This window comes from Opisthocomus hoazin, chromosome W (genome assembly GCF_030867145.1).
Source record: "Opisthocomus hoazin isolate bOpiHoa1 chromosome W, bOpiHoa1.hap1, whole genome shotgun sequence".
NCBI classification, from domain to species: domain Eukaryota; kingdom Metazoa; phylum Chordata; class Aves; order Opisthocomiformes; family Opisthocomidae; genus Opisthocomus; species Opisthocomus hoazin.
The window spans coordinates 6,901,751-7,043,739 of NC_134453.1; the positions used below are offsets into that span (position 1 = coordinate 6,901,751).

Below are 141,989 nucleotides of genomic sequence, written 5' to 3' on the forward strand. Positions count from 1 at the left end.
TCTTGGTAAGAGATATCTTTAGACGTTTGCATATTCAGGTTAAGGCAGCGGCATGAGCCCAGAAAAGACCTCCTAAGCGACGCTTGAAGTTTGAGGTGGCAAGGTAAGCCAGTAGCCCCAGTCTCTGTGCGCCTGTGCGAGCAGTGCCATGAGCAGATGAGGCTGAGCAACAGCTTTCCAGGCTAGCCGCTTCTGTGTGCGAACTATCTGGAGATGTTCGCATCTCCAGTGCATGTCTGCTGGAGGCACCCGGCAGGGATCCCCAAGCTACATTTGAAGATCGAGGTGGCAAGGCAAGCAAGCAGCCCCACTCTGAGCAACTGTGCAAGCAGTGCCATGGGCAGATGAGGCTGAGCAACAGCTTTCCAGGCTAGAAATTTCTTGGTAAGAGATATCCTGAGACGTTTGCATGATAAGACCAAGGCTGTGGGAGGGGCCCGGCAAGGACCCCCTAGGCTACGTCTGAAGTTTAAGGTGGCAAGGGAAGCAAGATATCCCAGTCTCTGTGCGCCTGTGTGAGCAGTGCCATGGGCAGATGAGGCTGAGCAAGAACTTTCCAGGCTAGTCTCTTCTGGGTGCGAGCTATCTGGAGACGTTCGCATATTTGGGATAGGGCTACTGGAGGCATCCTGCAAGGATCCCTTAGGCTCCATGTGAAGTTTGAGGTAGCAAGGCAAGTAAGCAGCCCCAGTGTCTGTGCGCCTGTGCGAGCAGTGCCATGGGCAGATGAGGCTGAGCAACAGCTTTCCTGGTTAGTCCCTTCTGTGTGAGAACTTTCTGGAGACTTTCGCATTGTCAGTGTAGGTCTGCTGAAGGCACCCAACAGGGATCCCTGGGCTATGTTTAAAATTGAGGTGGCAAGGCAAGCAAGCAGCTCAAGTCTCTATGCATCTGTGAGAGCGGTGCCATGTACACATCAGGCTGAGCAATTGCTATCCAGGCTAGCCCCTTCTTGGTAAGAGATATCGTGAAAAGTTCACATATTCGGGTCAGGGCTGCGGGAGGCCCTCATCAAGGACCCCCTAGGATACGTTTGAAGATTGAGGTGGCAAGGCAAGCAAGAAGCCCCAGTCTCTTTGCGCCCGTGCGAGCAGTGCCATGGGCAGATGAGGCTGAGCAACAGCTTTACAGGCTAGCCCCTTCTGGGTGTGAACTATATGGAGACTTTCACATTTCCAGTGCAGGGCTGCTGGAGCACCCGGCAGGGACGCACGGGATTTGTTTGAAGTTTGAGGTGGCAAGGCAAGCAAGCAGCCCCAGTCTCTGTGCGCCTGTGCGAGCAGTGCCATGGGCAGATGAGGCTGAGCAAGAGCTTTCCAGGCTAAAACCTTCTTGGTAAGAAATATCCTGAGATGTTTGCATATTCGGGTCAGGGCTGCGCAAGGAGCTTGGCAAGGACCCCCTAGGCTACGTTTCAAGTTTGAGGTAGCAAGGCAAGCAAGCAGCCCCAGTCTCTGTGCGCCTGTGCGAGCAGTGCCATGGGCAGATGAGGCTGAGCAAGAGCTTTCCAGGCTAAAACCTTCTTGGTAAGAAATATCCTGAGATGTTTGCATATTCGGGTCAGGGCTGCGCAAGGAGCTTGGCAAGGACCCCCTAGGCTACGTTTCAAGTTTGAGGTAGCAAGGCAAGCAAGCAGCCCCAGTCTCTGTGCGCCTGTGCGAGCAGTGCCATGGGCAGATGAGGCTGAGCAAGAGCTTTCCAGGTTAAAACCTTCTTGGTAAGAAATATCCTGAGATGTTTGCATATTCGGGTCAGGGCTGCGCAAGGAGCTTGGCAAGGACCCCCTAGGCTACGTTTCAAGTTTGAGGTAGCAAGGCAAGCAAGCAGACCCAGTCTCTTTGTGCGCCTGTGCGAGCAGTGTCATGGGCAGATGAGGCTGAGCAACAGCTTTCCAGGCTAGTCAATACTTGGGAAGAGATTTTTTGAGACGTTCACATATTCGGGTGAGGGCTGCGGGAGTCCCCCGCCAAGGACCCCCTAGGCTACGTTTGAAGTTTGAGGTGGCAAGGCAAGCATGCAGCCCCAGTCTGTTTGTGCCTGTGCGACCAGTGCCATGTGCAGATGAGGCTGAGCAAGAGTTTTCCACTCTAAACACTTCTTGGTAAGAGATATCCTGAGACGTTTGCATATTCGGGTCAGGGCTGCGGAAGGAGCTTGGTAAGGACCTTCAAGGCTACGTTTGAAGTTTGAGGTAGCAAGGCAAGCAAGCAGCCCCAGTCTCTGTGCGTCTGTGTGAGCAGTGCCATGGGCAGATGAGGCTAAGCAACAGCTTTCCAGGCTAGCCCTTTCTGTGTGCGATGTGTCCGGAGACTTTCGCATCTTCAGTGCAGGGCTGCTGAAGGCACCCGGCAGGGACGCCCGGGATTTGTTTGAAGTTTGATGTGGCAAGGCAAGCAAGCAGCCCCAGTCTCTGTGCGCCTATGCAAGCAGTGCCATGGGCAGATGAGGTTGAGCAATAGCTTTCCAGGCTAGCCCCTTCTTGGTAAGAGCTATCTGGAGACGTTCGCATATACTTTGCTGGGCTGCTGGAGGCACTTGTCAGGGACACCGTGGTTATGACTGAAGTTTGAGGTGGCAAGGCAGGCAAGCAGCCCCAGTCTCTGGGCGCCTTTGCAAGCAGTGCCATGGGCAGATGAGGCTGAGCAGCAGCTTTCCAGGCTAGCCCCTTCTTGGTATGACATATACTGAGACGCTCGCATATTCGGGTTTGGGCTGCGGCAGGCGCCCAGAAAAGATCCCCTAGGCTACGGTTGAAGTTTGAGGTGACAAGGCAAGCAAGCAGCCCCAGTCTCTGGGCACCTGTGCGAGCATTGCTTTGGGCAGATGAGGCTGAGCAACAGCTTTCCAGGCTAACCCCTTCTTAGTAAGCGATAACCCAAGACGTCCACTTTTTCAGTGGAGGGCTGCTGGATGGACCAGGCAGAGAGACCCGGGCTACGTTTAAAGTTTCATGTGGCAAGGCAAGCAAGCAGACCCAGACTCTGGGCGCGTGTGCGAGCCCTGCCATGGGCAAATGAGGCTGAGCAAAAGCTTTCCAGGCTAGCCCCTTCTTGGTAAGAGATATCTTTAGACGTTTGCATATTCAGGTTAAGGCAGCGGCATGAGCCCAGAAAAGACCTCCTAAGCAACGCTTGAAGTTTGAGGTGGCAAGGTAAGCCAGTAGCCCCAGTCTCTGTGCGCCTGTGCGAGCAGTGCCATGAGCAGATGAGGCTGAGCGACAGATTTCCAGGCTAGCTCCTTCTTGATCAGGGATATTCTGAGATGTTCCCATATTCGGGTGACGGCTGTGGGAGGCCCCCGGCAAGGACACCCAAAGCTACGTTTGAGGTTTTAGGTGGCAAGTCAAGCAAGCAGCCCCAGTCTCTGTGCGCCTGTGCGAGCAGTGCCATGGGCAGATGAGGCTGAGCAACAGCTTTGCAGGCTAGCCCCTTCTGGTTGCGAGGTATCTGGAGACATCCCCATATTCGTTGCAGGGGTGCTGGAGGCATCCGGCAGGGAGCCCCGGGCTACGTTTAAAGTTTGAGGTGGCAATGCAAGCAAGCAGCCCCAGTCTCTGTGCGCCTGTGTGAGCAGTGCCATGGGCAGATGAGGCTGAGCAACAGCTTTCTGGACAAGCCCCTTTTGGTTGCGGGCTATCTGGAGACGTTCGCATTTTCAGAGTATGGCTGCTGGAGGCACAAGCACGGAGTCCCGGGATATGTTTGAAGTTTAAGGTGGCAAGGCAAGCAAGCAGCCCCAGTCTCTGTGTGACCAGTGCGAGCAGTGTCATGGGCAGATGAGGCTGAGCAACAGCTTTCCAGGCTAGCCGCTTCTGTGTGCGAACTATCTGGAGATGTTCGCATCTCCAGTGCAGGTCTGCTGGAGGCACCCGGCAGGGATCCCCAAGCTACATTTGAAGATCGAGGTGGCAAGGCAAGCAAGCAGCCCCACTCTGAGCAACTGTGCAAGCAGTGCCATGGGCAGATGAGGCTGAGCAACAGCTTTCCAGGCTAGAAATTTCTTGGTAAGAGATATCCTGAGACGTTTGCATGATAAGACCAAGGCTGTGGGAGGGGCCCGGCAAGGACCCCCTAGGCTACGTCTGAAGTTTAAGGTGGCAAGGGAAGCAAGATATCCCAGTCTCTGTGCGCCTGTGTGAGCAGTGCCATGGGCAGATGAGGCTGAGCAAGAACTTTCCAGGCTAGTCTCTTCTGGGTGCGAGCTATCTGGAGACGTTCGCATATTTGGGATAGGGCTACTGGAGGCATCCTGCAAGGATCCCTTAGGCTCCATGTGAAGTTTGAGGTAGCAAGGCAAGTAAGCAGCCCCAGTGTCTGTGCGCCTGTGCGAGCAGTGCCATGGGCAGATGAGGCTGAGCAACAGCTTTCCTGGTTAGTCCCTTCTGTGTGAGAACTTTCTGGAGACTTTCGCATTGTCAGTGTAGGTCTGCTGAAGGCACCCAACAGGGATCCCTGGGCTATGTTTAAAATTGAGGTGGCAAGGCAAGCAAGCAGCTCAAGTCTCTATGCATCTGTGAGAGCGGTGCCATGTACACATCAGGCTGAGCAATTGCTATCCAGGCTAGCCCCTTCTTGGTAAGAGATATCGTGAAAAGTTCACATATTCGGGTCAGGGCTGCGGGAGGCCCTCATCAAGGACCCCCTAGGATACGTTTGAAGATTGAGGTGGCAAGGCAAGCAAGAAGCCCCAGTCTCTTTGCGCCCGTGCGAGCAGTGCCATGGGCAGATGAGGCTGAGCAACAGCTTTACAGGCTAGCCCCTTCTGGGTGTGAACTATATGGAGACTTTCACATTTCCAGTGCAGGGCTGCTGGAGGCACCCGGCAGGGACGCACGGGATTTGTTTGAAGTTTGAGGTGGCAAGGCAAGCAAGCAGCCCCAGTCTCTGTGCGCCTGTGCGAGCAGTGCCATGGGCAGATGAGGCTGAGCAAGAGCTTTCCAGGCTAAAACCTTCTTGGTAAGAAATATCCTGAGATGTTTGCATATTCGGGTCAGGGCTGCGCAAGGAGCTTGGCAAGGACCCCCTAGGCTACGTTTCAAGTTTGAGGTAGCAAGGCAAGCAAGCAGCCCCAGTCTCTGTGCGCCTGTGCGAGCAGTGCCATGGGCAGATGAGGCTGAGCAAGAGCTTTCCAGGCTAAAACCTTCTTGGTAAGAAATATCCTGAGATGTTTGCATATTCGGGTCAGGGCTGCGCAAGGAGCTTGGCAAGGACCCCCTAGGCTACGTTTCAAGTTTGAGGTAGCAAGGCAAGCAAGCAGACCCAGTCTCTTTGTGCGCCTGTGCGAGCAGTGTCATGGGCAGATGAGGCTGAGCAACAGCTTTCCAGGCTAGTCAATACTTGGGAAGAGATTTTTTGAGACGTTCACATATTCGGGTGAGGGCTGCGGGAGTCCCCCGCCAAGGACCCCCTAGGCTACGTTTGAAGTTTGAGGTGGCAAGGCAAGCATGCAGCCCCAGTCTGTTTGTGCCTGTGCGACCAGTGCCATGTGCAGATGAGGCTGAGCAAGAGTTTTCCACTCTAAACACTTCTTGGTAAGAGATATCCTGAGACGTTTGCATATTCGGGTCAGGGCTGCGGAAGGAGCTTGGTAAGGACCTTCAAGGCTACGTTTGAAGTTTGAGGTAGCAAGGCAAGCAAGCAGCCCCAGTCTCTGTGCGTCTGTGTGAGCAGTGCCATGGGCAGATGAGGCTAAGCAACAGCTTTCCAGGCTAGCCCTTTCTGTGTGCGATGTGTCCGGAGACTTTCGCATCTTCAGTGCAGGGCTGCTGAAGGCACCCGGCAGGGACGCCCGGGATTTGTTTGAAGTTTGATGTGGCAAGGCAAGCAAGCAGCCCCAGTCTCTGTGCGCCTATGCAAGCAGTGCCATGGGCAGATGAGGTTGAGCAATAGCTTTCCAGGCTAGCCCCTTCTTGGTAAGAGCTATCTGGAGACGTTCGCATATACTTTGCTGGGCTGCTGGAGGCACTTGTCAGGGACACCGTGGTTATGACTGAAGTTTGAGGTGGCAAGGCAGGCAAGCAGCCCCAGTCTCTGGGCGCCTTTGCAAGCAGTGCCATGGGCAGATGAGGCTGAGCAGCAGCTTTCCAGGCTAGCCCCTTCTTGGTATGACATATACTGAGACGCTCGCATATTCGGGTTTGGGCTGCGGCAGGCGCCCAGAAAAGATCCCCTAGGCTACGGTTGAAGTTTGAGGTGACAAGGCAAGCAAGCAGCCCCAGTCTCTGGGCACCTGTGCGAGCATTGCTTTGGGCAGATGAGGCTGAGCAACAGCTTTCCAGGCTAACCCCTTCTTAGTAAGCGATAACCCAAGACGTCCACTTTTTCAGTGGAGGGCTGCTGGATGGACCAGGCAGAGAGACCCGGGCTACGTTTAAAGTTTCATGTGGCAAGGCAAGCAAGCAGACCCAGACTCTGGGCGCGTGTGCGAGCCCTGCCATGGGCAAATGAGGCTGAGCAAAAGCTTTCCAGGCTAGCCCCTTCTTGGTAAGAGATATCTTTAGACGTTTGCATATTCAGGTTAAGGCAGCGGCATGAGCCCAGAAAAGACCTCCTAAGCGACGCTTGAAGTTTGAGGTGGCAAGGTAAGCCAGTAGCCCCAGTCTCTGTGCGCCTGTGCGAGCAGTGCCATGAGCAGATGAGGCTGAGCAACAGCTTTCCAGGCTAGCCGCTTCTGTGTGCGAACTATCTGGAGATGTTCGCATCTCCAGTGCAGGTCTGCTGGAGGCACCCGGCAGGGATCCCCAAGCTACATTTGAAGATCGAGGTGGCAAGGCAAGCAAGCAGCCCCACTCTGAGCAACTGTGCAAGCAGTGCCATGGGCAGATGAGGCTGAGCAACAGCTTTCCAGGCTAGAAATTTCTTGGTAAGAGATATCCTGAGACGTTTGCATGATAAGACCAAGGCTGTGGGAGGGGCCCGGCAAGGACCCCCTAGGCTACGTCTGAAGTTTAAGGTGGCAAGGGAAGCAAGATATCCCAGTCTCTGTGCGCCTGTGTGAGCAGTGCCATGGGCAGATGAGGCTGAGCAAGAACTTTCCAGGCTAGTCTCTTCTGGGTGCGAGCTATCTGGAGACGTTCGCATATTTGGGATAGGGCTACTGGAGGCATCCTGCAAGGATCCCTTAGGCTCCATGTGAAGTTTGAGGTAGCAAGGCAAGTAAGCAGCCCCAGTGTCTGTGCGCCTGTGCGAGCAGTGCCATGGGCAGATGAGGCTGAGCAACAGCTTTCCTGGTTAGTCCCTTCTGTGTGAGAACTTTCTGGAGACTTTCGCATTGTCAGTGTAGGTCTGCTGAAGGCACCCAACAGGGATCCCTGGGCTATGTTTAAAATTGAGGTGGCAAGGCAAGCAAGCAGCTCAAGTCTCTATGCATCTGTGAGAGCGGTGCCATGTACACATCAGGCTGAGCAATTGCTATCCAGGCTAGCCCCTTCTTGGTAAGAGATATCGTGAAAAGTTCACATATTCGGGTCAGGGCTGCGGGAGGCCCTCATCAAGGACCCCCTAGGATACGTTTGAAGATTGAGGTGGCAAGGCAAGCAAGAAGCCCCAGTCTCTTTGCGCCCGTGCGAGCAGTGCCATGGGCAGATGAGGCTGAGCAACAGCTTTACAGGCTAGCCCCTTCTGGGTGTGAACTATATGGAGACTTTCACATTTCCAGTGCAGGGCTGCTGGAGGCACCCGGCAGGGACGCACGGGATTTGTTTGAAGTTTGAGGTGGCAAGGCAAGCAAGCAGCCCCAGTCTCTGTGCGCCTGTGCGAGCAGTGCCATGGGCAGATGAGGCTGAGCAAGAGCTTTCCAGGCTAAAACCTTCTTGGTAAGAAATATCCTGAGATGTTTGCATATTCGGGTCAGGGCTGCGCAAGGAGCTTGGCAAGGACCCCCTAGGCTACGTTTCAAGTTTGAGGTAGCAAGGCAAGCAAGCAGACCCAGTCTCTTTGTGCGCCTGTGCGAGCAGTGTCATGGGCAGATGAGGCTGAGCAACAGCTTTCCAGGCTAGTCAATACTTGGGAAGAGATTTTTTGAGACGTTCACATATTCGGGTGAGGGCTGCGGGAGTCCCCCGCCAAGGACCCCCTAGGCTACGTTTGAAGTTTGAGGTGGCAAGGCAAGCATGCAGCCCCAGTCTGTTTGTGCCTGTGCGACCAGTGCCATGTGCAGATGAGGCTGAGCAAGAGTTTTCCACTCTAAACTCTTCTTGGTAAGAGATATCCTGAGACGTTTGCATATTCGGGTCAGGGCTGCGGAAGGAGCTTGGTAAGGACCTTCAAGGCTACGTTTGAAGTTTGAGGTAGCAAGGCAAGCAAGCAGCCCCAGTCTCTGTGCGTCTGTGCGAGCAGTGCCATGGGCAGATGAGGCTAAGCAACAGCTTTCCAGGCTAGCCCTTTCTGTGTGCGATGTATCCGGAGACTTTCGCATCTTCAGTGCAGGGCTGCTGAAGGCACCCGGCAGGGACGCCCGGGATTTGTTTGAAGTTTGATGTGGCAAGGCAAGCAAGCAGCCCCAGTCTCTGTGCGCCTATGCAAGCAGTGCCATGGGCAGATGAGGTTGAGCAATAGCTTTCCAGGCTAGCCCCTTCTTGGTAAGAGCTATCTGGAGACGTTCGCATATACTTTGCTGGGCTGCTGGAGGCACTTGTCAGGGACACCGTGGTTATGACTGAAGTTTGAGGTGGCAAGGCAGGCAAGCAGCCCCAGTCTCTGGGCGCCTTTGCAAGCAGTGCCATGGGCAGATGAGGCTGAGCAGCAGCTTTCCAGGCTAGCCCCTTCTTGGTATGACATATACTGAGACGCTCGCATATTCGGGTTTGGGCTGCGGCAGGCGCCCAGAAAAGATCCCCTAGGCTACGGTTGAAGTTTGAGGTGACAAGGCAAGCAAGCAGCCCCAGTCTCTGGGCACCTGTGCGAGCATTGCTTTGGGCAGATGAGGCTGAGCAACAGCTTTCCAGGCTAACCCCTTCTTAGTAAGCGATAACCCAAGACGTCCCCTTTTTCAGTGGAGGGCTGCTGGATGGACCAGGCAGAGAGACCCGGGCTACGTTTAAAGTTTCATGTGGCAAGGCAAGCAAGCAGACCCAGACTCTGGGCGCGTGTGCGAGCCCTGCCATGGGCAAATGAGGCTGAGCAAAAGCTTTCCAGGCTAGCCCCTTCTTGGTAAGAGATATCTTTAGACGTTTGCATATTCAGGTTAAGGCAGCGGCATGAGCCCAGAAAAGACCTCCTAAGCGACGCTTGAAGTTTGAGGTGGCAAGGTAAGCCAGTAGCCCCAGTCTCTGTGCGCCTGTGCGAGCAGTGCCATGAGCAGATGAGGCTGAGCAACAGCTTTCCAGGCTAGCCGCTTCTGTGTGCGAACTATCTGGAGATGTTCGCATCTCCAGTGCAGGTCTGCTGGAGGCACCCGGCAGGGATCCCCAAGCTACATTTGAAGATCGAGGTGGCAAGGCAAGCAAGCAGCCCCACTCTGAGCAACTGTGCAAGCAGTGCCATGGGCAGATGAGGCTGAGCAACAGCTTTCCAGGCTAGAAATTTCTTGGTAAGAGATATCCTGAGACGTTTGCATGATAAGACCAAGGCTGTGGGAGGGGCCCGGCAAGGACCCCCTAGGCTACGTCTGAAGTTTAAGGTGGCAAGGGAAGCAAGATATCCCAGTCTCTGTGCGCCTGTGTGAGCAGTGCCATGGGCAGATGAGGCTGAGCAAGAACTTTCCAGGCTAGTCTCTTCTGGGTGCGAGCTATCTGGAGACGTTCGCATATTTGGGATAGGGCTACTGGAGGCATCCTGCAAGGATCCCTTAGGCTCCATGTGAAGTTTGAGGTAGCAAGGCAAGTAAGCAGCCCCAGTGTCTGTGCGCCTGTGCGAGCAGTGCCATGGGCAGATGAGGCTGAGCAACAGCTTTCCTGGTTAGTCCCTTCTGTGTGAGAACTTTCTGGAGACTTTCGCATTGTCAGTGTAGGTCTGCTGAAGGCACCCAACAGGGATCCCTGGGCTATGTTTAAAATTGAGGTGGCAAGGCAAGCAAGCAGCTCAAGTCTCTATGCATCTGTGAGAGCGGTGCCATGTACACATCAGGCTGAGCAATTGCTATCCAGGCTAGCCCCTTCTTGGTAAGAGATATCGTGAAAAGTTCACATATTCGGGTCAGGGCTGCGGGAGGCCCTCATCAAGGACCCCCTAGGATACGTTTGAAGATTGAGGTGGCAAGGCAAGCAAGAAGCCCCAGTCTCTTTGCGCCCGTGCGAGCAGTGCCATGGGCAGATGAGGCTGAGCAACAGCTTTACAGGCTAGCCCCTTCTGGGTGTGAACTATATGGAGACTTTCACATTTCCAGTGCAGGGCTGCTGGAGGCACCCGGCAGGGACGCACGGGATTTGTTTGAAGTTTGAGGTGGCAAGGCAAGCAAGCAGCCCCAGTCTCTGTGCGCCTGTGCGAGCAGTGCCATGGGCAGATGAGGCTGAGCAAGAGCTTTCCAGGCTAAAACCTTCTTGGTAAGAAATATCCTGAGATGTTTGCATAATCGGGTCAGGGCTGCGGAAGGAGCTTGGCAAGGACCCCCTAGGCTACGTTTCAAGTTTGAGGTAGCAAGGCAAGCAAGCAGCCCCAGTCTCTGTGCGCCTGTGCGAGCAGTGCCATGGGCAGATGAGGCTGAGCAAGAGCTTTCCAGGCTAAAACCTTCTTGGTAAGAAATATCCTGAGATGTTTGCATATTCGGGTGAGGGCTGCGCAAGGAGCTTGGCAAGGACCCCCTAGGCTACGTTTCAAGTTTGAGGTAGCAAGGCAAGCAAGCAGACCCAGTCTCTTTGTGCGCCTGTGCGAGCAGTGTCATGGGCAGATGAGGCTGAGCAACAGCTTTCCAGGCTAGTCAATACTTGGGAAGAGATTTTTTGAGACGTTCACATATTCGGGTGAGGGCTGCGGGAGTCCCCCGCCAAGGACCCCCTAGGCTACGTTTGAAGTTTGAGGTGGCAAGGCAAGCATGCAGCCCCAGTCTGTTTGTGCCTGTGCGACCAGTGCCATGTGCAGATGAGGCTGAGCAAGAGTTTTCCACTCTAAACACTTCTTGGTAAGAGATATCCTGAGACGTTTGCATATTCGGGTCAGGGCTGCGGAAGGAGCTTGGTAAGGACCTTCAAGGCTACGTTTGAAGTTTGAGGTAGCAAGGCAAGCAAGCAGCCCCAGTCTCTGTGCGTCTGTGCGAGCAGTGCCATGGGCAGATGAGGCTAAGCAACAGCTTTCCAGGCTAGCCCTTTCTGTGTGCGATGTATCCGGAGACTTTCGCATCTTCAGTGCAGGTCTGCTGAAGGCACCCGGCAGGGACGCCCGGGATTTGTTTGAAGTTTGATGTGGCAAGGCAAGCAAGCAGCCCCAGTCTCTGTGCGCCTATGCAAGCAGTGCCATGGGCAGATGAGGTTGAGCAATAGCTTTCCAGGCTAGCCCCTTCTTGGTAAGAGCTATCTGGAGACGTTCGCATATACTTTGCTGGGCTGCTGGAGGCACTTGTCAGGGACACCGTGGTTATGACTGAAGTTTGAGGTGGCAAGGCAGGCAAGCAGCCCCAGTCTCTGTGCGCCTGTGCAGGCAGTGCCATGAGCAGATGAGGCTGAGCAACAGCTTTCCAGGGTAACCCCTTCTTGAGAAAGATAAACCGAGGCGTTCGCATTTTCGAAGCAGGGCTGCTGGAGGGACCGGGCAGGGAATCTTGGACTACGTTTGAAGTTTGAGGTGGCAAGGCAAGCAAGAAGCCCCAGTCTCTGGGCGCCTGTGCAAGCAGTGCCATTGGCAGATGAGGCTGAGCAATAACATTCCAGGCTAGTTTCTTCTGGGTGCGAGCTATCTGGAGAAGTTCGCATATTTGGGTCAGGGCTGCGGGAGGACCCCTGTAAGGACCCCCTAGGCTACGTTTGAAGTATGAGGTGGCAAGGCAAGAAAGCAGCCCTAGTCTCTGGGCACCTGTGCGAGTAGTGGCATGGGCAGATAAGGCTGAGTAATCGCTCTCCAGGCTAGCCCCTTCTTGGTAAGACATATCTTGAGACGTTCGCGTATTAATGTCAGGCCTGTGGGACGGGCCTGGCAACGACCCCCTAGGCTACGTTTGAAGTTTGGGAAGGCAAGGCAAGAAAGCACCCCCAGTCTCTGTGCACCTGTGCTAGCCGTGCCATGCTCAGATGAGGCTGAGCAACAGCTTTCCAGGCTAGCCTGTTCTGGGTGCGAGCTATCTGGAGACGTTCGCATATTCTTTTCAGGGCTGCTGGAGGCACCTGTCAGGGACCCCGTGGCTATGTTTAAAGATAGAAGTGGCAAGGCAAGCAAGCAGCCCCAGTCTCTGTGCGCCTGTGCGAGCAGTGCCATGGGCAGATGAGACTGAGCAACACCTTTCCAGGCTGTCCCCTTCTGGGTGGAAGCTATCTGGAGAAGTTCGGCTGTTCGGGTCACGGCTGCTGGAGGCATCCGCCAGGGACTCCCTGGTTACGTTTGAAGTTTGATGTGGCAAGGCAAGCAAGCAGCCCCAGTCTCTCTGCGCCTGTGCGAGCAGTGCCATGGGCTGATGAGGCTGAGCAACAGCTTTTTATGCAAACACCTTCTTGGTAATAGATAATCCGAGGCGTTCGCATTTTCGGTGCAGGGCTGCTAGAGGGACCGGGCAGGGAACCCCCGGATACCTTTGACGTTTGAGATGGCAAGGCAAGCAAGCAGCCCCAGTCTCTGGGTGCCTGTACGAGCAGTGCCAAGGGCAGATGAGGCTGAGCAACACCTTTCAAGGCAAGCCCCTCTTTGGTAAGAGATATAGTGAGACGCGCGCATATTCGGGTCAGGGCTGTGGGAGGCGCCCGGCAAGGGCCCCCTAGGCTACGTTTGAAGTTTGAGGTGGCAAGTCAAGCAAGCAGCCCCTGTCTCTGTGCATCTGTGCAAGCAGTGCCATGGGCAGATGAGGCTGAGCAACAGCTTTCCAGGCCAGCCCCTTCTTGGTAATATATAATGCGAGACGTTCGCATTTTCATTGGAGGGCTGCTGGAAAAACCGGTCAGATAGCCTCGGGATACGTTTGAAATTTCAGGTGGCACGGCAATCAAGCAGCCCCAGTCTTTGTGCGCCTGTGTGAGCAGTGCCAAGGGCAGATGAGGCTGAGAAACAGCTTTCCAGGCTAGCCCCTTCTGGGTGCGAGCTATCTGGAGACGTTCGCATATTCGGGTCACGGCTGCTGGAGGCAACCGTATAAAACCCCCTGGTTACGTTTGAAGTTTGAGGTGGCAAGGCAAGCAAGCAGCCCCACTCTCTTTGCGCCTGTGTGAGCAGTGCCACGGGCAGATGAGTCTGAGCAACAGCTTTCCAGGCTAGCCCATTCTTAGCATAAGATATGTTGAGATGCTCGCATATTCGGGTCAGGATTGCGGCGGGCGCCCGGAAGAAACCTCCTAGGTTACTTTGGAAGTTTTAGTTGGCAAGGCTAGCAAGCAGCCCCAGTCTCTGTGCGCCTCTGCAAGCAGTGCCATGGGCAGATGAGGCTGAGCAACAGCTTTCCAGGATAGACCATTCTTGGCGTAATATATGTTGTGACGCTCGCATATTAGGGTCAGGGTTGCAGCAGGCAACCGGAAAAAAACCCCTAGGCTGCGACTGAAGTTTGAGGTGGCAAGGCAAGCAAGCAGCCCCAGTCTCTGTGCGCCTGTGCGAGCAGTGCCATGGGCAGATGAGGCTGGGAAACTGGTTTCAAGCCTAGACCCTTGTAAGTGCGAACTATCTGGAGACGTTCACACCTTCGGTGCAGGGCTGCTGGAGGAAACCGGCAGGGACCCCTAGGCTACGTTTGAATTTTGAGGTGGCAAGGCAAGCGTGAAACCCCAGTCTCTATGCACCTGTGTGAGCAGTGCCATGGACAGAGGAGGCTGAGGAAAAGCTTTCCAGTCTAGCCCCTACTTGGCATAAGATATCTTGAGACGCTCGCATATTCGGGTCAGCGTTGCGTCAGGCGCCCCGAAAAAACCTCGTAGGCTACGTGTCAAATTTGTGGTGGCAAGGCAAGCAAGCAGCCCCAGTCTCTGTGCGCCTGTGCGAGCAGTGCAGTGGGCAGATGAGGCTGTGCAGCAGCTTTCTAGGCTAGCCCCTTCTGGGTGCGAGCTATCTGGAGCAGTTTGCATATTCTTTGCAGGGCTGCTGGAGGCACTTGGCAGGGACCCCCCGGATACGTCTGAAGTTTGAGGTGGCAAGGCAAGCATGCAGCCCTAGACTCTGTGCATCTGTGCGAGCAGTGCCATGGGCAGATGAGGCTGAGCAACAGCTTTAGAGGCTAGCCCCTTCTTAGTAAGAAACATCCTGAGACGTTCGCATATTCAGGTCAGGGCTGTGGCAGGCGCCTGGCAAAGACCCCCTAGGCTACGTTTTAAGTGTGAAGTGGCAAGGGAAGCCAGATACCCCAGTCTCTGTGCGCCTGTGCGAGCAGTGCCATGGGCAGATGAGACTGAGCAACAGTTTTTCAGGCTAGACCCTTCTTGGTAGAAGATATCCTGAGACTTTCCCATTTTTGGTGCAGTGCTGCTGGAGGGACCCAGCAGGGAGCCTTGCCCTACGTTTGAAGTTTGAGGTGGCAAGGCAAGCAAGAAGCTCCAGTCTCTGTGGCTTGTGCGAGCAGTGCCATGGGCAGATGAGGCTGAGCAACAGCTTTCCAGGCTAAACCATTCATGGCAAGAGATATCCTGAGATTGTTGGCATATTCGGGTCAGGTCTGCGGAACGAGCTTGTCAAGGACCCCCTAGGCTACGTTTGAAGTTTGAGGTGGCAAGGCAAGCAAGCAGCCCCAGTCTCTGTGCATCTGTGCAAGCAGTGCCATGGGCAGATGAGACTGAGCAACAGCTTTCCAGGATAGACCATTCTTGGCGTAATATATGTTGTGACGCTCGCATATTAGGGTCAGGGCTGCAGTAGGCGCCCAGAAAAAACCTCCTAGGCTACGTTTGAAGTTTGAGGTGGCAAGGCAAGCAAGCAGCCCCAGTCTGTTTGCGCCTGTACGAGCAGTGCCATGGGCAAATGAGTCTGAGCAACAGCTTTCCAGGCTAGGCCCTTCTTGGTAAGAGATATCCTGAGACGTTCGCATTCTCCGTGCAGGGGTGCTGGAGGGACCCAGCAGGGTTCCCCGGGCTATGTTTGAAGTTTTAGGTGGCAAGGCAAGCAAGCACTCTCATTCTCTGTGCGCCTGTGCGAGCAGTGCCATGGGCAGATGAGGCTGAGCAACACCTTTCAAGGCTGGCACCTTCTGGTTTCGAGCTATCTGGAGACGTTCTCATATTTGGGGCAGGGCTGCTGGAAGCACCCGGCTAGGACACCTGGGCTATGTTTGAAGTTTAAGGTGTCAAGGCAAGCAAGAATCCCTAGTCTCTGTGCACCTGTGTGAGCAGTACTATGGGCAGATGAGGCTGAGGAACAGCTATCCAGGCTAGCCCTTTTTTGGTACGAGATATCCTGATATGTTCGCTTATTCAGGTCAGGGCTGTGGGAGGCCCCCTTCAAGGACACCCTAGGATAAGTTTGATGTTTGAGGTGGCAAGGCAAGCAAGCAGCGCCAGTCTCTGTGCACCTGTGCGAGCAGTGCTCTTAGCAGATGAGGCTGAGAAACAGCTGTCCAGGCTACACCCTTCTTGGTAAGAGATATCCTTAGACGTTAGCATTCTCAGTGCAGGGCTGTTGGAGGCACAAGGCAGGGACACCCGGGCTATGTTTGAAGTTTGAGGTGGCAAGGCAAGCAAGCAGCCCCAGTCTCTGTGCGCCTGTGCGAGCAGTGCCATGGGCAGATGAGGCTGAGCAACAGCTTTCGAGGCTAGCCCCTTCTTGGTAAGAGATATGCTGAGGCGCTCGCGTATTTAGGACAGGGGTGTGGCAGGCGCCTGGCAAAGACCCCCTAGGCTACGTTTGAAGTTTGAGTTGGCAAGGCAAGCAAGCAGCCCCAGTCTCTGTCCATCTGTGTGATCAGTGCCATGGGCAGATGAGGCTGAGAAACACCTTTCAAGGCTACCCCCTTCGATTTGCGAGCTATCTGGAGAAGTTCTCATAATTGGGGCAGGGCTGCTGGAGGCACCCGGCTGGGACACCCGGGCTTTGTTTGAAGTTTAAGGTGGCAAGGCAAGCAAGCAGCCCCAGTCTCTGTGCGCCTGTGCGAGCAGTGCCATGGGCAGATGAGGCTGAGCAACAGCTTTCGAGGCTAGCCCCTTCTTGGTAAGAGATATGCTGAGGCGCTCGCGTATTTAGGACAGGGGTGTGGCAGGCGCCTGGCAAAGAACCCCTAGGCTACCTTTGACGTTTGAGGTGGCAAGGCAAGCAAACAGCCCCAGTCTCTGTGCGCCTGTGCGAGCAGTGCCATGGGCAGGTGCGTAAGCAACAGCTTTCCATGCTAAACCCTTCTTGGTACGAGATATTCTGAGACATTCTCATTTTCGGTGCGGTGCTGCTGGAGGCACATGGCAGGGAGTCCAGGGCTACGTTTGAAGATTGAGGTAGCAAGGTAAGCAAGCAGCCCCAGTCTCTGTGCGACTGTGCGAGCAGTGCCATGGGCAGATGAGGCTGAGCAACAGCTTTCCAGGCTACCCCCTTTTGGGTGCGAGCTATCTGGAGACGTTCGCATAGTCGGGTCAGGGCTGTGGGAGGGGCCCGGCAATGACCCCCTAGGCTACGTTTGAAGTTTGAGGTGGCAAGGCAAGCAAGCAGCCCCAGTCTCTGTGCGCCTGTGCGAGCACTGCCATGGGCAGATGACGCTGCACAACAGCTTTCCAGGCTAGCCCCTGCTGGGCGCGAGGTATCTGGAGACGTTCACATATTAGGGTCAGGGCTGATGGTGGCACCCTGCAGGGACCCCCTGGTTACGTTTGAAGACTGAGGTGTCAAGGCAAGCAAGCAGCCCCAGTCTCTGTGTGCCTGTGTGACCAGTGCCGTGGGCAGATGAGGCTGAGCAACAGCTTTCCAGGCTAGCCCCTTCTTGGTAAGTGATATCATGAGACGTTCACATATTCAGGTCAGGGCTGTGGCAGGCGCCCGGCAAAGACCCCCTAGGCTACTGATATCTGTAAATGTAACAAATGTAACATGTAGGGGATGTTATCACTTCAGGTGGTCAGAAACAAGTCTTGGTTCTTTGTGAATCATTCGGACGGTTTGAAGACAAGGGACTCCTGAATAATCCCTTTAGGCGCCTGGGCCTTGGGAGAACAGGTATGCAAACTACAGAGATAAGGAGGCTGCAGGATAATCTGAAGACCCCTGCCGAGACACGCCAAACAAACATGTGCGATGGACATTACCATATATTAATGAATTCTCGGAAAAGCCATTACTATGATAAACATTTCTTGGAAATGTAATGAATATGTATGTTAACATAGCATAAATACCTAGTAACTGTGTCTCTTCGGTGCACGCGTTTGGAGGAGAGATCCCCCGTGTGCCCGGCGCCGCAATAAAGAATACCTGCTTAATAGTCTGCCGACTATTGAGTCTTCAATTCCGGCTTTTCACGGCATCATTTCTGGCACCCCAGATGGGACCCGCTCTGCTCGGCTGCAGGACCCGCTGAGAACAGGACTCCCTAGGGTACCCCCGGGATTTCCCGGAGGGACTCCTCACCTCACTCGGATCACTGCGGGAGCAGACAAGAACCATCTAAACGAGTAAAGGTATTCTTTTTTTCCTTTCTTTCTCTTTTTTGGTATGTGAGACCGGTCATTTGGAGAGTTCTCGTAAGTCGTAGGAGACGTCCTATGCTGAGCGCTGTACACCAGGCTACTAGTGCCTGAGGGTGTACGTCTTGGTACGTTGGTGCAGGCATGGGTTAAGTTTGTACTTCTGTAATAACGTGCTTTTGGTAGTCGCTTGTGCGTTGGTACATGCACGGATTAAGCTCTGCATTTCTGTAATAACGTGCTTTTGGTAGTTAGTTGTACATTGGTGCAGGCACGGGTTAATCTTTGCACTTCTGTAATAACGTGCTTTTGGTAATTGTGCATTGGTACAAGCATGGGTTAAGCTTTGTACTTCTGTAATAACGTACTTTTGGTAGTTGTGCGTTGGTGCAGGCACGGTTTAAGCTTTGCACTTCTGTAATAACGTACATTCGGTATGGTACGCTTAGGAAACCCGCTTAAGTTGTACTTCTGGCGATACGGATTTGTTGGTATTGAACTCGGATATCGGATATCTCGGATACTGGCTTGTTAACATACCCATCAGGCATCGTAAAACCAAAAAAAAAAAAACCAAAAAAAAGCCTTGCACGGTGAACCTCTTTTCTCCTGACCAGAATATTAATTGTGACATTTTTGGAACGTGGTCAGAGCGGGACAGAAGGGGACAACAGATTAAAATTGTTAAGATAAAGACTAACAGAAGTACAAGAATCAATAAAGTAAAATGGGGGACAGCAAAGCAGTGGTATTTTAAAGAAAAGCCCCTTAGGATGTACTCTAGCACATTGGAAAGCTTGTGTGACTGTGTATGAAGCCTCTGTGTGAAAAACAAATAAGTCAAAAAAAAAAAAAAAGAAAAAAAAAAGAGAGACAAAAATGGTGAAGGAAAAAAAAAAAACACCCACCACGTACGTTTGGTATGTTCTGCTGATTTCCGGTTTTTGACTTGGGACTGTTGTATTTGAACTCTGATTCATCGGGGCCGTGGTTTATGATTTCTTAAGTATCAGTGCAGGGTCTTCCCGTGGGGGGGATTTTGAGAGTCTCTCCCAGGATCTAGACGGCAACATTGGGAAAAGTAGGGGGAGATTCCTCACTTGACAACATCTTAATAATGTATGGGGTTTGGTTTGCTTAAAGAAAATCGGCATGATTTAGAAATTAAATTGGGAAATTGGGGATTGGTTTTAAAATACAAGTTGGTATATATTGTGGGGTTACAAATTCTCTAGTTATTTGGCATTGATCGATCATTTAGGGACTCTGGTTTTGGGGTATGTATTAAATATACTGTATATATTGTTTTGAAAGAGCTCTATGTATATAAACATGTTAACTGAAGTGGTTTGCCTGTATATATTATTGTACTTAGGTGATACAGTTTGTAAACAGAAGGATTTTAAAAGATCACTTCTAGGTTGTGTGTGTGTGTGTGTGTGTTTTGTGTTAACCGATTGGTGGAGGAGTTGAGAAGTTATTTTATTGCAACATGAGCTTCGGAGGGAGGTGATGCCCTCACAAACAATTAATTGAATTATGATATGTTGTTAGAATTGATGCGGTTTTGTGGACAATTAAAAAGTATTGGAGATGAAAAGTTTAACGTGGTATTGAAAAGAAAAAAAAAAAAAAACAAAGGAAAACCCCTCTGGATTTTACAAAGGCTTGTGTAAAGTGATCAGAACAGAAAGGTATCAAGTTACAAGCTGCTTTGCTAGCTGCTGCTCTAAAGAAGGGAAAAAAAAAAAGCAGAAAAAAAAAAGCAAAAAAAAAAAAAGCAAAGCTCTTAGAAGTTAAGCAACAGAAAAACGAAATGAAAAAGAGGGGAAACAAGGTACCTTTTTACAGTATGGACTACTAGTGGAGTGTGAATCACAATACAATACTCCTGTGTTTCCAGTAAAAACAAACAAACAAAAAAAGCAAAAATCAGATGGAACTTATTGGATAGTACGGATAGTATAGGATTTAAGAGAAGTGAATAAGATTGTTAGGGACATACACCATGTGGAAGCAAGTATGGTTTACGGTATTGGATTTAAATGATGCATTCTTCTGTCTGCCTTTAGCCAAAGAAAGTCTGAATTTATTTGCATTTGAGTGGGAAAATCCTACCACGGGTAGAAAAACCCAGCTTGCCTGGACAGTGTTACCCCAAGGTTTTAAGAACAGCCCAAAGATCTTTGGAAATCAACTAGCACGAGAACTTGAAGCATGGAACCCGCCCTCCAGAGATGGAACCCTTTTACAGTATGTAGATGATTTATTAATAGCAACTGAAACAAAACCTGACTGTATACAGTGGACTATCAGTTTGTTAAACTTTTTGGGACTAAATGGGTATCGAGTCTCTCAACAGGAAGCTCAGATGGTGCAGCAACGGGTAACCTACCTTGGATACGAGCTGTCTGGAGGACAGAGAGAACTAGGAACAGAACGAAAAGAAGCCACCTGCAGGACTCCCCTCCCTCAGACGGTAAAAGGGCTCAGGACCTTTCTGGGACTGACAGGTTGGTGCCGGTTATGGATTTATAATTATGGGATAATAGTGAGACCCTTATGTGAACTTTTGAAAAACAACCCCACCCGACTGATCTGGTCCAAAGAAGCTCAAAATGCATTTAAGACACTTAAGAAGGAACTGATGAAGGCCCCGGCTCTGGGTCTGCCTGATGTTACCAAACCCTTCTGGCCGTTCTCTTATGAGAGACAAGGCATAGCTATGGGGATCCTAGCTCAACAGCTGGGACCCTAGAAAAGAGCTGTGGCCTATTTTGCTAAACAGCTGGATGGAGTAAGCAAAGGATGGTCAGGATGTCTGCAAGTTGTGGCGGCGGTGGTCTTGACTATTCAGGAAGCCCGAAAATTCACCTTGGGCCAAAAGATCACAGTACCGATCTTACACAGAATATCAGCTGTACTGCAACAAAAAGGGAACTACTGGCTTTCCCCATCCCAATTTCCACGATACCAGGCAGAGGATATTAATATTGTAGTAACTAATATTACGAACCCAGCTTCTTTTCTCAGCGGATCAATCTCTGAACCATCGGTACATGATTGCTTAGAAACCATAGAGACTGTGTACTCCAGCAGACCAGATCTGAAAGAGGAACCCCTGGAAGATGCACAGGACTCCTGGTTCACCGATGGAAGCAGCATTGTCGGACAAGGTATTCGAAAGGCCAGGTATGCGGTGACAACAGCAGACGAAGTAGTTTAGTCTCAATCACTACCTGCTGGAACATCAGCTCAAAAGGCTGAAACTATTGCCCTATCTAGGGCTCTGGAGTTAACAAAAGGAAAAAGATAAATATATGGATAGATTCCAAATATGCCTTTGGAGTTGTCCACACTCATGGGACAATTTGGAAGGAGCGAGGACTACTAACTGCGCAAGGGAAGCACATTATATATGCTGAGGAAATCCTTCGACTATTAGAAGCTGTTCAACTACCAGCAAAAGTTGCCATCATGCACTGCCGAGGACACCTGAAGGGTAACACTGACCAGGAAAGAGGTAACAGGTTGGCTGACTATGAAGCTAAACAGGCAGCAGAAAGAATGCAAGAGATTTTAGCCTTAATTCCAGATAACAGAAATAGAAACCTGAGTGACCAAGAAAATGTTGAGTATTCTAAAGATGTTGAAGAATTAATAGAGGGATTAGGAGGACAAATTCCATCCCAGGGGTGGGCCTACTTAAGTGATGGCAGAATTATAATCCCTGCTAAACAGGTATGGGGGGTGGTTAAAGAAGAACACAATAGGACACACTGGGGAGCGGACTCCCTGTATAAATTTTTAAATCAGAAATTAATAGGGAACAATTTGTATACTACAGTCTGACAAGTAACCCAACAATGTGAAACATGTTTAAAAATAACCCCAATACAGGTAACCAGGTACAGTTAGGAAGTATTGGGAAGGGAAGTATACCGGGAGAACACTGGCAAATTAATTTCTCTGAACTTCCAAGAAAAGGAGGGTACAGGTACTTATTAGTACTCATGGATACCTTTTCAGGTTGGCCAGAAGCATTCCCTTGTAGAACAAATAAAGCAAGGGAAGTAACTAAGGTATTATTAAATGAAATAATACCTCGATTTGGGGTACCGACAATTACCTCCTCAGATAGGGGGACGCATTTTTGTGCAGAAGTAGTGCAACAGGTCAGCAAACTGTTAGGAATCAATTGGCAGTTACATGCGCCCTACAGACCACAAGCCAGTGGGCAAGTAGAAAAGATGCAAAAATATGCCAAGAAGCGAATCTATGTTGGTACCAAGCATTGCCTATTGCACTACTTCGGATACCTGTAAAGCCTAGGGCCAAAGAAAATTTGAGCCCTTTTGAGATACTATATGGGAGACCATATCAGGCTAAATATCAGGGGGAAGATTTGAACCAGTTGGGAAATCAGTATCTACAGAATTATGTTATATCCTTAGGAAAACAATTAGAAAGGATTAGTAAAAATGTTTTGGGTACCAGGGCTAAAGGGTTAGATCACTCGATCCATCCATTTAGCCCTGGAGATTGGGTTTATGTTAAGAATTTTTCAGGTGATCCACTGAGAGAGAAGTGGAATGGACCTTACCAGGTATTGCTGACTACCTTCACTGCAATCAAGATTAGAGAACAACCGGCCTGGATCCATTATTCCCGAGTGAAGAAGGCTCCTAAACCAGGATGGATGATCGAAAAGGCTGGCGGTTTGAAACTATGATTGTGGCGGTAACTTTGTTAAACCTAGGCTTTTTAGGATACTGCGATCATGACAACTCGAACTACATGACTGGACCAAGATGTGACCTACAGATATTAGATAACAACACCCAGATATTGGTCAGCAATAATAGCTGCCTATGGAAAGCAAGATCCAACACTTGTTCGTGCTGACCCCCTTCCATACACACAAAAATTGTACTTGCAGAGATGGGTGGAATGATTATTTGATCAACAAAACTACAGTAGAAGTAGGAACTTGTGATTTGAAAGGGACAGGCGTGATATATATGGATTTTTGTAGCAGAACCCAATTAGAAACCTATAGCCCCTTGAACAGGGATTATTTTAGGAATGTACCAATTGGCTGGGTAAACTGCGAAACATTTTACGGAGCTAATCTCACAGCCACTGACGGGCCCTGTAAATATACCCGACGGGTATTGGTGGCTATGTGGTGATGGCATTAGCAGAAAGCAGCTCCCTGCAGGTTGGAAGGGAATGTGTACCATAGGTCATCTAGTCAGCCAGGACCGAATATATAATCAGTCCCAAATACCTAAAGGCATATTAAGAACATCATGGAGACGAGCCAAACAGGAAGACAACCCACTTGTAAGTAGGGGAACAAAATTTAACCTCTTGGCTCCCCAATGTAGAGTGATTGAAACAATTATTCATGGGAATGATCACACTGGTGGTTTTCGGAATACTTGTTTGCATGTCTCTCAAATGTTTCCTTTGGTGTTGTCAGGGCTCGGTTGAGACATACAGTGACTGGAAAAGGAACAAGATTAGGCACCAAGTAGAAACTGGAAAATACTTTTCCTAGAGCCCTGGCATGAAAGACTAAAGGAATTTGAAAATAATACCTACAAAATAGAATAGTGAGGATTCATAGCTTTCTAGCTACAAATCCTCAAAAGAAAAGGAGGGATTGATAACTGTAAATGTAACAAATGTAACATGTAGGGGATGTTATCACTTCAGGTGGTCAGAAACAAGTCTTGGTTCTTTGTGAATAATTCAGACGGTTACAAGACAAGGGACTCCTGAATAATCCCTTTAGGCGCCTGGGCCTTGGGAGAACAGGTATGCAAACTACAGAGATAAGGAGGCTGCAGGATAATCTGAAGACCCCTGCCGAGACACGCCAAACAAACATGTGCGATGGACATTACCATATATTAATGAATTCTCGGAAAAGCCATTACTATGATAAACATTTCTTGGAAATGTAATGAATATGTATGTTAACATAGCATAAATACCTAGTAACTGTGTCTCTTCGGTGCACGCATTTGGGGGAGAGATCCCCCGTGTGCCCGGCGCCGCAATAAAGAATACCTGCTTAATAGTCTGCCGACTATTGAGTCTTCAATTCCGGCTTTTCACGGCATCACTACGTTAGAAGTTTGAGGTAGGAAGGCAAGCAAGCAGCCCCAGTATCTGTGCGCCTGTGCGAGCAGTGCCATGGGCAGATGAGGCTGAGCAACAGCTTTCCAGCCTAGCACCTTCTTGGTTCGAGCCTTCCGAAGACGTTCGCACCTTCTGTGCAGGGCTGATGGAGGCACCTGGTAGTGACCCCCAGATAGGTTTGAAGTGTAAGGTGAAAGGCAAGCAAGCAGCCCTGTTGGCGTGGGTTACGGAAACGTTGTAACGTTGTGACCCCAATATGAGTATGATCGTTCACCTTTATTAGTCAGCAAATACAAGGTTTATATAGAAAAGCAATTACAGCATCTGATTAGTCAAACCTCCAATCCATATATAGGCAAAACTACTGCAACTCGTTGTGATTGGTGCAGAGCTGCATCTCGATGTGAAAACACTACTGTGGCAGGAAACAACAACGTGGCAGGAAGGAAGTGACAGTGTGGCAGGAAACGGTGACGTTCCCCCTGCTCCAGTGTCCCGAGCTCGTCGCTCTGCCTTCCCAGCAGGGTTCCGTGTCAGCCGCTCCCAAGGCTCCCCTCCGGATCAGAACCTGGGTTGCTCAACGCACCAAGCTATGTCCCCTCTCATCCAGCCAGGACTCCACAATTCCCCCTTCTTGTTTTTGAGCAAGCCAGGTTTGCTTTGTCATCTTGCAGAGAGCCCTTTTAGGACAGCTAAAGCAAATACATATTATAATTCCAACAGCAAGTAACACGATACATATACGCAAAATTTCTATAATTAAATTGTTAAGCCAGGCGGGCAGATTACCAAAGAGCGAGGTGAGAAATCCATCAAAAAATCCCTGGTTTTGTTGTATTTGATTGGCGTGCTGTTCGAGCCATTGTAATTGCTTGTGGATGGACTTAGTATGATCGGAGAAATTCATACAGCACATGCCTTCAAAATCCTCACAACCATGTCCCTGGGCCAGCAGTAAAAAATCAATTGCGGCTCTATTTTGCAATACTGCATGTCGTAGACTACTCTGATCTTCTAGCAGGGATTGCAAGACTTTTGTGGTAACACTGGCTTGCTTCTCTGCGCAGCGTTCCGTGTTCACCACTCTACTTCTGTAGCAGTGTTCCGTGTTCGCTACTTTCAAGGTCTATCTCCGTCGTCAAGCCTGGGTTGCTCAACAGCACCAAACTATGTCCCCTCTCGTCCAGCCAGGACTCCACAATTCCCCCTTTTTGTTTTTTGAGCAAGCCAGGTATAGTTGATGAGGTTGTTGATGATGATGAGAGCTGACATAATTTTGGTCTTCAGCTTGCTACCACTTTTTCAGAGGCCCACACAAACTACAATACTAACAGATATAAGAACACAAATGCTAATTGAAGACATAGAGATGTGAAGTGCATACCACAACCTGCTGGATATAAAGAAAGATTAAATTAACTTGAGAATGATACATACTGATGGTAAATCTGTTACCTAGCATATGGGTGTAGATTGATTTACTTGTATTCAATTTTCTTGCTGGATTTACTTGTATCCAATTTTCTTCCTGTGTGGACGGTGAGACTAAAGTACCACTTGACCACAACATATCATTATTGTCAATTGGAGGGGATGCATCTCATCGCGTTAGGCGTCGAAATAGCAGTGTATCAATAATATGAGCTCAGTGAATTTGAACTTCGGTTATAGGTATACTTATCACATATACAAACATCCATAACATTTAGTATTGGCTATCCATATTAATCACCTAGGTTAAAATCAATGTACCTAGAACTATGACTCATTAACTATATAGGCTAAAATTAATGTACATAAAAGCATAAAGCTGCAAACATCACCACATCTATTCCCTGCTGCATCAAATGCTTCCGAAGTCTTGATAAATCAGAGCCCAAATACAACAATCTAAAGTCAAAACCAGAAACAGTCAATACCTGCAGAACTTACCAAACCAGAGACACAAAACAGTTACTTAGTCCAGACAAATCCGTCAGATCACAGAAACCCAATAAATCCATCAGATCACAGAAATACAAGCACTGTAACATAAAATCACACGTTCACGGTCGCGACCACACACACACACACACAGGCACACCAAGTTTTCAGCATAAATCCAAATACTGCAAAGACAGGACTTACAATAATATTGAACACTTAACAGACAAATTCCCAAGCTTCAGTTTCAGGAAGAGTACTCTCTTTTCAATTCAGGATTAGAAAGGACCCTTTCCCTTCTCGTCAGGGATATAGCTCAATGCTGTGAAGCTTTTACTATGACTAAAAAATAGGCAACAAAAAACAATACTGGAAGAATGCCTTTGCCTTATTAATGGTTCCTGCTCATAACTTTTTGGTCCAGTGATCAGAGGTTCTCCCCGAGAATCCCTCGGTGCCGGCTGGAGGTCCTGCAATCCCTCGGACCATAGATGTTCAAGAGCAGCGTCCTACCTGGGTACCCAAAATCTATTACTAAAAAGCAGCAAAATAATTAACTTCCTAAAACTTAATGTTGGAGTTCTAGAAAGCAGGCATTCTTTACTGCAGTACTGAATGCACAGGGAATAGCTCTACTCAAATGTGTGTACCGAAAAGACACTCTTACTAGATATTTATGCCATGTTAACATACATAATCATTACATTTCTGCAAAGTACTTATCATTCTCCATTTCTCCCCCCCCCCTTTTTTTTTTATAATATATTTATATATTAATGTCTTTTGTACATGCATATTGGCACCTCTGGGCAGTCGTCGGGAGCCCTCAGGTGAAGGTTCATACTTTTCCTCACGGTGTCTGCTAGTTGACCTTTGCTCTTGTGCAGACGCAGTTCTAAAATCGCGTATACCGTGTCCTCCAAGATTGCTTCGTTATACAAAAGCTGTTGTGGGAGATAATTGCCAAATATGCAAGGAATGTATTAATTGGTGTGGGTGGTGCACTCACTGCAGTCATCAGAGTACTTGCGTTTGCTGCAATTTTTTCAGTGTTCCTTGTGTAATAGGATCATCCAGAGTGGATCTCTTCTGCTTCCATGTCAGAGGTTGCTCCCTGAGAGTGAGCGTGGTCACCTCTGGCATCGGATTCTGTGTTACGTTCTTTCAGCTCATGATATGGCTTCACATATTTTGCCGGTAGCCATCGAGGGCCTGTTGAAAGAAGAACACACGCATACCCTCTTCCCCACGTTATTAGTTCTACAGGACCTGTCCATTGCGATTCCCCAAATTCTTTATACCATACCTTTGGTCGAACCACAAATGGAGGGACCATCCCGAATTGACGGTCAGCTGCTGTTGTAAATAATTGATCATCAGAACGATTTTAAAAATTAAGTACATATAATGCTTTGTCTAACTGTTCCTGTGGGGTAACACTGCCCATGGGATTCCCCCTTTCTTTGTTTATTTAGCATAGCTTTGAGGGTCCCGTGGACACTTTCGACAATGGCTTGTGCAGTAGAAGAATGTGGTATACCTGTAGCATGTTGTATACTCCAGTCCTGTAACTCATCAGCTCGTAAACCACGAGGGTTCACTCCTGCACACGATGGTACGGGTGTAATACATTGACAGTCAGGGCATGCATGAACATTTGTTGTGGCTTGCCCCTGGGGCAAAGCAAATTGTTTATGCAAGGAAGAGGCATTTTGATGAAAGAAGTCATGAGATAATAGGGCTTGCTTAAAACTGTGTGGCAGTACTGCTGCCATTGTCAATTTATCTGCTACAGTCTTTCCTTCAGTTATTGGTCCTGGTAGAGTAGTATGTGACCATATATGCATTATAAAATATACATGTACACGATTTTCTAATTTCAATAGCAAGGAAAAAAATATGTTTGTTATTGACTTCTCTTATCATTGCATCTGCAATGCGTTAAACAATATTCACAACATATGCAGAATCTGTGACAACATTGAGTGGTTCAGTCGAAAACAATTCAAAGACGTGCAAGGCCGCTGATAGCTTAACAATTTGTGTGGATCCTTCAACGACTAAAATAGATGATTACTAATCGGATGAATTTGTTTGTTTCCGAAACACTGTTCGTGCTCTTTTAATAGGAACAGAAACACATCGGTTTTTTGGCTGCAATGAAATTTGAGAGAGGGAATGTAACTGCTTATGTTGTGGAAGGGTATAACGTATGTTATTTAAATAATCAGCTAGAGCGGCTTGCAGTGATAAGGATTCACTGTTTAATACCACAAAGTCATCTTTAACCAGTAGCAGGCAAATAGTATCAACTTGCTGACAGTGATTCCAACCTTGTGCTGTTAAGGACACTATGATGTGTACCTTTGAGGTCAATGTTTTCATGGGCGTATGAGACAAAAAGATTCATTCCAGAGTCTTCAACTTCTGTGTGTTAACACACCGCTGATCGAAAAGAGGGTAAGGCTGTAAAACAAAACCTTCATAAATGATATACAAATTTGTTGGCAATTCGACATTAATTCTGAAGGTAAAGGCAATTGCAATTCTATCTGAAATCTTTTGTAAAACAGTTTTTGCTTTTGGCATTGTTCTTCGGGAAAATAATAAATCTGAGTCCCTTTTGACAAAGTAAATAGAGGGGACAACTCTTCAGTCATAATGTCAATATTTTCACCTTTCAGCAGAGTGAATAACATCATGTAGGTAGACCATCTGAACCTTGGAAAGATAATAAAGTCCAGCTGTTTGTTCAGAAGGAATTCTACTGCAGTAATTGAATTGTATACATTTTTTGTAACCAAGTCTTTGAATGTCAGAAAGATGGTTCTCGCCGCGTTGCTTCTGGGCTGGCCGGGATTGGCCGGCGCACTGGGATCGAGGTATGGGGGGGGGGGGGGAAACGGGGGGGGGTGGGGGGGGAACCGTGCCGCCGGTTGCCCGGGGGGAGCCATGTGCCCCACCAGGTGTAAGGTTTGCTGACCCGTTCGATGCGGTGACTGCTGGCGTGGCGGCTGTACAGTGTCTGAGGGACTGTGCAGTTTTATGTTGGAATTCACCTCGTTTTGATCTCAGGTCGGGTACGCCAATTGCTGTCGAGAGACCCTGTCGTGCACTTTCGGGATGCCGGATTTTTACACCCCACTTCCCATTTCTCTGGATTCAAAGGATCGTCAGGTTCTGGCAGATTTACTTCCTGCATTTCTCATGTTCGGTAGGAATTTCGTCGTATGTAGGGTTAAATTTCAACAGACTGCTACTTTGTCCTGGCTTTTGAGATAAGGACAGAGGTACAGCAGCTGCTTCTGAGATAGTCTCTGTAAGTTTTAGAGCATTTCAAGCTGTATGCACTGATTTCCAAGTAATGATTTCCTCAGGGATTTTAAACTGCAAGACTTTGTCCTTTCAAACTTCACTGTAAAAAATTCTTTAATGGAGCCTTCGCTCCTTTTCTCAGTGACTGTCCCATTCTCCAGCGAGCCGGGGGGTGGGGGGAACAGACCTGACTCCTGCTCAGGGTCTGTTGGACCCAGCCCCTGCTCACGGCTTTCTTCAGGTGGTACATTTGCAACAAAAGGACTCTTCTGAACGACAGTGGCCACCTTTTCTTCTGCTGTTATTTCATAATAAGGGTCCAGATTTCACATCTCCTCATCTACCGCCCGTTGTATCCACGCTGATCCCCACAACAAGAACTGAGTAGGAGTTAGCAGCAGTCACATTAAATTCCGACAGTCATATGGGCACATCAAGTTAGCAGAAAAAATCCAGGTAACAATTTGTCGAGTGGCCTCAGACTTCACCCCATATTGCGTTATGGAGCTACGGGCCTGTTGCAAAATCTTCCAGTCATGTGGTTCCCATTTGCTTTGTCCATTAACCTGTACCACAGGACAGGCTAAGGCTTGTGTACCTCCCATAGTGGTGGCAACGTTCCACTGTCCATCTAGGATGGCATCTCTTATAACACCGCTCCAGCGGGCAGGTGTGATCGGTGCCGGAGGCCCAGCTAAACATTTCGGAGAGGAAGCCTCATTTTCCCGGTGGGGGGGGCTGGTAACGATTGACATATGCTGTAACTGCAAGCTCATGTCTTGAAGACTCTGCAAAACTGACTGCAAAAGATCGCACGCTTTTTTTTCCTTGCAATTCGTTCTGGCCGCCATCAGAGGGCGTTGGGAGTGGAGACGCCTCGCTGGAAGATGGCAGGGGTGGATAGAGAGGAGGGGCCGATGTTGTAGGCCTCGCCCCAGGAGGGGCCGATGTCGTAAGCCGCGCCCCTTCTCCCTCCCCCTCTGGGGGTGGTACTAGCCGCAGAGGAGGGGCCGATGTTGAACGCCGCGCCCCAGGAGGGGCCGATGTCGTAAGCCGCGCCCCTTCTCCCTCCCCCTCTGGGGGTGGTACTAGCCGCTCCTCCCCTCTTCCGGAAGGAAGCCGCTCCTCCCCTCTTCCGGAAGACAGTCACACTTCCGCACACGACTCCTCCCCGCTCCCCGGGGGTGGTCGTACTACCGCGTCCGGCTCGCATTTCGAGTTGATCTCTCTGGCGGCAACTTCCGGTGGGCGCCCCCCCTCTGCGCCCAGACCGAAACCGTGCTCCGCACTCGCTCGAATCTCGGCAATTGTGTTACAAGTGATCCCAGTCATCCCTCTAACGGCAGGTAGCCCGAAAACCCGTGATAATGTCCCAGGCTTAGGCGCGTGATCTTTCCCGGGCTCCGGAGCTAGCATCTGAGCTGCAGCACACGCCACCTCTCATTCAGCTTTCATGGCTTTTAAGGTCTGTAATACTGTTCGCCAGAGCTCACACACGGCTTTTTTCTCCTTTTCCTCCTTGTCCTCCCCCGTTATTGTCCTTTCCCACATAGTCTCTCCTAACACTTGCCATTCCGAGACAGAAAACAGTAGCGGGGTATCCGCAAAGTGACCCCATCGTTGCCCCAGTTTAATCAACTTCATGAGTTGCTTTGCCATTGCGTCTATTCCTCTCTTAGAGAGCATACCGACGAGCAACGTTGCCGCAGCATCCACCTCCATGCCTGCGACCACGGCCTCCACGTTAAATTTTAGCTGTGCCAGGCAGCCCCAGTGTGGCTCGAAAATTCCTGGGAGTCGGCCGTCCGTGTCTGCCCTGAGCGTTCGCACCCAGGCAGGACCCTCCCATCCGTTGTTCCCACAACCCCTCTCTAGCTGCTTACCGCAAAATGAAAGACTCCTGTAGGGAAATTGTCCATCCTCTGCTACCAAATGTTGGCGTAGGTTACGGAAACGTTATAACGATGTGACCCCAATATGAGTATGATCGTTCACCTTTATTAGTCAGCAAAAACAAGGTTTATATAGAAAAGCAATTACAGCATCTGATTAGACAAACCCCCAATCCATATATAGGCAAAACTACTGCAACTCGTGACTGGTGCAGAGCTGCATCTCGATGTGAAAACAGTGCTGTGGCAGGAAACAACATCGTGGCAGGAAGGAAGTGACGGTGTGGCAGGAAATGGTGACGTTCCCGCTGCTCCAGTGTCCCGAGCTCATCGCTATACCTTCCCAGCAGGGTTCTGTGCCCGCCTCTCCCAAGGATCACCTCCGGGACAGGGGTGTGGCAGGCAGCCGGCAAGGACCGCCTAAACTACGTTTGAAGTTTGAGGTGGAAAGGGAAGCAAGCAGCCGCACTCTCTGTGCGTCTGTGCGACCAGAGCCATGGGCAGATGAGGGTGAGCAACAGCTTTCCAGGCTAGCCCTTTCTGGGTGCTAGCTATCCAGAGACTTTCGCATTTTCGGTGCTGGGCTGCTGAAGGCACCCGGCAGGGACGCCCGGGATTTGTTTGAAGTTTGAGGTGGCAAGGCAATCAAGCAGCCCCAGTCTCTGTGAGCCTGTGCGAGCAGTGCCATGGGCAGATGAGGCTGAGAAACAGCTTTCCAGGCTAGCCCTTTCTTGGTAAGAGATATCCTGAGATTGTTGGCATATTCGGGTCAGGGCTGCGGAAGGAGCTTGGCAAGTACCCCCTAGGCTATGTCTCAAGTTTGATGTGGCAAGGCAATCAAGCAGCCCCAGTCTCTGTGCGCCTGTGTGAGCAGTGCCATGGGCAGATGAGGCTGAGCAACAGTTTTCCAGTCTAGCCCCTTCTGGTAGCGAGCTATTTGGAGACGTTCTCATACTTGGGGAAGGGCTGCTGGAGGCACCCGGAAGGGATATCAGGGCTATGTTTGAAGTTTAAGGTGGCAAGGGAAGCAAGCCGCCTTAGTCTGTGTGCGCTTGTGCGACCAGTGCCATGGGCAGATGAGGCTGAGCAACAGCTTTCCAGGCTAGCCCTTTCTGGGTGCTAGCTATCCGGAGACTTTCGCATTTTCCGTGCTGGGCTGCTGAAGGCACCCGGCAGGGATGCCCGTGATTTGTTTGAAGTTTGAGGTGGCAAGGCAATCAAGCAGCCCCAGTCTCTGTGCGCCTGTGCGAGCAGTGCCATAAGCACATGAGGCTGAGCAACAGCTTTCCAGACTAGCCCCTCCTTGGTAATAGACATCCTGATGCGTTCGCTTCTTCAGTGCAGGTCTGCTGGAGGCAACCGGCATGGATCCGTGGGCTACCTTTGAAAATTGGGGTGGCAAGTCAAGCAAGCAGCCCCAGTCTCTGTGCACCTGTGCGAGCAGTGCCATGGGCAGATGAGGCTGAGCAAGAGCTTTCCAGGCTAGCCCTTTCTTGGTAAGAGATATCCTGAGATTGTTGGCATATTCGGGTCAGGGCTGCGGAAGGAGCTTGGCAAGGACCCCCTAGGCTAGGTTTCAAGTTTGATGTGGCAAGGCAATCAAGCAGCCCCAGTCTCTGTGCGCCTGTGCGAGCAGTGCCATGGGCAGATGAGGCTGAGCAACAGTTTTCCAGTCTAACCCCTTCTGGTAGCGAGCTATTTGGAGACGTTCTCATACTTGGGGAAGGGCTGCTGGAGGCACCCGGAAGGGATATCAGGGCTATGTTTGAAGTTTAAGGTGGCAAGGGAAGCAAGCCGCCTTAGTCTGTGTGCGCTTGTGCGACCAGTGCCATGGGCAGTTGAGGCTGAGCAACAGCTTTCCAGGTTAGCCCCGTCTTGGTAAGAGATATCCTGAGAAGTTCGCATACTCGGGTGAGGGCTGCGGGAGGCCCCCGCCAAGGACCCCCTAGGATACGTTTATAGTTTGAGGTGACAAGGCAAGCAAGCAGCCCCAGTCTCTTCGTGCACCTGTGCGAGCATTGCCATGGGCAGATGAGGCTGAGCAACTGCTTTCCAGGCTAAACCCTTCATGGTAAGAGATATCCTGAGATTGTTCGCATATTCGGGTCAGGGCTGCCGGAGGCCCTCACGAAGGACCCCTTAGGATACGTTTGAAGTTTCAGATGGCAAGGCAAGCAAGCAGCCCCAGTCTCTCTGTGCGCCTGTGTGAGCAGTTCCATGGGCAGTTGAGGCTGAGCAACAGCTTTCCAGGCTAAACCCTTCTTGGTAAGAGATATCCTAAGACGTTAGCATCTTCAGTGCAGGTCTGCTGGAGGCACCCGGCAGGGACTCCCGGGATTTGTTTGAATTTTGAGGTGGCAAGGCAAGCAAGCAGCCCCCGTCTCCGTGCGCCTGTGACCTGTGCCATGGGCAGATATGGTTGAGCAACAGTTTTCCAGGCTATCCCTATCTGGTTGCGAGCTATCTGGAGACTTTCGCATTTTCGGTGCAGGGCTGCTGGAGGCACCCGGCAGGTACGCCCGGGATTTGTTTGAAGTTTGAGTTGGCAAGGCAAGCAAACAGCCCCAGTCTTTCTACCCCTGTGCGAGCAGTGCCATGGGAAGATGAGGCTGTGAAACAGCTTTCCAGGCTAGCCCCTTCTTGTTAAGAGATATCCTGAAACATTCTCATTTTCGGTGCAAGGCTGCTGGAGGCACCTGGCAGGGAGTCCCGGGCTACGTTTGCAGTTTGAGGTGGGAAGGCAAGCAAGCAGCCCCAGTCTCTGGGCGCCTGTGCGAGCAGTGCCATGGGCAGATGAGGCTGAGCAACAGCTTTCCAGGCTAGCCCCTTCTTGGTAAGAAATGTCCTGAGACGTTCGCATATTTGGGTCAGGACTGTGGGAGGCCCCCGCCAAGGACCCCCTAGGATATATTTGAAGTTTGAGGTGGCAAGGCAAGCAAGCAGCCCCAGTCTCTGTGCAGCTGTGGGAGCTGGGCCTTGGGCAGATGAGGCTAAGAAACAGTTTTCAAGGCTAGTCCCTTCTGGGTGCGAGCTATCTGGAGATGTTCACATCTTCAGTGCAGGTCTGCTGGAGGCATCCGGCAGGTATCTTTGGGCTACGTTTGAAAATTGAGGTGGCATGGCAAGCAAGCAGCCCCACTCTCTGTGCGCTTGTGCGAGCAGTGCCATGGACAGACGAGGCTGAGCAACAGCTGTGCAGGCTAGCCCCTTTTTGTAAGAGGTATCCTGAGATGCTCGCATATTCAGGACAAGGGTGCGGCGGGCACCCGGCAAAGACTATCTAGGCTACAGTTGAAGTTTGAGGTGGCAAAGCAAGCAAGCAGCCCAGTCTCTGTGCACCTGTGCGAGCAGTTCCTTGGGCAGATGAGGCTGAACATCAGCTTTCCAGGCTAGCCCTTTCTGGGTGAAACCTTTCGGGATACTTTCGCACTTTCGGTGCAGGACTGCTGAAGGCACCCGGCAGGGACGCCCGGGATTTGTATGAAGATTGAGGTGGCAAGGCAAGCAAGCAGCCCCAGTCTCTGTGTGCGCCTGTGTGACCAGTACCATGGGCATTTGAGGCTGAGCAACAGCTTTCTGGGCTAGACCCTGCTGGGTGCAGGCTATGTGGAGAAGTTCGCATTTTGGGAGCACGGCTGCTGGAGGCACAAAGCACAGAGTCCCGGGCTACGTTTGCGGTTTGATGTGGCAAGGCAAGCAAGCAGCCCCAGTCTCTCTGTGCGCCTGTGCGAGCAGTGCCATGGGCAGGTGAGGCTGAGCAACAGCTTTCCAGGCTAGCCAATACTTGGTAAGAGATATCCTGAGACGTTCGCATTTTTGCTGCAGGTCTGCTGGAGGCACCCGGCAGGGATCCCCAAGCTACGTTTGAAAATTGAGGTGGCAAGGCAAGCAAGCAGCCCCAGTCTCTGTGCGCTTGTGCGAGCAGTGCCATGGGCAGATGAGGCTGAGCAACAGCTTTGCAGGCTAGGCCCTTTTTGGTAAGAGGTATCCTGAGACGCTCACATATTTGGGACAAGTGTGCGGCAGGCACCCGGCAAAGACTCCCTAGGCTATGTTTGAAGTTTAAGGTGGCAAGGCAAGCAAGCAGCCCCAGTGTCTGTGCACCTGTGCGAGCAGTTCCTTGGGCAGATGAGGCTGAGAAACACCTTTCCAGTCGAGCCCCTTCTTGATAAGAGATATCCTGAGACGTTCGCATCTTCAGTACAGGTCTGCTGGATGCACCCGCCAGGAATCCCCAGGCTACGTTTGAAGATTGAGGTGGCAAGGCAAGCAAGCAGCCCCAGTCTCTGTGTGCCTGTGCGAGCAGTGACATGGGCAGATGAGGCTGAGAAACATCTTTCAAGGCTAGCCCCTTCTGGTTGCGCGCTATCTGGGGACGTTCTCATATTTGGGGCAGGGCTGCTGGAGGCACCCGGAAGGGACACCCGGGCTATGTTTGAAGTTTAAGGTGGCAAGTGTAGCAAGCAGCCCCAGTCTGTGTGTGCCTGTGCGACCAGTGCTGTGTGCAGATGAGGCTGAGCAACTGTTTTCCAGGGTTGCCAATACTTGGCAAGAGATATCCTGAGACGTTCGCATATTCGGGTCAGGGCTGTCGGAGGGGCACGGCAAGGACCCCCTATGGTAAGTTTGAAGTTTGAGGTGGCAAGTCAAGTAAGCAGCCCCATTCTCTGTGTGCCTGTGCGAGCAGTGCCATTGGCAGATAAGGCTGAGAAACAGTTTTCAAGGCTAGTCCCTTCTGGGTGCGATCTATCTGGAGATGTTCACATCTTCCGTGCAGGTCTGCTGGAGGCGCTCGGCAGGGATCTTTGGGCTACATTTGAAAATTGAGGTGGCAAGGCAAGAGGGCAGCCCCAGTCTCTGTGTGCCTGTGCGATCACTGCCATGGGCAGATGAGGCTGAGCAACTGCTTTCCAGGCTAAACCCTTCTTGGTAAGAGATATACTGAGATGTTTGCGTATTCGGGTCAGGGATGCGGAAGGAGCTTGTCAAGGATCCCCTAAGCTACTTTTCAGCTTTGAGGTGGCAAGGCAAGCAAGCAGCCCCAGTCTCTGTGCACCTGTGTGAGCAGTGCCATGGGCAGATGAGGCTGAGAAACAGTTTTCAAGGCTAGTCCCTTCTGGGTGCGATCTATCTGGAGATGTTCGCATCTTCAGTGCAGGTCTGCTGGAGGCACCCCACAGGGATACCTGGGCTACGTTTGAAGTTTGAGTTTGCAAGGCAAGCAACCAGCCCCAGTCTTTCTGCCCCTGTGCGAGCAGTGCCATAGGCAGACGAGGCTGAGCAACAGTTTTCCAGGCTATCCCTTTCTGGTTGCGAGCTATCTGGAGACGTTCTCATATTTGGGGCAGGGCTGCTGGAGGCACCCAAAAGGGACACCCGGGCTATGTTTGAAGTTTAAGGTGGCAAGGCTAGCAAGCACCCCCAGTCTCTGTGTGCCTGTGCGATCAGTGCCATGGGCAGATGAGGCTGAGCAACTTCTTTCCAGGTGTAATCGATGGCCTTGCTGGACTTGTCGAATGCAAGACAAATACAAACGGACTGAGGCATCAAGAGCCGAAGAGCTAACAAAGGAAGTAAATAACTGCTGCTTATCTTATCAGACAAAAGTAAGGGGGGATAGCCCATCACTGTAAACTCAGTGATCTGTGGGGCGCCGCGGAGGCTGCGCAGCCAGAGATTGCTTCCGAGATTGCTTTGGACAAAGCACAGATGGCCCCCGAATGCACATACCAAGATGCCCGCTCCGAAGGCGTGTCACACTGCTGAGTCCCGCTTCTGACGACACGACATTCCATGCCAAGAGCCAATCGATACACAATAATTGACTTAGTCCCACCTCGCAAAAAGATTTCCAAACATATAAAAATTGGCACTTGAAAACTCTCTTTGGGAGGAGGAGCCAAGCGAGAACTTCACCTGACGGACGGGTCGACGGGCCTGAACCTCTCTTCCCCCCCCAAGAAGGGACGCCTTTTTGGTAAGAGTCGCGCCTCTGACTTTGTCAGACGTACCCCCGGGAACACATTGTTAACTAAAGCGCTAAACTATTACTTTGAGCTCAACTTTTGTAGACAGTGAATTTATCAACGGCAATTCCGAATCTGTGATACCTGTCGCTTGAATAAATTACCTATTGTTTCAACTTTGCGAAGCTGTTTCAGTGAAAGTCCTTGGAAGGGCTCTGGCAGGCTAGTTGAATATCAGACTCCCCTTACCCCCCCCCTTTAACGCGACACAAGGCTAAACCCTTCTTGGTAAGAGATATACTGAGATGTTTGCATATTCGGGTCAGGGATGCGGAAGGAGCTTGTCAAGGATCCCCTAGGCTACTTTTCAACTTTGAGGTGGCAAGGCAAGCAACCAGCCCCAGTCTTTCTGCCCCTGTGCGAGCAGTGCCATGGGCAGATGAGGCTGAGAAACAGTTTTCAAGGCTAGTCCCTTCTGGGTGCGATCTATCTGGAGATGTTCGCATCTTCAGTGCAGGTCTGCTGGAGGCACCCCACAGGGATACCTGGGCTACGTTTGAAGTTTGAGTTTGCAAGGCAAGCAACCAGCCCCAGTCTTTCTGCCCCTGTGCGAGCAGTGCCATAGGCAGATAAGGGTGAGCAACAGATTTCCAGGCTATCCCTTTCTGGTTGTGAGCTATCTAGAGACTTTCGCATTTTGGGAGCATGGCTGCTGGAGGCACCCGGCAGGTACGCCCGGGATTTGTTTGAAGTTTGAGGATGCAAGGCATGCAAGCAGCCCCAGTCTCTGAGCCCATGTGCAAGCTGTGCCATGGCCAGATGAGGCTGAGCAACAGCTTTCCAGGCTAGCCCCTTCTGGGTAAGAGATATACTGAGACGCTCACATTTTAAGGTCAGGGTTGTGGGAGGGGCCTGGCAAGGACCACGTAAGCTACGTTTGAAGTTTGAGTTTGCAAGGCAAGCAACCAGCCCCAGTCTCTCTGTGGGCCTCTGCAAGCAGTGCTACGGGCAGATGAGTCTGACCAAAAGCTTTCCAGGCTGTCCCCTTTATGTAAGAGATATCCTGAGACGTTTGCATATTCGGGTCAGGGCTGCCGGAGGCCCCCGCCAAGGACCCCCTAGGATATATTTGAACTTTGAGGTGGCAAGGCAAGCAAGCAGCCCCAGTCTCTGTGCGCCTGTGCGAGCAGGGCCTTGGGCAGATGAGGCTAAGAAACAGTTTTCAAGGCTAGTCCCTTCTGGGTGCGATCTATATGGAGATGTTCGCATCTTCAATGCAGGACTGCTGGAGGCACCCGGCAGGTATCTTTGGGCTACGTTTGAAAATTGAGGTGGCAAGGCAAGCAAGCAGCCCCAGTCTCTTTGCGCTTGTGCGAGCAGTGCCATGGGCAGATGAGGCTGAGCAAGAGCTTTCCAGGCTAGCCCCTTTTTGGTAAGAGGTATCCTGAGATGATCACATATTCGGGACAAGGGTGCGGCGGGCACCCGGCAAAGACTCCCTAGGCTACGTTTGAAGTTTGAGGTGGCAAAGCAAGCAAGCAGCCCCAGTCTCTGTGCACCTGTGCAAGCAGTGCGATGGGCAGATGACGCTGAGCAACATCTTTCCAGGCTAGCCCTTTCTGGATGCGACCTTTCGGGATACTTTCGCACTTTCGGTGCAGGGCTGCTGAAGGCACCCGGCAGGGACGCCCGAGATTTGTTTGAAGATTGCGGTGGCAAGGCAAGCAAGCAGCCCCAGTCTCTGTGTGTGCCTGTGCGAGCAGTGCCATGGGCAGATGAGGCTGAGCAACAGTTTTCCAGGCTAGCCCCTTCTGGGTGCGAGCTATCTGGAGACGTTTGCATTTTCGGTGCAGGGCTGGAGGAGGTACCCAGCAGGGACCCCTGGGCTATGTTTGAAGTTTGAGGTGGAAAGGCAAGCAAGCAGCTCCATTCTGTGTGCGCCTGTGCGAGCAGTGCCACGGGCAGATGAGGCTGAGCAACAGCTTTCCAGGCTGGCACTTTCTGAGTGCGAGCTATCTGGAGACTTTCGTATTTTTGGTGCAGGGCTGCTGCAGACACCCAGCAGGGAGCCCCGGGATACATCTGAAGTTTGAGGTGGCAAAGCAAGCAATCAGCCCCAGTCTCTCTGTAGCCTTTGCGAGCAGTGCCATGGGCAGATGAGGCTGAGCAACAGCTTTCCAGGCTAGCACTTTCTGGGTGCGAGCTATCTGGAGACTTTCGTATTTTTGCTGCAGGGCTGCTGCAGACACCCGGCAGGGAGCCCCGGGATACATCTGAAGTTTGAGGTGGCAAAGCAAGCAATCAGCCCCAATCTCTCTGTAGCCTGTGCGAGCAGTGCCATGGGCAGATGAGGCTGAGCAACAGCTTTCCAGCCTAGCCAATACTTGGTAAGAGATATCCTGAGACTTTCGTATATTCAGGTCAGGGCTACGGAAGGGGCACGGCAAGGACCCTCTAGGATACGTTTGAAGTTTGAGGTGGCAAGGCAAGCAAGCAGCCCCAGTCTCTGTGCGCTTGTGCGAGCAGTTGCATGGGCAGATGAGGCTGAGCAAGAGCTTTCCAGGCTAGCCCTTACTTGGTAAGAGATATCCTTAGACGCTCACATTTTAAGGTCAGGGTTGTGGGAGGGACCCTGCAAGGACCCCCTAGGCTACTTTTGAAGTTTAAGGTGGCAAGGGAAGCAAGCAGCCCCAGTCTCTGTGCGCCTGTGCGAGCCGTGCCATGGGCAGATGAGGCTGAGCAACAGCTTTCCAGGCTAGCCCGTTCTGGGTGGAAGCTATCTGGAGAAGTTCGCCTATTCGGGTCACGGCTGCTGGAGGCAACCGTCAGGGACTCCCTGTTTACGTTTGAAGTTTGAGGTGGCAAGGCAAGCAAGCAGCCCCAGTCTCTGAGCAACGCTGCAAGCAGTGCCATGGGCAGATGAGGCTGAGCAACACCTTTCAAGGCTAGCCCGCTTTTGGTACGAGATATAGTGAGACGCACGCATATTCGGGTCAGGGCTGTGGGAGGCGCCCGGCAAGGACCCCCTAGGCTACGTTTGAAATTTGAGGTGGCAAAGCATGCAAGCAGCCCCAGTCTCTGTGCATCTGTGCGAGCAGTGCCATGAGCAGATGAGGCTGAGCAACAGCTTACCAGGATAACCCTATCTTGGTAATAGATAACACGAGGCGTTCGCATTTTCGGTGCAGGGCTGCTGGAATTACCGGTCAGAGAGCCCCGGGATACGTTTGAAGTTTGAGGTGGCAAGGCAAGCAAGCAGCCCCAGTCTCTGTGCGCCTGTGAGAGCAGTGCCATGGGCAGATGAGGCTGAGCAAAAGTGTTTTTGTTTCGGCTGCCGCCTGCAACAAAAGTGTTACGCGGCTGCCCCTCCCCCCGCCACGGTGCTGAAGGGAATGGAAAGAAACAGGCAGAAAATCGGTGGGTCGGGTTAAGGGCAGTTTGACAGAACAGCAAACAAAGGGAAACAGTAACAACGATACAGATAAGGAGAAAACACCACAACGTACCGCACAAGCCTCAGAGCCGCTCTCCCTAACCGGACCGGTGCCACGCGCTCCTGAGCCGCCAGTGAGTTCCCAACGCGCCGCCCCCCCCACCGGAACCCAGCGTGACGGCACATGTTATGGAATACCCGACTCTGTTTGTCCAGGTTGGGGTTGGGTCAGACCACCCGGCTGTGCCCCTTCCTGGATTCTGGTGAAAATTAACCCTGTCCTGGCCAAACCAAGGACATTATCCACCCCTTATTCCATACCATCTACGTCGTGCCCGGGTCCCCCATTGTCCAGTTGATCACCACCACTTCTCCTGTCTCCAGATGTCGTTACCTTAGTCTATGGATCATCACTCTAAAGTGTCCGTTAAGTACACTTAATCCATCTGTTGTAATGGTGTTCCGTGGCAGGAGAGGTGATGTGTGGTGGTGGGCGGTCACTTGCTGCATCTGGAGCTCACGGTTGATGTATCTGGTGCGGCCCGTGCCCACAGTCTGCAGGTTGGAGACGTCGATCTCGATGAAGTTGCTGGGTGCCAGTTGTTGAAAACCAGGTCCAGTTCCATCATCGCTGTGCTCTGCTAGGTTTTCATCAAAAAAAAAAAAAAAAAAAAAAAAAAGTTCATCTTTCTTTAATCTGGACGATTCTTACTATGCTACTACTGGTTCAAAATATAACAATTATAACAGTGATAACAGACAGTGACAGGGTTATTTAACAATAAACTTTATACAATTTATTTATGGACTATTCTCCCCCAAAATCAAATCCCCATGAGGTACACATCGGACTTCCCCATCCTTCTGCATTACCCACCAGGTACACCCAGGTCCTTGAGCAAAAGCAATCCCGCGGACAGGCTTGCCTTTGCCCGAGGCAGGACTAACCCAGACTGTCTTCCCTAACATGTTCCGCATGTGCACTACAGGGACTTTATCTCCTTCTACGGGGCGCTGAGGTTTTGACTGGGCAGGACCAGCCCGGTTGGTGGACCCTCTGGTGTTAACCAACCAGGTGGCCTTTGCTAAATGGGTATCCCAATTTTTGAAAGTCCCACCGCCCCATTGCCCTCAAAGTGGTTTTTAGCAGCCCATTGTACCGCTCGATCTCTCCAGAGGCTGGTGCATGGTAGGGGATGTGATACACCCACTCGATACCGTGTTCTTTGGCCCAGGTGTCTATGAGGCTGTTGCGAAAGTGAGTCCCGTTGTCCGACTCAATTCTTTTGGGAGTGCCATGTCGCCACAGGACTTGTTTTTCCAGGCCCAGGATGGTATTCCAGGCCGTGGCATGGGGCACAGGGTAGGGTTCCAGCCATCCGGTGGTGGCCTCCACCATTGTGAGCACATAGCGCTTGCCTTGGCGGGTTTGTGGCAGTGTGATGTAGTCAATCTGCCAAGCCTCCCCATATTTATATTTTAGCCATCGTCCTCCATACCACTGAGGCTTTACCCGCCTGGCTTGCTTGATTGCAGCGCATGTCTCACATTCATGGATAACCTGTGCGATGGTGTCCATGGTCAAGTCCACCCCTCGGTCACGAGCCCATCTGTATGTCGCGTCTCTTCCTTGGTGGCCCGAGGTGTCATGTGCCCACCGAGCTATAAACAGTTCACCCTTATGTTGCCAGTCCAGATCCACCTGAGCCACTTCAATCTTAGCAGCCTGATCTACCTGGTGGTTGTTTTGATGTTCCTCAGTGGCCCGACTCCTAGGGACGTGGGCATCCACGTGACGGACTTTTACAGCCAACTGCTCCACACGGGCAGCAATATCTTGCCACAATGGGGCAGCTCAGATAGGTTTGCCTCTGCGCTGCCAGTTGTTCTTCTTCCATTGCTGCAGCCACCCCCACAAGGCATTGGCCACCATCCAAGAGTCGGTGTAAAGATAGAGCACTGGCCACTTCTCTCGACTGGCAATGTCTAAAGCCAGCTGGATGGCTTTCACCTCTGCAAACTGGCTTGACTCAGCTTCTCCCTCGGCAGTTTCCGCGACTTGTCGTGTAGGGCTCCATACAGCAGCCTTCCACCTCCGCTGCTTCCCCACAATGCGACAGGACCCATCCGTGAACAGGGCATACTGTTTCTTATCTTCTGGCAGCTGGTTATACAGTGGGGCCTCTTCAGCACGTGTCACCTCCTCCTCTGGCGATGCTCCAAAATCTTTGCCTTCTGGCCAGTCCATGATTACCTCCAGAATTCCTGGGCGACTGGGGTTTCCCATTCGGGCGCGCTGGGTGATCAGCGCGACCCACTTACTCCACGTAGCATCGGTGGCATGATGCGTAGAGGGGACCCTCTCTTTGAACATCCAGCCCAGGACCGGCAATCGTGGTGCTAGGAGGAGCTGTGCTTCAGTGCCGACCACTTCTGAAGCAGCTCGAACGCCTTCATATGCTGCCAGAATCTCTTTTTCCGTGGGAGTATAGCAGGCCATGGATCCTTTGTATCCAAAACCCCAGGGGTCGACCTCAAGTCTCCCCTGGTATTTTCTGTCAGAGACTCCAGGTTGGGCCATTCTCCCCGGCTGCGGTGTAGAGCACGTTTTTAACATCTTACCCTGAACGGACTGGACCAAGGGCTATAGCATGACCTATCTCCCGTTTAATCTGTTCAAATGCCTGTCGTTGCTCAGGGCCCCATTCAAAATCTTTCTTCTTCTGGGTCACGTGGTACAGAGGACTTACAATCTGGCTGTAATTTGGGATGTGCATCCTCCAAAACCCCACAACACCCAGGAAGGCCTGTGCTTCCTTTTTGCTGGTTGGTGGATACATAGCTGCTATTTTGTTGATGACATCCATTGGGATTTGACGGCGCCCATCCTGCCATTTTATTCCCAAAAACTGGATCTCTTGCGCAGGTCCCTTGACTTTACTTCGCTCTTGGCGAAACCGGCTTTCAGAAGGATCTGAACTATTTTCTCCCCTTTCTCAAAAACCTCCTCCGCTCTGTCGCCCCATATAATGATGTCATCGATGTACTGCAGATGTTCTGGAGCTTCACCCTTTTCCAGTGCAGTCTGGATTAGTCCATGGCAAATGGTGGGACTGTGTTTCCCCCCCTGGGGCATTCGATTCCAGGTGTACTGAACGCCCCTCCAGGTGAAAGCAAACTGTGGCCTGCACTCTACTGCCAAAGGGATGGAGAAGAATGCATTAGCAATGTCAGTTGTCGCATACCACTTGTCTGCCTTTGACTCCAGCTGATATTGAAGTTCTAGCATGTCTGGCACGGCAGCACTCAGCGGTGGTGTGACTTCATTCAGGCCACGGTAGTCTGTTGTCAGTCTCCACTCTCCAGTAGATTTTCTCACTGGCCATATGGGACTATTAAAGGGTGAGCGAGTTTTGCTGATCACTCCTTGACTCTCCAGCTGGCGGATCAGCTGATGAATGGGGAGAAGGGAGTCTCGGTTGGTACGATACTGTCGCCGGTGGACCGTTGTGGTTGCGATGGGTACCTGTTGTTCTTCAACCCTCAGCAACCCCACAACGGAAGGATCCTCCGAGAGACCAGGCAAAATGGACAGCTGTTTAATTTCTTCCGTCTCCACAGCAGCTATGCCAAAAGCCCACCGATACCCCTTTGGGTCCTTGAAATAGCCTCTCCTAAGATAGTCTATCCCAAGGATGCACGGAGCCTCGGGGCCAGTTACAATGGGGTGTTTCTGCCACTCCTGCCCAGTGAGGCTCACTTCAGCCTCCAATACACTCAGCTCTTGGGACCCCGCTGTCACTCCCGAAATGCAAATGGACTCTGACCCTTTGAAATCTGATGGCATTAAGGTACACTGTGCACCAGTGTCCACTAGAGCTTTATACTCTTGTGGATCTGACGTGCCAGGCCACCGAATCCACACCGTCCAATAAACACGGTTGTCCCTTCCCTCCACCTGGCTGGAGGCAGGGCCCCTCTAATCCTGGTCAGAGAATTTGCTGCTCACCTGCTGTGAAAATGACTTGGAGGTCCCCTCCAGAGGATCGGAATCAAGATCAAACTGCCTACCTGGCCTGGAGAGCTGGCTTCTGGAAACTGGAGCGGCATTTTTCCTAAGAGAATCCCCTTTGGTGATTGTTTTACCTCGCAACTCACGTACTCGTGCCTCTAGACTTGAGGTGGGTTTTCCATCCCACTTCCTCATGTCCTCTCCGTGGTCACGCAGGTAAAACCACAGGGTGCCCCGTGGTGTGTAGCCTCTGTATTCCCTCTCCTGAGCAGAGAAACGCTTGCCCCTAATAGCCGAGATGCGGGCCCGCAAAGGTGGGGAGTAGGACATATCCTCTTTGAATTGCTGGAACTGCCGGGACAATTTATTCACAGCTGAGACAAGGGAGGAAGAGAGACTTTCCTCATATTGCCGGAGTCTGACAGCCACCTCATCCACTGTTGGTACCTCTTTACCTTTCCAGTTTACTACTGCCAGTGAGTTGGCATATGAGGAGGGTGCGCTCCGCACAAACTTCCTCCACATAGATGCTGTGCACTGGACTTCATCTGGGTCTGTGGGTACCTGCTCATCGTCTGGTTCACAGTAAACCATCTCCCGCACAGTTAATTCTCTCAAGTACTGAATGCCCCTTTCCATATTGGTCCACTTGCCAGGATAGCATACAAAATCGTCACTGAAGGGGTACCTCTCCCTCACGCCTGACAGAAGTCTCCTCCAGAGGCTGAGGACTTGTTCCTTCTTCCCAATGGCCTTGTCAATGCCCTTATCCCTGGCCAGGGATCCCAGCTGCTTGGCTTCCTTGCCCTCTAATTCCAAGCTGCTGGCCCCGTTATCCCAGAACCGCAGCAGCCAGGTGACAATGTGCTCGCCTGGGTGGCAGCTGAAATCTTTCCGCATGTCTCGCAGCTCGCCCAGGGACAGGGACCGGGTGATGATCTCTGTCTCTGTCTCCCGCGATGACCCTGGCTCATCGTCATCCCTCCCGGAGCGATCTGCTCTCTTTGCGTCTTTCTTTGCTTTTACGGGGGCGACTGCTACCGCCACAGGTTGGTTATTGGGCTCGTCCGCGATGCCTGCAGCTGGAGCTGGGGCTGGAGCCGCTGCCGTGCCCGCCGGGGGAGCCGGGACCACGCCAGTGGCTGCAGCAGCGGTGGTGCCGGTCGGGGGGGCTGTGACTGCCTGCTGGACTGGAGGGGCTGCAGGGCCGGCTGGGGGGGCAGTGCCAGCTGCAATGCCTGCCGCTTCGTTTTCCCCCCTTTCCCCTTTAGGGAACTGAACATTGTTGAGCAGGGAAGCTCGGTAAGCGTGAGCCAGACCCCAGCACGTTGTGGTGATTTGTGTCTCTCTGGAGTTCCCAGGGTGGCAGCACACTTTTTGCAGGGATTTTACCAGATTGTCCGGATTCTGTATCTGGTCAGGGGTGAGTTTAAAAAACACCGGGGGTGCCCACTGCCCTAGGTACTTTCCCATGCTGTCCCACAGACCCAGCCACTCACAGCTATCCGGCCCCGGGGCAGGTCTCTGCACAATGTTCTTAACTGCTTGCTTAACCCTAAACAAAACCTGAAGCCCATTCAGGAGGCATAACAAAAGGAGAGTGCTGCCCTGAGCATCCCACGGGTACTCGAAATTCTCAAAAGCTGTTAGGACCAGCATGAAGGAAAGAGTGGGGGCGAAAAAGTGGGGGAAGGAATCCCCTCCGGTATTCCCCACAGGCTGGGTTTGATTATTAACAAATTCTAAGACATAGGATCCGAGGTATGGACATGATCGTAGTGCCGCATGCAAATACAAGCCTAATTTCATGCACAGTGATGTCATCATATCATAAGTCGATATCAGACAGTACAGCAAAATCATCATCCTGGTCCTTTTCCCCGAGGTAATGAACAGCATGGCAACGAACAGATACAGCAAATAAGGATTCAAAAACCACAGCCATCTGATCAAAGACAGAAACATTTTTACTGGCGACTGTTTAACTAACACAGCAAATACGTACAACAAATTATAACAAAATCTAAGAAAGATGTTTTAACACCCGCTGCTCAGCCCGGCCGTTATCCCCGCCCCACACTTGGGCGCCAATTGAATGTTTTGGTTTTGGCTGCCGCCGGCAACAAAAGCGCCACGCGGCCGCCCCTCCCTCCGCCGCGGTGCTGAGGACAATGGAAAGAAACAGGCAGAAAACAGGTGGGTCGGGATAAGGGCAGTTTGACAGAACAGCAAACAAAGGGAAACAGTAACAACAACGATACAGATAAGGAGAAAACACAACAACGAACCGCACAGAGCCGCTCTCCCGGACAGGACCGGCGCCGCGCTCCTGAGCCGCGAGTGAGTTCCCGCCGTGCTGCCCCCCCCACCGGAACCCAGCATGACGGCACATGGTATGGAATACCCGGCTCTGTTTGGCCAGGTTGGGGTTGGGTCAGACCACCCGGCTGTGCCCCTTCCTGGATTCTGGTGAAAACTAACCCTGTCCTGGCCGAACCCAGGACAAACAGCTTTCCATGCTAGCCTCTTCCTGGTATAAGATATCTTGAGACACTCGTATATTCGAGTCTGGGCTGTGGCAGGCGCCCGGCAAAGATCCCCTAGGCTACATTTGAAGTTTGAGGTGGCAAGGCAAGCAAGCAGCCCCTGTCTCTGTGCACCTGCGCGAGCAGTGCCATGGGCAGAAGAGGCTGAGCAACAGCTTTCCAGGCTAGCCCCTTCTTGGTAAGGGATATCCTGAGACGCTTGCATATTCGGGTCAGGGCTGCGACAGGTGCCCAGCAAAGACCCCCTAGGCTATGTTTGAGGTTTGAGGTGTCAAGGCAAGCAAGCAGCCCCAGTCTCTGTGCACCTGTGTGAGCAGTGCCATGGGTACATGAGGCTGAGCAACAGCTTTCCAGGCTAGCCCCTTGTGGGTGCGAGCTATCTGAAGACATTCTACCTTTTGGGGCAGGGCTGCTGGAGGCGCCCGCCAGGGACCTCCGGGACGTTTGAAGTTTGAGGTGCAAAGGCAAGCAAGCACTCTCAGTCTCTGTGCGCCTGTACGAGCAGTGCCACGGGCAGATGAGGCTGAGCAACAGCTTTCCAGGCTAGACACTTTTTGGTACGAGATATTGATGTGGGAAATTGACAGTTAGTTCGATTTTGCTATAGCTTTAGATTAATTTTGTTATAAAACTTTGCATCTGTGTTAAGGTAAGAGTTAAACACTGTTAATTAATTTAGTTCTGCTCTTTGTAATCTTGCTAACAAGGACTGTTGTGGCTCAAATGTAGCTAACAAGGACTGCTCGCGAGAGAGACGAAGAGAAACAAGTACTGATCTGTGTGTGATAACCAGAACTGTGTTGTCTGTAAGAAGCAACTCTCTAGCTGAAACTGGTTCTATGGTTTGGGACTCAGCCAACACAGACAACTCAGGAATTTTTGAGCCAAAATTGAAAGCACACAGCGAGGAAGACTACGAGCCTTCATCCATAAGACCCCCACAGACGACCACCAGACAACACTGCGCAAGTGCTAAAGGGGGGTGGAGTATGATAATGAATTCCTAGAAATAATTACAATAGTCCAGCCTACTTAGATAAGCTTTGTAATAAATAGGTGCATGCTTCGTGACTCGGTGTGCAAGTTAGGAGGAGCAAAACCCCTTGCACCCGGTGCCGCAATAAACACACCTGCTTTATAACTCTCTGAGTTGTGAAGTTTGATTCCGCACGTCAATTTGGCGACCCAGATGGGATCCTCTCCGTCCGGCTGCGGAATCTGCTGAGGACGGGACTCCTCCGGGCGCCCCCGAGATTTCTCGGGAGGACTCCCCTACTCACCCAGGTCACCGCGGGGACAGACAAGGACCATCTCCAGCGGACCAGGTATGTTTATACTGTAAGGGGATACCTGTAAGTCGTGAGGAGACGTCCCACGCGAGGTAAAGAGCATTGGTGCTCGCCCCTGGGTTGGGGGTTTGAGGTCCCCATAAGATGGTGGTGGGGGTTTGAGGTCCCCATAAGGTGGTGGGGTAAGGCTTGTAAGTCTTGTACCTCGACTAATGGTAACTTGGGTTCTCCTGACTGCGGTAGCAGGAGTTATATTTGGTATTGCCATGGTTATTGTTATATGCTGTAAAAATGCGGTACCGTGTGTTGTGTGAAGGATCATACCATCTATCACTATTATAACACCTAACAATAAGGCCTTGATGTTTGTATGAAGTGCCGGGCTAGCCCCAGAATGTATGTGTATTATTGTGCTGTTATTGTGTGTTAAAAGTGCTGGGTGAGTGATTGGGCGAGTGAGATGCAGCCTGGCTGCAAAGTGAGTGCAAAGTTCTGATCCGCAGTTTCGTGTTCCCTGCAAGGAGAGCAAGCCGGAGACTAAGGAAGCGTGTGGCAGACTGAAACAGTGTTACTTGAATCAAGTATTAACCCTTGGTGTTCCGTACATGGGGATTTTTCATGTAACTCGGTTTTTAAGTGTTTTGTTTGTGAGAAAAACGTTTGGGTACTATTTAGAGACGATTGTCAGCGTACATAATGTGGAAATTGGTCTGACTGGGACAGGATTGATTGCTCAGGTGGACTTTAGCAAGCGATTTGAGGAAATTTAGGAAATATTAAAAATCAGTGAAATTCGGGCAATAAAAGTATAGCTACAGAATTCTTGTTATTACATGGGAAGGGACATAGGACAGAGTAGCACTGTGGTCCCTCAATGTGGAGCTCGTACTAGCTCCTGTCCACTTTGTCACTGCTGTTGCCTATTTGTTCACATTCAGTGTTCAAAGGGTTAGAAGAACGTTATTTTTGTCAAATGGAAGACAGGAGCTTTATGTTAATAATTGTCTTGAATTTAGGTGTATTTGCTGTGGGGTGAGTACACCTCTGCACCTTCTGCCTTGGATAAGGTATTAGTGCTGTCGGTTTAATCAGACTGTATTCCTTAACTAGCAAGGGAGGAAGACAGGGAAAGTTCTTGCATGATACACTAGGAGAGCAAACCATTAAATGAGTAATGAGAGGTAAACAAAGTGGAGAGACAGTGAAAAAGAGCCTTTTAGGCTGTATTTTGGCTCACTGGAAGGATACAGGAGGACCACCAGGCAGGAGTGTGAACAAAAGGACCTTAATAAAGTATTGTAATCAGTGATGGCTTTGGTATAAATTAGATGATGAGGACAATAGCCCTCTAATGGAACCCTAAATTATAATACCTTGTTGCAATTGATGTTATTTTTGAGAAGAAAAAAGAAGTGGGATAAGGTTTCGTATGCAGCCCATAACTATTTCTCGGTGCTTAAAGTACAGAAGTTTGGTTAAGAGTTGGAGCTGTCGGTGTTAAAAGAATTTGTTTAAGTGCAAAGTTGGTTTGTCGCATGTTGATTGAGGGGCAGAGAGGTGGACGTGGTAAATAATGGGGATTTCACAGAGCAGAGAGATACGGAAGAAAAGCCCTTTGGGCTGTATTTTGTATAAAATAAGAAAGAAGAACAAGGAAGTTGAAAGGATGTTGCTCAGCGTGTATTATAGGGCAGAGATGTACTAAGTTGGATAAAATGAAAGATCCTGGAGGGATCATGTATCTGACCTACCAGAACATTATTCATTGGGCAGTCAGCAAGTGATGCAGAAACTGAGAGCGGCAGACAGCAGGAATTTGGAAAATTTACTAGACGAAGCGTGGAGAGTGTTTAGTAACAGGGAGGAGGAGGATCAAAAGAAAGATAAGCAGATGTTGTTAGCAGCGTTACAAGAAAGTAAAAGAAGCGGATGTTAGTAGCGGTGTTACAAGACAGTGAAAGATTCAGACGTGAAGGACCTGAGAGGCCCTTGGAAAGAAACCAATGTGCGTGTTGTAGGCAGAGGGGACATTAGAAAAATGAGTGTCCAGAAAGGCAGAGCAAGAGGAAAAGAATACAGGCCCACATCAAGGAGGATTGACGGGGACCTGGGGAATCTACCCTAGCGGATCCACTGGTTGTATTAAAGCTAAGGAAACGGCAACAGAGTGTGGAGTTTTTAGTTGATACTGGAGCAACATCATCAGTTTTAAATCAGGCATTGACACCTGTAGATGATGACTTTGTAACGGTAAGGGGAGCTACTGGCCAAAGTGAAAAGGCGTACTTTCTAAAACCTCTTGAATTCAAATTAGGGAAACAATTGGGGGTACACAAATTTTTATATATGGCTAATTCGCCAAGACCTCTATTAGGACGAGATTTATTGGAACAATTAAAGGCAGAAATAAGATTTGACAAAAGGAAAGTAGAGCTCTGGGTGGGAAGTGACCAGCTAATTAAAGTTTTGAGTTTGGCCCTCATAAATAACTCTGCTGGCTCAGGAGTATCTGAGGAAGTCCAGAACCAGGTATACCCAGGAGTAAGGGCCACAGAGACACCAGGAAAAGCAAAAAATGCCTCTCCAATAATAGTCAAACTTAAGCAAGGAACACGGCCTGTAAGGATTAGAGAATATCGTCTTAGAATGGAAGACAGGGAAGGAATTCAACCAGTGATCAACCGGTTCATCAAAGATGGGTTATTAATAAAGTGTGAATTAGAATATAACACTCCCATTTTATCTATTAAAAACCGGATGGTAGTTATCCAATAGTACAGGATCTCAGGGCTATCAAAAGAGTTGTTAAGGATCTGCAAGCTGTCGTGGCAAACCCATACACATTATTAACTAAATTGATACCTGAATTGGCCTGGTTTACCGTCCTAGACTTGAAAGACGCCTTCTTTTGCATCCCTTTAAGTTAGAAAACCAGTTGTTGTTTGCATTTGAATGGAAAAACCCAGACTCCGGAAGGAAGACACAGCTGACATGGACTGTGTTACCCCAGGGGTTTAAAAATAGCCCCACTCTTTTTGGAAATCAATTAGCTAAAGACTTGGAACAATGGGAGCGACCCCTTGGAACAATATTACAATATGTAGATGATCTATTAATAGGCACTGAAATGAAAGAACTTTGTATAATATGGACAATCAGTCTGCTAAATTTCCTTGGACTTAACAGCTATCGAGTTTCTCCACAGGAAGCCTAAATAGGTTGACAGCAAGTAACCTTTCTCGAGTATGAGATAGCTGCGGGCCAATGAACACTGGGGACAACGAGGAAGGAGGCCATCTGTCAGACCCCTCGACCACAGACACCTAAAGAGCTCCGCACGTTCCTGAGAACGACAAGATGGTGTTGCCTATGGATATATAATTACAGAATCTTGGTAAAACCACTCTGTGAGCTATTAAAATCTGACAAAAAACTCCTCATCTGGAATAAGGAAGCAAAAAGAGCATTCCAACAGCTAAAGAAAAGGCTGATGGATGCCCCTGCTTTGGGATTACTAGACACTACTAAGCCCTTCTGGCTGTTCTCTCATGATAAGTAGGGAATAGCCCTAGGAATCCTAACCCAAAATCTGGGACCATATCGGAGGGCGGTGGCATACTTCTCTAAACAACTTGATGAAGTAAGCAAGGGTTGGCCTCGCTGCCTGAGGACAGTAGCAGCAGTAGTGCTGAACATTCAAGAAGCACGTAAATTTACACTAGGCCAAAAGATTACAGTACCGGTATCTCATACTGTATCAGCAGTATTGGAGGTGAAGGGAGGACACTGGCTCTCACCACAAAAGTTTCTTAAATGTCAAGCTATCCTGGTAGAGCAGGATGATGTGGAAATAGCGGTTACTAACATTGTCAATCCAGCATCTTTCCTCAGCAGGACCACAGGGGAACCAGTATCGCATGACTGCTTGGAAACGAATGAAGCAGTCTATTCCAGCCAACCTGACCTAAAAGAGGAGCCACTGGAGGACGCTGAAGATTGCTGGTACACTGACAGAAGCAGCTTCGTTCGACAAGGAGTCCGCAAAGCAGGATACGCGGTAACCACTACAGATCAAGTAATCAAGTCCAAAACCCTTGCCCCAAACACCTCAGCTCAAAAGGCAGAAATAATAGCCGTAACTCGAGCATTAGAACTAGCTAAAGGCAAGAAAATTAATATCTGAACGGACTCTAAATGCGCCTTTGGGGTAGTCCATGCTCATGGAGCTGTGTGGAAAGGAAGAAGACTCCTATCTACCCAAGGAAAACATATAAAACATGCCGAAGAAATTCTTAAGCTCCTGGAAGCAGTGCAGCTACCCGAGAAAGTGGCTATCACGCATTGTAAAGTTCATCAGAAAGGAGACACCGCTCAAGAACTGTGCAACGCCATGGCGGACTGCGAGGCTAAAAGAGTAGCTGAGAAGAGTGAATTGGGGGTGCAATCTTTAGTCCCAGACGGTAAAGTACAAATTGATTGTGAACCCAAGTATTCTAAAGAAGATCAAAAATCAATTGAAGACCTAGGGGGAAAAATAGAGAAAGGTAGGTGGGCAAAGACTCCACAAGGTAAAACAATAATACCATTTGCATTGTTATGGGCCGTAGTTATGGCAGAACATAGAAAATCTCATTAGGGAACAGAGGCCCTGTATAAATATTTGAACTGGCTGATAGTCGCCCAAAATCTATACACTACTATCAAGCAGGTAACACAACAATGCGGGGTTTGTTTACAGAGTAACCCTAAGACAAGACCTAAAGCTTAGCTAGGACAAATCGGGAAAGGTAATTACCCAGGACAGCAGTGGCAAATTGATTTCTCAGAAGTGCCAAGAAAAGGGGGGTTTTGATACCTGCTAGTCTTGACGGATACCTTTTCAGGATGACCAGAAGCATTCCCTTGTCGAACTAATAAAGCTAGGGAAGTAACCAAGGTACTGTTGCAAGAACTAATACCGAGATTTGGGGTTCCTGCGGTAATCTCGTCAGACAGAGGTTGACATTTTATTGCCAAGATCATTCAACAAGTTAGTAAACTTTTGGGAATAGATCGGCAATTACATACCCCATACAATCCAAAATCAAGCAATCAAGTAAAAAAGATGAACCACCTAATTAAACTGCAAATTGTAAAATTGGGTCAGGAGGCTAACCTGTCTTGGCCCCAATCATTGCCATTAGCATTCCTGAGAATTAGAACCAAACCCTGAACCAAAAAGGACTAAACGCTTTCGAAATAATGTACGGGAGGCCCTACATTGTACAAGCAGGAACATCAACTCAAGTTGGGGATGAAGTATTAACTAGCTATATAGTAAGTTTGCAGAAGCAGTTTCGAAAAGTAGAGGAACTGGTCTTAGGAACAAGAGCCCGAGGTCTTGATGGGCCTGTACATAATATTGAACCTGGTGACTATGTATATGTCAGATCTCTTTTAGATTCTCCGCTAGAACCGAAATGGGAAGGACCGTTCCAAGTGCTGCTGACATTCCACACAGCAGTCAAGATTAAGGAGCAGACATCCTGGATCCATCATACAAGAGTGAAGAAAGCTCCTCAGCAGCAATGGAAAATAACGTCCACTGGACCCCTGAAGCTCCGCATCCAAAGACGCTAACATGGACTAACCAAGCTAAGCTAAGAACCTTTGCAATAATGTGGGTGGTAACTGTGCTGAAACCCATGAGAGTTAATACTTGGGAATGGCCTTGGTCAAAAGCCTATTTTTGATATACAGGAATTATGAGAAAAGACTTAGCGGGAATGAATCTAGCAACTGTCATCATATATGACAACAGGGAATTGCAATTACATGAATCAGAATGGAAGCATTCGATGCATAGACGGAAGGTTGATAAAAGGAAAACAATCCATATAGGTTGCAGAATCTTTAGTACTAGCAGTAGAAAAAAATTTCCCTCCTTTAACCCAAGTTACTACGAGAAGATTTTCTGAACAAAGAACAGAACCCACAATAGGTGGGGAACATTGTGCATCTGATGTTTGTTGGTTCAATTTTACTATAATTCAGTCAGTATCTGTTGTCTGTTTAAAGAGCACCGGCAGAGGAGACAGAGCGTTATCATTTAAATTTGTGTTGGACATATCACAGGAAAAGATTTCGACTACGGCTATACCTGTGCCCATCACGGTGTCAACTTCTCCTACACCCCAGAAAATGACAGCACCTTATGTATATGAAGTGGGCCCCTATATAGTTAAGCGTATGGGCAAATGGAAAATGATAGTTCATTAAAGAAAGTGGAGCTAATAATGATTCTCACATCTCAAAGGAGAAAAAGGGATACAACGGGCTTTGTGGGAACGGGTTTAAGAATTTTGAACAGTATAGATTTCGAGGTGCTGGCGAATAAGTTGTCCACCATTACGCAAGATTTAAGTAGAATACAACACGTTACGATCGTCACTCTTAGCCAGAGGTAATAACCAATATCTCAAGTCAGAGGTACTACCCCAATGGGAAGGGCTAAATGAGAAACATAAGTTAAAACAGTGACAGTGTCAAATATTTTGCCAAAACCCTTAAGGAGGGTAACTTTATAGCAAAAGGATTTGCAAAAGAAGAAAGAAAAGGGGGGACATGATGTGGGAAATAGACAGTTAGTTCGATTTTGCTATAGCTTTAGTTTAATTTTGTTATAAAACTTTGCATCTGTGTTAAGGTAAGAGTTAAACACTGTTAATTAATTTAGTTCTGCTCTTTGTAATCTTGCTAACAAGGACTGTTGTGGCTCAAATGTAGCTAACAAGGACTGCTCGCGAGACAGACGAAGAGAAACAAGGACTGATAACCAGAACTGTGTTGTCTGTAAGAAGCAACTCTCTAGCTGAAACTGGTTCTATGGTTTGGGACTCAGCCAACACAGACAACTCAGGAATTTTTGAGCCAAAACTGAAAGCACACAGCGAGGAAGACTACGAGCCTTCATCCATAAGACCCCCACAGACGACCACCAGACAACACTGCGCAAGTGCTAAAGGGGGGTGGAGTATGATAATGAATTCCTAGAAATAATTACAATAGTCCAGCCTACTTAGATAAGCTTTGTAATAAATAGGTGCATGCTTCGTGACTCGGTGTGCAAGTTAGGAGGAGCGAAACCCCTTGCACCCGGTGCCGCAATAAACATATCTGCTTTATAACTCTGAGTTGTGAAGTTTGATTCCGCACGTCAAGGTGGCAAGGCAAGCAAGCAGCCCCAGTCACTATGCGCCTGTGCTAGCAGTGTCACGGGCAGATGAGGCTGAGCAATAGCTTTCCAGGCTAGACCTTTCTGGGTGCGAGCTATCTGGAGACATTCACACTTTTTGTGCTGGGCTACTGGAGGCACCCAGAGGGACCCATAGGCTACATTTGAATTTTGAGGTGGCAAGGCAAGCAAGAAATCCCAGAGTCTGTGCACCTATGTGAGAAGTGCCATGGGGAGATGAGGCTGAGAAATAGCTTTCCAGGCTAAACCCTTCTAGGTAAGAGATATCTGGAGACGTTAACATATTCTTTGCAGGGCTGGTGGAGGCACCCTGCAGGGAACACCTGGTTACGTTTGAAGATTGAGGTGTCAAGGCAAGCAAGAAGCCCCAGTCTCTGAGCGCCTGTGTGAGCAGTGCCGTGGGCAGATGAGGCTGAGCAACAGCTTTCCAGGCTAGCCCGTTCTGGGTGCGAGCTATCTGGAGACGTTCGCATATTCGGGTCAGGGCTCTGGGAGGCTCCCTGCAGGGACCCCCTGTTTACGTTTGAAGACTGAGGTGTCAAGGCAAGCAAGCAGCCCCAGTCTCTGAGTGCCTGTGTGAGCAGTGCCATGGGCACATGAGGCTGAGCATCAACTTTCCAGGCTAGCCCGTTCTGGGTGCGAGCTATCTGGAGACGTTCGCATCTGCAGTGCAGCTCTGCTGGAGGCACCCGGCAGGGATCCCTGGGCTACGTTTGAAAATTTAGGTGGCAAGGTAAGCAAGTGTTGGCGTTGGTTACGGATCGTTTGTAACGATGTGACCCCAATATGAGTATGATCGTTCACCTTCATTAGTCAGCAAAAAAAAGGTTTATATAGCAAAACTGTTACAGCATCTGATTAGTCAAACCCCCAACCCATGTATAGGCAAAACTACTGCAACTCGTTGTGATTGGTGCAGAGCTGCATCTTGAAGTGAAAACAGTACTGTGGCAGGAAACAACAACGTGGCAGGAAGGAAGTGACAGTGTGGCAGGAAACGGTGACGTTCCCCCTGCTCCAGTGTCCCGAGCTCGTCGCTCTGCCTTCCCAGCAGGGTTCCGTGTCAGCCGCTCCCAAGGCTCACTTCCGGATCGGAACCTGGGTTGCTCAACGCACCAAGCTATGTCCCCTCTCGTCCAGCCAGGACTCCACAATTCCCCCTTCTTTTTTTCGAGTAAGCCAGGTTTGCTTCGTCATCTTGGAGAGCACCCTTTTAAGACAGCTAAAGCAAATACATATTATAATTCCAACAGCAAGTAACACGATACATATGCGCAAAATTTCTATAATTATATTGTTAAGCCAAGCGGGCAGATTACCAAAGAGCGAGGTGAGAAATCCATCAAAAAATCCCTGGCTTTGTTGTTTTTGATTGGCGTGCTGTTCGAGCCATTGTAATTGCTTGTGGATGGACTTACTATGATTGGACAAATTCATACAGCACATGCCTTCAAAATTCTCACAACCATGTCCTTGGGCCAGCAGTAAAAAATCAATTGCGGCTCTATTTTGCAATACTGCATGTCGTAGACTTCTCTGATCTTCTAGCAAGGATTGCAAGACTTTTGTGGTAACACTGGCTTGCTTCTCTGCCCAGCATGTCTATTTCCCTATCTGGTTTAACGCTGCGCCGGCGGCGGCACCGGGCACTAATAATGCCATAAATACTCGCTCGGTGGTACTTGGGTGAGTGATTCGATCATCGCAGTTAGGAGGAAGACCCGTAACACCTCGTTTGGGATGAGTTGTTACCTTCTTCCACCACTGTCGATCTGGAGCTAGCAATGTCAGCTGACCTAAGTAACACGGGCCGCCATAGATGTTATGAGGAATTCCTTGCCATGCCCTGTCGCCACAGATTAAAAACACGTCAGGAGGCAAGGCTTTAGGCGTAGCATTATTCCACAAGGGAAAACCACCTTCCATCCCGTAGGCGCCCAGACTTTGGGGGCTTCTTTTGTTCGTATCATTGGTACCACAGAAGGTGACAGCTCTAGAGTGACCCTATTAGTCATAATAAGAAGCAATTGGAGTGACATTGGCCCACCCTGACTGGTTGAAGAAATGGCGATGGTTAGGCCTAGCAATAGCAGGCCCTGCAAATACAAAACAAGTTTGAGTCCACTTTTTGGTTGTGTTACCAATCCTCATCGATCCTAGCAAGTTCAACTCTTGAGGATCCCAGGGCAATGTGTGATTCAGACCTTGTATGAGTTTGGCACTGCAATTACTCACTTGAATCTCCTTTGTACATCTGCCTGCACTATAATTAGTAAAATGAGTAACATTGTAACTAGGTACTCCTATTAGACAGGTGCGAAAAGATTCTGTTGCGGAAGCAAGAGACAAACAAAATGCTGATTGGCCCGTTTTGTTCACCCAGGTAACCCATAGATTTTGTCGGGGCTCAATGCTGTAAAGGGTTTCTTCGCCTATTATAATTTGACAACATGTAAAGAGTACGGCTAACAGGGTAACCACTCGTTTTCCTGCCATTCCCTTCAAAACTGATGTAAGCATCGCACTCTTGTCTTTCCCACTCCGCTTGGGGACGGTCCAAACAGCAGGCACTAACTTACCTTGGCTATATTAAAAGAACTACTTACCCATACGGTTTTAAATCTCTGGTTTGCTAACCTTACTTACTTCAAGCGGCTACAGAGATAAGCATCGCTTCCTTTTGTCTTGAGCTTTATAACAATTAAAGCGCGAGCTACGCTGCGCCCTATTAAAGGCACTGATCACACCGATGCTTCGCAAACGATATTCGACGCCGCCGCTATGGTTAGCAAGTGCAACAGTTACATAAAACCCGAGGCTTACAGATCTCACAAAACATCACAGGTGCTATTGGTGACAAGTACCTCCTGGTAACCACTTATATACTCCTCCCTCTATTCAGGTTACTTCTACTTGATTGCTCCGCTCGTGAGAGTCTGCTTGTTGCTCCTCGGCTCACTTGTCTTGCTGATTCAAAGCAGGCTTCACGGCTCGGCTAGGCACCCAGACTGGACCGTGATCTGTGGAAACACACATATAACCTCGACCGTTAAATATCACTGGTACGGGTCCAGCCCATTCTCCAGTAGTCGGGTCTCTATAGATCACTTGAAACCGCGGTAAAGTCGTTGCACTATTGAATTTTAAGTTCTGGTGATGCACCACAACAGGCGGTGCCTCCTGATCACCCATAAGGCACAAATAGTTTAAAGTAAAAAGAACTCGATGCAACCTTGATTGCGCTTCTGTTTCAGCTCCTCGCTGTTTATCTAAGTAGTCTTTCAGCACACGATGAGTGCGCTCTATGAGGCCTTGCCCTGTCGGAGAATGCGCAATTCCCGAGGTGTGCTTAATTCCCCACGTCAGCAAGAATGATCTCAGCTTTTGACTGATGTAGGCAGGTCCATTATCGGTCTTAATTTCTTCAGGGACCCCCAGTACTGCAAAACACGAAAGCAGATGTTTACAAACATGTTGCGCTTTCTCCCCAGGTAAAGCAGAGGCCCATATCATTTTTGAAAAGGTGTCTATTGTGACATGCATGTACTTCAGTCGCCCAAATTCGGAGAAGTGCGTGACGTCCATCTGCCACAGCGCAAGTGCCTGTAGCCCTTTTGGATTTACTCCTTGGCCTATACCTGGTCCTTGGTTTCCGCACTTAGGACAGGCCTGTACAATATAACGAGCCTCATTCTCTGTCAGTCCAAATGGCCTTCGCAGACCTCTTGCATTTTGGTGAAAATTCTCATGACTCTGTCTGGCCTGCTGAAACTTGTCTACTGGAGGCATAGGGCATGCGGGACTGACTAAGTTGTCAGCAATCTGATTGCCGTGCCCTAGTCCCAGATCCCGTTGGTGGCTACGCACATGAATGACACAACAAGGTACGGCCCGTTGAGACAGTACGGTCCGCAACTGGATAAACAGCTTGCCTAATCTAGGATTGACTGCCTCCCTAAGCAAGGCATCCGGTATTCGAGGCACTATCCCGGCTACATAAAGGGAGTCAGTTACAACATTTAAAGGCTCATTTAACCAATTAGTTAAAGCCCAGACCACGGCAGTCAGCTCTAAAATTTGCAGCGAATCTCCATCCTGTCCTTGTATCATATGATGACACCACCGGCCCCCTTCTTGCCAAACACAAACTGCCTTACGCAGCCTCCTGCCTGTATACACTGTGATTCCTTCAGCCAGCGGCTTCTCCTGAACTCTGGACTTCTCAAGCCATAGATTACGCTTCAAGAACTGCCACAATCTCCCTTTCGGCTGTCGGGAATGTATCCTCCCATCATAGCCTAACAGAGCTTCCTGTATGGGTGGAGCATGCCTCAACCACCATTCCAAATCTGCTGCTTTGACCGGTATACTGATGTCCTGCGGCTCTTCCCCTGATATTTCCACTATCCTCGTCCTACCTTTTCTGATTAGCTCTCCCACAGCTTCTGATCGTGTCTGTGTACTAGTCTTTGGCTGCACACTTAAAAACACCCATTCTAGTATGTAAAATGTATCATCGCCCCTAATAGGCTTGTCAGTGGCAAAATCAGGACTATTCAACGATGCTGTACAGGAAGGAGTCTCCCCCTTCTTGTTTTGCCACTGACAAACAAGGGCATACGGTGACTCTGCAGGGTTACAAATAAGCAAGGAAACAGGTAGGGTTAGCAATCGCCTAGCAGTCCAAGCTGTTTGAAGCTTCTGTACGATGTGTTGCAAAGCTGCTTGCTGTGTCTTTGATAGGGTGACTGCTGTGCTGGGATGTGAGCCACGTAGTAGTCATGTCAATGGTGCAATGTCAGCATTGGAAATACCAGCACAGTTGCGCACCCACTGGATATCTCCAAGTAAAGTCTGTACATCAGTCAATGTGCGCAAATTTGTCGCTAACTCCACCTTCTGTGGTTGGATCTTAGCGTCAGAGATGCGCCACCCCAAATACTTCCATGGTGCAGATCGCTGAACCTTTTCCGGGGCAATGACAAGGCCCTTGCTGGCTAAAACAGTACTCAGCTGTGTCAAGGAATCGTCATTGAACGCTTCCTGTTGACAGCAGAGGATGTCATCCATATATGATTGTATTCGGCCATTGCTCCCTGAGTGGAGCTAAGGCCCAAGCCACATGAAGTTGACACAGCGTGGGTGAGTTTCTCATGCCTTGCGGCAAGACAACCCACTCATATCGCTCTGAAGGTGCTGCTTTGTTGGTTACCAGTATCGAAAAGGCAAACCGTTGAGTGTCCCGCGGATGTAAAAGGTATAGCGAAAAAACAGTCTTTTAGGTCAACAACGATCACGTGCCAACCTGACGGAAGCATAGCAGGTGATGGCATTCCAGGTTGTACAGCTCCCACGGGTTGCATCTGCTCATTAATCTTACGTAGGTCGTGTAAGAGGCGCCATTTGCCGCTCTTTTTCGGAATGACGAAAATGGGGGTATTCCATGGGCTGACTGAAGGCTTGATGTGGCCTGCAGCGAGTTGTTCTGCTACCAATTGCCTTGTTATTTGCAGTCGCTCTTCTGTCATGGGCCACTGGTCAACCCACACGGGTTCGTTGGAAAGCCAGGTTAGCGGTGGGTTGGGCGACTGCTCGCCAGTGCCCATAACTAAAGAGGGGTAGTAGTTAGTACAACTCCAATTTGACTCAAAATGTCGTGCCCAATTAGGGCTGAAAGAGTTTCGGGCAGCTGCATGACATAGACCTTTAAACTGACGTCCTGCCCTTCAGGAAAGGTTATTTGCACAGGGTGTTGGCTCATCATGGGAGTGGAGTGTCCCCCCACCCCTGCGATAGCCGTTGTGGGAACACTTAGTGGCCACTCCTCCGGCCAAACACCCGTACTTACGATTGTCATCCATTAACCTGTACCACAGGACAGGCTAAGGCTTGTGTATCTCTCATAATGGTGGCAACGTTCCACTGTCCATCTAGGATGGCATGTCTTATAACACCGCTCCAGCGGGTAGGTGTGATCGGTGCCGGAGGCCCAGCTAAACATTTCAGAGAGGAAGCCTCATTTTCCCGGTGGGGGGGGTTGGTAACGATTGACATATGCTGGAACTGCAAGCTCATGTCTTGAAGACTCTGCAAAACTGACTGCAAAAGATCGCACGCTTTTTTTCCTTGCAATTCATTCTGGCTGCCATCAGAGGGCGTCGGGAGTGGAGACGCCTCGCTGGAAGGTGGCAGGGGTGGATAGAGAGGAGAGGCCGATGTTGCAGGCCGCGCCCCAGGAGGGGCTGATGTCGTAAGCCGCGCCCCTTCTCCCTCCCCCTCTGGGGGTGGTACTACCCGCTCCTCCCCTCTTTCGGAAGACAGTCGCACTTCGGCACCCGACTCCTCCTCGCTCCCCGGGGGCGGTCGTACTACCGCGTCCAGCTCGCATTTCGAGTTGATCTCTCTGGCGGCAACTTCCGGTGGGCCAACCCCCTCTGCGCCCAGACCGAAACCGTGCTCCGCACTCGCTCGAATCTCGGCAATTGTGTTACAAGTGATCCCAGTCATCCCTCTAACGGCAGGTAGCCCGAAAACCCGTGATAATGTCCCAGGCTTAGGCGCGTGATCTTTCCCGGGCTCCTGAGCTAGCATCTGAGCTGCAGCACACGCCACCTCTCGTTCAGCTTTCATGGATTTTAAGGTCTGTAATACTGTTCGCCAGAGCTCGCGGACGGCTTTTATCTCCTTTTCTTCCTTTTCCTCCCCTGTTATTGTCCTTTCCCACATAGTCTCTCCTAACTCTTGCCATTCCGAGACGGAAAACAGTAGCGGGGTATCCGCAAAGTGACCCCATCGTTGCCCCAGTTTAATCAACTTCATGAGTTGCTTTGCCGTTGCGTCTATTCCTCTCTTAGAGAGAATACCGACGAGCAACGTTGCCGCACCATCCACCTCCATGCCTGCGACCACGGCCTCCACTTTAAATTTTAGCTGAGCCAGGCAGCCCCAGTGTGGCTCGAAAGTTCCTGGGAGTCGGCCATCCGTGTTTGCCCTGCGCGTTCGCACCCAGGCAGGACCCTCCCAGCCATTGTTCCCACGCCCCCTCTCTAGCTGCTCACCGCAGACCGAGGGACTCCTGCAGGGAAACTGTCCATCTGCTGCTACCAAATGTTGGCGTGAGTTACGGAAACGTTGTAACAATGTGACACCAATATGAGTATGATCGTTCACCTTTATTAGTCAGCAAAAACAAGGTTTATATAGCAAAACTATTACAGCATCTGAATGGTTAAACCCCAATACATATATAGGCAAAACTACTGCAACTCGTTGTGATTGGTGCAGAGCTGCATCTCGAAGTGAAAACAGTACTGTGGCAGGAAACAGCAACGTGGCAGGAAGGAAGTGACAGTGTGGCAGGAAACGGTGACGTTCCCCCTGCTCCAGTGTCCCGAGCTCGTCTCTCTGCCTTCCCAGCAGGGTTCCGTGTCAGCCGCTCCCAAGGTTCACTTCCGGATCGGAACCTGGGTTGCTCAACGCACCAAGCTATGTCCCCTCTCGTCCAGGTAGGACTCCACAAGCAAGCAGCCCCAGGCTCTGTGCAAATGTGCGAGCAGTGCCATGGGTAGATGAGGCTGAGCAACAGCTTTCCAGGCTAGCCCCTTCTGGGTAGTAGTTATCCTGAGACGCTTGCATATTCGGGACAGGAGTGCGGTGAGCGCCCAGCAAAGACCCCCTAGGCTATGTTTGAAGTTGAAGGTGGCAAGGCAAGCAATCAGCCCCAGTCTCTTTCTGCCTGTGCGAGCAGTGCCATGAGCAGATGAGTGAGCAACAGCTTTCCAGGCTAAATCCTTCTTGGTACGAGATATCCTGAGACATTCTCATTTTCGGTGCAGGGCTGCTGGAGGCACCTGACAGGGAGTCCCGACTTATGTTTGAAGATTGAGGTGGCAAGGCAAGCAAGCAGTCCCAGTCTCTGTGCACGTGTGCGAGCAGTGCCATGGGCAGATGAGGCTGAGCAACAGCTTTCCAGGCTAGCCCCTTCTGGGTGCGAGCTATCTGGAGACGTTCGCATATTAGGGTCAGGGCTGATGGAGGCACCCTGCGGGGACCCCGTCGTTAGTTTTGAAGACTGAGGTGTCAAGGCAAGCAAGTAGCCGCAGTCTCTGTGTGCTTGTGTGAGCAGTGCCATGGGCAGATGAGGCTGAGCAACAGCTTTCCACGCTAGCACTTTCTCGTTAAGAGATATCCTGAGACGTTCGCATATTCGTGTCAAGGCTGCGGCATGTGCCCGGCAAAGACGCCTTAAGCTATGTTTGAAGTTTGAGGTGGCAAGGCAAGCAAGTACCCCTAGTCTATGTGTGCCTGTGCAGGCAGTGCCATGGGCAGATGAGGCTGAGCAACAGCTTTCCAGGCTAGCCCATTTTTGGTATGAGATATCCTGAGACGTTCGCATATTCATGTCAGGGCTACGGGAGGCGTCCTGCAAGGACCCCCTAGGCTACGTTGAAATTTGAGGTGGCAAGGCAAGTAAGCAGCCCCACTCTGTGTGTGCCTGTGCGAGCAGTGCCATGGGCAGATGAGAATGAGAAAAAACTTTCCAGGCTAGCCCCTTCTCGTTAAGAGATGTGCTGATGTGTTTGCATATACAGGTCAGGGCTGTGGGAGGTCCCCTGCAAGGATCCCCTAGGCTACGTGTCAAGTTTGTGGTGGCAAGGCAAGCAAGCAGCCCCAGTCTCTGTGCGCCTGTGCGAGCAGTGCCCTTAGCAGATGAGGCTGAGAAACAGCTTTCCAGGTTACACCCTTCTGGGTAAGAGATATCCTTAGACGTTAGCATTCTCGGTGCAGGGCTGCTGGAGGGACCCAGCAGGGAGCCACGAGATAAATGTGAAGTTTGAGGTTGCAAGGCAAGCAAGCAGCCCCAGTCTCTGTGCGCCTGTGAGAGCAGTGCCATGGGCAGATGAGGCTGAGAAACACCTTTCAAGTCTAGCAACTTCTGGTTGCGAGCTATCTGGGGACGTTCTCATATTCGGGGCAGGGCTGCAGAAGGCACCCGGCAGGGACACCCAGGCTATGTTTGCAGTTTAAGGTGACAAAGGAAGCAAGCAGCCCCAGTCTCTGTGTTCCTGTGCGAGCAGTGCCATGGGCAGATGAGTCTGAACAACAGCTTTCCAGGCTAAATCCTTCTTGGTACGAGATATCCTGAACGTACGCATTCTCCGTGCAGGGGTGCTGGAGGGATCCAGCAGGGAGCCCCGGGCTACGTTTGAAGTTTGAGGTGGCAAGGCAAGCAAGCTCCCCCAGTCTGTGTGCGCCTGTGCGAGCAGTGCCATGGGTAGATGAGGCTGAGCAACAGCTTTCAAGGATAGCCCCTTTTTGGTACGAGATATCCTATGACGTTCGTATATTCGGGTGAGGGCTGTGGAAGGCCCACGCCAAGGACCCCCTAGACTACAAGTGAGGTTTGAGGTGGCAAGGCAAGCAAGCATCCCCAGTCTCTGTGCGCCTGTGCGAGCAGTGCTATGGGCAGATGATGCTGAGCAACAGCTTTCCAGGATAAACCCTTCTTTGTAAGAGATATCTCGAGAAGTTCGCATATTTGGGTCAGGCCTGCGGGATGCCCCTGGCAGAGACCCCTACGCTACGTTTGAAGTCTGAGGTGGAAAGGCAAGCAAGCAGCCCCAGTCTCTGTGTGTGTGTGCGAGCAGTGCCATGGGCAGATGAGTCTGAGCAACAGCTTTCCAGGCAAAAACCTTCTTGGTAAGAGATATTCTGAGACGTTCGCATATTCAGGTCAGGGCTACGGGAGGCGTCCTGCAAGGACCCCCTAGGCTACGTTGAAATTTGAGGTGGCAAGGCAAGCAAGCAGCCCCACTCTGTGTGTGCCTGTGCGAGCAGTGCCATGGGCAGATGAGGTTGAGCAAAAACTTTCCAGGCTAGCCCCTTCTCGTTAAGAGATGTGCTGATATGTTTGCATATACAGGTCAGGGCTGTGGGAGGTCCCCTGCAAGGATCCCCTAGGCTACGTGTCAAGTTTGTGGTGGCAAGGCAAGCAAGCAAGCCCAGTATCTGTGCGCCTGTGCAAGCAGTGCCCTTAGCAGATGAGGCTGAGAAACAGCTTTCCAGGTTACACCCTTCTGGGTAAGAGATATCCTTAGACGTTAGCATTCTCGGTGCAGGGCTGCTGGAGGGACCCAGCAGGGAGCCACGAGGTAAGTGTGAAGTTTGAGGTGGCAAGGCAAGCAAGCAGCCCCAGTCTCTCTGTGCCTGTGCGAGCAGTTCCATGAGCAGATGAGGCTGAACAACAGCTTTCCGGGCTAGCACCTTCTTGATAAGTGATATTCTGAGACGTTCGCATATTCGGGTCAGGGCTGCTGGGGGCGCCCAGCAAACACCCCCTAGGATACGTTTGAAGTTGGAGGTAGAAGGTTTAGCAAGCAGGCCCATTCTCTGTTCATCTGTGTGAGCAGTGCCGTGGGTAGATGAGGCTGAGGAACAGCTTTCAAGGCTAGTCCCTTTCTGGGTGCGATTTGTCTGGAGATGTTCGCTGTTTCAGTGCAGGTCTGCTGGAGGCACCCGGCAGGGATCCCCGGGCTACGTTTGAAGATTGAGGTGGCAAGGCAAGCAAGAACCTTAGTCTGTGTGCACCTATAGAAGCAATGCCATAAGCAGATGAGGCTGAAGAACAGCTTAGCAGGCTAGGCGCTTCTTGGTAATAGATATCCTGAGACATTGGCATTTTCGGTGCAGGGCTGCTGGAGGGACCCGGCAGGGAGCACCGGTCTATGTTTGTAGTTTGAGGTGGCAAGGCAAGCAAGCAGCCCCAGTCTCTGTGCATCTGTGCAAGCAGTGCCATGACCAGTTGAGGCTGAGCAACAGCTTTCCAGCCTAGCCCCTTCTAAGTTCGAGCTATATGGAGACGTTTGCACCTTCGGTGCAGGGCGGCTAGAGGCACCCGGAAGGGACACGAGGGCTACGTTCCAAGTCTGAGTTGGCAAGGCAAGAAGGAACTCCAGTCTCTGTGCGCCTGTGCGACCAGTGTCGTGGGCAGATGAGGCTGAGCAACACTTTTGCAGGCAAGCCCCTTCTGGGTGCGAGCTATCTGGAGACTTTCGCATTTTCCGTGCAGGGTTGCTGGAGACACCCGGCAGGGACGCCCGGGATTTGTTTGAAGTTTGAGGTGGCAAGGCAAGCAAGCAGCCCCAGTCTCTGTGCTTCTGTGTGAGCAGTGCCATGGGCAGATGAGGCTGAGAAACAGTTTTCAAGGCTAGTCCCTTCTGAGTGCGGTGTATCTGGAGATGTTCCGATCTTCAGTGCAGGTCTGCTGGATGCACCAGGCAGGGATGCCCGGGCTACATTTGAAGATTGAGGTGGCAAGGCAAGCAAGCAGCCTCAGTCTTTGTGTTCCTTTGCGAGCAGTGCCATGGGCAGATGAGGCTGAGCAACAGCATTCCAGGCTAGCCTCTTCTTGGTAAGAGATATCCTGAGACGCTCGTATATTCGGGACAAGGGTGCGGCGGGCGCCCGGCAAAGACCCCCTATGCAATGTTTGAAGTTTGAGGTAGGAAGGCAATCAAACAGCCTCAGTCTGTGTGCGCCTGTGCGAGCAGTACCATGGGCAGATGAGGCTGAGCAACAGCTTTCCAGGCTAGCACCTTCTTGGTTCGAGCTATGCGTAGACGTTCGCACCTTCTGTGCAGGGCTCATGGAGGCACCCGGCAGTGACCCCCAGATAGGTTTGAAGTTTAAGGTGAAAGGTAAGCAAGCAGCCCTGTTGGCGTGGGTTACGGAAACGTTGTGACGTTGTGACCCCAATATGAGTATGATCGTTCACCTTTATTAGTCAGCAAAAACAAGGTTTATATAGCAAAGTAATTACAGCATCTGATTAGTCAAACCTCCAATCCACATATAGGCAAAACTACTGCAACTCTTTGTGATTGGTGCACAGCTGCATCTCGATGTCAAAACAGTGCTGTGGCCGGAAACAAGAGCGTGGCAGGAAGGAAGTGACAGTGTGGCAGGAAACGGTGACGTTCCCCCTGCTCCAGTGTCCCGAGCTCGTCGCTCTGCCTTCCCAGCAGGGTTCCGTGTCAGCCGCTCCCAAGGTTCCCTTCCGGATCGGAACCTGGGTTGCTCAATGCACCAAGCTATGTCCCCTCTCGTCCAGGCAGGACTCCACAAGCAAGCAGCCCCAGTCTCTGTGCGCCTGTGCGAGCAGTGCCATGGGCAGGTGAGTCTGCGAAGCAGCTTTCTGTGCTACACCCTGCTGGGTGTAGTCTATCTGGAGAAGATCGCATTTTGGGAGCACGGCTGCTGGAGGCACGAAGCACAGAGTCCCGGGCTACGTTTGAAGTTTGAGGTGGCAAGGCAAGCAAGCAGCCCCAGTCTCTGTGCGCCTGTGCGAGCAGTGCCATGGGCAGATGAGGCTGAGCAACAGTTTTCCAGGCTAGCCCCTTCTGGGTGCGAGCTTTGTGGAGACGTTCGCATTTTCGGTGCAGGACTGGAGGAGGCACCCGGCAGGGACCCCTGGGCTATGTTTGAAGATCGAGGTGGCAAGGCAAGCAAGCAGCCCCAGTGTCTGTGTGCCTGTGCGAGCAGTGCCATGGGCAGATGAGGCTGAGCAACAGCTTTCCAGGCTAGCCAATAATTGGTAAGAGATATCCTGAGACTTTCGCATCTTCAGTGCAGGGCTGCTGAAGGCACTCAGCAGGGATCCCCGGGCTACGTTTGAAAATTGAGGTGGCAAGGCAAGCAAGAAGCCTCAGTGCTTGAGCGCCTGTGCGAGCAGTGCCATGGGCAGATGAGGCTGAGCAAAAGCTTTCCAGGCTAGCCCTTTCTGGGTGCGAGCTATCCAGAGTCTTTCGCATATTTGGGACAGGAGTGCAGCGGGTGCCCGGCAAAGACCCCCTAGGCTAAATTTCAGGTTTGAGGTGGCAAGGCAAGGAAGCAGCCCCAGTCTCTGGGCGCATGTGCGAACAGTGCCATGGGCAGATAATGCTGAGAAACAGTTTTCAAGGCTAGTCCCTTATGGGTGCGATCCATCTGGAGATGTTCGCATCTTCAGTGCAGGTCCGCTAGAGGCACTCGGCAGGGATTTTTGGGCTACGTTGGAAAACTGAGGTGGCAAGGCAAGCAAGCAGCCCCAGTCTCTGTGCGCCTGTGCGACCAGTGCCATAGGCAGATGAGGCTGAGCAACAGCTTTCCAGGCTGGTCTATACTTGCTAAATGATATCCTGAGACGTTCGCATATTCGGGTCAGGGCTGCGGAAGGCCCTCGCCAAGGACCCCCTAGCATACATTTGAAGTTTGAGGTGGCAAGGCAAGCAAGCAGACCCAGTCTCTCTGTGCGCCTGTGCGAGCAGTGCCATGGGCAGATGAGGCTGAGCAACACTTTTCAACGCTAGTCCCTTCTGGTAGCGATCTGCTCACCGCAGACCGAGGGACTCCTGCAGGGAAACTGTCCATCTGCTGCTACCAAATGTTGGCGTGAGTTACGGAAACGTTGTAACAATGTGACACCAATATGAGTATGATCGTTCACCTTTATTAGTCAGCAAAAACAAGGTTTATATAGCAAAACTATTACAGCATCTGAATGGTTAAACCCCAATACATATATAGGCAAAACTACTGCAACTCGTTGTGATTGGTGCAGAGCTGCATCTCGAAGTGAAAACAGTACTGTGGCAGGAAACAGCAACGTGGCAGGAAGGAAGTGACAGTGTGGCAGGAAACGGTGACGTTCCCCCTGCTCCAGTGTCCCGAGCTCGTCTCTCTGCCTTCCCAGCAGGGTTCCGTGTCAGCCGCTCCCAAGGTTCACTTCCGGATCGGAACCTGGGTTGCTCAACGCACCAAGCTATGTCCCCTCTCGTCCAGGTAGGACTCCACAAGCAAGCAGCCCCAGGCTCTGTGCAAATGTGCGAGCAGTGCCATGGGTAGATGAGGCTGAGCAACAGCTTTCCAGGCTAGCCCCTTCTGGGTAGTAGTTATCCTGAGACGCTTGCATATTCGGGACAGGAGTGCGGTGAGCGCCCAGCAAAGACCCCCTAGGCTATGTTTGAAGTTGAAGGTGGCAAGGCAAGCAATCAGCCCCAGTCTCTTTCTGCCTGTGCGAGCAGTGCCATGAGCAGATGAGTGAGCAACAGCTTTCCAGGCTAAACCCTTCTTGGTACGAGATATCCTGAGACATTCTCATTTTCGGTGCAGGGCTGCTGGAGGCACCTGACAGGGAGTCCCGACTTATGTTTGAAGATTGAGGTGGCAAGGCAAGCAAGCAGTCCCAGTCTCTGTGCACGTGTGCGAGCAGTGCCATGGGCAGATGAGGCTGAGCAACAGCTTTCCAGGCTAGCCCCTTCTGGGTGCGAGCTATCTGGAGACGTTCGCATATTAGGGTCAGGGCTGATGGAGGCACCCTGCGGGGACCCCGTCGTTAGTTTTGAAGACTGAGGTGTCAAGGCAAGCAAGTAGCCGCAGTCTCTGTGTGCTTGTGTGAGCAGTGCCATGGGCAGATGAGGCTGAGCAACAGCTTTCCACGCTAGCACTTTCTCGTTAAGAGATATCCTGAGACGTTCGCATATTCGTGTCAAGGCTGCGGCATGTGCCCGGCAAAGACGCCTTAAGCTATGTTTGAAGTTTGAGGTGGCAAGGCAAGCAAGTACCCCTAGTCTATGTGTGCCTGTGCAGGCAGTGCCATGGGCAGATGAGGCTGAGCAACAGCTTTCCAGGCTAGCCCATTTTTGGTATGAGATATCCTGAGACGTTCGCATATTCATGTCAGGGCTACGGGAGGCGTCCTGCAAGGACCCCCTAGGCTACGTTGAAATTTGAGGTGGCAAGGCAAGTAAGCAGCCCCACTCTGTGTGTGCCTGTGCGAGCAGTGCCATGGGCAGATGAGAATGAGAAAAAACTTTCCAGGCTAGCCCCTTCTCGTTAAGAGATGTGCTGATGTGTTTGCATATACAGGTCAGGGCTGTGGGAGGTCCCCTGCAAGGATCCCCTAGGCTACGTGTCAAGTTTGTGGTGGCAAGGCAAGCAAGCAGCCCCAGTCTCTGTGCGCCTGTGCGAGCAGTGCCCTTAGCAGATGAGGCTGAGAAACAGCTTTCCAGGTTACACCCTTCTGGGTAAGAGATATCCTTAGACGTTAGCATTCTCGGTGCAGGGCTGCTGGAGGGACCCAGCAGGGAGCCACGAGATAAATGTGAAGTTTGAGGTTGCAAGGCAAGCAAGCAGCCCCAGTCTCTGTGCGCCTGTGAGAGCAGTGCCATGGGCAGATGAGGCTGAGAAACACCTTTCAAGTCTAGCAACTTCTGGTTGCGAGCTATCTGGGGACGTTCTCATATTCGGGGCAGGGCTGCAGAAGGCACCCGGCAGGGACACCCAGGCTATGTTTGCAGTTTAAGGTGACAAAGGAAGCAAGCAGCCCCAGTCTCTGTGTTCCTGTGCGAGCAGTGCCATGGGCAGATGAGTCTGAACAACAGCTTTCCAGGCTAAATCCTTCTTGGTACGAGATATCCTGAACGTACGCATTCTCCGTGCAGGGGTGCTGGAGGGATCCAGCAGGGAGCCCCGGGCTACGTTTGAAGTTTGAGGTGGCAAGGCAAGCAAGCTCCCCCAGTCTGTGTGCGCCTGTGCGAGCAGTGCCATGGGTAGATGAGGCTGAGCAACAGCTTTCAAGGATAGCCCCTTTTTGGTACGAGATATCCTATGACGTTCGTATATTCGGGTGAGGGCTGTGGAAGGCCCACGCCAAGGACCCCCTAGACTACAAGTGAGGTTTGAGGTGGCAAGGCAAGCAAGCATCCCCAGTCTCTGTGCGCCTGTGCGAGCAGTGCTATGGGCAGATGATGCTGAGCAACAGCTTTCCAGGATAAACCCTTCTTTGTAAGAGATATCTCGAGAAGTTCGCATATTTGGGTCAGGCCTGCGGGATGCCCCTGGCAGAGACCCCTACGCTACGTTTGAAGTCTGAGGTGGAAAGGCAAGCAAGCAGCCCCAGTCTCTGTGTGTGTGTGCGAGCAGTGCCATGGGCAGATGAGTCTGAGCAACAGCTTTCCAGGCAAAAACCTTCTTGGTAAGAGATATTCTGAGACGTTCGCATATTCAGGTCAGGGCTACGGGAGGCGTCCTGCAAGGACCCCCTAGGCTACGTTGAAATTTGAGGTGGCAAGGCAAGCAAGCAGCCCCACTCTGTGTGTGCCTGTGCGAGCAGTGCCATGGGCAGATGAGGTTGAGCAAAAACTTTCCAGGCTAGCCCCATCTCGTTAAGAGATGTGCTGATATGTTTGCATATACAGGTCAGGGCTGTGGGAGGTCCCCTGCAAGGATCCCCTAGGCTACGTGTCAAGTTTGTGGTGGCAAGGCAAGCAAGCAAGCCCAGTATCTGTGCGCCTGTGCAAGCAGTGCCCTTAGCAGATGAGGCTGAGAAACAGCTTTCCAGGTTACACCCTTCTGGGTAAGAGATATCCTTAGACGTTAGCATTCTCGGTGCAGGGCTGCTGGAGGGACCCAGCAGGGAGCCACGAGGTAAGTGTGAAGTTTGAGGTGGCAAGGCAAGCAAGCAGCCCCAGTCTCTCTGTGCCTGTGCGAGCAGTTCCATGAGCAGATGAGGCTGAACAACAGCTTTCCGGGCTAGCACCTTCTTGATAAGTGATATTCTGAGACGTTCGCATATTCGGGTCAGGGCTGCTGGGGGCGCCCAGCAAACACCCCCTAGGATACGTTTGAAGTTGGAGGTAGAAGGTTTAGCAAGCAGGCCCATTCTCTGTTCATCTGTGTGAGCAGTGCCGTGGGTAGATGAGGCTGAGGAACAGCTTTCAAGGCTAGTCCCTTTCTGGGTGCGATTTGTCTGGAGATGTTCGCTGTTTCAGTGCAGGTCTGCTGGAGGCACCCGGCAGGGATCCCCGGGCTACGTTTGAAGATTGAGGTGGCAAGGCAAGCAAGAACCTTAGTCTGTGTGCACCTATAGAAGCAATGCCATAAGCAGATGAGGCTGAAGAACAGCTTAGCAGGCTAGGCGCTTCTTGGTAATAGATATCCTGAGACATTGGCATTTTCGGTGCAGGGCTGCTGGAGGGACCCGGCAGGGAGCACCGGTCTATGTTTGTAGTTTGAGGTGGCAAGGCAAGCAAGCAGCCCCAGTCTCTGTGCATCTGTGCAAGCAGTGCCATGACCAGTTGAGGCTGAGCAACAGCTTTCCAGCCTAGCCCCTTCTAAGTTCGAGCTATATGGAGACGTTTGCACCTTCGGTGCAGGGCGGCTAGAGGCACCCGGAAGGGACACGAGGGCTACGTTCCAAGTCTGAGTTGGCAAGGCAAGAAGGAACTCCAGTCTCTGTGCGCCTGTGCGACCAGTGTCGTGGGCAGATGAGGCTGAGCAACACTTTTGCAGGCAAGCCCCTTCTGGGTGCGAGCTATCTGGAGACTTTCGCATTTTCCGTGCAGGGTTGCTGGAGACACCCGGCAGGGACGCCCGGGATTTGTTTGAAGTTTGAGGTGGCAAGGCAAGCAAGCAGCCCCAGTCTCTGTGCTTCTGTGTGAGCAGTGCCATGGGCAGATGAGGCTGAGAAACAGTTTTCAAGGCTAGTCCCTTCTGAGTGCGGTGTATCTGGAGATGTTCCGATCTTCAGTGCAGGTCTGCTGGATGCACCAGGCAGGGATGCCCGGGCTACATTTGAAGATTGAGGTGGCAAGGCAAGCAAGCAGCCTCAGTCTTTGTGTTCCTTTGCGAGCAGTGCCATGGGCAGATGAGGCTGAGCAACAGCATTCCAGGCTAGCCTCTTCTTGGTAAGAGATATCCTGAGACGCTCGTATATTCGGGACAAGGGTGCGGCGGGCGCCCGGCAAAGACCCCCTATGCAATGTTTGAAGTTTGAGGTAGGAAGGCAATCAAACAGCCTCAGTCTGTGTGCGCCTGTGCGAGCAGTACCATGGGCAGATGAGGCTGAGCAACAGCTTTCCAGGCTAGCACCTTCTTGGTTCGAGCTATGCGTAGACGTTCGCACCTTCTGTGCAGGGCTCATGGAGGCACCCGGCAGTGACCCCCAGATAGGTTTGAAGTTTAAGGTGAAAGGTAAGCAAGCAGCCCTGTTGGCGTGGGTTACGGAAACGTTGTGACGTTGTGACCCCAATATGAGTATGATCGTTCACCTTTATTAGTCAGCAAAAACAAGGTTTATATAGCAAAGTAATTACAGCATCTGATTAGTCAAACCTCCAATCCACATATAGGCAAAACTACTGCAACTCTTTGTGATTGGTGCACAGCTGCATCTCGATGTCAAAACAGTGCTGTGGCCGGAAACAAGAGCGTGGCAGGAAGGAAGTGACAGTGTGGCAGGAAACGGTGACGTTCCCCCTGCTCCAGTGTCCCGAGCTCGTCGCTCTGCCTTCCCAGCAGGGTTCCGTGTCAGCCGCTCCCAAGGTTCCCTTCCGGATCGGAACCTGGGTTGCTCAATGCACCAAGCTATGTCCCCTCTCGTCCAGGCAGGACTCCACAAGCAAGCAGCCCCAGTCTCTGTGCGCCTGTGCGAGCAGTGCCATGGGCAGGTGAGTCTGCGAAGCAGCTTTCTGTGCTACACCCTGCTGGGTGTAGTCTATCTGGAGAAGATCGCATTTTGGGAGCACGGCTGCTGGAGGCACGAAGCACAGAGTCCCGGGCTACGTTTGAAGTTTGAGGTGGCAAGGCAAGCAAGCAGCCCCAGTCTCTGTGCGCCTGTGCGAGCAGTGCCATGGGCAGATGAGGCTGAGCAACAGTTTTCCAGGCTAGCCCCTTCTGGGTGCGAGCTTTGTGGAGACGTTCGCATTTTCGGTGCAGGACTGGAGGAGGCACCCGGCAGGGACCCCTGGGCTATGTTTGAAGATCGAGGTGGCAAGGCAAGCAAGCAGCCCCAGTGTCTGTGTGCCTGTGCGAGCAGTGCCATGGGCAGATGAGGCTGAGCAACAGCTTTCCAGGCTAGCCAATAATTGGTAAGAGATATCCTGAGACTTTCGCATCTTCAGTGCAGGGCTGCTGAAGGCACTCAGCAGGGATCCCCGGGCTACGTTTGAAAATTGAGGTGGCAAGGCAAGCAAGAAGCCTCAGTGCTTGAGCGCCTGTGCGAGCAGTGCCATGGGCAGATGAGGCTGAGCAAAAGCTTTCCAGGCTAGCCCTTTCTGGGTGCGAGCTATCCAGAGTCTTTCGCATATTTGGGACAGGAGTGCAGCGGGTGCCCGGCAAAGACCCCCTAGGCTAAATTTCAGGTTTGAGGTGGCAAGGCAAGGAAGCAGCCCCAGTCTCTGGGCGCATGTGCGAACAGTGCCATGGGCAGATAATGCTGAGAAACAGTTTTCAAGGCTAGTCCCTTATGGGTGCGATCCATCTGGAGATGTTCGCATCTTCAGTGCAGGTCCGCTAGAGGCACTCGGCAGGGATTTTTGGGCTACGTTGGAAAACTGAGGTGGCAAGGCAAGCAAGCAGCCCCAGTCTCTGTGCGCCTGTGCGACCAGTGCCATAGGCAGATGAGGCTGAGCAACAGCTTTCCAGGCTGGTCTATACTTGCTAAATGATATCCTGAGACGTTCGCATATTCGGGTCAGGGCTGCGGAAGGCCCTCGCCAAGGACCCCCTAGCATACATTTGAAGTTTGAGGTGGCAAGGCAAGCAAGCAGACCCAGTCTCTCTGTGCGCCTGTGCGAGCAGTGCCATGGGCAGATGAGGCTGAGCAACACTTTTCAACGCTAGTCCCTTCTGGTAGCGATCTGCTCACCGCAGACCGAGGGACTCCTGCAGGGAAACTGTCCATCTGCTGCTACCAAATGTTGGCGTGAGTTACGGAAACGTTGTAACAATGTGACACCAATATGAGTATGATCGTTCACCTTTATTAGTCAGCAAAAACAAGGTTTATATAGCAAAACTATTACAGCATCTGAATGGTTAAACCCCAATACATATATAGGCAAAACTACTGCAACTCGTTGTGATTGGTGCAGAGCTGCATCTCGAAGTGAAAACAGTACTGTGGCAGGAAACAGCAACGTGGCAGGAAGGAAGTGACAGTGTGGCAGGAAACGGTGACGTTCCCCCTGCTCCAGTGTCCCGAGCTCGTCTCTCTGCCTTCCCAGCAGGGTTCCGTGTCAGCCGCTCCCAAGGTTCACTTCCGGATCGGAACCTGGGTTGCTCAACGCACCAAGCTATGTCCCCTCTCGTCCAGGTAGGACTCCACAAGCAAGCAGCCCCAGGCTCTGTGCAAATGTGCGAGCAGTGCCATGGGTAGATGAGGCTGAGCAACAGCTTTCCAGGCTAGCCCCTTCTGGGTAGTAGTTATCCTGAGACGCTTGCATATTCGGGACAGGAGTGCGGTGAGCGCCCAGCAAAGACCCCCTAGGCTATGTTTGAAGTTGAAGGTGGCAAGGCAAGCAATCAGCCCCAGTCTCTTTCTGCCTGTGCGAGCAGTGCCATGAGCAGATGAGTGAGCAACAGCTTTCCAGGCTAAACCCTTCTTGGTACGAGATATCCTGAGACATTCTCATTTTCGGTGCAGGGCTGCTGGAGGCACCTGACAGGGAGTCCCGACTTATGTTTGAAGATTGAGGTGGCAAGGCAAGCAAGCAGTCCCAGTCTCTGTGCACGTGTGCGAGCAGTGCCATGGGCAGATGAGGCTGAGCAACAGCTTTCCAGGCTATCCCCTTCTGGGTGCGAGCTATCTGGAGACGTTCGCATATTAGGGTCAGGGCTGATGGAGGCACCCTGCGGGGACCCCGTCGTTAGTTTTGAAGACTGAGGTGTCAAGGCAAGCAAGTAGCCGCAGTCTCTGTGTGCTTGTGTGAGCAGTGCCATGGGCAGATGAGGCTGAGCAACAGCTTTCCACGCTAGCACTTTCTCGTTAAGAGATATCCTGAGACGTTCGCATATTCGTGTCAAGGCTGCGGCATGTGCCCGGCAAAGACGCCTTAAGCTATGTTTGAAGTTTGAGGTGGCAAGGCAAGCAAGTACCCCTAGTCTATGTGTGCCTGTGCAGGCAGTGCCATGGGCAGATGAGGCTGAGCAACAGCTTTCCAGGCTAGCCCATTTTTGGTATGAGATATCCTGAGACGTTCGCATATTCATGTCAGGGCTACGGGAGGCGTCCTGCAAGGACCCCCTAGGCTACGTTGAAATTTGAGGTGGCAAGGCAAGTAAGCAGCCCCACTCTGTGTGTGCCTGTGCGAGCAGTGCCATGGGCAGATGAGAATGAGAAAAAACTTTCCAGGCTAGCCCCTTCTCGTTAAGAGATGTGCTGATGTGTTTGCATATACAGGTCAGGGCTGTGGGAGGTCCCCTGCAAGGATCCCCTAGGCTACGTGTCAAGTTTGTGGTGGCAAGGCAAGCAAGCAGCCCCAGTCTCTGTGCGCCTGTGCGAGCAGTGCCCTTAGCAGATGAGGCTGAGAAACAGCTTTCCAGGTTACACCCTTCTGGGTAAGAGATATCCTTAGACGTTAGCATTCTCGGTGCAGGGCTGCTGGAGGGACCCAGCAGGGAGCCACGAGATAAATGTGAAGTTTGAGGTTGCAAGGCAAGCAAGCAGCCCCAGTCTCTGTGCGCCTGTGAGAGCAGTGCCATGGGCAGATGAGGCTGAGAAACACCTTTCAAGTCTAGCAACTTCTGGTTGCGAGCTATCTGGGGACGTTCTCATATTCGGGGCAGGGCTGCAGAAGGCACCCGGCAGGGACACCCAGGCTATGTTTGCAGTTTAAGGTGACAAAGGAAGCAAGCAGCCCCAGTCTCTGTGTTCCTGTGCGAGCAGTGCCATGGGCAGATGAGTCTGAACAACAGCTTTCCAGGCTAAATCCTTCTTGGTACGAGATATCCTGAACGTACGCATTCTCCGTGCAGGGGTGCTGGAGGGATCCAGCAGGGAGCCCCGGGCTACGTTTGAAGTTTGAGGTGGCAAGGCAAGCAAGCTCCCCCAGTCTGTGTGCGCCTGTGCGAGCAGTGCCATGGGTAGATGAGGCTGAGCAACAGCTTTCAAGGATAGCCCCTTTTTGGTACGAGATATCCTATGACGTTCGTATATTCGGGTGAGGGCTGTGGAAGGCCCACGCCAAGGACCCCCTAGACTACAAGTGAGGTTTGAGGTGGCAAGGCAAGCAAGCATCCCCAGTCTCTGTGCGCCTGTGCGAGCAGTGCTATGGGCAGATGATGCTGAGCAACAGCTTTCCAGGATAAACCCTTCTTTGTAAGAGATATCTCGAGAAGTTCGCATATTTGGGTCAGGCCTGCGGGATGCCCCTGGCAGAGACCCCTACGCTACGTTTGAAGTCTGAGGTGGAAAGGCAAGCAAGCAGCCCCAGTCTCTGTGTGTGTGTGCGAGCAGTGCCATGGGCAGATGAGTCTGAGCAACAGCTTTCCAGGCAAAAACCTTCTTGGTAAGAGATATTCTGAGACGTTCGCATATTCAGGTCAGGGCTACGGGAGGCGTCCTGCAAGGACCCCCTAGGCTACGTTGAAATTTGAGGTGGCAAGGCAAGCAAGCAGCCCCACTCTGTGTGTGCCTGTGCGAGCAGTGCCATGGGCAGATGAGGTTGAGCAAAAACTTTCCAGGCTAGCCCCTTCTCGTTAAGAGATGTGCTGATATGTTTGCATATACAGGTCAGGGCTGTGGGAGGTCCCCTGCAAGGATCCCCTAGGCTACGTGTCAAGTTTGTGGTGGCAAGGCAAGCAAGCAAGCCCAGTATCTGTGCGCCTGTGCGAGCAGTGCCCTTAGCAGATGAGGCTGAGAAACAGCTTTCCAGGTTACACCCTTCTGGGTAAGAGATATCCTTAGACGTTAGCATTCTCGGTGCAGGGCTGCTGGAGGGACCCAGCAGGGAGCCACGAGGTAAGTGTGAAGTTTGAGGTGGCAAGGCAAGCAAGCAGCCCCAGTCTCTCTGTGCCTGTGCGAGCAGTTCCATGAGCAGATGAGGCTGAACAACAGCTTTCCGGGCTAGCACCTTCTTGATAAGTGATATTCTGAGACGTTCGCATATTCGGGTCAGGGCTGCTGGGGGCGCCCAGCAAACACCCCCTAGGATACGTTTGAAGTTGGAGGTAGAAGGTTTAGCAAGCAGGCCCATTCTCTGTTCATCTGTGTGAGCAGTGCCGTGGGTAGATGAGGCTGAGGAACAGCTTTCAAGGCTAGTCCCTTTCTGGGTGCGATTTGTCTGGAGATGTTCGCTGTTTCAGTGCAGGTCTGCTGGAGGCACCCGGCAGGGATCCCCGGGCTACGTTTGAAGATTGAGGTGGCAAGGCAAGCAAGAACCTTAGTCTGTGTGCACCTATAGAAGCAATGCCATAAGCAGATGAGGCTGAAGAACAGCTTAGCAGGCTAGGCGCTTCTTGGTAATAGATATCCTGAGACATTGGCATTTTCGGTGCAGGGCTGCTGGAGGGACCCGGCAGGGAGCACCGGTCTATGTTTGTAGTTTGAGGTGGCAAGGCAAGCAAGCAGCCCCAGTCTCTGTGCATCTGTGCAAGCAGTGCCATGACCAGTTGAGGCTGAGCAACAGCTTTCCAGCCTAGCCCCTTCTAAGTTCGAGCTATATGGAGACGTTTGCACCTTCGGTGCAGGGCGGCTAGAGGCACCCGGAAGGGACACGAGGGCTACGTTCCAAGTCTGAGTTGGCAAGGCAAGAAGGAACTCCAGTCTCTGTGCGCCTGTGCGACCAGTGTCGTGGGCAGATGAGGCTGAGCAACACTTTTGCAGGCAAGCCCCTTCTGGGTGCGAGCTATCTGGAGACTTTCGCATTTTCCGTGCAGGGTTGCTGGAGACACCCGGCAGGGACGCCCGGGATTTGTTTGAAGTTTGAGGTGGCAAGGCAAGCAAGCAGCCCCAGTCTCTGTGCTTCTGTGTGAGCAGTGCCATGGGCAGATGAGGCTGAGAAACAGTTTTCAAGGCTAGTCCCTTCTGAGTGCGGTGTATCTGGAGATGTTCCGATCTTCAGTGCAGGTCTGCTGGATGCACCAGGCAGGGATGCCCGGGCTACATTTGAAGATTGAGGTGGCAAGGCAAGCAAGCAGCCTCAGTCTTTGTGTTCCTTTGCGAGCAGTGCCATGGGCAGATGAGGCTGAGCAACAGCATTCCAGGCTAGCCTCTTCTTGGTAAGAGATATCCTGAGACGCTCGTATATTCGGGACAAGGGTGCGGCGGGCGCCCGGCAAAGACCCCCTATGCAATGTTTGAAGTTTGAGGTAGGAAGGCAATCAAACAGCCTCAGTCTGTGTGCGCCTGTGCGAGCAGTACCATGGGCAGATGAGGCTGAGCAACAGCTTTCCAGGCTAGCACCTTCTTGGTTCGAGCTATGCGTAGACGTTCGCACCTTCTGTGCAGGGCTCATGGAGGCACCCGGCAGTGACCCCCAGATAGGTTTGAAGTTTAAGGTGAAAGGTAAGCAAGCAGCCCTGTTGGCGTGGGTTACGGAAACGTTGTGACGTTGTGACCCCAATATGAGTATGATCGTTCACCTTTATTAGTCAGCAAAAACAAGGTTTATATAGCAAAGTAATTACAGCATCTGATTAGTCAAACCTCCAATCCACATATAGGCAAAACTACTGCAACTCTTTGTGATTGGTGCACAGCTGCATCTCGATGTCAAAACAGTGCTGTGGCCGGAAACAAGAGCGTGGCAGGAAGGAAGTGACAGTGTGGCAGGAAACGGTGACGTTCCCCCTGCTCCAGTGTCCCGAGCTCGTCGCTCTGCCTTCCCAGCAGGGTTCCGTGTCAGCCGCTCCCAAGGTTCCCTTCCGGATCGGAACCTGGGTTGCTCAATGCACCAAGCTATGTCCCCTCTCGTCCAGGCAGGACTCCACAAGCAAGCAGCCCCAGTCTCTGTGCGCCTGTGCGAGCAGTGCCATGGGCAGGTGAGTCTGCGAAGCAGCTTTCTGTGCTACACCCTGCTGGGTGTAGTCTATCTGGAGAAGATCGCATTTTGGGAGCACGGCTGCTGGAGGCACGAAGCACAGAGTCCCGGGCTACGTTTGAAGTTTGAGGTGGCAAGGCAAGCAAGCAGCCCCAGTCTCTGTGCGCCTGTGCGAGCAGTGCCATGGGCAGATGAGGCTGAGCAACAGTTTTCCAGGCTAGCCCCTTCTGGGTGCGAGCTTTGTGGAGACGTTCGCATTTTCGGTGCAGGACTGGAGGAGGCACCCGGCAGGGACCCCTGGGCTATGTTTGAAGATCGAGGTGGCAAGGCAAGCAAGCAGCCCCAGTGTCTGTGTGCCTGTGCGAGCAGTGCCATGGGCAGATGAGGCTGAGCAACAGCTTTCCAGGCTAGCCAATAATTGGTAAGAGATATCCTGAGACTTTCGCATCTTCAGTGCAGGGCTGCTGAAGGCACTCAGCAGGGATCCCCGGGCTACGTTTGAAAATTGAGGTGGCAAGGCAAGCAAGAAGCCTCAGTGCTTGAGCGCCTGTGCGAGCAGTGCCATGGGCAGATGAGGCTGAGCAAAAGCTTTCCAGGCTAGCCCTTTCTGGGTGCGAGCTATCCAGAGTCTTTCGCATATTTGGGACAGGAGTGCAGCGGGTGCCCGGCAAAGACCCCCTAGGCTAAATTTCAGGTTTGAGGTGGCAAGGCAAGGAAGCAGCCCCAGTCTCTGGGCGCATGTGCGAACAGTGCCATGGGCAGATAATGCTGAGAAACAGTTTTCAAGGCTAGTCCCTTATGGGTGCGATCCATCTGGAGATGTTCGCATCTTCAGTGCAGGTCCGCTAGAGGCACTCGGCAGGGATTTTTGGGCTACGTTGGAAAACTGAGGTGGCAAGGCAAGCAAGCAGCCCCAGTCTCTGTGCGCCTGTGCGACCAGTGCCATAGGCAGATGAGGCTGAGCAACAGCTTTCCAGGCTGGTCTATACTTGCTAAATGATATCCTGAGACGTTCGCATATTCGGGTCAGGGCTGCGGAAGGCCCTCGCCAAGGACCCCCTAGCATACATTTGAAGTTTGAGGTGGCAAGGCAAGCAAGCAGACCCAGTCTCTCTGTGCGCCTGTGCGAGCAGTGCCATGGGCAGATGAGGCTGAGCAACACTTTTCAACGCTAGTCCCTTCTGGTAGCGATCTGCTCACCGCAGACCGAGGGACTCCTGCAGGGAAACTGTCCATCTGCTGCTACCAAATGTTGGCGTGAGTTACGGAAACGTTGTAACAATGTGACACCAATATGAGTATGATCGTTCACCTTTATTAGTCAGCAAAAACAAGGTTTATATAGCAAAACTATTACAGCATCTGAATGGTTAAACCCCAATACATATATAGGCAAAACTACTGCAACTCGTTGTGATTGGTGCAGAGCTGCATCTCGAAGTGAAAACAGTACTGTGGCAGGAAACAGCAACGTGGCAGGAAGGAAGTGACAGTGTGGCAGGAAACGGTGACGTTCCCCCTGCTCCAGTGTCCCGAGCTCGTCTCTCTGCCTTCCCAGCAGGGTTCCGTGTCAGCCGCTCCCAAGGTTCACTTCCGGATCGGAACCTGGGTTGCTCAACGCACCAAGCTATGTCCCCTCTCGTCCAGGTAGGACTCCACAAGCAAGCAGCCCCAGGCTCTGTGCAAATGTGCGAGCAGTGCCATGGGTAGATGAGGCTGAGCAACAGCTTTCCAGGCTAGCCCCTTCTGGGTAGTAGTTATCCTGAGACGCTTGCATATTCGGGACAGGAGTGCGGTGAGCGCCCAGCAAAGACCCCCTAGGCTATGTTTGAAGTTGAAGGTGGCAAGGCAAGCAATCAGCCCCAGTCTCTTTCTGCCTGTGCGAGCAGTGCCATGAGCAGATGAGTGAGCAACAGCTTTCCAGGCTAAACCCTTCTTGGTACGAGATATCCTGAGACATTCTCATTTTCGGTGCAGGGCTGCTGGAGGCACCTGACAGGGAGTCCCGACTTATGTTTGAAGATTGAGGTGGCAAGGCAAGCAAGCAGTCCCAGTCTCTGTGCACGTGTGCGAGCAGTGCCATGGGCAGATGAGGCTGAGCAACAGCTTTCCAGGCTAGCCCCTTCTGGGTGCGAGCTATCTGGAGACGTTCGCATATTAGGGTCAGGGCTGATGGAGGCACCCTGCGGGGACCCCGTCGTTAGTTTTGAAGACTGAGGTGTCAAGGCAAGCAAGTAGCCGCAGTCTCTGTGTGCTTGTGTGAGCAGTGCCATGGGCAGATGAGGCTGAGCAACAGCTTTCCACGCTAGCACTTTCTCGTTAAGAGATATCCTGAGACGTTCGCATATTCGTGTCAAGGCTGCGGCATGTGCCCGGCAAAGACGCCTTAAGCTATGTTTGAAGTTTGAGGTGGCAAGGCAAGCAAGTACCCCTAGTCTATGTGTGCCTGTGCAGGCAGTGCCATGGGCAGATGAGGCTGAGCAACAGCTTTCCAGGCTAGCCCATTTTTGGTATGAGATATCCTGAGACGTTCGCATATTCATGTCAGGGCTACGGGAGGCGTCCTGCAAGGACCCCCTAGGCTACGTTGAAATTTGAGGTGGCAAGGCAAGTAAGCAGCCCCACTCTGTGTGTGCCTGTGCGAGCAGTGCCATGGGCAGATGAGAATGAGAAAAAACTTTCCAGGCTAGCCCCTTCTCGTTAAGAGATGTGCTGATGTGTTTGCATATACAGGTCAGGGCTGTGGGAGGTCCCCTGCAAGGATCCCCTAGGCTACGTGTCAAGTTTGTGGTGGCAAGGCAAGCAAGCAGCCCCAGTCTCTGTGCGCCTGTGCGAGCAGTGCCCTTAGCAGATGAGGCTGAGAAACAGCTTTCCAGGTTACACCCTTCTGGGTAAGAGATATCCTTAGACGTTAGCATTCTCGGTGCAGGGCTGCTGGAGGGACCCAGCAGGGAGCCACGAGATAAATGTGAAGTTTGAGGTTGCAAGGCAAGCAAGCAGCCCCAGTCTCTGTGCGCCTGTGAGAGCAGTGCCATGGGCAGATGAGGCTGAGAAACACCTTTCAAGTCTAGCAACTTCTGGTTGCGAGCTATCTGGGGACGTTCTCATATTCGGGGCAGGGCTGCAGAAGGCACCCGGCAGGGACACCCAGGCTATGTTTGCAGTTTAAGGTGACAAAGGAAGCAAGCAGCCCCAGTCTCTGTGTTCCTGTGCGAGCAGTGCCATGGGCAGATGAGTCTGAACAACAGCTTTCCAGGCTAAATCCTTCTTGGTACGAGATATCCTGAACGTACGCATTCTCCGTGCAGGGGTGCTGGAGGGATCCAGCAGGGAGCCCCGGGCTACGTTTGAAGTTTGAGGTGGCAAGGCAAGCAAGCTCCCCCAGTCTGTGTGCGCCTGTGCGAGCAGTGCCATGGGTAGATGAGGCTGAGCAACAGCTTTCAAGGATAGCCCCTTTTTGGTACGAGATATCCTATGACGTTCGTATATTCGGGTGAGGGCTGTGGAAGGCCCACGCCAAGGACCCCCTAGACTACAAGTGAGGTTTGAGGTGGCAAGGCAAGCAAGCATCCCCAGTCTCTGTGCGCCTGTGCGAGCAGTGCTATGGGCAGATGATGCTGAGCAACAGCTTTCCAGGATAAACCCTTCTTTGTAAGAGATATCTCGAGAAGTTCGCATATTTGGGTCAGGCCTGCGGGATGCCCCTGGCAGAGACCCCTACGCTACGTTTGAAGTCTGAGGTGGAAAGGCAAGCAAGCAGCCCCAGTCTCTGTGTGTGTGTGCGAGCAGTGCCATGGGCAGATGAGTCTGAGCAACAGCTTTCCAGGCAAAAACCTTCTTGGTAAGAGATATTCTGAGACGTTCGCATATTCAGGTCAGGGCTACGGGAGGCGTCCTGCAAGGACCCCCTAGGCTACGTTGAAATTTGAGGTGGCAAGGCAAGCAAGCAGCCCCACTCTGTGTGTGCCTGTGCGAGCAGTGCCATGGGCAGATGAGGTTGAGCAAAAACTTTCCAGGCTAGCCCCTTCTCGTTAAGAGATGTGCTGATATGTTTGCATATACAGGTCAGGGCTGTGGGAGGTCCCCTGCAAGGATCCCCTAGGCTACGTGTCAAGTTTGTGGTGGCAAGGCAAGCAAGCAAGCCCAGTATCTGTGCGCCTGTGCAAGCAGTGCCCTTAGCAGATGAGGCTGAGAAACAGCTTTCCAGGTTACACCCTTCTGGGTAAGAGATATCCTTAGACGTTAGCATTCTCGGTGCAGGGCTGCTGGAGGGACCCAGCAGGGAGCCACGAGGTAAGTGTGAAGTTTGAGGTGGCAAGGCAAGCAAGCAGCCCCAGTCTCTCTGTGCCTGTGCGAGCAGTTCCATGAGCAGATGAGGCTGAACAACAGCTTTCCGGGCTAGCACCTTCTTGATAAGTGATATTCTGAGACGTTCGCCTATTCGGGTCACGGCTGCTGGAGGCAACCACCAGGGACTCCCTGGTTACGTTTGAAGTTTGAGGTAGAAGGTTTAGCAAGCAGCCCCAGTCTCTGTGCCTCTGTGCGAGCAGTGCCATGAGCAGATGAGGCTGAGCAACAGTGTTCCAGGCTAGCCCCTTCTGGGTGGAAGCTATCTGGAGATGTTCGCATTTTTGGTGCAGGTCTCCTGGAGGCAGCCGGCAGGGATCCCCAAGCTACGTTTGAAGATTGAGGTGGCAAGACAAGCAAGAAGCCCCAGTGTCTGCGCACCTGTGCGAGCAGTGCCATGAGCAGATGAGGCTGAGCAACAGCTTTCCAGGCTAACCCCTTCTTGGTAATAGATTACCCGAGGCGCTCGCATTTTCGATGGAGGGCTGCTGAAGGGACCGGGCAGGGAGCCCTGAGATGTGTTCGAAGTTTGAGGTGGCAAGGCAAGGAAGCAGCCCCAGACTCTGGACGCCTGTGCGAGCAGTGCCATGGGCAGATGAGGCTGAGCAACAGCTTTCCAGGTTAGCCCCTTCTGGGTGGAAGCTATCTGGAGAAGTTCGCCTATTCGGGTCATGGCTGCTGGAGGCAACCGTCAGGGACCCCCTGGTTACGTTTGCAGTTTGAGGTGGCAAGGCAAGCAAGCAGCCTCAGTCTGTGTGCGCCTGTGCGAGCAGTACCAAGGGCAGACAAGGCTGAGCAACACCTTTCAAGGCTAGCCCCTTTTTGGTAACAGATATAGTGAGAAGCACACACATTAAGGTCAGGGCTGTGGGAGGCACCCGGCAAAGACCCCCTAGGCTACGTTTGAAGTTTCAGGTGGCAAGTCAAGCAAGCATCCCCAGTCTCTGTGCATCTGTGTGAGCAGTGCCATGGGCAGATGAGGCTGAGCAACAGCTTTCCAGGCTAGCCCCTTCTGGGTGCAAGCTATCTGGAGACATTCGCATATTCGTTGCAGGGCTGCTGGAGGCACCCGGCTGGGATACCCGGGCTATGTTTGAAGACTGAGGTGGCAAGGCAAGCAAGCAGCCCCATTCTCTGACCACCTGTGAGAGCAGTGCCATGGGCAGATGAGGCTGAGCAAAGGCTTTACAACCTACCCCATCTTCGTAAGAGATATCTAGAGATGTTCGCATTTTCGGTGAAGGGCTGCAGGAAGCTGCCAGCAGGGATCCCTGACCTATGTTTGAAAATTGAGGTGGCAAGGCAAGCAAGCAGCCCCAGTCTCTGTGCGCCTGTGTGAGAAGTGCCATGGGCAGATGAGGCTGAGCAACAGCTTTCCAGGCTAGCCCCTTCTGGGTGCAAGCTATCTGGAGACATTCGCATATTCGTTGCAGGGCTGCTGGAGGCACCCGGCTGCGATACCCAGGCTATGTTTGAAGACTGAGGTGTCAAGGCAAGGAAGCAGCCCCAGTCTCTGTATGCCTGTGCGAGCAGTGCCATGGCCAGATGAGGCTGAGCAACAGCTTTCCAAGCTAAAACCTTCTTGGTACGAGATATCCTGAGACGTTCGCATTCTCTGTGCAGGGGTGCTGGAGGGACTCAGCAGGGAGCCCTGGGTACGTTTGAAGATTGAGGTGCAAGGCAATCAAGCAGCCCCAGTCACTGTGTGTCTGTGCAAGCAGTGCCATGGACAGATGAGGCCGAGCAACAGCTTTCCAGGCTAGCCCCTTCTTGGTAAGAGATATCCTGAGACGTTCACATATTAAGATCAGGGCTTTGGGAGGGGCCTGGCAAGGACCCCTAGGCTACATTTGCAGTTTGAGGTGGCAAGGCAAGCAAGCAGCCCCAGACTCTGGGCGCCTGTGTGAGCAGTGCCATGGGCAGATGAGGCTGAGCAACAGCTTTCCATGCTAGCCCTTACTTGGTAAGAGATATACTGAGACGCTCGCATTTTAAGGTCAGGGTTGTGGGAGGGACCCGGCAACGACCCCCTAGGCTACGTTTGAAGTTTGAGGTGTCAAGGCAAGCAAGCAGCCCCAGTCTCTGTGCACCTGTGTGAGCAGTGCCATGGGCAAATGAGGCTGAGCAACAGCTTTCCAGGCTAGCCCATTCTGGGTGCAAGCTATCTGGAGACATTCGCATATTCGTTGCAGGGCTGTTGGAGGCACCCGGCAGGGAGCCTTGGGCTACGTTTAAATTTTGAGGTCGCAAGGCAAGCAAGCAGCCCCAGTCTCTGTGCGTCTGTGCGAGCAGTTCCATGGGCAGATGAGTCTGAGCAACAGCTTTCCAGGCTAAACCCTTCTTGGTACGAGATATCCTGAGACGTTCGAATTCTCCGTGCAGGGGTGCTGGAGGGACCCAGCAGGGAGCCCCGGGCTACGTTTGAAGTTTGAGGTGGCAAGGCAAGCAAGCAGCCCCTGTCTGTGTGCGCCTGTGCGAGCAGTGCCATGGGCAGATGAAGCTGAGCAACACCTTTCAATACTAGCACCTTCTGGTTGCTAGCTATCTGGAGACGTTCTCATATTCGGGGCAGGGCTGCTGGAGGCAACCGGTTGGGACACCCGGGCTATGTTTGAAGTTTAAGGTGGCAAGGCAAGCAAGCAGCCCCAGTCTCTGTGCATCTGTGCGAGCAGTGCCACGGGCAGATGAGTCTGAGCGACACCTTTCAAGGCTAGCTGTGGGCCTCAGCAGGGCCCCCAGCGCGGTGCAATTGATAAGGAAGGATGTGTTGAAATAGTCTTTGTGGACTGATTGGGGAAGAAAATCCATTCAATAATCAGCAGTGGGTCTGATTTCTGAGAATCCCACTGAAATATTAGCGCATGAGGTTGTCGAGCGGGGTTAAAATAATCAGAAGAAATGGTAGCTCGGGAGCCCATCGATGTGCTTGTTGGAGACTAATTGCTGTAGCAACCTTTTGCAGGGAGGTAGTGGCTTCAGGGTCAAGACTGCGGGGGGAGCGTAAGTCAGTGTCCCCTTTTAGCAGTCTAAATAAAGGACTTAAATCTGCATTAGATATCCCCAACAGTGGTCGAACCCAATTGATTGTTCCCAATAATTTTTGTGCATCATGTAAATTTTGTATGTCTGTCTGTATCTGCAGAGGTTGTGGAATTATAGTCTGGGCCCTGATGCGCCAACCTAAGTATTTCCATGGAGATATTTTTTGAACCTTTTCCGGCGCAATACAGAGGCCTGCCGAGTTAACGGCAGCCATGACAAGGGCTACAGCTTCCTCCATGACCTCATGGAGTTGTGCAGCCACCAGGATGTCATCCATATAGTGATACAACAAGACACTAGGCATTGTAGTTCTAACAGGGGTGAGTACTTTAGCTACGTACCACTGACAAATCGTAGGACTATTCTTCATTCCCTGTGGCAGCACAGCCCACTGGTATCTTTACAACGGGGCTTGCATGTTGACGCTTGGAACTGAAAAGGCAAATTTAGGAGTATCGTCTGGATACAGTGGGATATTAAAAAAGCAGTCTTTGAGGTCAATAACAGTCAAGTGCCAATCTCGAGGGATCATAGTAGGGGACGGGAGTCCTGGTTGAAGGGCTCCCATATCTTCCATAGCGTCATTAATTTTTCTAAGGTCATGGAGTAAGCGCCACTTGCCAGTTTGTTTCTTGATGACAAAGACAGGTGAATTCCAAGGGCTAGTGGAGGGCATGATGTGCCCTTTTGTCAACTGCTCCGTGACTAATTCCTGGAGGGCGCGAAGCTTTTCCAGAGGGAGGGGCCATTGATCTACCCAAATAGGGTCTTCGGTTTTCCAAGTTAATTTCAGGGTGTCGCGCACTTCAATGGCCCCATCTAAAAATGGGTCCGAATGGACATTCCCCACTGAGACAGTACGTCGCGCCCCCACAGGACCATAGGAACAGGTAACACAAAAGGCTTAACAGAAGCTGTATGCCCTTCCGGACCTTGGATTTGGATTAATTCTACGCTTTGGTGGCTTTTACCAGTTCCCCCAATTCCAGCTAATGTCTGGGAAACGTTAGCCAGAGGCTATTGTGGAGGCCACTTGGCCTGGGATACTACTGTGACATCAGCTCCAGTATCAATAATCCCATTTAATATTACTTGCTGCCCCCCACGAATAAGGGTACATTGGTACACAAGTCGTTTCTGAGAAATAGACTGTACCCATAAAATTTGTGGGTCCCCCGTAGATCCAAACCCTCCCTGCCTTTGTTGAGGCTGGTTAGGAACTGGGGAGTCCGTCACTGTGGGAATCAATATCAATTGTGCTATACGGCTGCCTTCTGGCACGGTGCAGGGAGGAAACGGGGTCCATGCCATGATTTTAATTTCATCATTACTGTCAGAATCAATGACCCCTGGTAGTACAAAAAGTCCTGACAAGGTGGTAGATGATCTTCCTAACAAAAGCGCTTGAGTTTTTGGGGGTAGGTGCCCCGAAACATTTGTTAACAATAAGTGAACCGAGGAATCGAGCAACGTTACTGTGTGAGAGGTTGCCAGGTCCAATCCGGCGCTACCAGCTGCTGTTGGGTGGAGACTTGAGACACTGCTGGTTCCCTCCGTAGGGGTTGAAACGTCGGCTGTGGTACTTGTGTCTGCGTGCGTCGCTGCCCCGCGCTCCGCGATCGGTTTCCCTGTATCGGTTGACCCTGGAAATCATACTTAGACCGACATTGATTAGCATAATGACGTCCTTTTCGGCATCTAGGGCAGACCCCAGGGGCCTGGGGCCTGGTACCAGCATTGGTAGCCAAACAGTACTTTTTCAAATGACCTGGTTTGCCGCAACCATAACAATTCCCGGGCCCCCCAGAGCTGTGCATGGCCGCGAAAGCAGCAGCCATGGCTTCAAATTCATGATCCATAGTGCCAATTCTATTAAAAGCCTCTACCATCTCCACCAGTGTGGGGTTTGGTTTTGGGAGAGATTTCAGTAACTTTTTACAATCCACATTAGCATTTTCTACAGCCAATTTTAACAACAAAATCTCCCGCGCTTCCGTATTGTCTATCTGACGCTGCAGAGCTTGCTTCAGCCTGTCAATAAACTGCATATAAGGTTCCCGGGGGTCCTGGGTAATCGTAGTGAAGGTTTTTTGCGGTTTTTGTGAGTCAGGGACCTTAAAAAGGGCTTTTTTAGCTTCTTCACGAGTCGCCTCAAGAGCTTCCCGTGGGATATCCCGGGCTTGAGCCACCGGATCAGAATATTGACCCGTGCCAGTAAGGTGTTCTATAGTCAGCGCAGCTATAGCTGCATTGCCGTGACCCACGTAAGTCGTGAGAAGTGCCTGGAGTCCCCCCCTCCAGTGTGACTCCCACAGGGAGTACTGTGTCGGAGTCAGTAACAGTTGCGCTAAAGATTTTAAATCATGCGGAGTCATAACATAAGTGTCGAAAACAGAAGACAACAAACTTGCAAAATACGGAGACGAAAGCCCGTGCTCAGTAACAGTACGACGCAGTTCCTTAATTACCGAGAAAGATAAAGCCTCCCACTGAGCCCCCCGACCCTGATAGATCACGGGGGCTACAATTGTTTTAGCGATTTCTAACTCCCCCTCCTTCAAGGCTTGGCGTTTTATATTAGCCCACACATCGCGCGGGTTAGGGGGGTAGAGATCCGGTTCTTTTTCAGGATCCACCGGACCCGGGTCAAAAGGATCCCCCCCCTGGGGGGTATCCTGCAGCACACACTCTTAAAGGTTTGTTCTCCGGCAGCACCGGAGGCGCCGTGGGAGAGTTATCCTCCTCCCCTGCTTTGTCTTTATGATTTTTCTCTTGCGCTTTTAAAGTCTCAAAAACACTCCTCCACCAGGTGAGCATACGCTGGGCTTCGGCATTCCCTGTCGTTGCCGCGTCCCATAGTTTCACCCCCACATCGTCCCAAAGTTCCCGCGTAAAGATAGTAGATGCAGTTACAGTGGGCATCTTCACCTGTACCCATTTAAGTATCAGTTTGAGATCGTGCCCAGAAATATTCTTTCCATGTCTTTTAAGGAGAGCTTTCATAAGCTCATATACGTCTCTCTCTGGGGAAGACGTCTGACTTCCCATGTTTCCCACAGCTCACCTCTCAGCTCCGGAGGGATTGTTAAAGCCGGCTCCTGCTTCCTTTCAGCAGCTCATTCAACGTCCTGTGGGACTCACAGCATGCCACGCAGATAGGTGGTTTTTCTCCGAATCACATCGGGGTCACCAATTTGCCGCGACTGAGAGACGGGACACCGCTTGACACAAGCGGGATGATCGTTTTATTGTTCTTACACACATACATTTATACAGATCAGAAGGTAGCGTGTTTTAAACTGATTGGTTAAGTTTCAAACTAGGCACCTATGGATTGGTTAACACAGTTGCTAATACAGACACATTCTTTTCCTAAGCTTATCTAAACTAAGGCCATGCAGAGACATTCTTTTCTTATCTTATCTAAGGCCCTGCTTCCTCCTTCAGGATGGCTCAGCACTATCTCTATTCTTCTCAGGGTCAGGATGGCTCGGCACTAACTCCCTTCTTCCCAGGGTTTATGGCCCACAAGTTCCAACACATCCTTCCTTATCAATTGCACCGCGCTGGGGGCCCTGCTGAGGCCCACAGCTAGCCCCTTCTTAATAAGAGATATCTTGAAAGGCTCGCATATTTAGGACAGCGGTGTGGCAAGCGCCTGGCAAAGACCCCCTAGGCTACGTTTGAAGTTTGAGGTGGCAAGGCAAGCCAGCAGCCCCAGTCTCTGTGCGCCTGTGCGAGCAGTGCCATGGGCAGAAGAGGATGAGCAACAGCATTCCAGGCTAGCCCCTTCTAGTTGCGAGCTATCTGGAGACGTTCTCATATTTGGGGCAAGGCTGCTGGAGGCACCCGGAAGGGACACCCGGGCTATGTTTGAAGTCTGAGGTAGCAAGGCAAGCAAGCAGCCCCAATCTCTGTGAACTTGTGAAAGCAGTGCCATGACCAGATGAGGCTGAACAATTGCTTTCCAGACTAAACCCTTATTGGCAATAGATATCGAACACGTTCGCATTTTCCGTGCAGGGCTGCTAGAGGCAGAAAGCACGGAGTCCCGGGCTATGTTTGAAGTTTGAGGTGGCAAGGCAAGCAAGCAGCCCCAGTCTCTGTGCTTCTGTGCGACCAATGCCATGGGCAGATGACGCTGAGCAACAGCTTCCCAGGCTAGCCCCTTCTGGGTGCAAGCTATCTGGAGACGTTCGCATTTTCGGTGCAGTGCTGGTAGAGGCCCAAAGCACGGAGTCCCGGGCTATGTTTGAAGTTTGAGGTGGCAAGGCAAGCAAGCAGCCCCAGTCTCAGTGCATCTGTGCGAGCAGTGCCATGGGCAGATGAGGCTGAGCAACAGCTTTCCAGGCTAGCCCCTTCTGGGTGCGATCTATCTGGAGACTTTCGCATTTTCAGTGCAGGTCTGTTGGAGGAACCCAGCAGAAATCGCCGGGCTACGTTTGAAGTTTGAGTTGGCAAGGCAAGCAAGCAGCCCCAGTCTCTGTGCACCTGTGTGAGCAGTGCCATGGGCAGATGAGGCTGAGCAACAGCTTTCCAGGCTAGCCCCTTCTGGGTGCAAGCTATCTGGAGACTTTCGCATTTTCGGTGCACGTCTACTGGAGGCACCCAGCAGGGACGCCCGGGATTTGTTGGAAGTTTGAGGATGCAAGGCAGGGAAGAAGCCTCAGTGTCTCTGTGCGCCTGTGTGACCAGTGCCATGGGCAGATGAGGCTGAGCAACAGTTTTCCAGGCTAGCCCATTCTGGGTTCGAGCTATCTGGAGACGTTCGCATATTTGGGTCAGGGCTGCAGAAGGAGCTTGGCAATGACCCCCTAGGCTACGTTTGAAAATTGAGGTGGCAAGGCAAGCAAGCAGACCCAGTCTCAGTGCATCTGTGCGAGCAGTGCCATGGGCAGATGAGGCTGAGAAAAAGCTTCCCAGGCTAGCCCCTTCTTGGTTCGAGCTATCTGGAGACTTTTGCATTTTCGGTGCATGTGTGCTGGAGGCACCCAGCAGGGACGCCCGGGATTTGTTTGAAGTTTGAGGATGCAAGGCAAGCAGAAGCCTCAGTCTCTCTGTGCGCCTGTGCGAGCAGTGCCATGGGCAGATGAGGCTGAGCAACAGTTTTCCTGCCTAGCCCCTTCTTGGTAAGAAATATCCTGAGACGTTCGCGTGTTCGGGTCCGGGCTGCAGAAGGAGCTTGGCAAGGACCCCCTAGGCTACGTTCGAATTTTGAGGTGGCAGGGCAAGCAAGCAGCACTAGTCTCTGTGCGCCTGTGTGAGCAATGCCATGAGCAGATCAGGCTGAGCAACAGCTTTACACGCTAGACAATACTTGGTAAGAGATATGCTGAGACGTTCGCATATTTTGGTGAGGGCTGCGGGAGGCCCCCAGAAAGGATCCCCTAGGCTACATTTGAAAATTGAGGTGGCAAGGCAAGCAAGCAGCCCCATTCTCTGTGCGCCTGAGCGAGCAGTGCCATGGGCACATGACGCTGAACAACAGCTTTCCAGCCTAAACCCTTCTTGGCAACAGATATTCCAACATGTTCGCATTTTTGGTGCAGGGCTGCTAGAGGCCCAAAGCACGGAGTCCCGGGCTATGTTTGAAGTTTGAGGTGGCAAGGCAAGCAAGCAGCCCCAGTCTCTGTGCGTCTGTGCGAACAATGCCATGGGCAGATGAGGCTGAGCAACAGCTTTCCGGGATAGCCAATACTTGGTAAGAGATATCCTGAGACCTTCGCATATTTGGGTAAGGGTTGCTTGAGGTGCCGGGGAAAGACACCCTAGGCTACGTTTCAAATTTGAGGTAGCAAGGCAAGCAAGAAGCCCCAGTCTCTGTGTGCCTCTGTGCGAGCAGTGCCATGGGCAGATGAGGCTGAGCAACAGCTTTCCAGGCTAGCTCCTTCTGGGTACGAGCTATCTGGAGATGTTCGCATTTTTGGTGCAGGTCTGCTGGAGGCACACGGCAGGGACCCCTTGGTTACGTCTGAAGATTAAGGTGGCAAGGCAAGCAAGCAGCCCCAGTCTCTGTGCGTCTGTGCGGGCAGTACCACGGGCAGATGAGGCTGAGCAACAGCTTTCCAGCCTAGACCCTTCTAAGTGCGAGTTGTCTGGAGACGTTCACACCTTTGGTGCAGGGCTGCTGCAGGAAACCGGCAGGGACCCCTAGGCTACATTTGAATTTTGAGGTGGCAAGGCAAGCAAGAAACCCCAGTTTCTGTGCGCCTGTGTGAGCAGTGCAAAGAGCAGACGAGGCTGAGCAAAAGCTTTCCAGGCTAGCCCCTTCTGGGTGGAAGCTATCTGGAGAAGTTCGCCTATTCGGGTCACGGCTGCTGGACGCAACCGGCAGGGACTCCCTGGTTATGTTTGAAGTTTGAGGTAGCAAGGCAAGCAAGCAGCCCCAGTCTCTGCGCGCCTCTGCGAGCAGTGCCGTGGGCAGATGAGGCTGAGCAACAGCTTTCCAGGCTAGCCCGTTCTGTGTGCGAGCTATCTGGAGACGTTCACACCTTCATTGCAGGGCTGCCTGAGGAACCCGGCAGGGAACCCTAGGCTACGTTGGAAGTTTGAGGTGGCAAGGCAAGTAAGAAACCCCAGTCTCTGTGCGCCTGTGTGAGCAGTGCAATGGGCAGATGAGGCTGAACAAAATCTTTCCTGTGCAGCCCCTTCTAGGCATAAGATATCTTGAGACGCTCGCATATTCGGGTCAGGGCTGCGGCAGGCGTCCGGCAAAGATCTCCTAGGTTACGTTTGAAGTTTGAGGTGGCAAGGCAAGCAAGCAGCCCCACTCTCTCTGCGCCTGTGTGAGCAGTGCCATGGGCAGATGAGGCCGAGCAACAGCTTTCGAGGCTAGCCCATTCTTGGCATAAGATATCTTGAGATGCTCGCATATTCGGGTCAGGGTTGCGGCGGGCCCCCGGCAAAGACCTCCTAGGTTACGTTGGAGGTTTTAGGTGGCAAGGCTAGCAAGCAGCCCCAGTCTCTGTGCCCCTGTGCGAGCAGTGCCATGGGCAGATGAGGCTGACCAACAGCTTTCCAGGCTAGCCCCTTCTTGGTAAGAGATATCTGGAGACGTTCACACCTTCGTTGCAGGGCTGCGTGAGGCACCCGGCAGGGACACCTAGGCTACGTTGGAAGTTTGAGGTGGCAAGGCTAGCAAGCAGCCCCAGTCTCTGTGTGCCTGTGCAAGCAGTGCCATGCGCAGATGAGGCTGGGAAACAGCTTTCCAGCCTAGACCCTTCTAAGTGCGAGCTATCTGAAGACGTTCACACCTTCGATGCAGGGCTGCTGCAGGAAACCGGAAGGGACCCCTAGGCTACATTTGAATTTTGAGGTGGCAAGGCAAGCAAGAAACCCCAGTCTCTCTGTGCCTGTGTGAGCAGTGCAATGAGCAGATGAGGCTGAGCAAAAGCTTTCCAGAATAGCCCCTTCGTGGCATAAGATATCTTGAGACGCTCGCATATTCAGGTCAGCGTTGCGGCAGGCGCCCCGAAAAAACCTCGTAGTCTACGTGTTAAATATGAGGTGGCAAGGCAAGCAAGCAGCCCCAGTCTCTGTACGCCTGTGCGAGCAGTGCCATGGGCAGATGAGGCTGAGCAACAGCTTTCTAGGCTAGCCCCTCTGGGTGCGAGCTATCTGAAGACATTCTACCTTTTGGGGCAGTGCTGCTGGAGGCGTGTTCTGGTTCGGCTGCCGCCGGCAACAAAAGCGCCACGCGGCTGCCCCTCCCCCCGCCGGCGTGCGGAGGAGAATGGAAAGAAAGAGGAAGAAATGGTGGGTCGGGATAAGGGCAGTTTAACAGAACAGCAAACAGAGGGAAACAGGAACAACAACGATACAGATAAGGAGAAAACACGACAAAAACAGAACCGCTCTCTCGGACCACACCGGCGCCGCATGCTCCCGAGCCGCGAGTGAGTTCCCGCCGCGCCGCCCCCCCCCCACCGGCACCCAGCGTGACGTCACATGGTATGGAATACCCTGCTCTGTTTGGCCAGGTGGGGTCAGCCCCCACCCCCTGGCTGTGCCCCTTCCTGGAGTCCGGTGAAAATTAACCCTGTCCTGGGCAAACCCAGGACATTATCCACCCCTTATTCCATACCATCTACGTCATGCCCAGGTCCCCCATTGTCCAGTTGATCACCGCCACTTCTCCTGTCTCCAGATATCATTCCCTTAGTCTATGGATCATCACTCTGAACTGTCCGTTGAGTTCATTTAATCCATGACTTCAGGCTCCATCTGTCGTAATGGTCTTCTGTGGCAGGAGAGGTGATGTGTGGTGATGGACGGTCACTTGCTGCATCCGGAGCTCATGGCTGATGTATCTGGTGCGGCCCATGCCCACAGTCTGCAGGAGATGTTGATCCTGATGAAGTTGCTGGATGCCAGTTGTTGAAAACCAGGTCCAGTTCCATCATCGCTGTGCTCTGCTAGGGTTCATCAGAAAAGTCCATCCTTCTTTAATCTGGATGATTCTTACTATGCTACTACTGGTACTAAATATAACAATTGTAACAGTGATAACAGACAGTGACAGGGTTATTTAACAATTAACTTTATACAATTTATTTATGGACTATTCTTCCCTAAAATCAAATCCCCATGAGGTACACATCGGACTTCCCCATCCTTCTGCATTTCCCACCAGGTACACCCAGGTCCTTGAGCAAAGGCAATCCGGCGGACGGGCTTGCCTTTGCCCGAGGCAGGACTAACCCAGACTGTCTTCCCTAACATGTTCCGCGTGTGCACTACAGGGACTTTATCCCCTTCTACGGGGCGCTGAGGTTTTGACTGGGCAGGACCAGCCCGGTTGGTGGACCCTCTGGTGTTAACCAACCAGGTGGCCTTTGTTAAATGGGTATCCCAATTTTTGACAGTCCCACCCCCCATTGCCCTCAAAGTGGTTTTTAGCAGCCCATTGTAACGTTCGATCTCTCCAGAGGCTGGTGCATGGTAGGGGATGTGATACACCCACGCAATACCGTGTTCTTTGGCCCAGGTGTCTATGAGGCTGTTGCGAAAATGAGTCCCGTTGTCCGACTCAATTCTTTCGGGAGTGCCATGTCGCCACAGGACTTGTTTTTCCAGGCCCAGGATGGTATTCCGGGCGGTGGCATGGGGCACAGGGTAGGTTTCCAACCATCCGGTGGTGGCCTCCACCATTGTGAGCACATAGCGCTTGCCTTGGCGGGTTTGTGGCAGTGTGATGTAGTCAATCTGCCAAGCCTCCCCATATTTATATTTTAGCCATCGTCCTCCATACCACTGAGGCTTTACCCGCCTGGCTTGCTTGATTGCAGCGCATGTCTCACATTCATGGATAACCTGTGCGATGGTGTCCATGGTCAAGTCCACCCCTCGGTCACGAGCCCATCGGTATGTCGCGTCTCTTCCTTGGTGGCCCGAGGTGTCATGGGCCCACCGAGCTATAAACAGTTCACCCTTATGTTGCCAGTCCAGATCCACCTGAGCCACTTCAGTCTTGGCAGCCTGATCTACCTGGTGGTTGTTTTGATGTTCTTCAGTGGCCCGACTCTTAGGGACGTGGGCGTCCACGTGACGGACTTCTACAGCCAACTGCTCCAGACGGGCAGCAATATCTTGCCACAATGGGGCAGCCCAGATAGGTTTGCCTCTGCGCTGCCAGTTGTTCTTCTTCCATTGCTGCAGCCACCCCCACAAGGCATTGGCCACCATCCAAGAGTCGGTGTAAAGATAGAGCACTGGCCACTTCTCTCGACTGGCAATGTCTAAAGCCAGCTGGATGGCTTTCACCTCTGCAAACTGGCTGGACTCACCTTCTCCCTCGGCAGTTTCTGCGACTTGTCGTGTAGGGCTCCATACAGCAGCCTTCCACCTCCGCTGCTTCCCCACAATGCGACAGGACCCATCCGTGAACAGGGCATACTGTTTTTTATCTTCTGGCAGCTGGTTATACAGTGGGGCCTCTTCAGCACGTGTCACCTCCTCCTCTGGCGATGCTCCAAAATCTTTGCCTTCTGGCCAGTCCATGATTACCTCCAGAATTCCTGGGCGACTGGGGTTTCCCATTCGGGCGCGCTGGGTGATCAGAGCGACCCACTTGCTCCACGAAGCATCGGTGGCATGATGTGTAGAGGGGACCCTCTCTTTGAACATCCAGCCCAGGACCGGCAATCGTGGTGCTAGGAGGAGCTGTGCTTCAGTGCCGACCACTTCTGAAGCAGCTCGAACACCTTCATATGCTGCCAGAATCTCTTTTTCAGTGGGAGTATAGCGGGCCTTGGATCCTTTGTATCCCCGGCTCCAGAACCCCAGGGGTCGACCTCGAGTCTCCCCTGGTATATTTTCTGTCAGAGACTCCAGGTTGGGCCATTCTCCCCGGCTGCGGTGTAGAGCACGTTTTTAACATCTTGCCCTGACCGGACTGGACCAAGGGCTACGGCATGACCTATCTCCTGTTTAATCTGTTCAAATGCCTGTCGTTGCTCAGGGCCCCATTCAAAATCATTCTTCTTCCGGGTCACGTGGTACAGAGGACTCACAATCTGGCTGTAATTTGGGATGTGCATCCTCCAAAACCCCACAACACCCAGGAAGGCCTGTGCTTCCTTGTTGCTGGTTGGTGGAGACATAGCTGCTATTTTGTTGATGACATTCATTGGGATTTGACGGCGCCCATCCTGCCATTTTATTCCCCAAAACTGGATCTCTTGCGCAGGTCCCTTGACTTTACTTCGCTTAATGGCGAAACCGGCTTTCAGAAGGATCTGAACTATTTTCTCCCCTTTCTCAAAAACTTCCTCCGCTGTGTCGCCCCATATAATGATGTCGTCGATGTACTGCAGATGTTCTGGAGCTTCACCTTTTTCTAGTGCAGTCTGGATTAGTCCATGGCAAATGGTGGGACTGTGTTTCCACCCCTGGGGCAGTCGATTCCAGGTGTACTGGATGCCCCTCCAGGTGAAAGCAAACTGTGGCCTGCACTCTGCTGCCAAAGGAATGGAGAAGAATGCATTAGCAATGTCAATTGTCGCGTACCACTTGGCTGCCTTTGACTCCAGCTGATATTGAAGTTCTAGCATGTCTGGCACGGCAGCACTCAGCGGTGGTGTTACTTCATTCAGGCCACGGTAGTCTGTTGTCAGTCTCCACTCTCCAGTAGATTTTCTCACTGGCCATATGGGACTATTAAAGGGTGAGAGAGTTTTGGTGATCACTCCTTGACTCTCCAGCTGGCGGATCAGCTGATGAATGGGGAGAAGGGAGTCTCGGTTAGTACGATACTGTCGCCGGTGCACCGTTGTGGTCGCGATTGGCACCTGTTGTTCTTCAACCCTCAGCAACCCCACAACGGAAGGATCCTCCGAGAGACCAGGCAAAATGGACAGCTGTTTTATTTCTTCCGTCTCCACAGCAGCTATGCCAAAAGCCCACCGATACCCCTTTGGGTCCTTGAAATAGCCTCTCCTAAGATAGTCTATCCCAAGGATGCACGGAGCCTCGGGGCCAGTTACAATGGGGTGCTTTTGCCACTCCTGCCCAGTGAGGCTCACTTCAGCCTCCAGTACACTCAGCTCTTGGGACCCCCCTGTCACTCCCGAAATGCAAATGGACTCTGACCCTTTGAACTCTGATGGCATTAAATTACACTGTGCACCAGTGTCCACTAGAGCTTTATACTCTTGTGGATCTGACGTGCCAGGTCACCGAATCCACGCCGTCCAATAAACACGGTTGTCCCTTTCCTCCACCTGGCTGGAGGCAGGGCCCCTCTAATCCTCGTCAGAGAATTTGCTGCTCACCTGCTGTAAAAATGACTTGGAGGTCCCCTCCAGAGGATCAGAATCAAAATCAAACTGTCTACCTGGTCTGGAGAGCTGGCTGCTGGAAACTGGAGCGGCATTTTTCCTAACAGAATCCCCTTTTGTGATTGTTTTACCTCGCAACTCACGTACTCGTGCCTCTAGACTTGAGGTGGGTTTTCCATCCCACTTCCTCATGTCCTCTCCGTGGTCACGCAGGTAGAACCACAGGGTGCCCCGTGGTGTATAGCCTCTGTATTCCCTCTCCTGAGCAGAGAAACGCTTGCCCCTAATAGCTGAGACACTGGCCCGTACAGGTGGGGAGTAGGACATATTCCTGTCTAGTCGCTTGACAAGTTTCTCCACAGCTGAGACAAGGGAGGAAGAGAGACTTTCCTCATATTGCCGGAGTCTGACAGCCACCTCATCCACTGTTGGTGCGTCTTTACCTTTCCAGTCTACTACTGCCAGTGAGTTGGCATATGAGGATGGTGCGCCCCGCACAAACTTCCTCCACATGGATTGTGAGCACTGGAGTTCATCTGGGTCTGTGGGTACCTGCTCATCGTCTGTGTCACAGTAAACCGGCTCCCGCACAGCTAATTCCCTCAAGTACTGAATACCCCTTTCCATATTGGTCCACTTGCCAGGATAGCATACAAAATCGTCACTGAAGGGGTACCTCTCCCTCACCCCTGAGAGAAGTCTCCTCCAGAGGCTGAGGATTTGTTCCTTTTTCCCAATGGCCTTGTCAATGCCCCCATCCCTGGCCAGGGATCCCAGCTGCTTGGCTTCCTTGCCCTCTAATTCCAAGCTGCTGGCCCCGTTATCCCAGCACCGCAGCAGCCAGGTGGCAATGTGCTCGCTAGGGTGGTGGCTGAAATCTTTCCGCATGTCTCGCAGCTCGCCCAGGGACAGGGACCGGGTGATGATCTCTGTCTCTGTCTCCCGCGATGACCCCGGCTCATCGTCATCCCTCCCGGAGCGATCTGCTCTCTTTGCGTCTTTCTTTAGTTTTACAGGGGCGACTGCTACCGGCACAGGCTGGTCATTGGGCTCAGCCGCGATGCCTGCAGCTGGAGCTGGGGCTGGAGCCGCTGCTGTGCCTGCCGGGGAAACCGAGGCAGACCCTGCAGCTGTGGCAGCGGCGGTGCCGGTCGGGGGGGCTGTGACTGCCTGCTGGGCTGGAGGGGCTGCAGGGCCAGCTGGGGGGGCAGCGCCAGTCGCAGTGCCTGCCACTTCGCTTCCCCCCCTTTCCCCTTTAAGGCACTGAACAGTGTTGAACATGGCTCAGTAGGCATGGGCCAGACCCCAGCACATTGTGGTGATCTGTGTCTCTCTGGAGTTCCCAGGGTGGCAGCACACTTTTTTCAGATATTTTACCAGATTGTCCGGATTCTGTATTTGTTCAGGGGTGAGTTTAAAACACACCGCAGGTGCCCACAGCTCTAGACACCTGCCCATGCTGTCCCACACACCCAGCCACTCACAGCTATCCAGCCCCGGGGCAGGTCTCTGCCAGATGATCTTAACGACTTGTTTAACCCTAAACAAAACCTGAAACCCATTCAGGAGGCAGAACAAAAGGAGAGTGCTGGCCTGAGCATCCCACGGGTACTCACAGAATCACAGAATCACAGAATAGTAGGGGTTGGAAGGGACCTCTGTGGGTCATCTAGTCCAACCCTCCTGCCGAAGCAGGGTCACCTACAGCAAGCTGCACAGGACCTTGTCCAGGCGGGTCTTGAATATCTCCAGAGAAGGAGACTCCACAACCTCCCTGGGCAGCCTGTTCCAGTGCTCCGTCACCCTCAGAGGGAAGAAGTTCTTCCTCATGTTCAGACGGAACTTCCTGTGCCTCAGTTTGTGCCCATTGCCCCTTGTCCTGTCACTGGGCACCACTGAAAAGAGCTTGGCCCCATCCTCCTGACACCCACCCTTCAGATATTTGTAAACATTTATAAGGTCCCCTGGCAGCCTTCTCTTCTTCAGGCTGAACAAGCCCAGCTCCCTCAGCCTCTCCTCGCAGGGGAGATGTTCCAGTCCCCTCATCATCCTCGTAGCCCTCCACTGGACTCTCTCCAGTAGCTCTTCTTCTTGATGCACCCCAGGATCCCATTGGCTTTCTTGGCAGCCAGGGCACACTGCTGGCTCATGGTTAACCTGTTGTCCACCAGGACGCCCAGGTCCCTCTCCTCAGAGCTGCTCTCCAGCAGGTCCACCCCAAGCCTGTACTGGTGCATGAGGTTGTTCCTCCCCAGGTGCAGGACCCTGCATTTGCCTTTGTTGAACCTCATCAGGTTCCTCTCTGCCCAGCTTTCCAGCCTATCCAGATCACGCTGAATGGCAGCACAGCCTTCTGGTGTATCTACCACACCTCCCAGTTTGGTGTCATCAGCAAACTTGCTGAGGGTACATTCTAACTCTTCATCCAGGTCGTTGATGAAGAAGTTAAACAAGACTGGGCCCAATACTGACCCCTGGGGACACCATTTGTTACCAGCCTCCAACTAGACTCAGCGCCGCTGATGACAACCCTCTGAGTTCTGCCATTCAGCCAGTTCTCTATCCACTTCACCGACCACTCATCCAGCCCACACTTCCTCAGCTTCCCTAGGACGATATCATGGGAGACTGTGTCGAAAGCCTTGCTGAAGTCAAGGTAGACAACATCCACAGCTCTCCCTTCGTCTACCCAGCCAGTCATGTCACTGTAGAAAGCTACCAGATTGGTCAGGCATGATTTCCCCTTGGTGAATCCATGCTGACTACTCCTGATAACCTTCTTTTCTTCCACTTGCTTCATGATGGCCTCCAGGATAAGCTGCTCCATCACCTTTCCCGGGATGGAGGTGAGGCTGACCGGCCTGTAGTTCCCTGGGTCCTCCTTCTTGCCCTTTTTGAAGATTGGAGTGACATTGGCCTTTCTCCAGTCCTCGGGCACCTCTCCTGTCCTCCAGGACCTCTCAAAGATGATGGAGAGTGGCTCAGCAATGACATCCGCCAGCTCTCTCAGCACTCGTGGGTGCATTCCATCGGGGCCCATGGATTTGTGGACATCCAGATCGCTTAAGCGATCCCTCACACAGTCCTCCTCGACCAAGGGAAAGTCGTCCTCTTTGTAGGCTTCTTCTCTTACCTCCGGGGCCTGGGATTCCTGAGGGCCAGTCTTAGCACTGAAGACTGAAGCAAAGAAGGCATTCAGTAGCTCTGCCTTCTCCGCATCCTCTGTCACCAGGACACCCGCCTCATTCAGCAGCGGCCCCACATTGTCCCTAGCCTTCCTTTTGCTGCTGATGTAGTTGAAGAAGCCCTTCTTGTTGTTTTTGACATCCCTTGCCAGCTTCAATTCCAGGTAGGCCTTGGCCTTCCTCGTCGCATCCCTGCATGCTCTCACCACGTTTCTGTACTCTTCCCAAGTGGCCTGCCCCTCTTTCCACATTCCATGGACCTTTCTCTTCTGCCTGATCTCCGCTAGAAGCTCCTTGTTTAACCATGCAGGTCTCCTGCCTCCTTTGCTAGATTTCTTTCTCAGGGGGATGCATTGCTCCTGTGCATGGAAGAAGTGTTGTTTAAAGAGCAACCAGCACTCATGGACCCCCCTGCCTTCGAGAGCCCTGGCCCACGGGATTCCTCCCAGTAGCTCCTTGAAGAGGGCAAAGTCAGCCCTCCTGAGGTCCAGGGTTTTGATCCTGCTTATCGCCCTGCTTCCTCCACGCAGGATCCTGAACTCGACCATTTCATGGTCACTGCAGCCGAGTCTACCTCCAACCTTCACATCCTCCACCGGTCCCTCCTTGTTTGTTAACACGAGGTCCAGCAGCGCACCTTTCCTTGTTGGTTCCTCCACCACTTGCATCAGAAAGTTATCATCGATGCTCTGTAGGAACCTCCTGGATTGCGCCTGCCTAGCTGTATGGTCTTCCCAGCTGATGTCAGGGTGGTTGAAGTCCCCCATGAGAACCAGGGCCTGTGACTGTGAGGCTGCTTGCAGCTGCCTGTAGAAGGCCTCATCAACCTCCTCCTCCTGGTCAGGTGGCCTGTAGTACACACCCACCGTAATGTCACCCTTATGAGCCTGTCCCTTAATTCTAACCCACAAGCTTTCAACTTGTTCCTCATTTGCCCCCAGGCCAAGCTCAGTGCATTCTACTTGCTCCCTCACATATAGAGCAACTCCCCCACCTCTCCTTGTTGGCCTGTCTTTCCTAAAGAGTCTGTAGCCATCTATGACAGCATGCCAGTCATGCGAGTTGTCCCACCACGTTTCTGTGATGGCGACCAAGTCGTAGCCGTCCTGCTGTATAATGGCTTCCAGCTCCTCCTGTTTATTGCCCATGCTACGTGCATTGGTGTAAACACACTTGAGCTGGGCTGTCAATCTCACCCCTGGCCTTGGCACTCCAAGCCTAGACTCATCCCTAGTGAGCTGGGCAATATCCCCTTCCCCCTTCGAACCTAGTTTAAAGCCCTCTCAATGAGCCCCGCCAGCTCGTGGCCAAGAATTCTTTTTCCCCTTTGAGATAGCTGAGTTCCACCTGTCACCAGCAGGCCCGGTGCTGTGTACACCTCCCCATGATCAAAGAAGCCAAAATTTGACTGATGGCACCAGTCCCTGAGCAACCTGTTAACCAGGTGAGTTTTCCTGCCCCTTTCAGTGCTGTCCCCTGCCACTGATGGGATGGAGGAAAACACCACCTGCACCCCTGATCCCTCAACCAATGGCCCCAGTGCCCTGAAGTCCCTTTCGATGGCCTTGGGACTTCTTTCTGCTATCTCGTCCCCGCCAACCTGCATTACCAAGAGGGGGTAGTAATCAGAAGGCCGCACCAGACCATGGAGTTTCTTCGCAACATCCCTAACCCGGGCCCCAGGGAGGCAGCGGACTTCCCTGTGGGATGGGTCCGGTCGGCAGATCGGGCCCTCTGTTCCCCTCAGAAGGGAATCACCTATGACAATGACCCTCCTTTTTTTCTTAGTTGAGGCAGTCGTAATTCTTGGGGCTGTCTGACTCGTTCTAGGCAACCCCCTGGATGGAGCCTCACCTTCACCCACATCCTCTGTGGCCAGTCTCTCACATTCCAGAGCCCCATATCTGTTGCTTAAGGGCAACTGGGCCGGTGAGGGAGGCCGGGGGGAGATTCGCTTGCCCCCCCGAGCAGGGACCCGTTTCCATTCCCCCCCATCTCTTAGGCCCCCTCTTTCTGCTCGGTGGCAAGAGGGTAGGGGGTTCTCTGCTTTCTGTGGAGCCGCTTCCTGCTGCCTCTGCCTCAGGGAGGGCGGGGAGCGGCTCCACCAGTCAATCTCCCTCTCACACTCCCGGATGCTCCTCAGCCTCTCCACTTCCTCCTTCAGCTCTGCCACCAGGCTGAGCAGGTCATTCACCTGCTCGCACCGAACACAGCCGTTGTCTCTGCTGTCCGCCGGTACGAGCGCCAGGCTCAGGCACTCCCTGCAGCCAGAGACCTGGACACCGGCATTCTTGCGTGGGGCCTCCGTCTGGGTCCCCACACTCCTTTGAGCAACAGCTTTACCACGGGTGGTAACCATGGCTAGAATATCTCCTGGAAGAGCGATGCCCACTACTTGAGTTGCCAGAAGGGTCGGCTGTACCCTGCCAGTCGCCTTCCCCGCTCGCCCTGCCTGCGCGAACTGCCGCGCAAACTGCTGCGCCGCTCCCGGGCTGCTGCGCCGTCTCTGTTTGCCGGCTCTGTTCGCCCACGCTCCTGGTCGCCCGCGCTCCTGGTCGCTCGCGCTCCCTGGGGGCTGCTCTTATCCGTGAGGGTGTTTGGCTGCTGTCACACTCGACTCCGCCCCCGCTGACTCAGAGCTGCCGCTCGTTGGCACCTCCCGCTTTCCCGCTTGGGGGGGGGGGGCTGGGGTCTCCTCTCTCTCTCAGTGCTTTTTGCCGCCTCGCCGCTGCGGTTTTGCCACCAGAGAAAGGGTCCCTCGGCGCGAGCCTCTGCTCCAGAACCCTTCACCTTCAGTAGCTTCGCCGAAAACTCGAAATTCTCAAAATCCGTTAGGACCAGCCCGAGGGAGAGAGGGGGGGCGAAAGAGTGGGGGAAGGTATCCCCTTCGGTTTTCCCCACAGATTGGGTTTGATTACTAACAAATTCTAAGACATAGGATCCGAGGTACGGAAATGACCGCAGTGCCGCATGCAAACACAAGCCTAATTTCATGCACAGTGATGTTATCATATCATAAGTCGATATCATACAGTACAGCAAAATCATCATCCTGATCTTTTTTCCCGAGGTAACAAACAGCACGGCGGCAAACACATACAGCAAGTAAGGATTTACGTAGCACAGATATTTGATCAAAGTCAGAAACATTTTTACCGGCGACTTTAACTAACACAGTAAATGCGTATAATAAATTTTAACAAAATCTATGAAAGCAGTTTTAACATCCGCTGCTCAGCCCTGCCGTTATCCCCGCTCCACGTCTGGGCGCCAATTAAATGTTCTGGTTCGCCTGCCGCCGGCAACAAAAGCGCCACGCGGCCGCCCCTCCCCCCGCCGGCGTGCGGAGGAGAATGGAAAGAAAGAGGAAGAAACTGGTGGGTCGGGATAAGGGCAGTTTAACAGAACAGCAAACAGAGGGAAACAGGAACAACAAAGATACAGATAAGGAGAAAACACGACAAAAACAGACCCGCTATCTCGGACTGCACCGGCGCCGCACGCTCCCGAGCCGCGAGTGAGTTCCCGCCGCGCCCCCCCCCCCACCGGAACCCAGCGTGACGTCACATGGTATGGAATACCCGGCTCTGTTTGGCCAGGTGGGGTCAGCCCCCACCCCCCGGCTGTGCCCCTTCCTGGAGTCCGGTGAAAATTAACCCTGTCCTGGCCAAACCCAGGACAAGGCGCCCGGTAGGAACCCACAGGACGTATGAATTTTGAGGTGGCAAGTTAAGCAAGCACTCTCAGTCTCTCTGCGCCTGTATGAGTAGTGCCATGGGCAGATGGGGCTGAGAAACAGCTTTCCAGGCTAGACAATTTTGGTACGAGATATCCTGAGGTGTTCGCATATTCAGGTCAGGTCTTTGGGACGTACCCGGCAACGACCCCCTAGGCTAGGATTGAAGTTTGAGGTGGCAAGACAAGCAAGCAGCCCCAGACTCTGCGCGCCTCTGCGACCAGTGCCATGGGCAGAGGAGGCTGAGAAACAGGTTTCCAGGCTAGACCTTTCTTGGCATAAGATATCTTGAGATGCTTACATATTCGGGTAAGGGCTGCGGCAGGCACCCGGCAAAGACCTCCTAGGTTACGTTGGAAGTTTCAGGTGGCAAGGCAAGCAAGCAGCCCCACTCTCTGTGCACCTGTGTGAGCAGTGCCATGGGCAGATGAGGCTGAGCAACAGCTTTCCAGGCTAGCACATTGTTGGCGTAATATATGTTGTGACGCTTGCATATTAGGGTCAGGGTTGCGGCAGGCAACCGGAAAAACCCCCTAGGTTGCGATTGAAGTTTGAGGTGGCAAGGCAAGCAAGCAGCCCCAGTCTCTGTGCACCTGTGTGAGCAGTGCAATGGGCAGATGAGGATGAGCAAATACTTTCCAGGCTAGCCCCTTCTTGGCATAAGATATCATTAGACGCTTGCATATTCGGGTCAGAGTTGCGGCAGGTGCCCCGAAAAAACCTCGTAGGCTACGTGTTAAATTTGTGGTGGCACGGCAAGCAAGAAGCCCCAGTCTCTGTACGCCTGTGCGAGCAGTGCCATGGGCGGATGAGGCTGAGCAACAGCTTTCTAGGCTAGCCCCTTCTGGGTGCGAGCTATCTGGAGACGTTCACACCTTCGTTACAGGGCTGCTGGAGGCACCCGACAGGGACCCCTAAGTTACATTTCAATTTTGAGGTGGCAAGGCAAGCAAGCAGCCCCAGTCTCTGGGCGCCTGTGCGAGCAGTACCATGGGCAGATGAGGCTGAGCAACAGCTTTCTAGGCTAGCCCCTTGTTGGTAAGGGATATCCTGAGATGTTCGCATATTTACGTCCGGGCTCCGGTAGGCGCCCGGCAAGGACCCCCTTGGTTGCGAATGAAATTTGAGGTGGCAAGGCAAGCAAGCAGCCCCAGTCTCTGCGCGCCTCTGCGAGCAGTGCCATGGGCAGATGAGGCTGAGCAACAGCTTTCCAGGCTAGCCCCTTCTGGGTGCGAGCTCTTTGGAGACGTGCACACCTTCGTTGCACGGCTGCCTGAGGCACCCGGCAGGGACCCGTAGGCTACGTAGGAAGTTTTAGGTGGCAAGGCTAGCAAGCAGCCCCAATCTCTGGGCGCCTGTGCGAGCAGTGCCGTGGGCAGATAAAGCTGAGCAAAAGCTTTCCAGTCTAGCCCCTTCTTGGTAAGAGGTATCTTGAGACATTCGCGTATTTAGGTCCGGGGTCCGGTAGGCGCCCGGCAATAACCCTCTAGGCTGCGAGTGAAGTTTGAGGTGGCAAGGCAAGCAAGCAGCCCCAATCTCTGTGCGCCTTTGCGAGCAGTGTCATGGGCAGATGAGGCTGGGAAACAGCTTTCTTGGCTAGCACCTTCTGGCTGCGAGCTATCTGAAGACATTCTACCTTTTGGGGCAGTGCTGCTGGAGGAAACCAGTAAGGACCCCCAGGGTGTATGAATTTTGAGGCGGCAAGTTAAGCAAGCGCTCTCAGTCTCTCTGCGCCTGTGCCAGCAGTGCCATGGGCAGAGGAGGCTGAGCAACAGCTTTCCAGCAAGCCCCTTCTGGGTGGAAGCTATCTGGAGACGTTCGCCAATTCGGGTCACGGCTGCTGGAGGACACCGTCAAGGACCCCCTGGTTACGTTTGAAGTTTGAGGTGGTACGGGAAGCAAGCACCGCCGGTCTCTGGTCGCCTGTGCGATCAGTGCCAAGGGCGGATGAGGCTGAGCAACATCTTTCAAGGCTAGCCCCTTTTTTAAGAGATATAGTGATATGCGCGCATATTCGGGTCAGGGCTGTGGGAGACGCCCGGCAACGACCCCCTAGGCTACGTTTGAAGTTTGAGGTGGCAAGGCAAGCAAGCAGCCCCAGTCTCTCTGTGCACCTGTGCAAGCAGTGCCATGGGCAGATGAGGCTGAGCAACAGCTTTCCAGGCTAAACCCTTCTTGGTATGAGATATCCTGAGACGCTCGCATATTCGGGTCAGGTGTGCGGAAGGAGCTTGGCAAGGACCCCCTAGGATATGTTTGAAGTTTGAGGTGGCAAGGCAAGCAAGCAGCCCCAGTCTCTGTGCGCCTGTGCGAGCAGTGCCATGGGCGGATAAGGCTGAGCAACAGCTTTCCAGGCTAGCCTGTTGTGTTCTGGCTGGACGAGAGGGGACATATTTTGGTGCGTTGAGCAACCAAGGTTCCGATCCCGAAGTGAACCTTGGGAGTGGCTGACACGGAACCCTGCTGGGAAGGCAGAGCGACGAGCTCGGGACACTGGAGCAGGGGGAACGTCACTGTTTCCTGCCACACTGTCACTTCCTTCCTGCCACGTTGTTGTTTCCTGCCACAGTACTGTTTTCACTTCGAGATGCAGCTCTGCACCAATCACAACGAGTTGCAGTAGATTTGCCTATATATGGGTTGGGGGTTTAACCATTCAGGTGCTGTAATAGTTTTGCTATATAAACCTTGTTTTGCTTACTACTAAAGAGTGAACGATCATACTCATATTGGGGTCACATCGTTACAACGGATCCGTAACCCACGCCAACATTTGGTGGCAGAGGATGGACGGTTTCCCTGGAGGAGTCCCTCGGTCTACGGTGAGCAGCTAGAGAGGGGGCGTGGGAGTAACGGCTGGGAGGGTCCTGCCTGGGTGCGGACGCGCAGGGCAGGCACGGACGGCCGACTCCCAGGAATTTTCAAGCCACACTGTGGCTGCCTGGCACAGCTAAATTTGAACGTGGAGGCCGTGGTCGCAAGTACGGAGATAGGGGCTGCGGCAACGTTGCTAGTCGGTATTCTCTCTAAGAAAGGAATAGGTGCAACGGCAAAGCAACTCATGAAGTTGATTAAACTGGGGCAACGATGGGGTCACTTTGCGGACACCCCGGTACTGTTTTCTGTCTCGGAATGGCAAGAATTAGGAGAGACGATGTCGGAAAGGACAATAACGGGGGAGGAAAAGGAAGAAAAGGAGATAAAAGCCGTCCGCGAGCTCTGGCGAACAGTATTACAGACCTTAAAATCCATGAAAGCTGAACGAGAGGTGGCGTGTGCTGCAGCTCAGATGCTAGCTCCGGAGCCCGGGAAAGATCACGTGCCTAAGCCTGGGACATTATCATGGGTTTTCGGGCTACCTGCCGTTAGAGGGATGACTGGGATCACTTGTAACACAATTGCCGAGATTCGAGCGAGTGCAGAGTGCGGTTCCGGTCTGGGCGCAGAAGGGGTTGGCCCACCGGAAGTTGCTGCCAGAGAGATCAACTCGAAATGCGAGCCGGACACGGTAGTACGACCGCCCCCGGGGAGCAGGGAGGAGTCGGGTGCGGAAGTGCGACTGTCTTCCAGAAGAGGGGAGGAGCGGCTAGTACCACCCCCAGAGGGGGAGGGAGAAGGGGCGTGGCTTATGACATCAGCCCCTCCTGGGGCGCGACCTGCAACATTGGCCCCTCCTCTCTATCCACCCCTGCCGTCTTCCAGCGAGGCGTCTCCACTCCCGACGCCCTCTGATGGGGGCTAGAACGAATTACTCAAAAAAACCAAACAAACCAACAAACAAAAAAAATCCGTGCGATCTGTTGCAGTCAGTTTTGCAGCATCTTCAAGACATGAGCTCGCAGTTCCAGCATATGTCAATCGTTACCAACCCCCCCACCGGGAAAATGAGGCTTCCTCTCCGAGATGTTTAGCTGGGCCTCTGGCACAGATCACACCTACCCGCTGGAGCGGTGCTATAAGAGCTGCCATCCTAGATGGACAGTGGAACGTTGCCACCATTATCAGAGGTGCACAAGCCTTAACCTGTCCTGTGCAACAGGTTAATGGATGACAATCGTAAGTACAGGTGTTTGGCCGGAGGAGTGGCCACTAAGTTACCACCTGAAGAAAGCCGTGAGCAGGGGCTGGGTCCAACAGACCCTGAGCAGGAATCAGGTCTGTTCCCCCCACCCCCCAGCTCGCTGGAGAATGGGACAGTCACTGAGAAAAGGAGCGAAGGCTCCATTAAAGAATTTTTTACAGTGAAGTTTGAAAGAACAAAGTCTTGCAGTTTAAAATCCCTGAGAAAATCATTACTTGGAAATCAGTGCATACAGCTTGAAATGCTCTAAAACTTACAGAGACTATCTTACAAGCAGCTGCTACTCCTCTGTCCTTATCTCAAAAGCAAGGACAGAGCAGCAGTCTGTTGAAATTTAACCCTACATACGACGAAATTCCTACCGAACATGAGAAATGAGGGAAGTAAATCTGCCAGAACCTGACGATCCTTTGAATCCAGAGAAACGGGAAGTGGGGTGTAAAAATCCGGCATCCCGAAAGTGCACAACAGGGTCTCTCGACAGCAATTGGCGTACCCGACCTGAGATTAAAACGAGGTGAATTCCAACATAAAACTGCACAGTTCCTCAGACGCTGTACAGCCGCCGCGCCAGCAGTCACCGCATCGAACGGGTCAGCAAAGCTTACACCTGGTGGGGCACATGGCTCCCCCCGGGCAACCGGCGGCACGGTTCCCCCCCCACCCCCCCCTGTTTTTTCCCCCCCATTCCCTCGATCCCAGCGTGCCGGCCCATCCCGGCCAGCCCAGAAGCGGCGCGGCGAGAACCATCTTTCTGACATTCAAGGACTTGGTTACAAAAAATGTATACAATTCAATTACTGCAGTAGAATTCCTTCTGAACAAGCAGCTGGACTTTATTATCTTTCCAAGGTTCAGATGGTCTACCTACATGATGTTATTCACTCTGCTGAAAGGTGAAAATATTGACATTATGACTGAAGAGTTGTCCCCTCTATTTACTTTGTTAAAAGGGACTCAGATTTATTATTTTCCCGAAGGACAATGACAAAAGCAAAAACTGTTTTACAAAAGATTTCAGATAGAATTGCAATTGCCTTTACCTTCAGAATTAATGTCCAATTGCCAACAAATTTGTATATCATTTATGAAGGTTTTGTTTTACAGCCTTATCCTCTTTTCGATCAGTGGTGTGTTAACACGCAGAAGTTGAAGACTCTGGAATGAATCTTTTTGTCTCATACGCCCATGAAAACATTGACCTCAAAGGTACACATCATAGTGTCCTTAACAGCACAAGGTTGGAATCACTGTCAGCAAGTTGATACTATTTGCCTGCTGCTGGCTAAAGATGACTTTATGGTATTAAACAGTGAATCCTTATCTCTGCAAGTCGCTCTAGCTGATTATTTAAATAACATACATTATACCCTTCCACAACATAAGCTGTTACATTCCCTCTCTCAAATTTCATTGCAGCCAAAAAACCGATGTGTTTCTGTTCCTATTAAAGGAGCACGAACAGTGTTTCGGAAACAAACAAATTCATCCGATTAGCAATCATCTATTTTAGTCGTTGAAGGATCCACACAAATTTTTAAGCTATCAGCGGCCTTGCACGTCTTTGAATTGTTTTCGACTGAACCACTCAATGTTGTCACAGATTCTGCATATGTTGTGAATATTGTTCAACGCATTGCAGACGCAATTGCTATTGAAATTAGAAAATCGCGTACGTGTATATTTTATAATGCATATATAGTTACATACTACTCTACTAAAACCAATAACTGAAGAAAAAGTTGTAGCAGATAAATTGACAATGGCAGCAGTACTGCCACACAGTTTCAAGCAAGCCCGATTATCTCATGACTTCTTTCATCAAAATGCCTCTTCCTTGCATAAACAATTTGCTTTGCCCCAGGGGCAAGCCACAACAAATGTTCATGCATGCCCTGACTGTCAATGTATTACACCCGTACCATCGTGTGCAGGAGTGAACCCTCGTGGTTTATGAGCTGATGAGTTGTGGCAAAGTGATATTACACATATATCAACATTTGGTCGACTGCATTGTGTACATGTTAATGTGGATACTTTCTCAGGATTTCTGGTAGCCACGGCACATACGGGAGAAAAGGAACGTTTCACGGACAATTTCTGTTTTCCTACAGGACTGGAGTATACAACATGTTACAGGTATACAGCATTCTTCTACTGCACAAGCCATTGTCGAAAGTGTCCACGGGACCCTCAAAGCTATGCTAAATAAACAAAAAAGGGGGAATCCTATGGGCAGTGTTACCCCACAGGAACAGTTAATGTACTTAATTTTTAAAATCGTTCTGATGATCAATTATTTACAACAGCAGCTGACCGTCAATTCGGGATGGTCCCTCCATTTGTGGTTCGACCAAAAGTATGGTATAAAGAATTTGGGGAATCGCAATGGACAAGTCCTGTAGAACTAATAATGTGGGGAAGAGGGTATGCGTGTGTTGTTCTTTCAACAGGCCCTCGATGGTTACCTGCAAAATATGTGAAGCTATATCATGAGCTGAAAGAACGTAACACAGAATCCGATGCCAGAGGTGACCACGCTCACTCTCAGGGAGCAACCTCTGACGTGGAAGCAGAAGAGATCCACTCTGGTTGATCCTATTACACAGGGAACACTGAAAAAATTACAGCAAACGCAAGTACTCTGATGACTGCAGTGTCATCAGATACCTGTCTTGTGGGCTTGCCATTAAACGACTGGCGGATTCCCAGGGATCTTCAGCATATCTTCCCATCTAAAAACGTGTCTCGAAATGTAACAGACTGTTGGGACATGTGGACCCCCCAGCTTCCACTTGCTACTCTGGAGCCACAAGAAATTGAGCTGTTGGGGTCTGTAAAGATGGACTTTTGTGTCAAGTTTAACTACACGGGAAAGAATCAATCTAAGGCATGGGATGTTTCGCCTGCTCACCCTATCTTCAAAAATAACACTGTTTGGTGCAATTATACAGCAACGAATTTGTCTAAGTCTACTAATGCTCCCCTCTTGTTGCCTCCAGGGATATTTTTTATTTGTGGAGACAGAGCATGGCCCGGTATCCCCTCGCATATAAAAGGAGGTCCGTGTAGTCTTGGGCGCTTGTCAGTATTGACCCCTAACACATCTATGATTTTGCAATACCGCCTCTTCCATAGGGCAAAACGTAGTGTTCATGCCTACACCCCTGAGTGTGATGATAATGTAGAATTCTGGTCCTTTAGTCAGCGTTTTGCCGCCTCTCTCTTTTTACCTGGAGCTGCCGCTGGAAAAGCATTGGCAACATTAGATAAGCTTGGCTGCTGGCTTGCTAAACAAACGAATGCTACTAGCAGTGCATTGTCGGGTCTTTTATTAGATGTAGATAGCGTTCGCCATGCAACAATACAAAATAGAGCTGCCATAGATTTTTTGCTTTTAGCACAGGGCCATGGCTGTGAGGACTTTGAGGGCATGTGTTGTATGAATCTTTCTGATCACTCTGAGTCAATCCATGCCAGCATCCAAAAGCTTAAGGACGGAGTCTCCAAACTCCGTCAGGACGACAAGTGGGATTGGCTAGATAAAATTTTGGAAGATGGGGTCTGTCTGGATGGTTAAGAAGCCTAGTAAAAATAGCAGTTTATGTTTTAATAGTTTTTATTTTGTTGCTATTACTTCTTCCATGCCTGTTGCAGTGTTTGCAAAAACTAATAACACGCTCAGTAAAAGGAATTCTTATTGTACAACAGGAAGGGGGAGATGTGGGCCTCAGCAGGGCCCGCAGCGCGGTGCAATTGATAAGGAAGGATGTGCTGGAACTTGTGGGCCATAAACCCTGGGAAGAAGGGAGATAGTGCCGAGCCATCCTGAAGGAGGAAGCAGGGCCTTAGATAAGATAAGAAAAGAATGTGTCTGCATGGCCTTAGTTTAGATAAGCTTAGGAAAAGAATGTGTCTGTGTTAGCAACTGTGTTAACCAATCAATAGGTGCCTAGTTTGAAACTTAACCAATCAGTTTAAAACACGCTGCCTTTTGATCTGTATAAATGTATGTGTGTAAGGACAATAAAACGAACATTCTGCTTGTATCAAGCAGGTGTCCCGTCTCTCAATCACGGCAAAGGGGGAATTGTGGAGTCCTGGCTGGACGAGAGGGGACATAGCTTGGTGCGCTGAGCAACCCAGGTTCAGATCCGGAAGTGAGCCTTGGGAGCGGCTGAAACGGAACCCTGCTGCGAAGGCAGAGCGACGAGCTCGGGACACTGGAGCAGGGGGAACGACACTGTTTCCTGCCACACTGTCACTTCCTTCCTGCCACGTTGTTGTTTCCTGCCACAGTACTGTTTTCACTTCGAGATGCAGCTCTGCACCAATCACAACGTGTTGCAGTAGTATTGCCTATATATGGGTTGGGGTTTTAACCATTCAGATGCTGTAATAGTTTTGCTATATAAACCTTGTTTTGCTGACTACTAAAGATTGAACGATCATACTCATATTGGGGTCACACCGTTACAAAGGATCCGTAAACCACGCCAACACTAGACAATTCTGGATGCGAGCTATCTGGAGACGTTCGCATTTTCTGAGCACGGCTGCTGGAGGCACAAAGCACGGAGTCCCGGGCTATGTTTGAAGTTTGAGGTGGAAAGGCAAGCAAGCAGACCCAGTCTCTGTGCGCTTGTGCGAGCAGTGCCATGGGTGGATGAGGCTGAGCAACAGCTTTCCAGGCTAGCCAATACCTGGTAAGTGATATCCTGAGATGTTTGCATATTCGGGTCATGGCTGCGGAAGGAGCATGGCAAGGACCCCCTAGGGTACGTTTGAAGTTTGAGGTGGCAAGGCAAGCAAGCAGCCCCAGTCTCTGTGCGCCTGTGCGAGCAGTGCCATGGGCAGATGAGGCTGAGCAACAGCTTTCCAGGCTAGTCCCTTCTGGGTGCAAGCTATCTGGAGACGTTCGCATTTTCGGTGCAGGGCTGCTAGAGGCACTCTGTAGGAACCCCTGGGCTATGTTTGAAGTTTGAGGGGGCAAGGCAAGCAAGCAGCCCCAGACTCTGTGCATCTGTGCAAGCAATGCCATGAGCAGATGAGGCTCAGCAACAGCTTTCCAGGCTAGCCTCTTCTCGTTAAGAGCTATCCTGAGACGTTTGCATATTCAGGTCAGGGCTGTGGGAGGCGCCCGGAAAGGACCCCCTAGGCTACGTTTGAAGTTTGAGGTGGCAAGGCAAGCAAGCAGCCCCAGTCTCTGTGAATCTGTGCAAGCAGTGCCATGGGCAGATGAGGCTGAGCAACAGCTTTCCAGGCTAGCCCCTTCTTGATAAGAGATATTCTGAGACTCTCGTATATTCGGGACAACGGTGCGGCGGGCACCCAGAAAAGACTCCCTAGGCTACGTTTGAAGTTTGAGGTGGCAAGGGAAGCATGATACCCCGGTCTCTGTGCACCTGTGTGAGCAGTGCCATGGGCAGATGAGGCTGAGCAACAACTTTCCAGGCTAGCTCTTTCTGGCTGCGAGCTACCTGCAGACGTTCTCATTCTGGGAGCAGGGCTCCCGCAGGCCCCCTGCATGCACCGCCAAAGCTACGTTTGAAGTTGGATGTCGCCTTCGTTGGCGTGGCGACCTGGTTCAGGGACGGCTCGGCGACCCACCCCTCGGCCGCTCGGGTCATCAGCACGCAGACACCAATGTGGTGGACGGCAAATGGCGTTTATTGATAAATAACACAGCGTTATATAGCCTAGGTTTACAGCATCACTTCCGTCTGCTTACTTCACGGGTTAAACGCTATTGGCTATTAGGACGGGGGGGGTACACTACCTTTCCGTACAGCGCGACATCTTCAGACCGCCAAGCCTTAACTACCCACATTTCCCCCCTCCTTATGCTTAACTAAATAGGCTAATATGAAATATAAAGTTGTAATACTTAACTTAACTTAGTATTTAACTTAAGACTTAAACTTAATATTAATATTATTAAGACTTAAACTTAATTAATCTTAACTATAACTTAAAAATATAAATATTAAGATCTTACGGTAACAAATATAAGGCGCCTTGAACAAATGCATTTGTAAATTAGCTAAAATATAATCTTAAAATATATATAATATAATTTTAAAATATAATCTTAAAGTCTTAAAAATTCTATCGATATTCTTATTTTATATTTATTCTATATCTTACATTATATTTATAGTTTTAAAAAGTATATGCTATAAACCTGAAAAAGTATAAGGCACAGTAAACAGGTAAAAGTTGAGGTAAATTTTAGGATAACACTGGGTAGGTATGTTTTTAAAGCAGCCTACGGTGTTCTACGAACATAATGTTAACTTTCTCCAGTCGACTTTTGACGAACGACACGATTCCACTCAGTATACAGGGTCCAAAAATTAGTGCTATTACAATCATCGCGATTGGTCCTATCAAGGTGGATAGCAAGGTGGTTAACCATGGGATTAAACACTGCCAGAGATATGAATGGAGTAAGGCCTGTTTTGGAACAGATCCATTGAGCTCCTTCAGAGGGAATAACCCATTTTTCTTTGGTTTTTCCCACTGTGGACGAGACAGAACTACAGAGCTTCCGTTTTTGTCCCCACACATTGCCTATACAGGTCCCAGATCCAGAAACATATTGCATGGTTATCCTCCTTTTCTTCTCTCCCCAAGAACACTGAAGTGGTACGGATCGGGTGTCTAGGCTATATGTTGTGTTTACCCCTATAGCCTCATAAAAAGGGGGTTTCACATCATAGCACAACCAACAGTGTGCAGTTAGGTTAGGGTTGGTTTGGTTCAAGGTGTCATAGGTGGCTCGCATTAGTTTCCATAAGGGGGGTTCCCTCGTCCCATCGAGGGAGGATATTACATCACTTTGGGTGGTCTCCAGGGGGCTAGCAGTTATCCGTGGTCCACTAACAATTGGATTGGGGCCAACTCCATGAGGAGGGGTTTTTATTATTTCCTCCTTCCTTATATATATCAATCCACCTCGATCTTGTCCTGGTTCCCAATACCTAATTCCCCAAGTTCTTCCCGTTACCCATCTTGAGTCTTCTGGATGAATTACTTGGAGGATTATAGCGTCACAATTACTGTACCCTACAGATCCTCCAGACCAATCGAGTCGTGGATGTTTGCAACCTAGTGGTCCCCATGTTGTCGTTAAATATTTGTCTGGGATTGGGGGTGTCCAAGCGGAAGCGATAGTGACACAGTCCCAATATGCGCAATAATATTGATTAGGAGAATTACAATATCCCTTTCCTGGGTTAGATTGTGGACATAAGTAATAGGGCCGCTGGTTTAGGCAGGGCTGTATGGGTGCTAATTCACACAGGTGGGCAGCAAATCTAGGAGGTCCTGCTGTTATGACTTCCCTTACTACTCGACCATTTACAAGGTTCCGTAGGACCCACCTATATGGCTGATGGTGATGGTAACTTGATTCTGCCTGTCCTATAGTGACAAGCTCCAAGATTAGGATCACACAAAGGCATCGTAGCCCCCCTTTGCGGACGCTATTCTGCCGTTGTCTGGATTCTGTCCGTGAGGAGGTTTCAGGCTCGGACAGGACGTTTGCCGACTTGTCGTCTTCTCTTGTCACCGGGGTGTACGGGTTACGGGGGTGTCCGATGATCCGGTCCTGTGGACAAAAACTCACAGTTTTCATTAGTTTTATTCTGGAGGTCTGGTTTAATGGACTTAAGCGGACACCACTTAACTTTCCCATCTTTTTTAACAGCGGCATACCCTCGCCCTGTAAGAACTAGCCTCCACCCTTGTTCCCATTCTCCCAGCTCATTTCTAATTATAACCAACGAGCCTTCTTCCAGTGCTCGAGTGGCCCAATGTTTTTGGGTGGGACTATTTACCTTTTCCCCCCTGGGGAATTGATTTAGTGCTAAAAGAGCAGTCGCTAACAGGCGTGCTTGGTCTCCCTGGGGAATGGTATTAGCAAAACCTTCTGTTTTTGCTAACACTTCTAATTTAGATTTCAGAGTCTGGTTCGCTCGTTCGACTATAGCTTGTCCTGTACTATTATACGGAATACCGTGTGTTAGGGTGATATCCCATTTCGAAACAAATGTCTGAACTGATTTAGAGATGAAATTTGGACCGTTGTCTGTTTTGATATGATTGGGGATGCTGAGCCATGCCATGGCTGTCAACCAATGTTGGATGGTTGCTTTGGAATTGGTTTTAAGGTGCTGTGTGGCTACGATCACTCCGCTGTATGTATCTACAGTTACTGCTAGCCACGCTCGAGGTTTCAGCAACTGACAGAGCGTAAAATCTGTCTGCCACACTTCGGAGGCCTTGAGACCTCTGGGGTGGACTCCGCTGGACCACAGCGGTGTTCTCTGACAGTAGGGACACGTGGCTACTATGTGTTTCGCGTCGGTGACTGAGATCCCGCATTTTTTCGCTAGCGCTTTAGCTCCGATGTGGAGAGACTCGTGTAGTTGACGGGCATCTCTCAGCGTCCACAAGCCTTTTGCAGCGGTGTCTGCCTTGTCGTTACCGATTTGGAAAAAGCCTTTAATTGGGCTGTGGCTGTTAACGTGAATAACTTATATGGTGCCTTTTCGGGAGAAAAGTGCTTCTTCTAGCATTATAGCTGTTGTGGATGTTGACACGCCTGGTCCCGACATGGCTAAACAAAGTTTGGCCACGAACATCGAATCTGTTACTATGTTGAGGTGTTCTGTTGGGAACAGTCCACACGCTAATACTACGGCTGCAGCTTCTAATTGCTGGGCTGAGAGCGCACGATCGGTCATTTTAATGCAGTGCCATTCTTCTCCCGATTGCCATACCGCCGCCGCTGTTGAAGTTGTTGAGGACGCATCTGTGAATACTGTTGGTCCTTGCTGGGGCCGATCTATGATCTTTTGCGGGAGGTCGATGTTGACAATTGCCATCATTTGAGTCCAGGGAGGTTTTGTAGCATAACGGACTTCTCCGCCAAATCCGACGAGAGCTATGGCTAGATACTCTGACATTGCTACTGATTGCGCAGGGAGTTGTTTGCGGAAGGGTAGGTATATCCTGGCGGGTTCGATGCCTAGGTGTCTCAGGGCGAGTTTTCTGCCTTTCATGATGAGATTACCAAGGCATTCAACTCCTGAAGAGAATGCGCATGATGGTTTTCCCAGAACCACCCATTGTATTGGTTGAGCTTTTTCAGGAGGACCTTGTGCTAGTGCTCCCATTCCCCCGCCTTTTGTAAAGTGTACATATAAATCAAGTGGCAGATTTGGATTCCATCTGGCAAGCGTACTTGATGATACCTGTTGCTCGATAAAGTCGAGAGAGTTTGCTGCTTCCATTGTTAGGATTTTTTGCTCCCATGGGTTCTTTCCCTTTAAGAGATCGTACAGGGGAGTCATGATCTCAGGAGGGACCAGTACAATGTTGCGGAGCCATTGTAAGGACCCTACTAATTGCTGCATATCATGGAGTGTTTTGATGTGGCGACGGATTTTTATTTGGGGGGGGGGTCACATAGGAACTCGTGATCCCTACTGCTAAAAAGCTTACGCATGGTCCTCTTTTAATTTTTGCACTCGCGATTTCGAACCCATTCGTTTTCAGAGTTTCTGAGACTGTTGACACTAGGTGGTCCACGTGGCTTCCCGATGGTGCGGCGATTAAGATATCGTCCATGTACTGAATGATGGTCGCGGTCGGATTGCTGTGTCGGACTGGTGTTAACGCCCGGTCCACCGCAATCTGGCAGATGGTAGGCGAGTTGATCATTCCTTGAGGCAGCACTTTCCACTGGAAACGTAAGTTAGGGCGTTGGCTGTTTGGAAACACAACAGAAAAAGCAAACCGCTCCTTGTCTTCCTCATGCAGAGGTATCGAGAAAAAACAGTCTTTAATATCAAGGACAGCACAAGGTTGTCCTTCCGGTACCATAGAGTTCATGGGTAAAAACGTTTGGACAGGACCCATTGGCTGAATTTTCTTGTTTACCTCACGTAGGTCGTGGAGGAGGCGAAACCCTTCGCCGGTTCGTTTGGGTATTACAAAAACTGGGGTGTTCCATGGGCTAGTGGAAGGCTCTATGTGACCTCGTTGTAGCTCGCGGTCAACTAGCTCGAGAAGGGCATCCATTCGAGGCTTCGACAGGGGCCACTGCTCGACCCACACTGGGTCGGATGATTTCCACGTCAGTTTAATTGGTGGAGATGGGTGTGCGGCAGTGGCCCTTACAATAAATTTGTCACCCTGGCTTTTAATAGGGCTAGAGCGTCCCTTCCCAGCAGGGGTGGGACTCCTGTCATAACATATGGAAAAAGGGTAATGGTTTTCTCCGGTCCTTTTTCAGTGTGGAGTGTGATTGCTACCAATTGGGCACTCTTCCGAGCTCGGGTTAATCCCCTGACTCCTCCTACCATGGGGGCATCTTCCAATTTCCAATGTGGGGGCCAGTTTGTCTCAGGGATAACAGTAACATCTGCTCCGGTGTCGATTAAAAAAGGGACGCTGATGATGGTGCTATTTGGGATGTCATAGAGGGAACAGATACCCCACACTACTGGCGGGTGATCACACTTTACTGCCAGGACCACCCTGGGGTCTCGCCCCCAAGGGGTGATCCTTGCTGTCCCTGAGGTGAGGACAGGTTCGGCTGGATTGTCGGCTGAGCCATAAAATTGGTAGCTTCCCGAGGGGGTAGTGGGTTCGGAAGCGCCTCGCCCCACTTGGGGTTGGCATAAGTGGGCCGCCTGATGTCCCATGTGGGAGAGGGCTGTGGATGGCCCGAGTGCCCTCTCCCCCTTCCGTTTCCCTGTTTTATAGATTTGCATTCTTTGGCGAAATGCCCTTTCTTTCCGCAGGCCCAACATGGTCCTTTGGATCGATTTTGGCGCAGGCCCCTCAACTGAGGACAGTTTGCTACGACGTGGCCTGCCTGGCCACATTTAAAACATGTCATTACATTAGCCATTATGGAGCGAACGGCCACCTGGATGGGGGTTAGATGTTCTTCCTTCGCGACATGCTTAATCATGTCCGCGATGCTGGATCCCGCTGGCAGTGATCGCAGGATTTCTTTGGTTGTCGAATTACACTGCTGACGTAAACATTCCACTATGACTGGGCCTTTTGCCTCTGCAGGCAAGGCCGAAGAATCGACCGCTGCTTGGAGACGATCCACGAATTTTGTGAAGCTCTCACTTTCACTTTGCTTTATTGTGGACCATGGCGATGGTTTGGTAATGACTCTAGAGGTTGTGTGAATAGCTTCTCTGGCCGCACGAGTAGTTGCCATAACTTCATGGGCCCGCAGGGCTTGGGCTTGCGCCTGGGGAGTAATCATTGTGGGATCTGTGCCCATTAACCGCTGCAGGCTGGAGCCATGCAGTGGATGGTCTGCCCCAGTTACTTGGGCCAGTTGCTTCGTACAGTTGTCCTCCCATTCTTGTTTAAAAACGATCATCCCTGCCCCATCAAAGATCAATCTACAAGTTTGTTTTATATCGAACGGGAGCATATCTTCTCCCCCGAATATACCATCTATAAGGGTGGAGACCATGGCAGAATTAAGGCCTTTATCTGCGATTGCCTTAACAATCGCTTGTATGTCCTTAGGGTTTATCGGTGTGCGGACCCTCTGTCCCCCGTCCGTCACCCGGACCGGGAACGCTAGCGCGGCCGATGGGGCCCAGTCGGCGCACGCAATCTTTGTTCTCCTCCAGTCCGTGAGAGGGATTTCTCCCCCTCGTGGCTTCTCTTTAATTTGGATGGGGATATTTTGGCTCTTGACTTTATTTATCTCTGTTTCCTCCTCTACTACGTTTAAATCAGTTGTGAGCCACTCGTCCCCGCTGGTGTTTGAATCGGAGTCGGAACTCGACTGACTGGTTACTTCCGGTCTCCAGTACCTTTTTGCCGAGCTCCGGCCCCCTCCCCTATGGGCGGGCCGCTCCTCCCCCCTGGGCCCGCCCCGCCCTCCGCTCGGCGGGGTGCCCACCCCACAGGAGCACCTTTTGAAATGCACGCTCTGGTTGGCTCTCTGCCCCCCGCTCGCCCCCCTGTTCTCTTCCACCTCCCGCTTGATAACTTGTGCGCTTGATAACTTTAGCGCTTCCTCCCTGTTATCACCAAAGGAATTTTCATCCCGCCTTTCCCCTTTGGGCTCGGCGCCATCTTGGGGCACATAGGGCGGTGGTGTAGCCCAGACTTACTCAGACCCTGTTTTTTCCGCGGCGCTCCTAGCCTCCTCGGCTAACCCGCCCCAGAAGGATTTAGCCTGTTTCTCTCCCTCCGTAAGCAGGTCGGGGTCTGGGAGTAGAGGGGACGTGTCGCCCTCTTGCTGATCTTTAGGCTCAGCAGAGCCGTTATCGTCTGGGGGGTGCAAAGTCTGTGTGGCTGCCCCGATTCCCAATTTTGGGGTAGCAAACAAACAGCTCCCTGCCGCCTTCCAGGTCTCCTGCTCTTGTCTAGCTTTCTGCAGGGCCTGTACGACTTTCCCCCACGACTTAAGATTTTTCCCACAACCCGAGGACATCATCTCCTCGGCTGACGCTTTAGTGCACTAATCCCACACCTCAGGGTGGAAAATATCCACCGGCTGGTCAATGACCCCAATATGCAAAAGTCTCGCAACTGCGAGCGTAAAATCTTTGGGCTTACAATCAATCCCCCAATGCTTATGTAATTGCGATACGACCTTCACGAGGGATTCCATCCTCCTTGCTAGTCCGGGAGCGTCCTCCCCGCCGGGCTGGTCCTGCCGCTCTGGCCGCCGTTCACCCGATTCCAGGCGAGTCTTTCCCGGGTTTCGGCACCACTTGTCGCCTTCGTTGGCGTGGCGTGGCGACTTGGTACAGGGACGACTCGGCGACCCACCCCTCGGCCGCTCGGGTCATCAGCACGCAGACACCAATGTGGTGGACGGCAAATGGCGTTTATTGATAAATAACACAGCGTTATATAGCCTAGGTTTACAGCATCATTTCCGTCTGCTTACTTCACGGGTTAAACGCTATTGGCTATTAGGACGGGGGGGGGACACTACCTTTCCGTGCAGCGCAACATCTTCAGACCGCCAAGCCTTAACTACCCAAGACAAGCAAGCAGCCCCAGTCTCTGTGCCTCTGTGAGCTGTGAGCTATCTGCAGACATTCGCATTTTCGAAGAAGGGCTGCCGGTGGTCCCCTGCACAGACCCACAAAGCCACATTTGAAGTTTGAGGGGGCAAGACAATCATGCAGTCCCAGTCTCTGTGCGAGCAGTGCCATGGGCAGATTAGGCTGAGCAACAGATTTCCAGGCTAGCTCTTTCTGGCTGCGAGCTATCTGCAGACGTTCGCATTTTCGGAGCAGGGATGCCCGAGGAGCCCAGCATGTAACCACAGTGATACATTTGAAGTTTGAGGTGACAAGACAGGCAAGCAGCCCCAGTCTCTGTGCCTCTGTGCGAGCAGTGCCATGGGCAGATGAGGCTGAGCAACAGCTTTCCAGGCTAGCACTTTCTGGCTACGAGCTATCTGCAGACGTTTGCATTTTCGGAGCAGGGCTGCCAGAGGCGCCCGGCACGGGCAGCCTAAGCTACGTTTGAAGTTTGAGGGGGCAAGACAAGCAAGCAGCCCCAGTCTCTGTGCCTCTGTGCGAGCAGTGCCATGGGCAGATGAGGCTGAGCAACAGCTTTCCAGGCTAGCTCTTTCTGGCTGCAAACTATCTGCAGACGTTTGCATTTTTGGAGCAGCCCTGCCGGAAGCCCCCGGCACGGACCACCTAAGCTACGTTTGAAGTTTGAGGGGGCAAGACAAGGAAGCAGCCCCACTCTCTGTGCCTCTGTGCGAGCAGTGCCATGGGCAGATGAGGCTGACCAACACCTTTCCAGGCTAGCTCTTTCTGCCTGCAAGCTATCTGCAGACGTTCGAATTCTGGGAGCAGGGCTGCCGGAGGAGCCCGGCATGCAACCACCTAAGCTACATTTGAAGTTTGAGGGGGCAAGACAAGCAAGCAGCCCCAGTCTCTGTGCCTCTGTGCGAGCAGTGCCATGGGCAGATGAGGCTGAGCAACAGCTTTCCAGGCTAGCTCTTTCTGGCTGCGAGCTATCTGCAGGCGTTTGCATTTTCGGAGCAGCCCTGCCGGAGGCACCCAGCATGGACCACCTAAGATACGTTTGAAGTTTGACGTGGCAAGACAAGCAAGCAGCCCCAGTCTCTGTGCCTCTGTGCGAGCAGTGCCTGGGGCAGATGAGGCTGAGCAACAGCTTTCCAGGCTAGCTCTTTCTGGCTGCGATCTATCTGCAGACGTTCGAATTTTGGGAGCAGGGCTGCCAGAGAAGCCCGGCGTGGACCACCTAAGCTACATTTGAAGTTTGAGGTGGCAAGACAAGCAAGCAGCCCCAGTCTCTGTGCCTCTGTGCGAGCAGTGCCATGGGCAGATGAGGCTGAGCAACAGCTTTCCAGGTTAGCTCTTTCTGGCTGCGATCTATCTGCAGACGTTCGCACTTTCGGAGCAGGGATGCCCGAGGCACCCGGCATAGACCACCTAAGCTACATTTGAAGTTTGAGGGGGCAAGACAAGCAAGCAGCCCCAGTCTCTGTGCCTCTGTGCGAGCAGTGCCATGGGCAGATGAGGCTGAGCAACACCTTTCCAGGCTAGATCTTTCTGCCTGCGAGCTATCTGCAGACGTTTGCAATTTCGGAGCAGCCCTGCCGGAGGCCCCCGGCACGGACCACCTAAGGTACGTTTGAAGTTTGAGGGGGCAAGACAAGCAAGCAGCCCCAGTCTCTGTGCCTCTGTGCGAGCAGTGCCATGGGCAGATGAGGCTGAGCAACAGCTTTCCAGGCTAGCTCTTTCTGGCTGCAATCTATCTGCAGACGTTCGAATTTTGGGAGCAGGGCTGCCGGAGAAGCCCGGCATGCACCCCCAATGCTACACGTGAAGTTTGACGTGGCAAGACAAGCAAGCAGCCCCAGGCTCTGTGCCTCTGTGCGAGCAGTGCCATGGGCAGATGAGGCTGAGCAACAGCTTTCCAGGCTAGCTCTTTCTGGCTGCGATCTATCTGCAGACGTTCGCATTTTCGGAACAGGGATGCCCGAGGCACCCGGCATGGACCACCTAATCTACGTTTGAAGTTTGAGGTGGCAAGACAAGCAAGCAGCCCCAGTCTCTGTGCATCTGTGCGAGCAGTGCCATGGGCAGATGAGGCTGAGCAACAGCTTTCCAGGCTAGCTCTTTCTGGCTGCGAGCTATCTGCAGACGTTTGCAATTTCGGAGCAGCCCTGCCGGAGGCCCCCGGCACGGACCACCTAAACTACGTTTGAAGTTTGAGGGGGCAAGACAAGCAAGCAGCCCCAGTCTCTGTGCCTCTGTGCGAGCAGTGCCATGGGCAGATGAGTCTGAGCAACACCTTTCCAGGCTAGCTCTTTTTGCCTGCGAGCTATCTGCAGACGTTCGAATTTTGGGAGCAGGGCTGCTGGAGGAGCCCGGCATGCAACCACAATGCTACATGTGAAGTTTGAGGGGGCAAGACAAGCAAGCAGCCCCAGTCTCTGTGCCTCTGTGCGAGTAGTGCCATGGGCAGATGAGGCTGAGCAACAGCTTTCCAGGCTAGCTCTTTCTGGCTGCGAACTATCTGCAGACGTTCGCATTTTCGGAGCAGGGCTGCTGGAGGCGCCCGACAAGGAGAGTCTAAGCTACATTTGAAGTTTGAGGGGGCAAGACAAGCAAGCAGCCCCAGTCTCTGTGCCTCTCTGTGAGCAGTGCCACGAGCAGATGAGGCTGAGCAACAGCTTTCCAGACTATCTCTCCTTGTCTGCGAGCTGTCTGCAGACGTTTGTATTTTCGGAGCAGGGATGCCGGAGGCACCCGGCATGCACCACCTAAGATACGTTTGAAGTTTGAGGGGGCAAGACAAGCAAGCAGCCCCAGTCTCTGTGCCTCTGTGCGAGCAGTGCCATGGGCAGATGAGGCTGAGCAACAGCTTTCCAAGCTAGCTCTTTCTGGCTGCAATCTATCTGCAGACGTTTGCATATTCGGAGCAGGGATGCCGTAGGCACCCAGCATGGACCACCTAAGATACGTTTGAAGTTTGAGGTGACAAGACAAGCAAGCAGCTCTAGTCTCTGTGCCTCTCTGCGAACAGTGCCATGGAGAGATGAGGCTGAGCAACAGCTTTCCAGGCTAGCTCTTTCTGGCTGCGATCTATCTGCAGACGTTCGAATTTTGGGAGCAGGGCTGCCAGAGAAGCCCGGCGTGGACCACCTAAGCTACATTTGAAGTTTGAGGTGGCAAGACAAGCAAGCAGCCCCAGTCTCTGTGCCTCTGTGCGAGCAGTGCCATGGGCAGATGAGGCTGAGCAACAGCTTTCCAGGTTAGCTCTTTCTGGCTGCGATCTATCTGCAGACGTTCGCACTTTCGGAGCAGGGATGCCCGAGGCACCCGGCATAGACCACCTAAGCTACATTTGAAGTTTGAGGGGGCAAGACAAGCAAGCAGCCCCAGTCTCTGTGCCTCTGTGCGAGCAGTGCCATGGGCAGATGAGGCTGAGCAACACCTTTCCAGGCTAGATCTTTCTGCCTGCGAGCTATCTGCAGACGTTTGCAATTTCGGAGCAGCCCTGCCGGAGGCCCCCGGCACGGACCACCTAAGGTACGTTTGAAGTTTGAGGGGGCAAGACAAGCAAGCAGCCCCAGTCTCTGTGCCTCTGTGCGAGCAGTGCCATGGGCAGATGAGGCTGAGCAACACCTTACCAGGCTAGCTCTTTCTGCCTGCGAGCTATCTGCAGACGTTCGAATTTTGGGAGCAGGGCTGCCGGAGGAGCCCGGCATGCAACCACAATGCTACATTTGAAGTCTGAGGAGACAAGACAAGTAAGCAGCCCCAGTCTCTGTGCCTCTGTGCGAGCAGTGCCATGGGCAGATGAGGCTGAGCAACAGCTTTCCAGGCTAGCTCTTTCTGGCTGCAATCTATCTGCAGACGTTCGAATTTTGGGAGCAGGGCTGCCGGAGAAGCCCGGCATGCACCCCCAATGCTACACGTGAAGTTTGACGTGGCAAGACAAGCAAGCAGCCCCAGTCTCTGTGCCTCTGTGCGAGCAGTGCCATGGGCAGATGAGGCTGAGCAACAGCTTTCCAGGCTAGCTCTTTCTGGCTGCGAGCTATCTGCAGACGTTTGCAATTTCGGAGCAGCCCTGCCGGAGGCCCCCGGCACGGACCACCTAAACTACGTTTGAAGTTTGAGGGGGCAAGACAAGCAAGCAGCCCCAGTCTCTGTGCCTCTGTGCGAGCAGTGCCATGGGCAGATGAGTCTGAGCAACACCTTTCCAGGCTAGCTCTTTTTGCCTGCGAGCTATCTGCAGACGTTCGAATTTTGGGAGCAGGGCTGCTGGAGGAGCCCGGCATGCAACCACAATGCTACATGTGAAGTTTGAGGGGGCAAGACAAGCAAGCAGCCCCAGTCTCTGTGCCTCTGTGCGAGCAGTGCCATGGGCAGATGAGGCTGAGCAACAGCTTTCCAGGCTAGCTCTTTCTGGCTGCGAACTATCTGCAGACGTTCGCATTTTCGGAGCAGGGCTGCTGGAGGCGCCCGACAAGGAGAGTCTAAGCTACATTTGAAGTTTGAGGGGGCAAGACAAGCAAGCAGCCCCAGTCTCTGTGCCTCTCTGTGAGCAGTGCCACGAGCAGATGAGGCTGAGCAACAGCTTTCCAGACTATCTCTCCTTGTCTGCGAGCTGTCTGCAGACGTTTGTATTTTCGGAGCAGGGATGCCGGAGGCACCCGGCATGCACCACCTAAGATACGTTTGAAGTTTGAGGGGGCAAGACAAGCAAGCAGCCCCAGTCTCTGTGCCTCTGTGCGAGCAGTGCCATGGGCAGATGAGGCTGAGCAACAGCTTTCCAAGCTAGCTCTTTCTGGCTGCAATCTATCTGCAGACGTTTGCATATTCGGAGCAGGGATGCCGTAGGCACCCAGCATGGACCACCTAAGATACGTTTGAAGTTTGAGGTGACAAGACAAGCAAGCAGCTCTAGTCTCTGTGCCTCTCTGCGAACAGTGCCATGGAGAGATGAGGCTGAGGAACAGCTTTCCAGGCTAGCTCTTTCTGCCTGCGAGCAATCTGCAGACGTTCGCATTTTCGGAGCAGGGCTGCCGCAGACGCCCGACACGGATCCAAAAGCTACGTTTGAAGTTTGAGGGGGCAAGACAAGCAAGCAGCCCCAGTCTCTGTGCCTCTGTGCGAGCAGTGCCATGGGCAGATGAGGCTGAGCAACACCTTTCCAGGCTAGATCTTTCTGCCTGCGAGCTATCTGCAGACGTTTGCAATTTCGGAGCAGCCCTGCCGGAGGCCCCCGGCACGGACCACGTAAGATACGTTTGAAGTTTGAGGTGGCAAGACAAGCAAGCAGCCCCAGTCTCTGTGCCTCTGTGCGAGCAGTGCCATGGGCAGATGAGGCTGAGCAACAGCTTTCCAGGTTAGCTCTTTCTGGCTGCGATCTATCTGCAGACGTTCGCACTTTCGGAGCAGGGATGCCCGAGGCACCCGGCATAGACCACCTAAGCTACATTTGAAGTTTGAGGGGGCAAGACAAGCAAGCAGCCCCAGTCTCTGTGCCTCTGTGCGAGCAGTGCCATGGGCAGATGAGGCTGAGCAACACCTTTCCAGGCTAGATCTTTCTGCCTGCGAGCTATCTGCAGACGTTTGCAATTTCGGAGCAGCCCTGCCGGAGGCCCCCGGCACGGACCACCTAAGGTACGTTTGAAGTTTGAGGGGGCAAGACAAGCAAGCAGCCCCAGTCTCTGTGCCTCTGTGCGAGCAGTGCCATGGGCAGATGAGGCTGAGCAACACCTTACCAGGCTAGCTCTTTCTGCCTGCGAGCTATCTGCAGACGTTCGAATTTTGGGAGCAGGGCTGCCGGAGGAGCCCGGCATGCAACCACAATGCTACATTTGAAGTCTGAGGAGACAAGACAAGTAAGCAGCCCCAGTCTCTGTGCCTCTGTGCGAGCAGTGCCATGGGCAGATGAGGCTGAGCAACAGCTTTCCAGGCTAGCTCTTTCTGGCTGCAATCTATCTGCAGACGTTCGAATTTTGGGAGCAGGGCTGCCGGAGAAGCCCGGCATGCACCCCCAATGCTACACGTGAAGTTTGACGTGGCAAGACAAGCAAGCAGCCCCAGTCTCTGTGCCTCTGTGCGAGCAGTGCCATGGGCAGATGAGGCTGAGCAACAGCTTTCCAGGCTAGCTCTTTCTGGCTGCGAGCTATCTGCAGACGTTTGCAATTTCGGAGCAGCCCTGCCGGAGGCCCCCGGCACGGACCACCTAAACTACGTTTGAAGTTTGAGGGGGCAAGACAAGCAAGCAGCCCCAGTCTCTGTGCCTCTGTGCGAGCAGTGCCATGGGCAGATGAGTCTGAGCAACACCTTTCCAGGCTAGCTCTTTTTGCCTGCGAGCTATCTGCAGACGTTCGAATTTTGGGAGCAGGGCTGCTGGAGGAGCCCGGCATGCAACCACAATGCTACATGTGAAGTTTGAGGGGGCAAGACAAGCAAGCAGCCCCAGTCTCTGTGCCTCTGTGCGAGCAGTGCCATGGGCAGATGAGGCTGAGCAACAGCTTTCCAGGCTAGCTCTTTCTGGCTGCGAACTATCTGCAGACGTTCGCATTTTCGGAGCAGGGCTGCTGGAGGCGCCCGACAAGGAGAGTCTAAGCTACATTTGAAGTTTGAGGGGGCAAGACAAGCAAGCAGCCCCAGTCTCTGTGCCTCTCTGTGAGCAGTGCCACGAGCAGATGAGGCTGAGCAACAGCTTTCCAGACTATCTCTCCTTGTCTGCGAGCTGTCTGCAGACGTTTGTATTTTCGGAGCAGGGATGCCGGAGGCACCCGGCATGCACCACCTAAGATACGTTTGAAGTTTGAGGGGGCAAGACAAGCAAGCAGCCCCAGTCTCTGTGCCTCTGTGCGAGCAGTGCCATGGGCAGATGAGGCTGAGCAACAGCTTTCCAAGCTAGCTCTTTCTGGCTGCAATCTATCTGCAGACGTTTGCATATTCGGAGCAGGGATGCCGTAGGCACCCAGCATGGACCACCTAAGATACGTTTGAAGTTTGAGGTGACAAGACAAGCAAGCAGCTCTAGTCTCTGTGCCTCTCTGCGAACAGTGCCATGGAGAGATGAGGCTGAGGAACAGCTTTCCAGGCTAGCTCTTTCTGCCTGCGAGCAATCTGCAGACGTTCGCATTTTCGGAGCAGGGCTGCCGCAGACGCCCGACACGGATCCAAAAGCTACGTTTGAAGTTTGAGGGGGCAAGACAAGCAAGCAGCCCCAGTCTCTGTGCCTCTGTGCGAGCAGTGCCATGGGCAGATGAGGCTGAGCAACACCTTTCCAGGCTAGATCTTTCTGCCTGCGAGCTATCTGCAGACGTTTGCAATTTCGGAGCAGCCCTGCCGGAGGCCCCCGGCACGGACCACGTAAGATACGTTTGAAGTTTGAGGTGGCAAGACAAGCAAGCAGCCCCAGTCTCTGTGCCTCTGTGCGAGCAGTGCCATGGGCAGATGAGGCTGAGCAACACCTTACCAGGCTAGCTCTTTCTGCCTGCGAGCTATCTGCAGACGTTCGAATTTTGGGAGCAGGGCTGCTGGAGGAGCCCGGCATGCAACCACAATGCTACATTTGAAGTCTGAGGAGACAAGACAAGTAAGCAGCCCCAGTCTCTGTGCCTCTGTGCGAGCAGTGCCATGGGCAGATGAGGCTGAGCAACAGCTTTCCAGGCTAGCTCTTTCTGGCTGCAATCTATCTGCAGACGTTCGAATTTTGGGAGCAGGGCTGCCGGAGAAGCCCGGCATGCACCCCCAATGCTACACGTGAAGTTTGACGTGGCAAGACAAGCAAGCAGCCCCAGTCTCTGTGCCTCTGTGCGAGCAGTGCCATGGGCAGATGAGGCTGAGCAACAGCTTTCCAGGCTAGCTCTTTCTGGCTGCGATCTATCTGCAGACGTTCGCATTTTCGGAACAGGGATGCCCGAGGCACCCGGCATGGACCACCTAATCTACGTTTGAAGTTTGAGGTGGCAAGACAAGCAAGCAGCCCCAGTCTCTGTGCATCTGTGCGAGCAGTGCCATGGGCAGATGAGGCTGAGCAACAGCTTTCCAGGCTAGCTCTTTCTGGCTGCGAGCTATCTGCAGACGTTTGCAATTTCGGAGCAGCCCTGCCGGAGGCCCCCGGCACGGACCACCTAAACTACGTTTGAAGTTTGAGGGGGCAAGACAAGCAAGCAGCCCCAGTCTCTGTGCCTCTGTGCGAGCAGTGCCATGGGCAGATGAGTCTGAGCAACACCTTTCCAGGCTAGCTCTTTTTGCCTGCGAGCTATCTGCAGACGTTCGAATTTTGGGAGCAGGGCTGCTGGAGGAGCCCGGCATGCAACCACAATGCTACATGTGAAGTTTGAGGGGGCAAGACAAGCAAGCAGCCCCAGTCTCTGTGCCTCTGTGCGAGCAGTGCCATGGGCAGATGAGGCTGAGCAACAGCTTTCAAGGCTAGCTCTTTCTGGCTGCGAGCTATCTGCAGACGTTCGCATTTTCGTAGCAGGGCTGCCGCAGACGCCCGACACGGATCCCAAAGACACGTTTGAAGTTTGAGGGGGCAAGACAAGCAAGCAGCCCCAGTCTCTGTGCCTCTGTGCGAGCAGTGCCATGGGCAGATGAGGCTGAGCAACACCTTTCCAGGCTAGATCTTTCTGCCTGCGAGCTATCTGCAGACGTTTGCAATTTCGGAGCAGCCCTGCCGGAGGCCCCCGGCACGGACCACGTAAGATACGTTTGAAGTTTGAGGTGGCAAGACAAGCAAGCAGCCCCAGTCTCTGTGCCTCTGTGCGAGCAGTGCCATGGGCAGATGAGGCTGAGCAACACCTTACCAGGCTAGCTCTTTCTGCCTGCGAGCTATCTGCAGACGTTCGAATTTTGGGAGCAGGGCTGCCGGAGGAGCCCGGCATGCAACCACAATGCTACATTTGAAGTCTGAGGAGACAAGACAAGTAAGCAGCCCCAGTCTCTGTGCCTCTGTGCGAGCAGTGCCATGGGCAGATGAGGCTGAGCAACAGCTTTCCAGGCTAGCTCTTTCTGGCTGCAATCTATCTGCAGACGTTCGAATTTTGGGAGCAGGGCTGCCGGAGAAGCCCGGCATGCACCCCCAATGCTACACGTGAAGTTTGACGTGGCAAGACAAGCAAGCAGCCCCAGTCTCTGTGCCTCTGTGCGAGCAGTGCCATGGGCAGATGAGGCTGAGCAACAGCTTTCCAGGCTAGCTCTTTCTGGCTGCGATCTATCTGCAGACGTTCGCATTTTCGGAACAGGGATGCCCGAGGCACCCGGCATGGACCACCTAATCTACGTTTGAAGTTTGAGGTGGCAAGACAAGCAAGCAGCCCCAGTCTCTGTGCATCTGTGCGAGCAGTGCCATGGGCAGATGAGGCTGAGCAACAGCTTTCCAGGCTAGCTCTTTCTGGCTGCGAGCTATCTGCAGACGTTTGCAATTTCGGAGCAGCCCTGCCGGAGGCCCCCGGCACGGACCACCTAAACTACGTTTGAAGTTTGAGGGGGCAAGACAAGCAAGCAGCCCCAGTCTCTGTGCCTCTGTGCGAGCAGTGCCATGGGCAGATGAGTCTGAGCAACACCTTTCCAGGCTAGCTCTTTTTGCCTGCGAGCTATCTGCAGACGTTCGAATTTTGGGAGCAGGGCTGCTGGAGGAGCCCGGCATGCAACCACAATGCTACATGTGAAGTTTGAGGGGACAAGACAAGCAAGCAGCCCCAGTCTCTGTGCCTCTGTGCGAGCAGTGCCATGGGCAGATGAGGCTGAGCAACAGCTTTCCAGGCTAGCTCTTTCTGGCTGCGAACTATCTGCAGACGTTCGCATTTTCGGAGCAGGGCTGCTGGAGGCGCCCGACAAGGAGAGTCTAAGCTACATTTGAAGTTTGAGGGGGCAAGACAAGCAAGCAGCCCCAGTCTCTGTGCCTCTCTGTGAGCAGTGCCACGAGCAGATGAGGCTGAGCAACAGCTTTCCAGACTATCTCTCCTTGTCTGCGAGCTGTCTGCAGACGTTTGTATTTTCGGAGCAGGGATGCCGGAGGCACCCGGCATGCACCACCTAAGATACGTTTGAAGTTTGAGGGGGCAAGACAAGCAAGCAGCCCCAGTCTCTGTGCCTCTGTGCGAGCAGTGCCATGGGCAGATGAGGCTGAGCAACAGCTTTCCAAGCTAGCTCTTTCTGGCTGCAATCTATCTGCAGACGTTTGCATATTCGGAGCAGGGATGCCGTAGGCACCCAGCATGGACCACCTAAGATACGTTTGAAGTTTGAGGTGACAAGACAAGCAAGCAGCTCTAGTCTCTGTGCCTCTCTGCGAACAGTGCCATGGAGAGATGAGGCTGAGCAACAGCTTTCCAGGCTAGCTCTTTCTGCCTGCGAGCAATCTGCAGACGTTCGCATTTTCGGAGCAGGGCTGCCGCAGACGCCCGACACGGATCCAAAAGCTACGTTTGAAGTTTGAGGGGGCAAGACAAGCAAGCAGCCCCAGTCTCTGTGCCTCTGTGCGAGCAGTGCCATGGGCAGATGAGGCTGAGCAACACCTTTCCAGGCTAGATCTTTCTGCCTGCGAGCTATCTGCAGACGTTTGCAATTTCGGAGCAGCCCTGCCGGAGGCCCCCGGCACGGACCACGTAAGATACGTTTGAAGTTTGAGGTGGCAAGACAAGCAAGCAGCCCCAGTCTCTGTGCCTCTGTGCGAGCAGTGCCATGGGCAGATGAGGCTGAGCAACACCTTACCAGGCTAGCTCTTTCTGCCTGCGAGCTATCTGCAGACGTTCGAATTTTGGGAGCAGGGCTGCCGGAGGAGCCCGGCATGCAACCACAATGCTACATTTGAAGTCTGAGGAGACAAGACAAGTAAGCAGCCCCAGTCTCTGTGCCTCTGTGCGAGCAGTGCCATGGGCAGATGAGGCTGAGCAACAGCTTTCCAGGCTAGCTCTTTCTGGCTGCAATCTATCTGCAGACGTTCGAATTTTGGGAGCAGGGCTGCCGCAGAAGCCCGGCATGCACCCCCAATGCTACACGTGAAGTTTGACGTGGCAAGACAAGCAAGCAGCCCCAGTCTCTGTGCCTCTGTGCGAGCAGTGCCATGGGCAGATGAGGCTGAGCAACAGCTTTCCAGGCTAGCTCTTTCTGGCTGCGATCTATCTGCAGACGTTCGCATTTTCGGAACAGGGATGCCCGAGGCACCCGGCATGGACCACCTAATCTACGTTTGAAGTTTGAGGTGGCAAGACAAGCAAGCAGCCCCAGTCTCTGTGCATCTGTGCGAGCAGTGCCATGGGCAGATGAGGCTGAGCAACAGCTTTCCAGGCTAGCTCTTTCTGGCTGCGAGCTATCTGCAGACGTTTGCAATTTCGGAGCAGCCCTGCCGGAGGCCCCCGGCACGGACCACCTAAACTACGTTTGAAGTTTGAGGGGGCAAGACAAGCAAGCAGCCCCAGTCTCTGTGCCTCTGTGCGAGCAGTGCCATGGGCAGATGAGTCTGAGCAACACCTTTCCAGGCTAGCTCTTTTTGCCTGCGAGCTATCTGCAGACGTTCGAATTTTGGGAGCAGGGCTGCTGGAGGAGCCCGGCATGCAACCACAATGCTACATGTGAAGTTTGAGGGGGCAAGACAAGCAAGCAGCCCCAGTCTCTGTGCCTCTGTGCGAGCAGTGCCATGGGCAGATGAGGCTGAGCAACAGCTTTCAAGGCTAGCTCTTTCTGGCTGCGAGCTATCTGCAGACGTTCGCATTTTCGGAGCAGGGCTGCCGCAGACGCCCGACACGGATCCCAAAGACACGTTTGAAGTTTGAGGGGGCAAGACAAGCAAGCAGCCCCAGTCTCTGTGCCTCTGTGCGAGCAGTGCCATGGGCAGATGAGGCTGAGCAACACCTTTCCAGGCTAGATCTTTCTGCCTGCGAGCTATCTGCAGACGTTTGCAATTTCGGAGCAGCCCTGCCGGAGGCCCCCGGCATGGACCACGTAAGATACGTTTGAAGTTTGAGGTGGCAAGACAAGCAAGCAGCCCCAGTCTCTGTGCCTCTGTGCGAGCAGTGCCATGGGCAGATGAGGCTGAGCAACACCTTACCAGGCTAGCTCTTTCTGCCTGCGAGCTATCTGCAGACGTTCGAATTTTGGGAGCAGGGCTGCCGGAGGAGCCCGGCATGCAACCACAATGCTACATTTGAAGTCTGAGGAGACAAGACAAGTAAGCAGCCCCAGTCTCTGTGCCTCTGTGCGAGCAGTGCCATGGGCAGATGAGGCTGAGCAACAGCTTTCCAGGCTAGCTCTTTCTGGCTGCAATCTATCTGCAGACGTTCGAATTTTGGGAGCAGGGCTGCCGGAGAAGCCCGGCATGCACCCCCAATGCTACACGTGAAGTTTGACGTGGCAAGACAAGCAAGCAGCCCCAGTCTCTGTGCCTCTGTGCGAGCAGTGCCATGGGCAGATGAGGCTGAGCAACAGCTTTCCAGGCTAGCTCTTTCTGGCTGCGATCTATCTGCAGACGTTCGCATTTTCGGAACAGGGATGCCCGAGGCACCCGGCATGGACCACCTAATCTACGTTTGAAGTTTGAGGTGGCAAGACAAGCAAGCAGCCCCAGTCTCTGTGCATCTGTGCGAGCAGTGCCATGGGCAGATGAGGCTGAGCAACAGCTTTCCAGGCTAGCTCTTTCTGGCTGCGAGCTATCTGCAGACGTTTGCAATTTCGGAGCAGCCCTGCCGGAGGCCCCCGGCACGGACCACCTAAACTACGTTTGAAGTTTGAGGGGGCAAGACAAGCAAGCAGCCCCAGTCTCTGTGCCTCTGTGCGAGCAGTGCCATGGGCAGATGAGTCTGAGCAACACCTTTCCAGGCTAGCTCTTTTTGCCTGCGAGCTATCTGCAGACGTTCGAATTTTGGGAGCAGGGCTGCTGGAGGAGCCCGGCATGCAACCACAATGCTACATGTGAAGTTTGAGGGGGCAAGACAAGCAAGCAGCCCCAGTCTCTGTGCCTCTGTGCGAGCAGTGCCATGGGCAGATGAGGCTGAGCAACAGCTTTCAAGGCTAGCTCTTTCTGGCTGCGAGCTATCTGCAGACGTTCGCATTTTCGGAGCAGGGCTGCCGCAGACGCCCGACACGGATCCCAAAGACACGTTTGAAGTTTGAGGAGGCAAGACAAGCAAGCAGCCCCAGTCTCTGTGCCTCTGTGCGAGCAGTGCCATGGGCAGATGAGGCTGAGCAACAGCTTTCCAGGCTAGCTCTTTCTGGCTGCGAACTATCTGCAGACGTTCGCATTTTCGGAGCAGGGCTGCTGGAGGCGCCCGACAAGGAGAGTCTAAGCTACATTTGAAGTTTGAGGGGGCAAGACAAGCAAGCAGCCCCAGTCTCTGTGCCTCTCTGTGAGCAGTGCCACGAGCAGATGAGGCTGAGCAACAGCTTTCCAGACTATCTCTCCTTGTCTGCGAGCTGTCTGCAGACGTTTGTATTTTCGGAGCAGGGATGCCGGAGGCACCCGGCATGCACCACCTAAGATACGTTTGAAGTTTGAGGGGGCAAGACAAGCAAGCAGCCCCAGTCTCTGTGCCTCTGTGCGAGCAGTGCCATGGGCAGATGAGGCTGAGCAACAGCTTTCCAAGCTAGCTCTTTCTGGCTGCAATCTATCTGCAGACGTTTGCATATTCGGAGCAGGGATGCCGTAGGCACCCAGCATGGACCACCTAAGATACGTTTGAAGTTTGAGGTGACAAGACAAGCAAGCAGCTCTAGTCTCTGTGCCTCTCTGCGAACAGTGCCATGGAGAGATGAGGCTGAGCAACAGCTTTCCAGGCTAGCTCTTTCTGCCTGCGAGCAATCTGCAGACGTTCGCATTTTCGGAGCAGGGCTGCCGCAGACGCCCGACACGGATCCAAAAGATACGTTTGAAGTTTGAGGGGGCAAGACAAGCAAGCAGCCCCAGTCTCTGTGCCTCTGTGCGAGCAGTGCCATGGGCAGATGAGGCTGAGCAACAGCTTTCCAGGCTTGCACTTTCTGGCTGCGAGCTATCTGCAGACGTTCGCATTTTCAGAGTAGCGATGCCCGAGGCACCCGGCATGGACCACCTAAGCTACATTTGAAGTTTCAGGGGGAAGACAAGCAAGCAGCCCCAGTCTCTGTGCCTCTGTGCGAGCAGTGCCATGGGCAGATGAGGCTGAGCAACAGCTTTCCAGGCTAGCTCTTTCTGGCTGCGAGCTATCTGCAGACTTTCGAATTTTGGGAGCAGGGCTGCCGGAGGAGCCCGGCATGCACCCCCAATGCTATATTTGAAGTTTGAGGTGGCAAGACAAGCAAGCAGCCCCAGTGTCTGTGCCTCTGTGCGAGCAGTGCCATGGGCAGATGAGGCTGAGCAACAGCTTTCCAGGCTAGCTCTTTCTGGCTGCGAGCTATCTGCAGACGTTCGCATTTTCGTAGCAGGGCTGCCGCAGACGCCCAACACGGATCCCAAAGCCACGTTTGAAGTTTGAGGTAGCAAGACAAGCAAGCAGCCCCAGTCTCTGTGCCTCTGTGCGAGCAGTGCCATGGGCAGATGAGGCTGACCAACAGCTTTCCAGGCTAGCTCTTTCTGGCAGCGAGCTATCTGCAGACGTTCGCGTTTTCGGAGCAGGGATGCCCGAGGCCCCCGGCACGGACCACCTAAGCTACGTTTGAAGTTTGAGGTGTCAAGACAAGCAAGCAGCCCCAGTCTCTGTGCCTCTGTGCGAGCAGTGCCATGGGCAGATGAGGCTGAGCAACAGCTTTCCAGGCTAGCTCTTTCTGGCTGCGAGCTATCTGCAGACGTTTGCATATTCGGAGCAGGGATGCCGTAGGCACCCGGCATGGACCACCTAAGATACTTTTGAAGTTTGACGTGGCAAGACAAGCAAGCAGCCCCAGTCTCTGTGCCTCTGTGCGAGCAGTGCCATGGGCAGATGAGGCTGAGCAACAGCTTTCCAGGCTAGCTCTTTCTGGCTGCGAGCTATCTGCAGACGTTTGCATTTTCGGAGCAGGGCTGCCGGAGGCCCCCGGCATGGACCACCTAAGCTACGTTTGAAGTTTGAGGTGGCAAGACAAGCAAGCAGCCCCAGTCTCTGTGCCTCTGTGCGAGCAGTGCCATGGGGAGATGAGGCTGAGCAACACCTTTCCAGGCTAGATCTTTCTGGCTGCGAGCTATCTGCAGACGTTCGAATTTTGGGAGCAGGACTGCCGGAGGAGGCCGGCATGCAACCACAATGATACATGTGAAGTTTGAGGTGGCAAGACAAGCAAGCAGCCCCAGTCTCTGTGCCTCTGTGCGAGCAGTGCCATGGGCAGATGAGGCTGAGCAACAGCTTTCCAGGCTAGCTCTTTCTGCCTGCGAGCAATCTGCAGACGTTCGCATTTTCGGAGCAGGCCTGCCGGAGCTCCCCGGCACGGACCAGCTAAGATACGTTTGAAGTTTGAGGGGGCAAGAGAAGCAAGCAGCCCCAGTCTCTGTGCCTCTGTGCGAGCAGTGCCATGGGCAGATGAGGCTGAGCAACAGCTTTCCAGGCTAGCTCTTTCTGCCTGCGAGCTATCTGCAGACGTTCGAATTTTGGGAGCAGGGCTGCCGGAGGAGCCCAGCATGCTACCACAATGCTACATTTGAAGTTTGAGGTGACAAGACAAGCAAACAGCCCCAGTCTCTGTGCCTCTGTGCGAGCAGTGCCATGGGCAGATGAGGCTGAGCAACAGCTTTCCAGGCTAGCTCTTTCTGCCTGCGAGCAATCTGCAGACGTTCGCATTTTGGGAGCAGAGCTGCTGGAGGCGCCCGACACGGAGAGTCCAAGTTACATTTGAAGTTTGAGGGGGCAAGACAAACAAGCAGCCCCAGTCTCTGTGCCTCTGTGCGAGCAGTGCCATGGGCAGATGAGGCTGAGCAACAGCTTTCCAGGCTAGCTCTTTCTGGCTGCGAGCTATCTGCAGACGTTTGCATTTTTGGAGCAGCCCTGCCGTAGGCACCCGGCATGGACCACGTAAGATACTTTTGAAGTTTGAGGGGGCAAGACAAGCAAGCAGCCCCAGTCTCTGTGCCTCTGTGCGAGCAGTGCCATGGGCAGATGAGGCTGAGCAACAGCTTTCCAGGCTAGCTCTTTCTGGCTGCGAGCTATCTGCAGACGTTCGCATTTTCGGAGCAGGGCTGCCGGAGGCCCCCGGCATGGACCACCTAAGCTACATTTGAAGTTTGAGGTGGCAAGACAAGCAAGCAGCTCCAGTCTCTGTGCCTCTGTGCGAGCAGTGCCATGGGCAGATGAGGCTGAGCAACACCTTTCCAGGCTAGCTCTTTCTGGCTGCGAGCTATCTGCAGACGTTCGCATTTTGGGAGCAGGGCTGCCAGAGGAGGCCGGCATGCAACCACAATGCTACATGTGAAGTGTGAGGGGGCAAGACAAGCAAACAGCCCCAGTCTCTGTGCCTCTGTGCGAGCAGTGCCATGGGCAGATGAGGCTGAGCAACAGCTTTCCAGGCTAGCTCTTTCTGGCTGCGAGCTATCTGCAGACGTTCGCATTTTCGGAGCAGGGCTGCCGCAGACGCCCGACACGGATCCCAAAGTCACGTTTGAAGTTTGAGGGGGCAAGACAAGCAAGCAGCCTCAGTCTCTGTGCCTCTGTGCAAGCAGTGCCATGGGCAGATGAGGCTGAGCAACAGCTTTCCAGGCTAGCTCTTTCTGGCTGCGAGCTATCTGCAGACGTTCGCATTTTCGGAGCAGGGCTGCCCGAGGCACCCGGCATGGACCACCTAAGCTACATTTGAAGTTTGAGGGGGCAAGACAAGCAAGCAGCCCCAGTCTCTGTGCCTCTGTGCGAGCAGTGCCATGGGCAGATGAGGCTGAGCAACAGCTTTCCAGGCTAGCTCTTTCTGGCTGCGAGCTATCTGCAGACGTTTTCATTTTTGGAGCAGCCCTGCCGGAGGCACCCGGCATGGACCACCTAAGATACGTTTGAAGTTTGAGGGGGCAAGACAAGCAAGCAGCCCCAGTCTCTGTGCCTCTGTGCGAGCAGTGCCATGGGCAGATGAGGCTGAGCAACACCTTTCCAGGCTAGCTCTTTCTGGCTGCGAGCTATCTGCAGACGTTTGAATTTTGGGAGCAGGGCTGCCGGAGGAGCCCAGCATGCTACCACAATGATACATTTGAAGTTTGAGGTGACAAGACAAGCAAGCAGCCCCAGTCTCTGTGCCTCTGTGTGAGCAGTGCCATGGGCAGATGAGGCTGAGCAACAGCTTTCCAGGCTAGCTCTTTCTGCCTGCGAGCAATCTGCAGACGTTCACATTTTCGGAGCAGGGCTGCCGCAGACGCCCGACACGGATCCAAACGCTACGTTTGAAGTTTTAGGGGGCGAGAGAAGCAAGCAGCCCCAGTCTCTGTGCCTCAGTGCGAGCAGTGCCATGGGCAGATGAGGCTGAGCAACACCTTTCCAGGCTAGCACTTTCTGCCAGCGAGCTATCTGCAGACGTTCGAATTTTGGGAGCAGGGCTGCCGGAGGAGCCCAGCATGCTACCACAATGCTACATTTGAAGTTTGAGGTGAGAAGACAAGCAAGCAGCCCCAGTCTCTGTGCCTCTGTGCGAGCAGTGCCATGGGCAGATGAGGCTGAGCAACAGCTTTCCAGGCTAGCTCTTTCTGGCTGCGAGCTATATGCAGACGTTCGCATTTTCGGAGCAGGGCTGCCGGAGGCCCCCGGCATGGACCACCTAAGCTACATTTGAAGTTTGAGGTGGCAAGACAAGCAAGCAGCTCCAGTCTCTGTGCCTCTGTGCGAGCAGTGCCATGGGCAGATGAGGCTGAGCAACACCTTTCCAGGCTAGCTCTTTCTGGCTGCGAGCTATCTGCAGACGTTCGCATTTTGGGAGCAGGGCTGCCAGAGGAGCCCGGCATGCAACCACAATGATACATGTGAAGTTTTAGGGGGCAAGACAAGCAAGCAGCCCCAGTCTCTGTGCCTCTGTGCGAGCAGTGCCATGGGCAGATGAGGCTGAGCAACAGCTTTCCAGGCTAGCTCTTTCTGGCTGCGAGCTATCTGCAGACGTTCGCATTTTCGGAGCAGGGCTGCCGCAGACGCCCGACACGGATCCCTAAGCCACGTTTGAAGTTTGAGGGGGCAAGACAAGCAAGCAGCCTCAGTCTCTGTGCCTCTGTGCAAGCAGTGCCATGGGCAGATGAGGCTGAGCAACAGCTTTCCAGGCTAGCTCTTTCTGGCTGCGAGCTATCTGCAGACGTTCGCATTTTCTGAGCAGGGATGCCCGAGGCACCCGGCATGGACCACCTAAGATAAGTTTGAAGTTTGAGGTGGCAAGACAAGCAAGCAGCCCCAGTCTCTGTGCCTCTGTGCGAGCAGTGCCATGGGCAGATGAGGCTGAGCAACAGCATTCCAGGCTAGCTCCTTCTGGCTGCGAGCTATCTGCAGACGTTTGCATTTTTGGAGCAGCCCTGCCGGAGGCACCCGTCATGGACCACCTAAGATACGTTTGAAGTTTGAGGTGGCAAGACAAGCAAGCAGCCCCAGTCTCTGTGCCTCTGTGCGAGCAGTGCCATGGGCAGATGAGGCTGAGCAACAGCTTTCCAGGCTAGCTCTTTCTGCCTGCGAGCTATCTGCAGACA

General features: G+C 52.2%; 1 pseudogene; it reads right to left on the reverse strand.

The window, feature by feature from the left end:
* Positions 1–54,636: 54,636 nt before the first annotated feature.
* Positions 54,637–119,128, reverse strand: LOC142365453 (uncharacterized; annotated as a pseudogene).
* Positions 119,129–141,989: the final 22,861 nt, after the last annotated feature.